Source organism: Vipera ursinii (assembly GCF_947247035.1).
Source record: "Vipera ursinii genome assembly, chromosome: 3".
NCBI lineage: Eukaryota > Metazoa > Chordata > Lepidosauria > Squamata > Viperidae > Vipera > Vipera ursinii.
In genome coordinates this window covers 50,413,912-50,539,091 of record NC_139516.1, presented here as the reverse complement: position 1 = coordinate 50,539,091, position 125,180 = coordinate 50,413,912, and the positions used below count along the sequence as shown (strand labels likewise).

Below are 125,180 nucleotides of genomic sequence, written 5' to 3'. Positions count from 1 at the left end.
TATTTAATGAACAAGGTCACTGTAAGAATGATTAAATGAGGATTACTAATGCTTTATATATGGAAAGCTTTGAATAGTACTATTCCATAAACAGTATTTTTTTATATAAATCTGATGGTGGCATTACCCTTATTTAACTGGATGATGATGATCTGAGCAATATTTTAAATTAGACTATACAGGTGGCATTTTTCTTTCCTGTGCTGTTTGACATTTCTTATCAGGCAGCTACCATCTGTCCTTAATTTATCCCTTTAATCTAATGGCCAATACTGAGTTTTGTTCAGTCCTTGCCTTTTGAAAATAGCCTATTGTCATTACATAACACAAAGGTACTTCCCATCTGTTGGGATAACTTCAGACTAATGACAGACTATGACTAGATACAACGCAGTTTCATATGGCTAGTCTGAATGTTCTCATAATTTTACTGTTCTCAGTAGCATTTGATATGTTTTACAATCTACTTCAGAGATTATGTATTTGCTTTTTGCCAGACCCTATTCTTGTTTGGTTGAGAGAAGAGGAATATATCAATTTTGTGTTCGATCAGCTGGCAAATTGCTGACTGATTTGGTTGTACAACTGAATAATGTACTATTTAGATAGCAGAGGATAGACAGTAATGATGTTTTTTTTAATTCAGCAAAGGTACAGAGTTATTTACTCAAATTCAGAAAAGTGATTTGATAGCAGATCTTTTTCAGATTCATTCATTCTAAAGCCATCAAAAGCTTATATTGTTTATTATTAAATTTAGCTGATCAGTTTGTATTCCAGACAGCTTGCAAGCAAGTATAATAGTACAGTTTAAAATGCAATTTAAAATAATATAGAATATTGTAACTATGTTAATTTTAAAAATATGGAATCTTAAATTGAGAATCAGAAGTTAAAATATATACATTATTTAATAAATAGATATGACTCTGGCTCTGCAAAGGGATAAATATTGGATTTACACAGTTACTAAGCTAATGTGGGTTCATGGTTAACTAGGTTTGCATAATATGCCGAGCTGAAAACCAATCACATGTTATCTTAGCATTATATGTGAATCCAAGAAAGATGGCATCAAAACAGCTGCTCTGGGAAGGTTATACCATAACTGGAATACCACCGCTTAGAGATTATTTCCTTTTTTTAGTCAACCATCTCTTATTTGCTGAGGGCACTCTAGGAAGAATTTCCAAAAATCTCAAAACTGTGTGGCAGGAGGAAGCCTTTTTTGATAACTTGGATCTTAAAACTCCACTGCACTCCACCCAGAACCGGACATACAACCTAGATGGAGTGTCCTTTCTAAAAATCCAGCTGTGCTTGTGGCAACTCCAGTGCAGACTTTGCTGGGTCGAGGAGCCAACAGTATTAGAACAGGACCTCAGATCTACTAAAACAGGACACATGCGGCTGAGAGCTCACTTCCTTCTTGTGATCGTTTCCTATTTTTAGCACAATACAGCTGTTTTGAATTTTGAGAACTATTTCCTTGAGCAAAGTTACTAAGTACCTCCCATTTTGTAATTCCTCAGGCCTTCTCAGTAACAAACTCTAGCAAGTGGTTCACTGATTTAATATTCTTGATGTATAATTGTGTCTTTCTCTGTATCTTGCATCTATTTTGAGGGAGAGCATATGCCCTTCTCCCCTTTTATTGGTTTCCTGTGTCGTTTTATATCTAGTTCCATTGGGAGATAATGCTAACATCTTGAACAACATGATTTTCCATTTCATCTTCCCCCCTCCCCCATTTCAATGTATTTTTTGAGATTTTTCAAGCAGGGTTCTTAACAAAAAAACAGAGTCCAAATAAAAGTTTAAAGCAACCCTGGCTTTAATTCTCAAAGATGAAGTTGCAAAATTATGTATGATGTAAGAAAACAGTTTAGTTGCTCATCTCCCCTGCCTCTCAAAAAAAAAATTGACCAGCCCAGTCATTTAAACTATTTGAAACACTTGAGTATCCATGTCAGGGCAGACCTAGAAAGGTTTATATTTTTGAAGCTTGATATGCAAGCAAAAGCTGGGATAGAAGTTTGAAATTTGTTTATTTTGCAAGAGTTCATTTCCAAGTTTTGTATCTGAAAATTTCAGTTAGGTTTTCCATGTCAGCTGTTTTCATCTAAAAATTCAGTGGCTCCTGGCATACTTTCATTATATTGTAGCCTTTTTTTAAAAAAAATAGATATTAATTCTAAAAGCTGCTACCATTGCCACTCATTGTTAGAAAAAAGTTGTTGCAAACTAATGGAGTGCATTGCAAAGAGTAAAACCCATCTTCACAGACTTGGAAGATAAACCCATCTTTACAGATTTACAATTTTAAATCAGGTCAGCTCTGATTCTGTGAGTCAGGATTTTGGCTTTATGTACTCACCTTATGTACTCACCTGCAAAATCATGCTGAGTCCTTTAAAATTAAATGTTTCACAATTTTGAGTATTTGCCATGCCTTTACGGTAGCTTTGAAGCTTCAGCAATTTAATGTTATCCTGGATGTCTTTAAACTTTAGATTTTCATTGTCATGAGATTACTACCCAAATGCACCATTGGTACACATTCATACACACAGCTAATCTGAGGCAAAAATAATTTCACAGAAGCCAGCTGGAGTCAAGCAATTCAAAATATACATAACTTCAATGACAATAACCAAAGCAACAAAAAGTACATATCCACATAAAATAAAGGAAATTGGGCCAGTGAGTTTTGGAGTAAGGCTGAATGGCCACAGAACACTGTCAATTAGAGCAGGAGTGGAGAAATCAAGAAACCTTGTCTAAAAGGTTTGCCATCACTGCTCTAGTATAGTCTATTAGAAGCTGAACTATCATTAATTGGCTAAACTGCATGAAGGTGATGGAAACTGAAGGTTCACATTTTTAGGGAACAGTAGTTGAGTGTTTGAAATTATCTGTATTGTTCATTGAAAATAGTAAAACTATTCAATTTAATTTAATGCCAAGAATTATTTGTTTTCTCGTACATACCAGATTATTCCACTAGACAAAAAAAGGAGATAAATGCAATGTGAAGAAGGCAAAGTGAAGATGTCCAAATATTATTTCTCTCAGCTGTGCAAATCTTAAAAATTATTGGTGCATTCCTTACTGTTATTTCTTATTCCTTAAAAAATTCTTATTCTTTATATAGAGGAAATTTATCTTGACTTTTCTGACAATAGTTATTACAGTATTTTTAAATGATCAAACTATATATGCTAGGCTCAATTTGAGGTACAGAATACAAGATGTGGACAAGAGTATAAAATGCTGTGTAAAACTAGGAATCACAAATTCTGATAATTTGTCATGATCAGGTGTGAGAATTTGTTTTCCTACATGGTCAAAGTAAAACAACTTCATGTCAGATTCTGACCCGAACAACTAATAGATGAAAACTGGGCTTCCTGCCCAAAATAGAAGATTTAGGAACAGTCTAGTCGATAGGTGACACAAGACAAAGTGGTAGAAAATGCGAACATCGAGTCTACTCTTTGGGATTTGCTTTTGATAATCAAAATCATTTTTCATAATGACTTATTAGATCTCCTGAAATAGAAGATATTAAACAGACATTCTGGTTTCTTGGGTGCCTGGTAATTGTTTTTAGCCTGTTAGGAGAACTTTGAGATCTGGTAATCTTATTGGATAGTGTGGGGCATTTTCAGGATTGTAGCCATTTGCTAAGCATGGAAACTTGGAAAAGTGTGTTATAGGAACAGCTGAAAGATTTGGTAGGGCATGTTCTTCCAGCTGGAATGTCAGGGAAATATCACCATATGGCTGACTGTTTTTTGCAAGGCATACATCCTAGACCACAGGTGTGAAACTCGCCACATCACGTGACATGTCACGACATATCGTGACTTTTTTTGCATTGCCGGAGCTGGGGTGGGCACAGCCTCCGTATGATGCAACCGGCCACGGGGCCAGCTGTTTGACATTGCTGTCCTAGACCATTTCTTGGAGTAGCAGCAGTGGGAAGCAAATTGCTCAAATAGGCTACAGAGTCTCTTAATGCAGGGGTCCTCAAACCTGGTCTGTGGCACGGTACTGGGCCATGGCCTGTTGGGAACTGGGCTGCACAAGCAGTGGGAAAGCTCATAAGCATGCAGAGCTCCATTTGTGCAAGCAGCAGGCACATGCATGAAACCATCCCCTCTCCCCCATCTCCACCACTAGTCCACAGAGCCAGAAAGGTTGGGGACCGCTGCCTTAATGGGTCTCTTTTCAGCTTGTAAAGAAAAGAGGGAGCAGTTGTTTAGCTTCGCAAGGAAAAGTGGATCTTTCATTTGATCCTCATCCCCACTTTTTTCATTCTTCTTTTTGGGCATTCTCCTAGTCACAGGGTGGACTTCCTATTCCTTCTTGTAAAAGACTCACTATGACCACCCACTGTGGTCATAGTATGAATATGAAACTCCGGGGCAAGGAACTCTTTGTCAGGCCAACATCACAAAGTTCTAGAGCAGTTCTAGAATATGGAAAGACAATTTCCCAGATCTTAGGTAACAAAAACTAGCTAGATAACATCATTAATACAGTAATAGTATATTAAAATAAGACAGCACATAGGAGTGAAATTTAGCAAGATTTAAGCATAATAAGAAAGGAATTGTGTAGGAAAAAAAATTCTGGTGAAGATTAAAAGAGATGATTTTCAACTATGACATTTGTGGTCTAACCATTGCCAGCTAGTAGCTTCGATCTAGCTTTATTTTAATATTATTATTGCTACTATCCTTCCAAATAAGGAATTGGTTTTATTGTGTTAAAATGAGTCCCAGTTTTACATGGGTTACATTCTATGATTTGTTTTCCATTCCAGATTACATGTTTTGGGAGTTGTATGCCATCCAGAGTTAAATGATTGGAGCAGCCTACCAGCATACTAACTAACAAAATAAATCGTACCTCTTTTGTTATTCAATCATTTGAAATGCATTTGCTTTTATGGCTCTCAGGTTGAATTGCTGTTATATATTTTTTTTATCTGATCTGATTTTTCTAATCATCATTTGATTATTTTTGTTTCTGAATCCTTTAGAATTTTTCATGCTGTGAAATTGATGGACTTTTTTTTAATCACAGGATGCCTTCGGATGATGTAAAATATCTTGGGCATTGTAGAAAAATAAAATGGTGACTGCCAAAGGCAGCTGCTTTCACTAGAGAAGTATAAGCCCCGTTCTGCCCCAGAATCAGTGATGAATAGGTATGAATGAGACAACAAAAACCCCAAATAATAGCATTTGTTTCTTAACAAATGAAGACTGAAGCAAATGATTTTCATTCGGTTCAGGTTTGCATTCATTACAAAAAAAATTTGCATCCCTATCAGCAATTGCTTCTTGTTTTATTATGCAAAAATAATGGATAACAAAATAAAATGCCATTCTGCAGCAAAAACAAATAACTCCAAAACATTTTTGCTCAGGTTTTCTAATTGCCAGTATCTTCCCTAATCTTAAAAATTTCACAGAAGTTGTGAAATCAATTTAAATCAAATTATAAAAAGATTCTAGTCTATTTAGTTTTGCTTCTAAAGGAAATTTTATACTGTTTTTCTTTATAACGCTCTACAGAAAAGGGAATGCATCATTTGAAGTAATGAAACATATAATACAATATTCACATTAGAGGAAGAAATCTTTAAAATATTTCCAGATTATCTTCAAATACTTCAGGTTAGCTACAAAGCAGTTTGTCATGGCAGAGCCCAAGTTGCTTTGAATCATTTCCATTACTTACTTCAAAGGCCAAGCCATTCTTTTAAAAATATATCCCAGAATAGATCATAAAGAAGTGGATGTATTTAGTGTGCATTCTTTCTGCGTCCGCAAGATTGATGTGGACAGTATACAGTACTTATTTCTTTCTCTTAACAATAGCAGCCTTACTCTACTCTTCTTACCAGCTGATGTTTACTAAGTCATGGTCCATCTCTAAATCTAGCCAAAAGCCCAGTCCTAGATTAAAAATGAGCATGTTGCAAGCCAAGAAAAGACTGATGGCTTTGTTGCTGGCATCAGAGTTTATTTCAAGCCACAGCACGAATCATGTAGTGTATGAGTTGTATTTTCATGACAATGAAATCTTCCTTAAGGAATCATAACAGAACTCTACCCCGATGTTTGCCCTCATGGGGACAAGGAAGGGGTGGGAGTAAGGAAGCTTACCATTTCCTTTTCAAATAAAGACATGAATACTGTATTCATTTACAAGTTGCTTTTTATCCGGTATACTCAATATGGTTTAGAAATTAAAATGATCCTAGTACAGAAATATCCCTGGTGTTACCCTATTTTTGAACAGGGGTTCTTTTAGCCCAGAATTGGTACGTTTGCCTCTAGAGGGCTCTGCTTGGTTCCAAAGGCTGCTGAGCTGTAACAGCGGCCATTAGTCACCAAGGGACATCACTCAGTCCAGTTAATTTGGCCAGGGAAACGTGCTCGTAAAGCTCTGCTACATTTCTTTCAAGCTGGAGAAATCAATTCTGAGCAGTTTGGATAGGATACAAGAAGCCCAGGTGTAAAGGTCAGGGGTTGGGAAGGACAGAAAGCGAGGAATTGCCAGGTTTTGTTAGAGGATTATTAAGGATCCTATTTTCCTTGATGGGAGAAGATGGGACTGTCTGGTAGGAAGAAATATGTCGCTATAATGTTAGGTAAAATGGCTTCTGTTCTTACCCCAATGGGTGAGAATTGTATGTGTTACTAGAAAGATTTTGCCTGCAACCGTGATGCCCAAGAATATTTCAAAATAAATCTCTCTCCATATAGAAAGCTTGGAAATTCACAATTAAGGAAAGAGAAACAGTGGAGTGGTTAATGCTACTTTCTTGGCTACTTTTGGTTCTTTCATTTCTTCTACCTCTTAAATTCTAAATTGCAGGAGCAGCATCTCGAGAGCCACTTAGGTTGCACCAGATGTAAGGCAAAGCTCCCCCTCATCCCCTTGCTTTCCCTTGATTAAAACATTAGAATTCTTTAATCTCTCTGAATTGAGTTTCTTCCTTAAAAGCTGCCTGTTCTCTTTGATACACCAAAGCAGTTCTTGTCACGCTGCCAAAGGAGGCCGGGAGGAGTGTCACACAGCTCAAACTTTTACAAGCTGAGTGAGCCGGAAAACAAGCAAAGGCACACAGACATAGACAGAGAGAAAAAGAGAGAGAGGGAGACACAGAGAGAGAAAGAGAGAGAGAGAGAGAGAGAAAACTCTTATTTTTAATTTTTGTTTTTGTGACATTTGGCCATAAATGTATTTTTTTTTCTTTTTAATTTTTTTGTCTAACTTGACAAACCTTTGTGAAACTTGGAAGAGAGAGGAGAAAATGACGTCACTGCAATCTGGGGGTGCCTTTTGCGCTGCCTGTCAGATCCAAAAGAAAAGAACAGAGCAATAAAACAACGGCTGTCTCTGTCTCCTTCGTTAAACATGGCACTAATTGGATGTTAATTTCTCTTTGCTCTTCTCGCTGTTTGATTGTGAGAACTCAGTGCTCCCCTACCCACCCCACCCCCCCAGCAAGACTCTTGCCAATAGCAGGGAGTCCATACTGTATGTTCCCTCCCAACCGTGGGCTCAAAACAATTCAGAAGCCGGGCAGTATTAAAAATGCAGAAAGGGGAGGGGAGGGAGGGATTGGATTTGGGAGTTTCACGAAGCTCAACATTTTCCATTCATTGTGCTGTACAGAGTTCGGAGTATTCCCCCCCCCTTGTGTTCTGTCCAGTCTCCTTGGCAGCATGGAAAAAAAAGAATTAACCCAACCACTACCCAACCCATGTGTGAAACAGCATGTAGAAGAACTAGTGCAGATATGAAGCTGTTGCTGTCTTTACCACCTGGGTCACCCTTAAGGGGTGTTTGTACTTCTTAGCTTGAATTCTAGAAGGTCCTGAGTGCATCTGATTGATTCCTAATGTACATGCATGCACACCCATGCACACAGTGTTGCAGGGGGGAAAGGTAAGTTAAGTACAGGCTTGAGGAAGAGCTGGGTGAAATTTACCAAGGGAGATGGTGGGTGGGTGGAGAAGAAGAAGAAGAAGGGGAGGGGAAGAAGCGGGAGGGGGTGGAGGGTAGAAATGTGGGAGTAAAGTCCTACCTGGGATCGGTGCCAACTTCCTGCACAGGGCTGCAGACCCGCAGCTTTGAGCAACCCACCAGAGGCGACTTTTCTCTCTTGTCACGATTCCAAGAGGCAAGGAAGGCAACAGGAACAGGTACAACAGATGCAAAGCAGCCTTGTTTGCCAGGGTGTTGGTGGGTAAACCCTCTTCTCCCCTCCCCTTCGTTCCCTCTCCAATCCTTATTGCAGACAGCTGTATTTTTAAATGATCCTTCCAAATGGGGTCGACGAAGAAGGCTTTTTCCTTTATTTTTTTAAAAATGATTTTATTGTACGGCTTTGGAGGGACGAAGGGGCTTTTTATTCTCTTGCAAACATCTCCTGTCCATTAGGATTAACATGCAGGAGATGTGACTGTCACTTTGCTTATTGACAGTTGCCTGTACAGGGATGGGAAATGGCTTTGTTCCGTGCTGCCTGGGAAGCAGTGCCAACTCTGACTTGGCAGCTAAGCCAGAGTGGGCAGGGAGAATGCGGGGAGAGGGAGAGCGAGAGAGAAAGAGAGAGAGAACGACTGCTGAGGCTTCCAAAGTGGAAATGGCTGTAGGCCCATTTCTGACGAGCAGCTATTCACTGCCCTTTCGCTCGCTCGCTCGCTTTCTTTCTTTCCTTTTTTCCCCCTTTTCTCTCTATCTCTCTCTCTAAGGCTGGCACAGAAAAAAAAATGGAAAATGGGAGCTGGAGGGAGGGTGTCCTCTTCTGGTATATCCCGGTAGTTTGTTTGTTTGCTTTGATTTGTTTTTAAACCATCCTCATCTCCTCCATTTATGCCTCTTAACTTCATTTTTGCGCCAACAAAAGAAACATTTCGCAAAATGAAACTGCTTCTTGTATAACATGAGGGGGTTGTTTTGTGTTTGTTTGGTTTTTTTGTTTCATTTTGTCTTTCATCTTCTTTAGCTGTGTTTTAAAGGAGCTTGCTGCCTTCAACACCTCAAGTTAGGAAAGTAGAAGTCAACATTTATTTTATGTACATACCTTGGGCTGCTAACCCAGAGAGAATGAGCTGCTTGTTTTAACTGGCATGGGTTGAAAGAATAGGTATTGGTTGGAAACTGCCCTTTGGAAATGGTTCTCAACAGAGACTGAGAAACTTTAGAGATATTTGCTTGGGTGGGAGGGTTCCATGGATTTTGTTTTTTGTTGTTTTTTTTCAGTTTGCTAATAAAGGGAGACTATTTGAAGGGTATATTGAAGTGGAGTTCCAAGTGGAGGAATTTGTGCCAGCTTCTCTTTATGCCAGCCTCTTGTCGGCCTTGGCGTCTCATTCGGATGAAGCCTGGCATGCAGGCACCGCCCATTTCTTGGCGCTGAACTGCTCTGAGAAGGAAAAGGGAACGCATGGGGGGGGAGCTGTTTCACTGAAACTGGCCTTTCTTGAAAAAAGAAACCATTCCTGATGATTGTCCAGATCATCGAAGTTAAAGCCAGCGGCTACTGAGCAGCAAAATCTTTCTCCTTCCCGGCACATCTCTTTCTGGTACGAAATCAAATGTAGCTCTTTTGAAAATATTTAAAAATGCCATTTTATTTGTCCAAGTGCTTTGGCACTTGCTACTCCTACATCCTTTCTTCCCTCCTCTATTCTTCTCGCTTTTTATGCTAATACATTCCATTTATTTAAACCAACCCAACTTGTTGGTGGTCTTTATTATTTCTCCTAACTGTTAATCAGGATTTTCTTTTGATTTTTCAAAATATTTTGATTCTGGGTAATTGGATAAGTTTTTTTGATTTTGGATATTTGCCACCCTACGCAGGAGAAAGAAAATTGTTGAATCATATCAGACTTGCAATTCAACATGGCAGACCCTGCTAAGATTGTCTAGTTTTGCAAGGCTGAAAGACATTGCAGGAAATGCCCCTTTCTGGGGACATACAATTTGATAAAGCTAACAAAGGGATACAGAAATAATTAGCATTTTGGAGAATGATTGGGGGAATTTTACATGCTGTCTTCAAGAAGAGGGAGAATTCAGCCATGTTATTCTCATCTCAGTATTTTGTAAGTGTTAACTATTTGTAATCTGTTCTGTACCTATAATTTAAATGATGATTTGTTACTTGTTCAAATTTTATTTTTGTCTCACTGGCACAATTTTGGGTTTCAGCAAGATAATTTGTGGTATTAGGTTGTTTTCTGATATTTTTCAAGATCTGTTAGGTGAAATCATGACTTGTTTTTTTACTGGGGGAAATCTATAGATATTTTTCGGGAACAAGGAAGGTGAGTGAATTTTTCAAAATACCCACTTTGCTTAATTTTCCCTTTCATAATCAAGAACCTTTCTCCTGTTGCCGCTGATATAAATTTTGATGGACCACTACAGCAAACTATATTCCATTTGCCATGCAAAGTTGGAATGGAATTTAGTGGCTTTGATTTGTGTTGATAAATCTGGCTTCTTTATGTCAAGCTTAATTTAGGCCTCTGTTGTCCAAAACAACAAAATTTGTTTTTCTGAAAAAAAAATCCCATCAATAAGCAATTGAATTTTTGTAAACAATGTGCTGTTAACAAAACTTTTTTTCTGCTAATAACAATTTTCCAGAAAGATATCTTAGCTCTGCTTGCTAAAAACACGTGTTGAATGTAGAGCTTCAACAACTGCTTTTGCGAACTATGAAGCATGGAATATTTCATTAATTCTTTCTAGATTCCCTGTTTCTCATTGCCATAGAAACAATAGTAATATTGAGGACAGACTTTGGTTCTAGTTTCCTTCACTCTTAGGATGGCTTGCTTTAGTTGGAAAAAAATCCCCTCTTTGCAAATGTAGAACCTATCTTTTTTGTTCACAATTTTGCCATTAATCTATTCACTAGAAAACCCATTGTCTCCTAGATGAACTCTTTATAACCCTAAATGTAGAGTATTTCTCAGTTCTTGATATTTTGTGAGGTTGTCTTTCATTTGAGTAATTACTCTTTTCATTTCATATTCCTGTGCATTTGCTATAATCCACCATTTTGTATCACGCTTTCCTTGTCCTTCTCACTACTTCAGTGGTAGCAGGAACTAGTTCTTATTTTTTAAATTATTTTTTAACGTTCTTTGTGGTAACTTATGCTAGAGGATACCCACTCTTTCTTATGCCATGCTTGAGCATTTATAAAAGTCTGCCTATCCTAATATAAATTTCAACATTTTGTTACCAACAAGTAGGCGTGAGGTAAAATGTGATATTTCAAATAATGTCTTGATGCCACTGTTGACTTCCCTCATTACATACATACCTACCCCTGTGCTGTATTACTCAGACTTTCTGTAAGGCCCAAATCAGATTTAAATCAAAGTGTTAAAATTCTGCTGAGAATTAGGAAATTTGTGTGGATACACAGAAAATTGCATGATGGATTTTACAGAAAAATTAATATATCTAGCAAGAAGCAAGGGCGACAGTTCAAATGTGCAGAATCTTTTTTAAATTTTTTAGTTTAAACTTCTGTACACCATGAATCCATGCTTTTTCTATTACTGTCCACTGAATATATTCAGTAGTACTGTATACTTCCCTGCAATAATCCCTTCATCTTTGGGGGAATATGTAATGAATACTGAAGAAAATTCAGAGATGGTACTTTACTATTAATATTTAAGAAAACAGCCAAAAATCTATTTATCAAGTTGCCTGAGAAATGTGAGGAAGACTGTCAGAAAGAACAAGGTGGTGGCAGGGATGGGCTACCAACCCCATTTTGAATTAGGCCAAGCTCAGCAGGTATTCAACAGAGGTTCAGAATAAAGGGAGATACTTTTAACAAGAAACACTGTCATTTTGAGTGCTTTTCTGCACATTTTTGCACTATCCCTAATAGTCAGCTATAGACATGTGGTTTATTTGCTAGCTTTAACAGCATAATTGCTGTCAATTTGACATAACTTGCAATTTAAAATTTAAAAATGTGGTCTTCATTGATGAAACAGAAATCTGGTTTCCCACTCTTTCCAAATATATTAGTGTAATTTAGAATATGGTGGTTTTCCTCCTATATGTCTTTCTCATATAAAGTTCTTCCTTGTCATTTTCTTCATTTGTGAATGCACCCAATCATTTAAAAATTTTCATCAGTATAATTTTTTGGTTTATTTTCTTTCTTTTTTGTACTTTTAGCTAAATATGTTATTTAGCCTTTGATCCTCTGTCACTTTTAACCTTTTTTATTTTGAAGTACTTATTATTCCTTTTGTAAATAGGGTTTCATGGAAGAAAGAATTTTATGGAAGGAGGAAATAATATTTGAATTTATACTTCCAGAAGCACATCATTGGAACAATTTCAATAGCGCAATTCTGCTATTGAAGATCTGCCATTGTAAAAATAGTTACAAGAACCAGAATATTAGAGACATGTAATTTCTAGACTAGGAAATTATTTCTAAATTAAACACTATATGGATGAGAGGGGAATGATGGAAATCATAACATTACACAATACTCCCATTTCTTCTCACTGGTGTATGCAAGTAACCATCTGCTTAAGCAACCCTCAACATAATTTGTCTAGCTACCAAAACTAGATTATTTGATATTACTGGCTTAACATCAATTGAGCTAACTTAGTTGAAGAATACAGTACTAGTATAGTGTTTCATAAAATGATGCGGTAGCAATTTAATAATGATGAAATTTATATTCTTTTTGTCCCATTGAGTTAGCATTAAAAAATTTTCAAGTGGTAGGATTCTTCATACAGATTTATTCAGAATTTATTCAGACTTTCAGCATGAATTTCTAGAACTTTCCTCAACTGGCTCCTCGGTATAAATTGGAACACATTTTTTTTACTCCCTATCAAAGGTTGGATATAAAATTTACTACCATTGTGTAAAGTACAGGTTTGTGAGTATATTTCTGTTGACTAGATTACGGTATGTATCCATTATTGTCTATGAGAAATTCAACATTCCTTATTTTTTCCCCTCCATTTCTTTCCAAATCTCATTTGAATTTGAACGTCTGTCAAATTCAGTGAATTTTGGTTGCTTTTTTAAATTAAACTTTATAGTTTTTTTTAAAGAATCCAACCTAATTTTGGCTTTTCTGTTTTTTTGGAAATAGCTTAGGTATCCTCTTGCTATATTATTGAAATGTCATGATTTTTGTTCAGATCCTATAAAATATTAACAAAATGTCATGAGATTCAACATTCTTATTAAATTTGATGACTTTTGAGAAGTATCATGTAGAAATGCTAATATATTATTTTGTAACTTTCACTTTATGGGGATTAGGGACACTTCTAGAGACTGTGAATTCAGTGATGTTTTGTGTGTATTGATAGGGTAAAATGATAAGCCGTGTAATTACTTTATCTCTTTAAAAAAGCAGAGTAGGCAAACAATGGTTTTGTTGCCTGACAACCAGATTTTGGTTACTAGTTTTAAGTAGACATCTCCTTTTTCATCTTCTCTTTTAATCATTCATTCACTCTATGAATAGCACCAAAATGTGTAACCTGGTCATAAGTGCAGCCCTACCCCAAAAGTAGGGCTTACTTTTACTTAAAGGGAAACTCAAACATGATCGTTTTTGATTTGCTTAATCATTGATGTGAGAAAAATAGTTACATTGTGCTTTCTTTGGATCAACAAATTACAAGTATGAGAATCACAAAGTGAGCCATGAATATTTTTATTCTGACATATTAAGTTCAAAGTGCATACACCACAGAGTGAACAATTCAAACATTTACTTTAAAATGTTTAACATAACAAATAAAAAATGGTTTTCTCACAAACCCTTCCAGTATTCATGATACACATTTTAAAAAGAGGGGGGGGGGAATAATGCCTTAATTGCACATTCATGGCCACATTTGACTTTTTGATTTTCCATCAACAGATTCCCCTTCATTCTTACTTATTTTACCTTACTTTTTCAGACATTTTTAATTATCCCTGTGCTTCCCAGTGAATGAAAGTACAGTGAAATCTTGATATTTACCTTTCTTTACATTTAAAGCACCAAATGTCCATGGTGATTTAGATCCATTATGTAATATCATTTGCAACAATTTAGACAATTTGCATTGAACAATTGATAAAAACTGTTGCAAGTGACAGATTTGTATCATTTCTGCAATGATGTCATCATGGAAATGATATTTATTCAGTTTATATACACTTTCATATTTAATAGACATATGTTTGGTAAATAAACAATTGCAAGATTTATGCACTTCTCTATGAATTCATTAAAATGAAGTTTAAATATATGAATTTTTTTCACTTTATAGAACTATAAAGAAACTTTTTGTAATAGGGAATCATAGGTATATGATTCATAAGTATCCTTGCCAATACCTAACCACTCTTCTTTTGTTAATGAACTTTATCTATGAACCATACTGCAAATTCTCAGGAGACATACTGAAACTCTCCAGATATTGATAAATTATCATTTCCAGCATCCTTTGCCATTGGCCAAGTTGATTATACAGCTAGAGTGTGTAGTTCTCTGGATGGTCACAGGTTCTTTGCCACTATTAAAGTTCTTCCTTCAGTTATTTGAACCAGAGTAAAAGGAGATTATCCATTAAACTCTTCTATGCAGTAGCAGGGACAATTGTTAGTACACAAGAACCATAGTTGTGTTGGGGAGAAAACATATCCTGACAGGATTAAGGCATTATTTATGCACAATTAATATATTCAATATAATTGAGGGTGTAACCAGACCTTTGCTTTTTATTTGTATTGATGATTGCCAGTACCTGTTTCCTAGAAAGATATATAATTCAAGGGATCCATATTAGATGCAGCGCTGTCAGTGGACTAGCATCAACAATTGTTCTAAATGCATGTTTCTCATAACATGGGGACCTAGTGGGGGAGTATCACATTGGAGGTGACTACTATATTATATATCACTCCCCCCCACCCCTGCATTCCCTGCTTGCCCTCTGCCCATCTTTTAATCTCATATTACTGTATTTTCCTTGTTTATTTCCTTGTTTATTTTATTATTCATTATTTTGGTGGTGTTATGTTTACACTTTTCATTTCTCTGTTTTTTCTGTTGCAAGTTGCCTAGAGTAGCAAATAAAGAGTAGCGAGAGAGGTAGCAAATAAATTTAACAAATAAATAAACAAATTTTAATGCATAGAATTTGAAATGCTTTCTTAATAAGCTGTTTATATTAAAGTATATTTTAATTCTTGTATTCTGAACAGATTGCAGTTAGTTGCTCACCTCCACATTAATACATTACATTGATTTGATTTCTATTACTGGATGTCAGTATTTATACTAGATTCTGGTTGCTAAGGCTAAGAATACTTCATATAAAATTTTGTTTAATTGATTTTTTTTAAAAAAATGTTTAGGAAACCTTTGATAATACAACAGGATTCTCTTCCTCACTCCTTCCTACTGTATCTGCTGTTTGTGCTCAAAATCTGTTCTGACAGATTGGAAAACTCTTCAGTCTGTGGAAACATCTACAGTAGCTTAATTGTGCAATCAAACTATACGTGCTTCATTTGTTTATTTATTTGTCAAATTTAATATTTTCATTTTACTTATTTGCTATGCCATGTCATTATTTTCTCTTTTCCCCTCTGTGGCACGATCTGATAATGCACTGACTATGAATGCTGAATTGCTAAATGCTATAGGACACCATACACTGTCTGTAAAGTTATAGTAATTAGGATTGGGCATGCTTCAAAAAATATTCAGAAGAGGAGCTTCAGACCTCACACAAGTGTGAGTCCAGTACTTCTGCTATTCATTAAAGGAGCCTGTGCCACTGTTTTAAGGGGTTGCTTAATTTAAATAACTGTATTCTTAAAGCAATGATCTATTTTGCCTTCAGGCTCACATAAAAACCAAAAACAGCATCAGTTCCATTAGTGAATAACAGCATGATGATACATTCAAGCAAGTCCTAAACACTTCTAAGTCATTCTGGAAGCACACATACCCTTAATAAGAAATAATTATAAAATCCTGCAGTATAAACTTCACTCATTATGGGAGAAAGTAGTTTGTGGTTTCTCCTTTTTATACATGAACTTCCTCTTTCATGTTTTTGTGTACACTGATGTCTGGACTTACAAATTTATCCAAGGAAGTCATTTCTTTAAACCAGTTTTTCTTTTTTCACAAAGTATAGGTTCCTCTATAGGAGAAGTTGGACTTTCAGCTACATTTCGCACTATATCTATTCATTATGCAGTCTTGGTAACTTTTAAAGCAACAGGACTTAACACTAAAAATCCTGACATTCCAAGCTAGCCAATAATGTTGGCTTAGCATTCAGGCCGTCCTAACACATCTAGAGTTCATCCAATTGAGAAAGGATCTGTGAAAGATGTTATGGAGTCTACAGTGCAACCTAATTGGATTCATGATTAATGTCTCTAATGTATCTAGTGTTGCCACTGGAATAAGATATGATATTCATTTCAGATTTTTTAAAGGTATATAGCACTTCTAAAACTTGCAAAGATAGCATAGACATATACTCTCTATTTGTGAAAGCTCATGTTCTACTACAACAGTCAAGACCAGTTCCATACATGCCTTGGGTACCAAAGCAAAGCCTAAATCTCAGAACATAAAATGTATTGTTTAGGTGACTTGTCTCCTAGTTTGGGGCTGAGAGCATGCCACTTTCCCCTTGTCAAGAATTCATGGCAGTCCACATCTTCCAGCCCTACATTCTCTCCTACCTCCTACACCAGGGTAGGCAACCTTGGCTCTTTTATGACTCATGAACTTCAACTCCCAGAATTCCTGAGCCAGCTTGGCTGGCTCCGGAATTCTCGGAATTGAAGTCCACGAGTCATAAAAGAACCAAGGCTGCCTACCCCTGTCCTACACTGACATATGGGGGGCTCCCAGCCAGGCTGGATGTTTCTTGGTCTTTGTTCTTTCTCTCTCTCAAATGCAAGTATAAGGAACAACATTGCCAAAATTGCAGTCTCTCCCATATATATATGGGAGAGACTGCATATTTCTTTCTGTACAATCAGAAAGAGTGCTCTTAATAGGATGTTTCAAATAACCTTTTACACTGGAAAGAATAGGAAGGAGTTAATTTTACAGTAATCTAAGGAATCTTCTTTACCTTCCTTTTGAAGAGAATGGTATTAGGAATATTGTGATCTCAGAACCAGAGCAAGCTATTCTGCTTATAATTCACAAGCTTCACAAATAGCTTTCTACAGTTAATCCCATTGAACATTTCATTCTCTGCACACAGCTCATTGGCTTGGCTTATGGAACATAAAAAGGGCTCGTCTGCATGTTCTGCTAATCCGTGGTGCAAAGATCCTTCATTGTTTTTCAGGACATGTCCACATCACTTACCCTCCATCTCAGTAGCAGCCTGAAAATTGGTATAAGATATACTAGCATGAAAGTAGTATTTTACCTCTAATCATGGCAGAAGGCGTCTCATGTGGACATTCTAGGATGAATGGAAAATGATCCTTGTATTGTTGATAGCTAGATTACAGTTGGCATAAAAGATCTGAATGAAACTTGTCTGGCTTCTGGGCTCTGTGCCTCTAACGCTATTTGTTCTGTGGTTGAGAGATTGTTAGATTACCATACAGTTGGCATGTTCTGAAATGAGGCATTTTAGCTGAGTTCACAATATTGCAAATTACTACTACAGTAAGTCTCATATAAAAGATTAGTTGAATTCAACTTTGAAAGTGTGCTTTAAATTTCTTTATTTCTTTTTTGTGCTGTGAAGAAAATCTAGTTGCCTTCAATTATTTGGATGCTAAATTTTTATAATATGATCTGCTAATTATGCCTATTGATCAGAAGCAGATTTTAGTAACCCCCTTTGATAATTGAAAGAAGCTATTTGAATAGCAGAAATGCTTGTAACATTAGGTCATTGACCTATATCTCACTAAGCAAGATATGGGGCACTTCTAGACAAAGGTACAATCCCAGTTTTGGAGTGAAATTATCTTCATAGCAATCCAATTGTATTTTGACTGGAGGCTAGCTATTACAAGAAATGTCAATATATCTTGTGGTTTTTTTTGAATAGGAAATAGTTATAAAGGCAGCATAAATGGGGACACCTGAAATATTCATAAAATAGCTTGCAGAATAGAGGAGAGGATATCTAAAGGTACTGGTCATGAATGTAGAGGAGGCATTTAGTGAAGATCCAACTATTTGTCTTGCTTTCCCCCTTTTTGTTATCTTGTCTTTTATTCTCTTCTCAATGGCGAAGGGAAAACAAGGTAAAAGGGTAGCCCATCCCTCTGGAAGGGATCTACAATGGGAGAGTTCTTCTCCCATTCTAGATCAGAAAGCCAAAACACCACTGATCAACTCCAAATGGATGCTGAAGGGCTGAGGATGGGGTCAGCTAGAAGTAAGCTCCTGCAGCAGCCATTTTCTTTGTCTCTGGCATGCTGTCAAAATGTCAAATGTTCCCACTGGTTCAAAAAGGTAGCACTTAAGATCTGGCACACACATTAGAATTACTGAGTAATTACACTCAGCTATTAATCACTGTTCCAGTATAGAAAGCAGACATGTATGAAAGACTCCTCTGATCTTACCTTTAACACAAAAAACAGCTTGCTTTCTCTTTGTAAGTTGTAGATTATAGAAGAAGCATTCTAGAACTTATAGTCTCCATAATTGCTGTAAAATATTGAAATATTACTACAGCTTCCTACTAAGGCAAGGTCAATAATGTTTGACATGACCAGGTGGTTTCTATTACTCCTGCCTTTTCCCATTGGGAAATTTTCCAGTTTATGTTTATGAGCTGACTCATGCTTCTACTTTCTGCCAGCAAAAAGTTCTAGGAAAGATGCATTTCTCCTTTACATCGGCCAAATAAAAGCATGAAACCTCAGAATTTGATCTTTCTCAAGCTTAACTCTTTGATCCTGATTGCATGGAGGCAAGAGGTTTTCTAGAACATTGATTATTCTTTTCTAACCAACATTTTCCAAGGTTCCCCCAACTCTCTTGCTTATTTCCTGCTTCCCTTTTTCAAGGCAAATGAGATGGCTGCTGCCTGGTTAGAACATGGAAACAAAGAAGCTGGGATGTAACTATCCAGCCATATTTGATCCTAACCCTTTTGACTCTGTATGCACCATCCCCAATGAAACAGCGAAAGTCAGGCCAGAATAAAACCTGAGCTGGAGCCAAACACCTGGGGGCCATGTTGACATCATTGGGCATTGCAAATAGACTGGGATGCCAAACTGAGTAATTACTGTATGTTATCATTGGAGCATTTCTTGATGCAGTACAGCCAGGATTGTGGGACTGGGCCTCAAATCAGTTGAAAAAATTGTTCATAGCATCAAAGGAAATAAGTCTTAATGTCCATTTCCTGGATGTCTGACATCAGTTATTATTTGATTAAATGCCAGTACTGTAAATAATTGTATATCATTGGCCAATGTGATTATGATAAGACATGCTGTAGGGCAGAGCTTAAACCAGTGTTTTAAAAACTTGGCAACTTTAAGATGTGTAGACTTTAACTAACTAGGGAATTCTGTGGGTTATTTCTTTTATTTTTTTAACATCTATCTTTGCATGCTTTTTTTTCTTCAAAGGTGTTCACCTCATGATAAATTACATGTTTAAGAGAAGCACTGTTGTGACTGATTGGATAATACTGTTACAAAGTTGCCTGTAATGAGCATAGAGTTAGCATTGCAAGATAATTGCCCTTATATCCCTGTCATTTAATAGCTATAGGAGACACCACATGGATAAACTATATCATTCAGCAGAAAAGATTTGGATATGCAGTTGTATCAGTTACTCCAAGAAATATATCTCTGTTCAATAGCATAAGAAGGGGAAGAAAACAATCTTGACTCTTTCTGAGCACATGTTGGAAAGACAGTAAACCACCAGTAGCAATGGTAAAGGTGTCTGTACCTGTACCTATAAATGCACCTGTACCTGTACCTATAAATACTGTACCTATAAATGCACTTTGTTTTCTCTGAATCACTAAAAATATGGCATTTTTCATGCCATGTTTTATAAATAATAGGAATATAAAATATACCTATTTTTTCCAACCAAAATTTTATATCTAGAGAAATAATTGTACATAGTAGATAGGAATTGGAATTTGGAAAAATGTAATAGAAACAAGAAGTGATTTTCCAGAATAAAAGAATTATGTGCTGCAGATAAGAGTGTATTTAACAGGAAATACTGTTGCTCCAAGCTATTCATTTTCAGATGATTAAATTCTGTAGAAAGTATAGTCCTTAAGAGTTATTGTTTCAGTCATTTTCTTTCTTACTGTACTGATCTCTTTTGGATAGTTTAAACAGCAAAATGTTTCATCATGTATATAGCGTAAGACTTTAGTGTACTGAAGCTTTATAGGTATCATGAGTGGCTTTTCTGTAAGATATTTTAGTCGGTAAAATAAATACTTTGCTGGCATAGAAGACACTAATTTGCAATTACAATTTGTGTTATGATTACATTTAGAAATAGTTTATACATGATTATTGGATAATTAGTACATCAAAAAGATGATACAGGAACATGAAAGTTATATGTGTGTATTTGTAATTATAATGGAAGTTGCTGAAGGTTTCAATATAGTCAAGCTATACTTATCTCATCCTTACGTATTATTCAGAGAACAAGCCTCAGTGAACTAAACTGAGTAGCTGTATACAGTTTTACACGATCAGTCAGTAAATTTAAACAACTCATTTATCACTTACTAGAACTGTTGCTCACAGTTTTAAAATGTAGTATCAGAGATATCAAATCTCTGAATATTCACTTGGGCTGGTTAAAAAGGTAGGTCTTTTCCCCAAAACCGTGTAACAACGGTTTCTATAGGCCAGCTAAAGGCCTTTCTACATCCACTACACGTCCAGTACAGTAGTCACTTGTTGCAGACTTCCAGACAGTCTTATCTCCAAGAAAGGGTTACTTTGCAAAGACCCTGCATTTTCCCAGCCTGCCAAATTTTGTTGCTGAGAAAATGCAATTAATTCCCACAAGGATGCATTCATTTCTCTTACAATTGCCATGTGGAATGTGACCGCAGAAATCGCCATAAACTGCATGAGATTATTTGTAATTTTCACACTAGTTCCATTTAGGTTCTCATTCATCTCTGAGATTCAACAGTTTTAAAATAATGAGGGAGAGATTCTGGCAAGATGGGTGAAGAGTCATATTCAGTCAAGGAAGTTAAATACACCTACCGGTATTTGAAAATACAGAGGAATTATTTATTTTATTTTCAACCATTTAACAACAGTGAAAAAGTCATAACTAGAATATGCTCTGATACTAAATTTCACCAGATATGCCCCCAGAAGATATAAAAAAGTCATAATCATGTGCCTAAAGCTCCACCCCCTTTTTACATCCAAATATGTAAAAAGAGGGAGTCTCCTAATTGTGACCACAACCTTGCCCTTTTTGACCTTCCCTTTTGTAGATGCCTCCATCTTTATCTCAGGTCCACATGCTAAGTCAAGGGGAGAAAAATGAAAATTACCTTTCCTCTTTGAAATGCACCCACAATGGCATTGCCTCTCTGTCTGTTTTTCATCAGGTAGCTGGGAGCTGCCTTTCTGCCTGTTCCAGAGATATGATGACTGGATATTTTTATATGTGTGCATTTATGAATCACAGTGTGATTTTAACAGAATGATTGTTAGCTGCTTAGAAAGAGAGTAGGAAGTGGATATAAACGATAAAGTTAGGGAGTCCAAGTAGTATTTCTATAATTTCACTTCTCACTCTTGAGAGCAACCTCTAAAAATAATAATTCCATTCCTTCAAAAGAACACACACAAAATAAAGCATTTGATTATTGTTATTGCTGCGGGTTTAAAAAATAGTTTTGAAGCAGTATAATCGAACAAATATTCAGCATGCAGCAAGTCTATGCTGTTTCTGAAAGTCTGAGACTTTTCAAAACACCTTTGCTGCTGCTCTTGCTGCTTTCTTTGGAAAAGACTATCTGAACTGAAAATCCAATTGCTGCACCGTTTCTATCGAAAATCTAGATGACAAAATGGCTGACAGTCAGCCATTTTGTAAGAATGCAGGCAGCGAAATTAATCCTGGGCTTTTGTTTCAGGTTAATTGTTTCCACGTTTGGCTATCACACTGAAGGACTGACAAGATTTTAAGAGAGATTGGCACAACTTTTCTATCTGGGAACTGCCTCCAATAATTTTGGCAGTCCTGCTCTTGACTGTGCTTGTACAAAAGCTGAAAGCACCATCTACTTATAAAGCAGCTATTTTGTTCCTTGTTTTTATAATCTGCGAGACTCTTTTGATAAGACAGAGCAGCACCTGAAGCTATAAATGCTTCTGTAAAAATATTTGGGTTTTGAGGCAAGCTTAGCATTTGCAATTGCTTGTGTTTGTTTGCATACAAAATGCTGTATTGGCCACATTTGGAATGTGTTGGCTTTGCCAGTGCTAGAATTTTAAGACAGCCAGCGATGTCATGGATAGTGGCACTTTGATATGCTATAAAGCCACAGGAAAACACACCTATGACATCTCTTTTCCTAGAAATGTGCATGAAATAAGGATTCAGAGCACTTGATTCTTGCCACAAGGGAGAATTTTTATTATTATTATTATTATTACCTACTTATGATGACTTGGGAACCTTCCAGTCATTAAAAACTGTAAGTGTTCCCTCTCCACAATATATCGTAGCATTTGCACTATTTAGTTTGCCAAATAAACTAAGTCTCAGTTCCATATTTTTCATCATCACTCGTTCTGAAGTTGTGAATAGATCTTTCATCTAAAATTTATGTAAAAACATTGCTGCTTCCTTTTGTGAAGTTTCAGGCTATGTGAGAACATAACTATCTTTGTAGGGGGTTAAAGCTTGCCAAGTAAATGTATTATTTGAAGATGGGGGTGAGGGTTAAAGATCTACTTTCGTGTTACATATATGTCATTTTCCTAATAATATCTTATTAGACACTTATATTTGTTTGTGGAAGCCCTTCCCCTTGCAATCAGTACCTCCCCCTCATCAGCAACTAAACAATCAAAAAGAATAATTTAAAAAGAACACTAAGGTACCTACTTTTGTTTCTTGAGGGCAATAAAACAAAACAAATAGCTTTTTCTGTAGCCTCTAAGCTAGACACATTTTTCTGCTCAGTTACACCCACTGAGAACATTTTATGTTCCAATATTCCATAACTGTAGATAATCATTAAATTAAATCTGTAAAGCAAGCTCTTCTAGCCATAAATGAAATGTTGGGTAGTTTCAAAATGAGTGAACAGGCTTTTGATTTCTACTACTGTAACCAAGGAATGTGAATGCAGAGGAACAGAACTATTTTATTTAACCTTTGCAAACCTTCCTATTGCCCTATTTCATGTTGAGTTATTTATACTGCATACTGTATATCTGTCTTGTGAAGTAATGGAAGCTCCATTATTATGAAAGAACTAGTTGTGAAATTTAGCCTATAGCCAGTGGTGGGATTCAGCCAGTTTGCACCACTTCGGCAGAATCGGTAGCTAATTTTTTGCTGCCCAGGCCCAGAATGGACTTCTGGAAGCAGCATCCACAAAGAGAACCGGTTGTTCACATATTTGAATCCCACTACTAACTATACAACTGAAAAATGGAATTTGATAACTGCTCCTCTCTGACTTTCGTGTTCTCCTAGGTGTTCTGCTCTCAACAGCAGCTATTTTCTATTGTGCTTACACATTCTCTATTAAAGCAGGGGCCTGATGACATATTGACCCTTATTGTTATAATAAAAATAGAAACAGGGTTTCCTGGTTCAAATTAGGAGTACTGTAAGTTACTGTAGTACTTTAACTCCACATCTGCTACTTATTATATCCAGCACTGCCCATGTGAACTGCTGAGGTTTGTGTGTGTGTGTGTGTGTGTGTGTGTGTGTATTTAGTAATCTCTCACCTGAAAATAATGGAATTAGAATGGGTAACTTGTTGCTAACCTAGGTAAATATTGCTAATATCTAAAATCAAGGTGGAGTATGACCTTTAAAAATGAAAATGTGTGCATCAAATGGCAGATGAGAAAGAGCACTTATGCTGCCATTACTGAAAGCAGATTTACATTGAAACTGGATTATGAAACTCTTGTTGACTCTAATATGGTACACATTTTTCCATCAACACAATACTTTGAACTTCTTTATTTGTGCTTCCCCGCACTATCAGAATATATAGGAGTACGGCACTTACCCTTGTTTCATTTTCTTTGGAATGACATCATTGAGAACTTCAAATATTTAGAAATCTGAATTTTTGTACTGATATAAGTGTCCAGCATGAAGACAAATAATAGAAATATTCTTCCAAAACAGTTTTGCTTCCCCACATCAGATCTCCAAATAGGCACTACTTAAATCCTGTTAGCTTATACTGCTCCAAAATTTTGACTTGGCTGTTTGGTTCAGGTAGACAATGACTCAGAGTGGTTCACAATGAAAAGAGTTTATTCAATACACATAAGTCAACTGACAACTGTCAAATGTTTCAAGCTTTTATACTAGAACTGTTTAAACTGTAACCAATCAACAAACGCTATTTTCCCGCTTCTTTGCAACTTCAACCAATAGTTGCACCAGAATCTCCCGCTTCAAGAACCTTCTTTTGCAACCTGCTATTTACATGTTTTCAACTATTTACAGACACAACACCCCTTACCACCCAGTTGTTGTTATTTATGGACATAGTCTCTTAAGTATTTGGGTGGCCTATGGACCCTTGATGGATATCTATTGCTTTGGATACCTAAGTCACCTCTATCAGAATGTCTGCTTGGTTGGCTTACACTGGTGGATCTGGACTCTTGACTAATTGGCTCAGATGCTTCTCTGCTAACAAGTTGTGGTTGTTGTTGTGTTTGATGTTGATGTTCAGCTAATGCTGGGATGCTCGAAGGGGGCAGCTCCCAGTCAATTTGACTGTGTTGTTGGTTATCTGTGGACGGACTGGTTTGAGTTTCTGCTTCCCCACTAACTGGCAGGTTGTTATCGCTAAGCCCTGATGCACTGTTCCCCCCGTGTATACTTTGATCCCCTTCAACTGGCATGCAACCAATAGTTCTCTTCCTTAACTGATCTATATGTCTTTTGCTAACCCTATTCCCTTCCCCCTCAATAGTGTAAGACAAGGGTCCCCTTATCTCAGTGACCACCCCTGGGACCCATTTGTCCCCTTGTGTATAATTCCTGGCCCAGACTAGGTCCCCAATTTTGAATGATCTATTTGGAATGTCCGGTTCCGCACTTGATGGTAGTCTGTCAGGATGTAACCTGTCCAGTTTGGTGGTTAATCTTTTTCCCCACCTCATTTCTGCTGGGCTTTTTCCGGTAGCCGTGCAAGGGGTCGTATGTTGGGTCAGCAAGAATTCTGCCAGTCTTTGGTGCCAATCGCCACGGATGATTCTCTTTAATGCATCTTTAGTAGTCCTCACGTTTCGTTCAGCCAAGCCGTTGGTGGACGGGTGGAAGGGTGCTGATGTCGTGTGTTTAATCAAGTTGGCCCTGAGGAAATCCTGGAATTCAACAGAGGTGAATTGGGGCCCATTATCTGACACAATTACATCAGGTAACCCATGAGTGGCAAAGAGGCCCCTTAAGACTTGTATTGTTTTACCAGAAGTCATTGAACTGACGGGTACTACCTCTAGCCATCTAGAGAAACTGTCCACTACTACAAGAAAGGTTAACCCTTGGAAAGGTCCAGCAAAATCAATATGAATCCTGGACCAAGGATTCCTGGCTAACTCCCACTTATGAGTACGTGTGTGTTGCAGCTCAGGTCTAGAACGCTGACACAAATAACAATTAGAAACACATTCTTCAATGTCCTTGTCAAGTCCAGGCCACCATAAGTGACTCCTAGCCAATGCCTTCATACGTACCATACCAGGGTGACCCTCATGTAGTTCTAGTAAAATTGTAGGTCTGTGGATTTCAGGAATGACAACACGGTTTCCCCACAGAACACATCCCAAATGGGATGATAGTTCATCCTTTCTTCTGAAATAGGGAATGTACTTGGCATCCGGGTTAGTACTTGGCCACCCACTAAGGACCCAGGCCATAATTCTTTTTAGGATATGGTCATTATTTGTTGCCACAGCTATATCTTTAGCGGTTAAGGGGCAATCAGGAATGTCCTGTAAAGACATTATTTGTCCCACAGGAGCGGGGTCTTCCTCAGTGTTATTTAATGGCAGTCTGCTAAGGGCGTCTGCATGTCCCATTTCCTTGCCCGGTCTGTGTTGAAGGGAGAAAGAATATGCTGAGAGGAAAATTGACCACCTCAGCATTCTGGGCGACATTATTTGGGGTGTCTGTTTATCAGTTGTAAACAGTCCCAATAAAGGTTTATGGTCAGTGAGTATGGTAAAGTTCCTACCATAAAGGTAATCATGGAACTTTTTTACTCCTGCCACGATTGCTAATGCTTCCCTATCAATCTGTGCATAATTCCGCTCTGCTTTGGTAAGCGTCCTGGAATAATATGCGATTGGCTTTTGAACGCCCTGACTGTCCAAGTGGCTGATAACAGCCCCCACACCATAAGGTGAAGCATCGCAAGCTAAATAAATTGGTTTATTTTCAATAAAATGGGTTACTGTTGATTGGCTAGAAAGAATATTTTTTAATGTTTGGAAACTAACTCTATGTTTGTTAAGCCACTGCCACGGGGTTTTTTTATCTAAAAGTCTATGAAGAGGTTCTGCTATGGCAGCTTTATGTGGCACAAATGTGTGGTAAAAATTAACTAATCCAAGGAAGGCTTGTAATTCAGCCTTGTTTCTTGGTTCTGGTGCCAATTTAATTGCCTTGATTTTATCAGGGGTAGGATGAATTCCATTTTTGTCTATCCTAAATCCTAGAAATTCAGTGGACTTAACCCCAATGCAACATTTTTCCTTTTTTAGTTTCAGTCCAGCCCTCCTAAACCTTTCCAATACCTGTTCCAGCCGCTCTGCTAATATTTCTTCATTTCTTCCAGCTATCAGGACATCATCAAAATAAGGGCATACACCAGGTATGCCCTTTAAGGTCCTCTCCATCACTTCTTGAAAGATGCCTGGAGCTGCTGCAATACCAAATTGCAGTCTGTGGACTCGGAACGCCCCCTTGTGGGTAACTATCGTCTGAGCTTCAGCAGCCTCTTCAGAAACAGTTAATTGCAAGTACGCCTGCGCCAAGTCTAACTTGGCAAATATGGCGCCGTCCTGTATCGTGGCGAGGACCTGCTTCACCGTCGGGACCGGGTAAGCGTGTTTTTTCATTCCAAGGTTCAGGGTGGCTTTGTAGTCAGCGCAGATCCTCACATCCCCGTTAGGTTTAATGGGTGTGACGATCGGCGTTTCCCACAAACCACCCTCGACTGGTTCTAGGACGCCTTGGCCTACAAGCTTATCGAGCTTGGCCTCGATTTTTTGCTTCAGGGCGAAAGGCACCCTTCGGGCCTTAAGCCTGATGGGTTTAACCGACGGGTCTAAATTAAATTTAATTGGGGGTCCTTTGTATTTACCTAAAGACCCATCGAATACGTCTGCGAATTCATCGCAGACTGATTCGAGGGTCTTATTTTTAATAACTGTGTTTATTCCCCCTATCCAAATGCCCAGGGCAGGAAACCAGTTAAGGCCTATTAGACTAGTCCTCTGGCCTTCAGTAACTATTAAATCTAAAGCTCCCTTAAACCCCTTAAATTTAACACTAAGAGTAATTTTCCCTTTAATTTTTACTGGGGTTTTTTTGGAAGTCGGTCAATTGGATTTTGGTTGAACTAAGTGGAATTTTTCTGCCACTTATTTGTTCAATCCTTTTCAAGGTTTCACTAGATATTATGGACACTGAGGCCCCTGAATCTATTTCCATTTTGCAAGGAACCCCTTGCAAATGGACTATGATTTTTAATTTTCCTTCCGGAAAATTATTAATCTTTCCCTTCCTACTATGATTAACTCGCGCCACCTCCCCACAGTTCAGAAATTTAGCCCACGGTCTAGGGGTCTCTTTGCCACTATAGTAAGGGGTTACCTTACCTTCGGGCCAAACGTCGACTTCATGTAGACGATTGTCGCGTGCACGACCCCTGCATATGGCTTGGATGTGGCCGGTCTTCCCACACGATCTACATCTGGCGGTACAAAATCTGCAAGTTGCGCGGGGATGGTTGCCCCCGCAGCTGCCACATCGGTTGTCGTTGTCGCGCGGTCTCGTTGCGGTGTCTTTCCATTGTCGTTGGGTCGCTGTTACTTGTCGTTGTGGCGTTGCGGTTTGGAATCGGCGGTTCGGTTCAGGCCCGTCGCTTCGGGATGGTTTTGGCGCCATTTTTCCAAACCGTCTGGTGACTTCGGCGATGTCATCTTCCCATTGCTGGTCTACCTCCCCGCAGTCCACAAGGCCTTCTTGATTGATTTCGGCAGACGCAGCCATGCTACTGCGGGGGGGGTCGCGATACCCGGTGGATTCATACGTTAATAGTTCATCCAGTACTTCTTGCAAATCGCCGGTGGGCTTGGCGATTATTCTATTTTGTAGATGCTCATCTCGCAAGCCCAGTACCACTCGGTCCCGAATTCTGATTTCCAAGTTGTCATACTTGCATCGTACTGCGGCTTCTCTGACTGCAGCACCGAATTTTTGAATCGATTCGCCCGGCCTCTGGTTTCTTTTTTCGAAAATACGACGCCAAAAGAGTTCGGATCTCCTTGGCGTGAAATGTACTTTTAGTTTAGCTAACAGATCGGCATACGGAACGCTTGAGACCGGCTGTGGTTGACAAAGTCCTACAGCGATCCGATATACTGGTGTGCCGCAAATTGTCAGTAACGCTGCCACCTTTTTTCGGTCGTCCGTTATCCCGTTAACAAGCAGGAATCCTTCGACTTGTCCTACATATTCTTCCCAGTCCTCTGGGAAGCTTGGGTCGAATTCTTTTAAGGACCCGATTTGCGCCATTCGGAGGATTGTTGATTCCGCCGCGGCCGCTTGTGGTTGACTGTGACTTCTTTTCAAATTTGCCGCCTTTGCGCAGCTGTTCCGCCGAACCTTCTCTGGTCTGCCGTCTATCCCACCTTCGTCGCCAGTTGTTTGGTTCAGGTAGACAATGACTCAGAGTGGTTCACAATGAAAAGAGTTTATTCAATACACATAAGTCAACTGACAACTGTCAAATGTTTCAAGCTTTTATACTAGAACTGTTTAAACTGTAACCAATCAACAAACGCTATTTTCCCGCTTCTTTGCAACTTCAACCAATAGTTGCACCAGAATCTCCCGCTTCAAGAACCTTCTTTTGCAACCTGCTATTTACATGTTTTCAACTATTTACAGACACAACATTGGCCTTATCGTAGAATTAATGCAGAGGTCTGTTGTACTATATTCTTTTAAATCTAAAAAAAAAATCTGTTGGTGTGGGGTGTGTGTGCGCATAGGCAGATTATATGATAGGAAATTATATACATACAGTATGTGTGTGGGTAGGTAGATAGATAGATAGACAGATAGATAGACAGACAGATAGGTAGGTAGGTAGGTAGGTAGGCAGAGGCAGAGGTAGAGGTAGAGGTAGAGACAGCGACACAGACACAGAGACAGAGACAGAGATATATACATACACAAGTATATATTTTTGTTGGGAAGCACTCTTTAACAATTTTTATTGAGAAACATTAAATAGTTCACACTCTTAACATTCATTTGACAAATTCTGTCCGCCTTTTGTCTTCCAACAAGTAGATGTTCTTCAGATGTTTTAGACCTCTTATGAGCTTCAAGTAGAATAGTAGCATTAAAATTTTAGCTCAAGGATAAGCTAAGAGCCCAATTCTACAATTTTTTAAAAATGGATGGAGTAAGTTAGTTTTTCTGATCAGGTTTGATACAAATTCTGACATCAGGTTAAGTGTTTTCTATTGATTGACATGGGTTACCCACAGATACTTACAACATTTATTCTATGTTCCATACATAGATTTATATCCTGCATTTCTTCCAAAGGCTCATGATAACTGGGGAATCTTGCTGCATTTTTCTGTGAAGTAGGTTAATTGAGGAAAAAGTCACATGGTGAGTTTTTATGGCTGAGGGTGGATTTGAACTTGGTTCTTCCAAGCTCCAATATTAAGCTACACAAATATATTTTTAATGGAATGGGATAATCTTTGCAAGGATAATAAATGATTCCAACTTCAGAGAAATAAGTTCAAAGATTTTGGAGCTAGGCTTGTTAAATCACAGAGAAGAACAGAAAGGAAAAAGAAAGTGTTTATAATGTTATGGTTTGGCCAGATCTAAATTGTACTCTAACGTACTTGCCCAGTTTGTGAGGATTTTGTGAAAAAGGATTGTGTACAAATTAGTGGTAGTAAAAATGAGTATGTAGATCATCTAGGTAAAACATTTTTAAGGAAATTCAGTCTGGTAAGAACCCTTCAGAATTGCTTCAGATTATGAAAAGGGACTTAGAGCTCAACTTTTTAAAATATACACAGTGAATTGTATATATAATTAAATATATATATACATATATCCCCTTCATGGATTACTGCCTTGTCGTGGCGAAGGGGCTTGCGTAATTCAATGAAGCTATGAGCTATGCTGTGCAGGGCCACCCAAGACGGAAAGAAGACTCCTGCGAGTCCCTTGGACTGTAAGGTGATCAAACCGGTCAGTCCTAGAGGAGATCAACCCTGACTGCTCTTTAGAAGGCCAGATCCTGAAGCTAAAACTCAAATACTTTGGCCACCTAATGAGAAGGAAGGACTCACTGGAGAAGAGCCTAATGCTGGGAAAGATTGAGGGCAATAGAAGAAGGGGACAACAGAGAATGAGGTGGCTGGATGGAGTCACTGAAGCAGTAGGAGTGAGCTTAAATGGACTCCAGAAGATAGTAGAGGACAGGAAGGCCTGGAGGAACGTTGTCCAAAGGGTCATGATGAGTCGGACACAACTTCGCAGCTAACAACATACATATATACCTGCAAACATAAAGTTATAGGCTTGGTTCATGCCTGTAATGGGTTGTTTATAGGTTCATGCCTGTAATGGGTTGTTTATAGAATCATATGACATTTGCAGGCACAGGATAGTATTAATATTTCTCTCCTAGATACTCTTGATGAAATCTGAATATGTAACAAAATACAGTCAAATTAGACTGAAATACCACTATCTGATTCTGACATGATTGCTTGAAAGATTTATGTTGTTTTAAAAATTTGTGCTACAGCTTTTGATTGCTAGAAAAATTGTATCTGATTAGATAAAGTTGTCTACAAAAATAGAAAAAGTTACGTATAATTTTTAAAAACCTATATGGAGGTTAATTGTGTTACATCTTTTAAAAAAACTTGGTATACAGATGGTATACAGCTTCAAATTTTTAGGATGCTTTTATTATTTTAATTAAATAAAATAAGAGCCCCAATTGAAAGCCCTGACTGTGAAGTTTGGTTTTCTTTAGGGTTTGAAGGGTGTTTTTTTTTTCAGCTTCCTACTGAAAACTGGCAGGAAGTTGCTACTTTTCAACGGTTTATCACTGAACCTAGGTACACAAGTTTGATTACGCTGTAATAACAATACTTTTAAAAAGAAATCTGGAGGCAAGTTGATATTATAGAATATACCATAATTGTTGTGTATTTACTCATTGTTATATATTTACACAATATGTTATAATAGAAGTAATAGGGCTGAGGTAAAAAACCGCGGCAGCTTTTGACAGCTGTCAAAAGCTGCCAGGCCGAACTGCGCAAGCGCCAACCGACTGACAGCTCAACACGCGCTACCGATGACAGCTCCGAGCTGTCAAACCCTGACGGCCCCGATTGGCGGAAACCAACGGCGCGGGAACGGACTCACCCCTGATTGGTCAAACTGCCGACAGCTGCCAGTATAAATAGATGTCATGTTCTTATGTTTGTTGCCTGGTTCAGAATAAAGAGTTAAACTGTTAACTCGCTGTCTCGCCTGCTTACTTGATAAAGCACTGGCGACGAGGGTGGGATGCCTGCTTGCCTAAGCTGAAGTCACTGCCTAAGGGGAGAAGAGATTTTTTCCCTTAGCTGAGCTGGTCACTGCCGAAGTCACTCGGAAGCCGAACTTTCCTTCAAAGCAAGCAGCGGCACCCACAGTTAGAGGCAGCATGACGAACCATGGCCACATTCGAGAATTCAATACCCGCCACCCAGAAGGCTGGGAGTCTCATCTGGGCCAGGTAGAAGGATACCTGGTGGTTAAGAAGATTACGGACGACCGGGCCAAGGCAGCCGCCCTCCTCTGGCTCAGCGGGCCCGCCGTATATGATGCCGCTGTAGGAATCTTCACCCCTGAGCCGATCGCCACTATCTCCTACGCCGACCTGACCGAGGGGCTGAGCAAATACTTCATGCCCCTCAAGTCAGAACTCTTCTGGAAAGTAAATTTCGCCCGGAAACTACAGCTTCCTGACGAGCCAGCAAACGACTTCATAACCCGGGTCAGACACGCCGCACGACGGTGTCGGTTCCCGGACTTAGAAGACAGAATCCGGGACCAGATCGTCATAGGGCTCAAAGACGAACGGCTGAGGAAGAAGCTGATCGCCAAGCCAGAAATGTCAATGACCGATGTGGCGAGGGAAGTCATTGCATACGAGGACAGCCACGGTGACAACCGACGTCTACCTGACAGCGGGCCCAGTGGGTCCGTGCACCAGGAGGATGGCGGGTTCAGCGGTCCCGAAGATGACGATGTCTCCATGGACATCGATGCGGTACAGCGGCGGTTCGAAAAGCTCAAGCTGCAACGCAACTACAGGGGGGGGCCTACCAACAATCAGCGGGGCGCTAACTTCCAACCAAACAGGGCTAAGTGTGCCAGCTGCGGCGGAAGCCACCCGAGAGCAACGTGCCGGTTCCGCAGTGCCAAATGCCACGGGTGCGGAAAGACAGGTCACCTCAAAGCCGTGTGCCGCAGCCGGAGCCGAGAAAATCTGCACGAACTGGAGGTTACAACCGCAGGTATGACCCTACACACACCCAGAGCCAGGCACAGTCTCAGAAACCTAGTGCTTAACGTAAGGGGAAGGGCGGAAAAATATACAGTCCACAGCACTCTTAAGCCCAAAGTTAAGGTGGACGTTCTGATTCAGGGAATTCCCTGTGAGATGGAAGTGGACTCTGGGTCCTCCGTCTCACTCATTTCGTGGCAAACTTACAGGGACATTTGTAACCGAAGTAGAAAACGGCCCGCCCTTCAACCCACCAAACTCCGCCTAGCTGACTTCCAGAAAACGCCCATTAAACTCCGGGGAAAAGCTTCCGTCCCCGTGGAGTTCAAACAATTTAAAGGATCCCTCCCTATTCTTGTGACCCAAGAAAACAGAATCAGCCTGCTAGGTCTAGACTGGTTTGAGGCACTAGGGATAGCGTTGACAGGTGTCAACGCCATTCAGCTGTCAAATTTAGAATCCGTCTGCCTTCAATTCGCGGACGTTTTTGACAGCTCGCTAGGGAAGTACACTGGACCGCCCGTATCGCTTAAACTAAACCCTAATGTAATGCCTGTCAGAATCAAGGCAAGAAGAGTTCCCTTCGCCTTGAGGGAGAAAATAGAAGCTGAGCTAGACCGATTAACTACCTTAGGAGTCCTAGAACCGGTAGAAGGGGCTGAGTGGGAGACACCCATAGTGACCCCAGTTAAGCCAAATGGCCAAATAAGATTATGTGCCGATTATAAAGCGACCCTCAACCTCGCACTAAATGCACATGCCTACCCGGTCCCGGCTGTCAAAGACATCCTCGCGGCCATTAAGTCAGGCGCCATATTTGCCAAGTTGGACTTGGCGCAGGCATATTTACAGCTGCCTGTCACCCCTGACACCGCTTTAGCTCAGACAATCGTCACCCACAAGGGAGCTTTTAAAATCAACCGCCTTCAATTCGGCATCTCTGCAGCCCCGGGGATCTTCCAGGAAATCATGGAAAAAACACTTAAAGGAATCCCCGGGGTCTGTCCATATTTCGACGACGTCCTAATTGCAGGGGAATCAGAAAAAGACCTAGCTGACAAATTAACAAAGGTGCTCCTTAGGTTCAGGGAGGCTGGCCTCAAACTAAAACGAGACAAATGTTCCATCGGGGTACCCTCAACAGAGTTCTTAGGTTTTAAAATAGACGCTAAAGGAATTCACCCCACTGAAACAAAAATCAAAGCTATTAAAACAGCACCAACTCCAAAAAATAAACAAGAACTTCAAGCCTTCCTAGGGTTAGTTAACTTTTATCATACCTTCCTGCCTCATAAGGCCTCCATTGCTGAACCTTTACATAGGCTATTAGACAAAGGCAAACCCTGGACTTGGTCATCTGAGCATGATAAAAGTTTTAATCTATTAAAAAACTTACTCTCCAGCAATACAACAGTAGCCCTATATAACGAACAGCTGCCCTTATGTCTGGCTTGCGATGCCTCCCCCTATGGCATCGGAGCAGTCCTAAGCCACTTAACAAAAGATGGAAAACAGACACCTATAGCGTTCTATTCCAGAACGCTGTCAAAACCTGAGCGAAATTACGCTCAGATTGACAAGGAGGCTTTAGCTATAGTAGCTAGCGTAAAAAAATTTCATGATTACCTATACGGCCGACCCTTTACCATTTTTACAGACCATAAACCCCTGTTAGGACTTTTTACAGTAAACAAACTAACACCACAAATATTATCTCCCCGAATCCTGAGATGGTCTACCTTCCTGTCAGCCTATTCATATAACTTAGAATACAAGCCAGGGAAATCCATGGGCCATGCTGATGGCCTTAGAAGGCTTCCCCAACCAATAGTCGACCCAGACCCAGCACCAGCTGGAAGAATACTGGCTATCTCAGACCTGCCAGAATGCCCATTATCTGTTAAAGACATCTCTGCAGCCACTGCTGCAGACAGAATTTTAGGCAGAGTCTTAGGCTATGTCACGTCTGGCTGGCAATACACACCCCCAGACCCAGAATTCCAACCTTATATTTTAAAGCAAAAGGAATTATCCACCCATCAGGGATGTCTCTTATGGGGCAGCAGGGTAATCATACCCGACAAACACAGACTCAAGGTGTTAGAGAGCCTCCACGAAGGGCACCCTGGGACCGTCAAAATGAAGGCTCTGGCCAGGAGCTATGTCTGGTGGCCAGGATTAGATAAGCAGATTGAAACACATGTAGCCGGCTGCTATTCCTGCCAACTTGTTAGAGCCGCCCAGCCTCATGCTCCCATACACAGATGGGAAACTACAAAGACACCCTGGTCTCGTATCCATATAGATTATGCAGGTCCATTCCAGGGACAATCATTCTTAATAGTTGTGGATAGCTATTCGAAATGGCTAGAGGTGGCACCAGTAACTAGCACAACTTCAACTGCCACAATACAAGTTTTAAGAGGGTTATTCGCAACACATGGGCTTCCAGATGTTATAGTTTCCGATAACGGCCCCCAATTTACCTCCTACGAATTCCAGAGTTTCACAACGGCGAACTCTATTAGACACACCACCACGGCTCCTTTTCACCCATCGTCGAACGGCTTGGCAGAGGTGATGGTGAAATCAACCAAAGAGGCACTGCGGAAAATTATCTCCGGAAATTGGCACCGAAGACTGGCTCAATTCCTTTTATCACAACACACCACACCATGCACAACTACTGGAAAGTCCCCAGCGGAGCTCCGCTGGGGCAAAAGATTAACTACCAGACTAGACCGTCTACATCCTGACAGATCCCCTCCAGACCCAGAACCACCCCTCCAACATAGAACTCTTAACACAGGGCAAGCTGTCTGGGCGAGGAATTACGGGGGGGGGCAACAAATGGTCACAAGGGGTGGTCATTGAACAAACGGGCCCCCTATCATACATCATAGACATTGGACATAATATCCATATCCGAAGACACATCAACCAACTTTGGCGTCGCAGTCCTCAAAACATGGGGGAAAGGGATAACGACGAAATGCTGACAGAAGCTCAATCCTGAATGGCTCAAGGTTGATTCAGCCTTCTATCTTTCTGAGGTTGGTAAATGAGGACCCAGATTGTTAGGGGCAATATGTTGACTCTATAAACCATTTAGAGAGAGCTGTAAGCATTATGGGGTGGTATGTATTAGCAACAAGTGCTATTGCTATTTAAATGTGTTTGTCAGAAATCATTCTCCATCTCCCACTCTCTCGTTAAGATTGTTTTACTATTTTGATTTTACATTTTGTGCTGCAATAAGAATCCACTTGAATGAAAGTATTTTCATTAAAAAAAAATAAGCAAAGATGAGAGTGAGAGTGGACAAATACAATTTTTAATTCCTCTGTTTCTTATGTCCCAATTTTAAATTTGTTCCATCCTGGTTGTCACAATGTAGGAACTTTTAACAAATAATATAAATATTTGTTCTCATAAGTGTTCATTATTTTAGAAAGGGGAAAAATTATCTCCAGTTCTCCAACAAACTTCCTAAACAAATCATTTTTGCATATAATAATATTACATTTTTAACTAATTTATGTATTTCTGTTAACTGTTTGCCCACTATACAGAAAGAAAGAGAGAATGGCTTCTACTAGATGGAGAAATGGTGGCAGAAGGTAAGCCAAGAAAGTTGCTTTCCCTTTAGTTCTACTCCTCCCCCCCTTCAAAGGTTGTTCTTAAAGACCCCCCATGCACTAAAAAGACCTCTTCTGAGGTAAGACGGCAATGAAGTCTCTTTTCTCCCATCCTTACCACAGCTAATGTTTGGATCTAGACCTGAGAATGCTCTCTATTCTATACACTATATTTCATTTACTATTAATTTTATTTATGTGTCCCATGTAATGGCAATTAAGTTATAGGTACTATTGCAGATTGGATAATGGACTTTGTAATCATTTAAAATCTCTATATTATTCAAACTAAGTTTATAATTCAGCTTTTAAAAATGGATAGATCTAAACTATTAAACATAATATATTGAGAGATTATTCATTTTTTTTCTCCCTTAACAGATATTCTTAACTAAGGCAGATGAAGGGGAAGGGGACGAATAAGGAATTGTAGACAGAAGATTATGCTCTCTAGAGACTTTTTGCAATGTAGCCTTTAGCTACTTGTCTTCCATGTGTGAACTGATTGGAATGGAAGCCAGCTTAAGAAATTCTTATCTAAGTCTCAGCTCCTTCCTCCATATTAGCAACAATGACAGTCAGATGTCCAACCTGGTCAGAATTACCAAAGTTCACAATTGGTGGATTCCCCTACTTTTTTACTCCTACCACCCACACTGGAAAAGCAAGCATAAATTGCTTTCCTTTTTATGGCCCTTGCTTTTGAGTTCTTGTGGGGGGAAAAATAAGTTTTATAGTTTTTCCTGCACTTAGAGTAGAAATGGAAAATTGCTGGAAGGAAGGAAGGAAAGCAAGACAAGTCAGCATTTCACTACTCCACAGAAGAAAAAACTACATTTCATTGTTCTACTACTTAATCTGAAAAACAAAAACAAAATAAAGTCTAATATCATGGAGTCCAACAATAGAGTATAAAATGACTGTTGGAGAACAAAGATTGAGGGGGTACACTGAATACTCCCCATTTGTGTAAAATGGAATGAAGTGCAGAAGGTGGACAAGGCTACTTGCTTCCACCAGAAGAGGGCAGGATTTTATGCAAATCAATAAAAGATCATCTTCCCAGCAGCTTAGGTGCAAGATGAGGAGGAAATGATCCATTCCTGCCCTCTCAGAATCTGAATTCTGGTCTCCACTCTGTATATACTTTCATGTAAAAAAGAGGGAAATTACACAATGAAAATTGTGGAACTGGAAAAAAAATCATAGTGGGTCTCTCTTATCAAGTGCTTAACTGATTTCTCGTGGATGTCTGAAGAAACAACAACGAAAACATGCTTCAATATAACTTCAAAAGCCCAACGCTTTATATTTGTTGATATTTCTTCATTTTCTATTTTTGTAGATTGCATTTGATCAACCACCTTTATATGAACCTCAAGACCATAAATGTTCTTCTTAGCCATCATTGAAGTTTGCCACTCCTAACCATCAAAACAATGCTGTCCTTGAGGCTGAGGTAGTAGATTGAATAGTTGTGGAGCCATCTTCTCCCTTTGAGCTAACTATACAATCTACTGTCTTTCCTAAGGAGACAGTCAATTCAACTGCTCCCATGGGATTACCCATTCCTACATGCAAGTTATTGTCATGAACAAGGACCATTTTGGGGCCCTTGGGTGTCAGGCATGCAGTTCTACAAATGCAGATGTCTTTGTGTTGCTTTGTGGAGGTGAGGTAGTAGGTTGTATAGTTTGTGGGAGGGATTATATCCCATTTCAGGTGATAACTATACAGTCTATTGCCTTCCTTAAGGAGCAGCAAATCTGCTTTAAGAGGTAAATGGTACAGCAATTATATACCACACTGAGCAACACAACAAAACCCTGGTTCCTTATTGATTCTGAGTTGGAGGAAAAGCTTCTACCTGTACTCTGGATTAAATACAACAATCATGCACTCCTTTTTCTTTGCTAGATTTCTTCATATGGTATGTTCCTTCCTTTTTTTCCACCTTAGATTTCTCTTTCTCTTCCTTCCAGCACACCCACATTGAAACTCTGCCCCTTCTCCCACATCGGTGGAAAATCTAGTTATCAAAGATTCATGTTGAACACTTGATAGTTTAATGAAAAGCCTTCCTATACTTGACCTTTTATCTCATAGCAAAGACGATCTTTTATATACCTAGCTAGCCAATGCAATGACCCTCATTCAAAAAGATTTGTTGTTGTTAGCTGCGAAGTCGTGTCTGACCCATCACGACCCCATAGACAACATTCCTCCAGGCCTTCCTGTCCTCTACCATCTTCTGGAGTCCATTTAAGCTCACGCCTACTGCTTCAGTGACTCCATCCAGCTACCTCATTCTCTGTTGTCCCCTTCTTCTATTGCCCTCATTCTTTCCCAGCATTAGGCTCTTCTCCAGTGAGTCCTTCCTTCTCATTAGGTGGCCAAAGTATTTGAGTTTCAACTTCAGGATCTGGCCTTCTAAAGAGCAGTCAGGGTTGATCTCCTCTAGGACTGACCGGTTTGATCGCCTTGCAGTCCAAGGGACTCGCAGGAGTCTTCTCCAGCACCATAGTTCAAAGGCCTCAATTCTTTGGCGCTCAGCCTTTCTTATGGTCCAACTTTCACTGCCATACATTGCAACTGGGAAAACCATGGCCTTGACTATACGTACTTTTTTTGGCAGGGTGATATCTCTGCTTTTTAGTACGCTGTCTAGATTTGCCATAGCTTTCCTCCCGAGGAGAAAGCATCTTTTAATTTCTTGGCTGCAGTCCCCATCTGCGGTGATCTTGGAGCCCAGGAAAATAAAATCTGTCACTACCTCCATTTCTTCCCCATCTATTTGCCAGGAATTGAGAGGGCCGGATGCCATGATCTTGGTTTTCTTAATGTTAAGTTTCAACCCAACTTTTACACTCTCCTTCTCCCACAACAAGAGGCTCTTTAGTTCTTCTTCACTTTCTGATACCATTAGAGTGGTATCATCTGCATATCTTAGGTTGTTGATATTTCTCTTGGCAATCTTATTTCCAACTTTTGATTCATCTAGCCCTGCCTTTCTCATGATGTGCTCTGCATATAAGTTAAATAGGCAAGGCAACAGTATACAGCCTTGCCGGACTCCTTTCCCAATTTTGAACCAATCAGTGGTTCCATGTCCAGTTCTCACTGTTGCTTCTTGGCCCGCATATAGGTTTCTCAAGAGACAAATAAGATGGTCTGGTACTCCCATCTCTTTAAGAACTTGCCACAGTTTGTTCTGATCCACACAATCAAAGGCTTTAGCATATTCAATGAAGCAGAAGTAGATGTTTTTCTGGAACTCCCTAGCTTTCTCCATGATCCAGCGTATGTTGGCAATTTGATCTCTAGTTCCTCTGCCTCTTCAAAATTCTGCTTGTACTTCTGGTAGTTCTCAATCCACATACTACTGGAGTCTAGCTTGTAGGATTTTAAGCATAACTTTACTAGCATGTGAAATGAGTGCAATGATGCGATAGTTTGAACATTCTTTGGCACTGCCTTTCTTTGGAATTGGAATGTAAACTGATCTTTTCCAATCCTGTGGCCACTGTTGAGTTTTCCAAATTTGCTGGCAAATTGAGTGTAGCACTTTTACTGCATCGTCTTTTAAGATTTTGAATAGCACAGCTGGAATACTGTCACCTCCACTATCTTTGTTGTTGCTCAGCTTTTCTAAGGCCCACTTCACTTCACATTGTAGGATTTCTGGCTCGGGGTCAGTGACCACCTCATTGTGGTTATCAGGGATGTTAAGCTCGTTCTTGTATAGTTCTTCTGTGTAATTTTGCCACCTCTTCTTAATCTCTTCTGCCTCTGTTAGGTCCCTGCCATTTTGGTCCTTTATCATGCCCATTTTTGCATGAAACGTTCCCTTCATCTCTCCAATTTTTTTGAAGAGATCTCTGGTCATCCCTATTCTATTGTTTTCTTCTATTTCTTTGCACTGTTCATTTAAGAAGGCATTCTTGTCTCTTCTAGCTATTCTCTGGAATTCTGCATTCAATTGGGCATATCTTTCTTTTTCTCCCTTGCCTTTCGCTTCCCTCCTTTTCTCAGCTATTTGCAGACAGCCATTTTGCTTTCTTGCATTTCTTTTTCTTTGGGATGGTTTTAGTTGCTACCTCTTGTACAATGTTGTGAACCTCCGTCCATAGTTCTTCAGGCACTCTGTCTATCAGATCTAATTCCTTAAATCTATTTGTCACCTCTACTGTATATTCATCAGGGATATGATTTAATTCATGCCTGAGTGGCCTAGTGCTTTTCCCTACTTTCTTCAGTTTAAGCCTAAACTTTGCAACGAGAAGCTCATGGTCTGAGCCACAGTCAGCTCCTGGTCTTGTTTTTACTGACTGTATAGAGCTCCTCCATCTTTGGCTGCAGAGCACATAGTCAATCTGATTTCTGTGTTGACCGTCTGGTGATGTCCATGTGTAGAGCCGTCTCTTGGGTTGTTGGAAAAGAGTGTTTGCTATGAACATCATATTCTCTTGACAAAATTCTATCAGCCTGTGCCCTGCTTCATTTTGTACTCCAAGCCCAAACTTGCCTGTTATTCCGGTTATCTTTTGGCTTCCTACTTTAGCATTCCAATCCCCCATGATGATAAGGACATCATTTTTTGGTGTTAGTTCTATAAGGTGCTGTAGGGCTTCATAGAACCGGTCAATTTCATCCTCTTCAGCACCGGTGGTTGGGGCATAGACTTGGACTCCTGTGATATTGAATGGTTTGCCTTGGATTCGAACTGAGATCATTCTGTCATTTTGGGGATTGTATCCCAGTATTGCTTTTCCTACTCTTTTATTGACTATGAAGGCTACTCCATTTCTTCTGAGGGATTCTTGCCCACAGTAGTATACCTGATGGTCATCTGAATTAAATTCACCCATTCCTGTCCATTTTAGTTCGCTGATTCCTAAGATGTCGATGTTCAGTCTTGTCATCTCTTCTTTGACCACGTCCAGCTTTCCTTGATTCATGGATCTTACATTCCATGTTCCTATGGAGAAAAAATCTTTACAGCATCGGACTTTCCTTTCACCACCAGACACATCCACAGCTGAGCGTCCTTTCGGCTTCGGCCCAGTCGCTTCATTCTTTTTGGCACGACTAGTACTAGCCCTCTGCTCTTCCCCAGTAGCATATCGGACACCTTCCGACCTGAGGGGCTCATCTTCCAGCGTCATATCATTTTGCCTTTTGGTACTGTCCATACAGTTTTCATGGCAAAGATACTGGAGTGGGTTGCCATTTCCTTCTCCAGTGGATCACGTTTTGTCAGAACTCTCTGCTATGACCTGTCCGTCTTGGGTGGCCCTGCCCAGCATAGCTCATAGCTTCATTGAATTACACAAGCCCCTTCACCACGACAAGGCAGTAATCCATGAAGGGGTTCAAAAAGATGTTGGCATGCTAAAATATATACTTGCTAATAGGAATTTAGATACAATTTATTCTAGGCTGGGAACTAGCATATATCAGCTTTCCAAACACCACTCATGTGTCCAGGTGGCTGTGTGATCCTACAGTCTTTTCTCTCTCTGAAAGATGTTAAAAGAGGTTGTTGTAATCTGCCCCTTATGCAAATGTAGCATAATGCAAATATTTGCATACGTCTGCTTCCAAGTGTGAAATTGGGATAATGCTACTAGGAAGTGTCAGCACACAAGAAATGATTGCTTAGTTTATTTGGCTTGTTATCGTTATTGCAAAAGCTTTTGTTGCTCATGTCATTATAGATTTGCTGAAATCATATTCATTCTCCCTCCCCCCTTCCTGCAATGGCAGGAGCAGCACAGCTGGTTTCTCTCATTATTGAGACATGTCTCCATGGAAGTCTGCCCCATTTGTTTCCTAGATTGGCATCCCCTGGGCAGGACAGCCCATTTTCTTCTGGTCTGGCTGCCCAGACCTCTGATCTTTGCAGCTTTCTCATTGGTGGAAACTCTCACCAATGTCTGATCCTGGTTCTCCCCTTCCCTAGCACCAATAGGCCAGCTACTTCTCCATGACACTTCAGTGCTCTCACACAGGGCTACAGGGAAGTTTAGCAAGCAGTTTTCTTATATTCCCCACTATTGTGAATAAGTGGTGCAGCAGAACAAGGAGAGGGAGGGAGGCAACTTGGCTGGCAGCCATTTTTTGTGCTCATCAGAGGAAGGGGCTGCTGGTAACTCAGGCTGAGTTTTCAGGATAATTGTCTAAGAATGAGTGTAGGAGAAGACTGGATGGTACTTTTTGCTGTTGCTTTTTTAAAAAGGATTGGTGGTGTGAAAAGATCCTTATCTGCCAGAATGCCCTAAATGTTACATTATTTCAGGATATTTGTTGTGCATGTATCTATTTAGCATATCATACATGGACTAGAAAAATATAATAACATTTCACTTAGACTAGTCAAACACAGTAAGATATAAATGTTCAAATACTAATGTCTAGGGGCCATCTAACCATTGAAACGCAGCAACATTTAAATGTATTTTTAAAAAATCAGATACTGGACCAGTGTATGTCCTCAGCTTAAAGCCAGTCATGTTTGACATGAGACTCCGCAGGATACTATTCCCCATTTATACAGAGATGCCATGTGAAGTGCAAATCCTATTCAGGATTGTTTATTGCTGAGGTGAGTCTTCTGGCTGATAAATGAGGAAGATCAGCATGTACCGGTAGGAGTGAGTTGTTCATAATTTTTCTATATTCTCTCACTAGTGCATCTTGCCTTCATCAAGTTGGCGGTGCTATATGGCTCAGATCAGGAAGGCAGCAAGTCAGAGTGGCTTTAGTACATCCACTTATATTCCTCATGGTCTCGCTGAGTCTGGCATTTAACTTACTAGCGTGGCCACTTTTAAGCCATACAAGGGCAGAGTATTTTTGCTGCAGAGGAGAATCCCTAGTGCTGATGACCTGAGGGTGGCAGCTGAAGCTCCCCACTTAGTTTCACATAATTCTGGAGTGTATTGTTCCTAGTATTGATTTTGGCCATTGGATTCTCTAGGTGTATCTTATAAGAGGGTGTCCAGTCTAATGTTACTCCAAGGTACTTTGGATGGGGATTATAAAGTTGTTTAAGTAGACATTGCAGCTGAAATTTTCAAAAAAAAATGATCATGTACTCAAGAAGAAATGTAATGCTTGAAATATTAAGGGAAAATAAAATAGCAATCCCCCAAATCAGCATTAACATAGCATTACCAACCTAAATGGATTATTTTACCCCTCTTTCAAACCAATGAAAGAATCCATCTATGTTAGAATTGAAAACCCCTCCCTAAACAAAGGGGGAGGAATAAGACATCACCTATCTCCAGTTTACAACACAACCCTTGCAGCAGTTCAAAGAAGATTCCACAGCCAATTGCACCCTGATTCAGATGACCCTGAAGGCACAGATAAACCTCCAGGTGGCCTCAACAGCTCTGAGAGAGAGTTCTAACAACCAGATGACTGCAAAGAAATATAATCCTGCTATTCCCCCCCCATCCTATTAGAATCTCTCCTTCTATCTCCCTACCATCCAATCTCAACTGCCGGTACCTATCCTTCCATTTCCCTCCCCCCACCATCACCATCAAAATTGATGAAGCTTTTTAAATGAGAAGTGAAACATTTTCTTCTTCTTCCTCAAGGAAAAGACTGTCCAGTTGCCTTTGGAAGAAAAAAAGCACCTTTGCGACAACTATGATCTGGATGACTAAGAATCTCCACAGATATGTTTCCCAGTTTATTTTTTCAGCTCAGTGGGGTTAATACAGTTACATGTCTATATCTGTTCAAGTTTAACTCTTTGGAAGATATCAGCCAATTCAGTGGGCAGTGTTACATATTGCTTCTGCTGCCTAATCCTTAAAATAGTCTGAAGCTGTCCTGTAATGATCTCCAGAATGCAGAAAGCAAAATTATAGCAGCTGAATCACTATCAGAGCAGAAGACAGAAAGTGAAAGGTAAATTTCCCCCAAACAAAGTAAGAACCATCAAGTGCTGCTAATCTATGCTGCTTTGGGGCAAGAAAATCAGTTTTATTATTATTTCAAATGCACCACAGTTGAACTATCAATCAATGGATGTAGTTCCTGGATCTAGCTGATGATAAAAGATTAGATTGGTACTAGAGTTCTGAGCTACTGCAAAAATGTAGTATGGAAGCTTATTTTTGCTTTTTCTAACTTTATCTATAACTGAGTTTGTCTTGGCCTTGCTTGTGGCTTCATCCCATTTGTCAGTTATGAATTAAGAAATTCAGCATTTCTGAGTGTTGAAGCTTAGGGATGAAAGATGATTGTGCCTGTAACATACAAAGCAAACACCAGGGAACTATGCTTGTATTTGCCTTGATTCCAGGCAAATTTGAAATTCTGAAGACTGCATAGGGAAAGAAAGAAAGAAAGAAAGAAAGAAAGAAAGAAAGAAAGAAAGAAAGAAGAAAGAAAGAAAGAAGAAAGAAAGAAAGAAAGAAAGAAAGAAAGAAAGAAAGAAAGAAAGAAAGAAAGAAAGAGAAAGAAAGAAAGAGAAAGAAATCTCTTCAATGGAAAACAGAAAACAATTCTCAATGGAGTGTTTCCTTAAGGCTGTAGAAGTGTGATAGAGAATTGTGATGAAATAACAATATCATTGCAAATTTTAAAATATAGTTGGCTTTTCCTCATTTGCTGACAGAGGCAGTTTTATATGAGGAGGCTTCTGTGCTGTAGAAACTGCCAGTAGGAGGGGTGTTATGCTGGTTGAGTAGAACGTTTTAAATGCTTGAATATTATCTTCCATTTTATGCTTCATCACTTCATCCAGCTCTTTTCTTTCCAGACAAAGTCCGTTAAGGAGGAAAACACCACACAATGCCTTTTAATTGATTGCACTAGCCATTTGTTTGGTTGGGGGGGGGGAAAATCCCAAGAATCTTGGCTTACATATCCTCCTGTAAAAACAGGATGCTTCAAGCTTGATGCTTGCCAAGGAAAATTTTAAAATGTGCTTACAAGGAGCACACATAGTTCAGCAAGTGACATGACTTGGCATGAATTCTAGGCGGACATCACTGTTAACATGCTTGGTCTCCTTTTAAAGCTTTTATACTGTGTCTGCACTATCATGATTTTATCATACTTAGTATGATTTATTTCTTTATAAAGATAAACTAGATTCTTCTGTCACTTTAACTTTGAGTATTTCAATAAGTATTACTAGTGGGCAATTTATTTGAAGGGCTTAGGGATTTCCACATAAGTTTTTTTTTTTGTACCATTACTCTGCACCATTCAAGAATTTTTGCAGGAGTACCCATTAATAGCAATCTTATGTTTTTCTTACCAGAGTAGAGGTATATTGACCAAAAAATTAGAATGTCTGCAGTTTGCCTTTTGAATTATAGCAATTACTATCTTCCATCAGTACCCAATAAGTAACATCTCTTTTCCTTTTTACTCCTGTGCTGTTTTATCTTCAGACCTGTAAGATATAAATATTGCAATAGAACTACATGCAATAAGAATTCTAGGTACTAGGTGATTTGGTATAAGACAAGTCAAAAATTGTATTCAAAAAAATTGCATTTAGTTCCTTGCCAGGAGTAATTCAAGAACATAACTCAGCATCTCAGAGTTTGTATAAATTTTTATTTAAGCAAAAGCAGATGTGGAACACTACTTTCATGTCCAATAGTCCTGCACATTTTTTTGCCATACTTAATGGTGAGCACAAAAGTGGAGGCAAAAACGAACTTTTACAATAATGTTGGCGTCACTTCTATGGAAGAAAGTTTTGGATTTTCACAACCGCATCACTGAATCCAATTTGCCAGTGATGGGGTTTTTTCTCCCGCCTTTGTTCTGAAAGAAGAACAAAGCAAAGCAGCTCTCTTTTTCTCAGTGGAAGTACAGAAGCCAATGTTAGAAGAGAGGAATCAAACACCACAATTGCTTATCTTGATTTTTCTCTATTTTTGAAGGTGGATATTGTTTGCTTCAATTTTGTAGATGGATATTGTTCAGTCTCCCAATGCCATGGAACTATAGCAATTGTCCATAGTGTCAAAGATTGCCAGTTGCTACTTGCACCTCTTCCCATCTTCAAAATGAATATCGCCATCCACACAAATGGATTAAAAAATAGTTTTCCATTAGGTCATCTTGCTTTCCACGTATACAAAATGTTCTTCCTGCCCTGAACTTAAACAATAAAAGGACAGAGATAAGGCATTTTATTAATCCCCAAAAGTTGAAAGTGTTGTATTTTGAAATTCCAAAAATTCCAGTAAATTATAAATATCTTTTAAAACATTCCATATGTAATTTTATGAAACACCTATTTGCTTGCTTACATTAGCTGATTTCATCTATTGACTGCTTCTCAATTAAAATTGAAATTAAAAGGATGATTTAAAGAGACCATAATAAAGCAACAATGAAATCAATTAAACTACACTTGAAAACTGAAGAAAATAAACTCCCCAGAAATGCAGTTTGATTTCTAGTGACCTCACAGTACATCTTTGCAGTATTGTTGGCCACAGTATGCAAGCAGCTTGCCATTGCCATCTTCCAAGATAGACTTCAAGTTTCCCACTCCAGTGTACAGTACTGTACAGCTAAATGAAGAATTGAAGATAATCAGAAATGTGAGCTTGAGAGAATAAAAAGCTTTCCACCTGATGCCTATAATTAATATAACTGCTAGATACAGTAAGCTTCCACAGAATGGCACTGATTTCTCAAACGGGAACATTTTCCTAAAAGCCTACAGCATAGGAAAATTGGCTAACTGAACCCTGTATTTTAAAAAGATCTAATGTAGATATTAAAAATTACAGACCAGTTAATGTTTGCTACTGCAAACAAACAAATTTGTCATATTCTAAGTATTCTTAAGTATTTTTGAGATATATACAATCTGGATTCATGTATTACAGTAAAGAATCCATCTACATTAACAAGCACCAGACATTAGACCGGTGCTTGTTAACTTGCTAGTAACTTGTCTGCCATTAGGAAAAGTGAGTAGTTTGATGAATTTTCTCATATCCTAAAATCATTTTAGTAATTAAAAGGGGAATATGAAAAGCTCCCAAAAAATCAGTCCAGACTGGAGGAATGGATGTTAGACTGGTAAATGGGGCTTAATAGAAGTAAATATAAATCGAATTTAAAAATTATAATCTCACACACACGCTAATAGAGTCTTGGCTGCCAGTAAGTGACTAGCAAAAGAATCTTGGGTTTACATGGTTTACGCACAAATATACAGTATAACTCATTCAACTGAATGAGTGCTAGGAAAAACTATGTAGAACTATTTTGTGCAAGCATCAAAAATTTAGAGAAAACATAAAATTAGCTATCACTTAACATAAATCTTAGGTGGAAATTCCAGACTACAATCAAAAGCCATCACAGTGAAATGAACACACTTTTCAGGTTTCAGACAAATGAAAGAAACTCCCCACCGCCCACTAAATTTTCGAGGGATTCTCTGTTACCACAATGTAATCAGATATTTATTAGAAACTAAAGTAAGACTTAAGCTGCCAGAATGAAAGGAAACTACTATCTGAATTAGAATGTTGAATCTGTTAAATAATAAAGACAAATTCAATTCAATGAAACAAATACTAGGCAAATACCAATATTTTAAACTGATGCCTAAAAGAAAGTAAATATATATTTAACAAAAGAATATATGATTATTGTAATTTCTGTCCTCAGCATTTCTGTCTCAAATTCAGTTTGTCCTATGCGCGTATCTATTTTTTCTAATATATGTAATTCTATATGCAAATTTGCCAAATGCATGCATTTGTACAGTTTAATATAGGCAATACATGATTTGTGAATTCTCCTTAGGTTTTGTAAAACTGCAGTTTTTAAGCATAGCAAGTTCAGAGAAGATTAACTTCAAACAACAATTTGTATGGTTTCACATAGTGGTTCAAAAGTGAAATAAAGTAATTTTGCCTTTAAATATGAATTTCCCACTTATCCCAACTTGATAGATAATGCAGAGGAGGGCATTTGAAAGTCTGCAAATAAATCCATTTCCAGTCATTAACAATCTCATTTCTGAAGAGGCAGAATCCTGAAGCCTTAGAAGAAACCAGCACAACTGCATGAAAACAAATGAGAGCAAATTGAGACTGACATGCGAATTTTGTCTGAACAAAAAGTTATAGCCAGTGAAAAAGCTTCAACTGTATGCTTACATTCCTAAATGACATTTCCCAATTTGGCTGTCATGTTCTGCTGTATTTGAAATTGCAAAATGCGTTCTTTCATGACAGCCTCATATTTCATCTATTGCAGTAATCCTGATTAAATTTTGTTCCCCAAATTGGATAACAAAATGGATACTGATGAGATCAAGTAGCTATTGCTGCCTTCTGCTCATCTAAAGTTACCAGTTTGACTAAGATCACAGCTAGGATTATCATGGCGCATGTTGTCACCATGTGATGCAATGCATATTCCACAAGTAAATGGACATACAATGCACTCTTACAGTTTGGAATGCGAGTGGGAGAGTAGGTGGTGAAATCAGACATTTGCAACTGCACATTGATTTTTTACGATTGTAGCATTATGCTGCCACTGGAGGGCCTCTAGCACAATCATTCAGTGTGCATCTATTCCATCTCATCCTTCTTTCTTTTCTTAATGGAACTTCTCCAGAGAAAAATGTAGTAAAATTGGAGGGGGCATCTTCTGAATCCTGATCTCTGCGTAACAGAGGGCAATTATGCCATCATAGTCTCCTTTCGAAGCGCTAAACGTAGACAATCAATCTGAAGTTTAGATCAGCAGACTGGTTCTTCTCACAATTTCAAGGAGCCATAGAAACTGCCCTGTGAGTCAAGGAATCCATGGCACAGCTCTGAAGTCCAGCAGCAAGAACCTTGGAAGGGAGTTGCCTTTTGTGCCCATTGCATCCAAATAGCTTTGTCGATGCCAGGGTGCATAGGACTGCCTCACCATTGGTGGTCGTCATAGTGAGGGCTGAAACCTCAGCCTGGCACAATTGGGCCTTCCAGAGCTTCGCTCTTCTTTCCTGCAGGCAGAATGTGTAATTCAGAGGCTTGTGAAACCTCTGACGAAGGGGAGGGGTAACTTGGAGCCAGTCCATGAATTTTAACAAAAAAGCTTGTGTTCAGCAGCTTTAGCTGCTATAGCAACATGGCTGCAGATAAAGAGTGTTGGCTTTTCCACCTTGCAACTCTCTTAGAGGGCAGGCAAAGAGAAGTAATTAATGCCTATGGCCAGCATGGCAAGGGAGGATACTCCACCAGGCTGCCTCTCATCAGCTTGCTTTGGCAGCAAGAGAGATTTATGGCTGCCATGGATCTTAGGCTTGCTCTTTAAACCTGACAGCAGTTTTTAAAAAATCTTGGTTAATGCCAAGCAGGGACTATACTTTCACAGGTCTATTATAATATGTAGGGGGAGGGGAAGTCATCTGAAGCAAACTGATGTACAGTTTTAACATTCCCATCTATGATAAATATTATTCATGTCCTTTTACCCATTTTGGGTTGTATTTTTGTAGCTTCTAATGTTTTTAATAAAGATAATAATTGTTATTTGTGTATTATTGCCTTTCAACTTTCTTGTATGCTGCCAAAAGTCATTTGTTTTGCAAGACAGGTGGCCATATAAATTTGAAAAATAAATTTAAAATATACATTTTCATCAGAAAATTCAGCCAATAGTCCCCCTTTGATATCCTCTGTACTTGACAGCTAATTGGTTTTTTTAGGAGCCAATGCACAACAAAAACTGATGCAACCCCTAGTGTCATGGTGTCTGTGGGATGTGGTCAAAAAAACAAGCTGGTAGCCACCATGTTATGACCAAAACACCACTTTTGTTTATGCATTTTTGCCACTAAAAGAATAGAATAGAGCTGGAAGGGACCTTGGAGATCTTCTAGTCCAGCCCCCTGCTCAAGCAGGAGGACCTATACCATCTCAGACAAGTTTTCAAAGATTGCCTGAACGTAGGCACTGTAGGAGCCATGTGGATCTCCAGGATAGATGCTGTAACAACTTTCTGGATTCTATTAATCAGCATTGTTTAATTGATGAAACCCAGAGCAGGCCAACCTGTCAGAGCAAATAGGATGGGCAGACAGGCAGTGTCTCAAATAACAGAGCCATGCAGGGTTTTATAGGTGACAACCAGCACTTTGACTTCACCAGAAGCCAGCTGACAACTAATGCATCTCATGTTTAAGGAATGGATATAGTGAGGCTTGCCCATCGCTGGTTCTGTGGCCTTTTACACCAGGCATAACTTCCTAATGGTCTTTAAGGGTGACCAAAGTATGGATGATTGTGAGAATGGCCTCTCAGTCCAGAATGTATACATCAGATGCACAAGATGAGTCAGTGCAAAGGCCCGCTTTTCTATAGTTGCTTCCTACTTCTCAAACAAGAGCTGTGACTCCAGGAAGATCCCCCAATTGCACACAAATCCAAAACAGGGCAGTGCAACCTCATATTACGATGAAAGTAGAAAATCAAATACTTCAGCAATATCACTGAGTCAGCCAGAAGTCCAGATGTACTGTACTGATGATACTTGATATCAAGCCAATAAATAATGTCCTCCAAAAACTTCATCTAAATATTCAAGGGGGGGGAATTGAGACCTGAGATGTCTCACATTCTCAGGCTTGATCTCTCTCACCTCCTATCAACACAGAATACTTTAGGCCTGTGGCCAATGTCCATCTTCCATAGGAGCCATACCTACTTCCAGAGGAGTTTGAATATGATTGCCATCATTCTCAGTCAGTATTATCACTAAAAATCTGCAATTTTTAACATTAAATTTAACATTTAAACATTCAGTTTATAATTCCACCTGATCAGAAGATTTTGTGTGTTCGTTCGTTTATACTCATGTCTCAAGGTTAAATTGCTTGCTTTTGATGTGATTGTAGTCCATAAAACAATAAATCTGTCACTGTTTAAAGTGCTACAAAAAGCTGTTGTTTTGAATGGATACTGTTGTGTGATCATTTCACCATATTCCAAATTCATGGCACAGTGAGCGAGAGATGATGTCTGCCTACATTATTTAATGATTACTTCAAGAAAAAAGACATAAAAAGATCTCATATTCTTACATCCCAAGTTTAGAATTTTAGTCTTTCCTCAGAAAGACTAAACGTTTGTCAGAATTTAAACTCTTCAGTTTTGAAACTTTCACATAAGAGAGTTTTTGAATTAAGTAGTTGAACAGTGTTTTCAGGCATCTTTTTAAGTCCTCCAAACATGTTTCCATCTACTTATAGTTTTATGGTACAAAAGCCTTCTTATATCCAAACTGACTTATATGCCACATATAAGGCAGACATTTTTTCCTTTAAAGTCCTCAATATGACCAGCACTATGATAACATTAAACTTTGACAGAAAGAGATTTCATGACATTCCTTCTACTCCCTGTTCCCAGGGCTACTGTACATTGTGATTTTCGGGTGGCCTTTGACCCTTTCACATTTATAGATTCTCCCTCCATAAAAGTGTTATTGCAATTATATTACTATAATTATCAATATTTTATTCATATTCTTCAGAAAAATATTGCAGATACACAATCATTGTAATCATTGCCAATTAATTATGATGTCTATCACATATCATAGTTGCTAAATTTTAGTAATCGCCCTATGTCTAGAGGTTACAAATAATTCTATTGGTTTGATCTTTAAATTGTATGCATTTCTTCTTGTTTCAATGAAATGTGTTGTTTTTGTATTGTCTTTAATCATTATATAGTAATTTTGTTGGCCCTAGGCCTTGTGGCTACTAATGGATGTCAATCCAACCAATTCCCTCCACTCATCTTCCCAGCATTTCTGGGCAAAAAAGCTTTTTCCAGATTTAACATGGTACCACAATAGCTGCATATTTCAACACAGACCTGCAGGTTACTAACATGCATTAATTCACATTTTTTTGACAGTTGATTTTTCCTCAGCATAATTTTTCAGCCTCTCAGGATTAGGAGATTTTTGTTTTGTTTTATTTTTGCTATCTAGAGAGCCACCAAACAGTGCATGCAAGGAGGAGGCAGAGGTGGGAGCAAGAAGCAGAGAATTACAGGGGTGCAGTGTATGTGTGGAATATTTATTAGACCCACCCAAAGAAAGGAGGACTTATGGGTGGGCACAAAGGATAATCAGCCATTGGCCAACTTGGGGATAGCTCAAGTGAATTCTGATTAGTAGGCAGTGCAACAGGCTCTCTTCATACATGAAAATGCGGTAGTATTGAAGACAGTGCTTGATCACATCAGTACTAGTCATCAAAAACATTTTTTCAGACTTTTTTTCATGAAGCTTTGGGGGCTACTGAAGGGCCACTGCCTTAATGATTGCATCAGCTTTAATGCACAGACCCCCTGAAATGAATTGCAGAAAGGTGCTGTGTTTGCCCTTAGACTCAAGTACTTCTTCTAAATCATTTCCAAAGTGTACCCTACATAGTGACCAATGTTCTTGATGCAAGGTGTAGATTCACATAAATCAGATCTACTCATAGATATAGTAATAGAAATGTTGGCATGTAGTTTTGAAAAAAGATAGAGATTACCAAGAAGTATAGGCAGTCCCTGGGTTAAGAAGGAGATTCATTCCTAAGTGTGTCTTTAATCTGAATTTGCACATAAATCAGAACTTGTACTTATAAATGGGCTGCCTGTTACTAAAAATGGTGGATGATATGCTCCTTCCTTGAGCCACCAAACCACTTAAGCTATACAATGTTTTCATGAACCACTGAAAACCACTGAAAACAGGCTGTGTATTAAAAACATGTGATTTCAGTGGTTCATGAAAACATTGCATGTCCGCCATTTTAATAATAGGCAGCCTGTTTGTAAGTACATGTTCCCCATAAGTCAGACGATCTTAACCCAGGAAATTCTAATTTAAACATGCTTTGTAAACAATTGGGGAATAGAAATAGGGCTAGCTTAAAAGGCTGAGTCTCTGTCCCAGGAGCATAGTTGCTTTCTATTCAGCATTGTCTTCCTCTGTATTATTCAGTGCCTAGAACAGCTACTGAGAATATTTAACCTTAAACACCTTTTATCTTGCAATTAGACAAGTGCTCCATTATCCATTCAGATATTAGCAAATGAAGCACTCTTTTAATGCAAAAGACATCACATCTGTAAGATATTCTTGCCGAAAACTCAGCTCTCCAAAAGGCTTTAAAAGTTATATTACTTTTAAAACAATAAGAACAAGTTGGTGGTGTTATAAGCAAGAATGTACTATATTAATTAATGTAAACATGACTTAAACACTATGGTTGCTCAGACCTATATATAGTACCAAATTCAAATTGATTTACCTCTAAACAATAGAGCAGTGCAGAACTTTGAAGAGTCTGTGACAGAATGGAAAATCTAAAAGATGTTATGTAACTGACCAAACAAACAAACAACTTTTGGCTAATAATCTGAAGGTGGGAAAATGCTGAGAGAGGAAAAGATATGGGATATCACACCAAATGTAAAAATTGTAAAAATTGAAATGGCTAAGAACTATCAAGAAGGATTTGAATGAAAATTGGAGAAAGGGAGAAGAGAAGAAGAATGGCAGGCAAGCAAAGATGGAATTGGGCTTTCTTGGGCTGCTAAAGAAAAGCAAATTCCAGCAGGATTCAAGACGATCAAATTGGATTTGGTGCAACAATCCCTTGTAAAAAAAAATGACACAATATGGAATAATTTCTGTACTAAACACAGATATCCAGAGAGAAAAAAGGAACTGGAGACCCCAGAAAAAAGAACCCATCAGAAGCTGCCAACTAAGGTTAACTGAACCCTTGATTAATTCTTTGTGAAATTCATTAGCAGCAACTTATTAGTAGCTGTGCTATTGCCAGCAGAGTGATAGTTAATTTTTGAATTGTAGAATAGTTAAGTCATAGGGAATTTGTTACATTCCAACTTCCAACTTCCAACAGAGGAGGGAGGGGAGAACTGTTTGTACATACTAGCTGAATTCTGTTTGTTCAGCTGACCTCCTTTATTTCTGTTATACAGAAAAAATCTGAGAATACAGAAAAAAATCTGAATGGTTCTGAAAGATCTTGTATATGATATTGTGTTTGGTCAATACAAGTCATGGCAGAATCACTTTGCTTAAAAGTGCCTCTTAAAAACGGCCTTGCTTGGCAACGCAGCCTGCCCTGGCTTTTAAAGAATGAAATAAAGATGCCACGTGCTCTGTGCTGAAGCCTCTTCCAGCTATTGGCATGAGAAAGAAGCTTCCAGAAGCAACATATGAAGGCACATTGTGTTCCTTGCAGCACAAAGCATTTGACTGAAGCAAAGCACAGCTGTCTCAAATAAGCCCATTACGTGACTGGACAGAGGGCCATCAGAGTTTCTCCTAGTGTTCAGGATAGGATCAAGTCCTCACCTACTAGTAAGAATGTATATTTTTTTTAACTAAGGCATCATCAAGTTCATACATTGACGTGTATAATTCCCTTTACCTGAATATGACTTGCATAATTCTCTTCCCCCTAATGATGACCTCACAAGGTCATAACCCTAACTGTATATGGTATGTTGAATCTAATCCCATCAAGAAAAGGATGACAGTTAATTCAGGGGTACATGATTAGCTTAACTCTAAACCTAATTCTATGGATATTCAAACAAAAATAAAGTGAATAATTAACAGAACCCTAGTCAGCATTGTGTTTGGGAGACAAACCCTATTTTGTGCATTGTAAAATAAATAATAACCTAATATGCTTTTAATTTTTGTGGAGTTTTTTTTAAAAAATAATGCTTTGAATACAGGAAAATCAGTCCCCAAAATGCAGCCACACCCTGCATTTGTCCCCTTTTCCTAAAAGTTCCATTCTCAAGAGATTTTAAAATCATTCCCTCATATGCACAAAGTACTTTTTAAGCCACAACAATCCAGATTAACTTAACCTTGATCCCAACTCCAAATCAATATGGGTCCGAATAAGCCTCAAAAGAAATGAAATCTACAGATAGCTTTACTTGTTGTGAAAGCTAAACAAAAATTGCTTGAAATTTTTAATCTGAAAATACACATGTGTATGCACACCCCAAAAAATGGGTACATATATTTGCAAACAGGTACATATACATGAGAATGCAGGTAATACACAGGCTACAGGTAAAGGGGGGATTCCAGAAAAAAATATTTAAAACTCCACAAAAATTAAAAGCCTCATTAGGCCATTATTTATTTCACAATCACAGTGGGATAGGTCACTTGTTGATTGGCCAATGGCCTTAATAAAATTTCTTGTTGTTGTATGGGCTGTTTGATATGAACCAAGAAAAGCTTCTCAGACATTCCACTTCAACTCTTCCTTTAACGAATTGTCCTAAAGATCAGCTAGCCAATAAATAATGCATTTTATAGGCAAAAGATTTTTGAAATAACATTTATTTTCAGAAGTATTAAAAATCATGCCTTGCAATGCTACTTTATTGTACCATTTAAAATGTTGCACCTGTTGTGTAGTGAGTTCTTTGGAGGCAGTAAGCAAGGCAAACAGGAACATTGCTTTATTGAGGCAAACAGGAACAGAACTGAATCAGAGGCTTCTGCGCGACTACTTATACGGTTGGCCACTAGGCGGTGGCCAATAGGTTTAAAGGAACCCATTCCCGCCCCAAATCATCCAATGATCTTGGAGACAGAAAATCTGGCAAGTCAGTGACCGTTACACAGACACACCACTTGAGCAACCTTAAGCAGCATTCAACAGACACGTGAAACAGTTCAAGTAAAATCCCAATACATTACAGTACCCTTTTAAGAAGATGCTGTACCTTTCCCAAGGTTCTGTTAACAAAAATACAGTATTTGCAGAATTTTGCTTCAAGTAGCACCTTCAACTGGATCTTAGCTACCCCAGCTGAGGTTTGTCAAGAGGTGAACTCTTTACTCTGGAAACTGTAAAATATATGGATCAGATCAGCATTTGTCTGGCTGTTATGTGTAAAAGATCCAGCTGCAACACTTTGGCCTCCATTCTTCATAATTTAAAGCTACATCTATCTGGTTATGCCTTTGAAAACATTTCTCATCTTTTCATTAATCACACATTCCTGCAGTCTAATTGGGGTCAATAAGGAGCAGACATTACTCCTGATTTATTTTAGATACAATTGAATGCATTTACACTGCAATACATCACACATCTCTACATTGGGAGTGAGTTTCATTCTGATAGAACAGGCTAGCTATAGCGAAACATAAACAATGCAGACATGATTTTTTTTCAAGATGGATCACTGTCTATGGAATCATGGGACACCTGTTAACTCTGATATGCTGCAACAGAGAATATCTGTTTGTCACAACAGCTAAGTTCCACATACTGTTAGCTTTGAAAACAACTTTTCTATACAGTATGCTGTTCAGCTGGGCTAGAGCAAGGTTTCATATATCACACTGGATAATAATTCCTTGGGGTACTTCAAATTGAAAGATGCTACACCACAAAACTGACTTGCTATTCATATCTTTAGAGGATATATAGTGTCACAATTGTAAACCCAGTCACTTGAAACTATAGTAAGTACCATTGAAACTAACAAAACAAAGATCTATGTAAATGACTGAAACATTTCAAGATAGTCAAGTAGCTTCAGGTTGAACTTAAATGCAGCCTGTTCACAGAGATACTTATGTGATTACCAATAATCAAGTATCAGGTAGTCCTCGACTTATGATCACAATTGAACTTGAAATTTCTGTTGCTAAGCAGGACAGTTGTTAATGTGTTTTGCCCCATTTTATGACCTTTCTTGCCATAGATATTAAGTAAATTACTGCAGTTGTTAAGTTATAACATGGCTGTTAAGTGAATCTGACTTCCCATTGACTTTGCTTGTCAGAATGTCACAAAAGGTGATCACACTGCAACTATCATAAATATACGCCAGTTGCCAAACATCTGAATTTTAATCACACGAGCATGGGAATGCTGCAATGGTCATATAAGCTTGAAAAATGTTCATAAGTACTTTTTTTTAACTGTCACTAAACGAATAGTTGTAAATCAAGGATTACCTGTATCCAATGACTAGAATGTTTTTTTAAATCAACAACACTGCATGATAGCTAAGAAAGAACCATTCCAATCAAGTATCATTTAATAATAGCAACTGCTAAAAATGGCTGTATGAATCAGGCTCATTTACACACGCAGAGACAAAAGCAGCTTTTCCAACTTTATTATTGTTCATTAATAATATTGCCTGATCAAAATATTTTAGCAGTGAAGAGTCCTGGAAGTAATATATATATATATATATATATATATATATATATATATATATATATATATATATATATATATATATATATATATATATATATATATATATACACATGTAATAATATATATATACATGTAACATTTGGATGAGGACACTCCATTCACTTCACACTCAATATTTTAGCCCCATGGGCATTGCTTATTTAGTCTAAGATTAAATTGTTATGTACTAGGTTTCTCTGGAAACTCCTTAGCCAAGTTTTCCTAGTCAATCATTTACTATATCCAATTCTACAAATAGGACATGCAGTACAGTATCAGTGTGCCTTACATTTCCAGAGGATATAATAAACCTTCATGTTTGTTTGGGTTTTGTTTGGGTTTTGTTTTTCTAGGTCACAAAGCTTCAAGAAAGCACAAATGAATTCCTATTTTAAAATAAGCTAAAGAAGTCAGTAAAGGTATATGCCTTTGCTTCGCTTGTGTAGTTTATTCTATTTTCAAGTTCCAGATTTCTTTTAACAGTCTGGCATTTTTGGCAGAAAACAGATCAATAAAGAAGATCTTACTGGGGACATTCTAACCCTAACTCAAAAGCAAGACAGGAGGTATGAGAATGGCATGCAGGCACAATCCTATAAATAAACATGCCACAAGTAAGGTGATGCGGAAAACTGAGTCAGGGCTTCAGATCAGACACACAAGCCGAGGGTCTGTTATTACTGGACTGTGACTCAGGGCAAAATCACAGCTGGAGTGAGGAAAATGTAGAAGTAGTAGAAACAGAGAACAATTCCCAACAAACTCCTAGCATTGCTGAAAATTCTGTTCTTTGGACCAATTCGAGCCCCATTCAATGGAATGGGAAAAGCTATAGGAATAGAGAAAAAGGTGCAAGTATGCACATGGACACCCAAATACATGCATGCACAAAGGAAAAAAAGGGAGGAATTTACATATTAAAGTAGTCTTCGACTTACAACCTCAGTTGAGCCCTAAATTTCTGTTGCTAAACGAAACACTTGTTAAGTGAATTTTTCCCCATTTTACGACCGTTCTTGCCATAGTTGTTAAGTGAATCACGCAAGTTGTTAAGTTAGTAACACAGTTGTTTAGTGAATCTGGTTTTCCCATTGACTTTGCTTGTCAGAAATTTGCAAAAGGGGATCACATGACCCCGGGACCCTGCGACCATCATAATTATGAGTCAGTTGGCAAGCATCCAAATTTTGATCATGTGACCCTGGGGATGCTCTAACAGTCATAAATGTGAAAAATGGTCATAAGTCACTTTTTTCCAATGCTGTTGTAACTTTGAATGGTTACTGTTCAACTGTTGTAAGTCGAGGACTATCTGTAAATATGTCAGATTATGTATTACTATGAAGTGTGGAGCCAGTAAGGCCTGGTGTTTCTAAGAGCATTGCTTCGAGTGTGCCCACACCAGCTGCACTTGCTGTGTCTTTGCCATCGGGGAAGAGAGCCAAAGCAAGGTGCATAGGGATATCTGAAGGTCAGCTGCTCAAGGGCAGTCTTTATGTCCTCAGGTTGGCTGATCTGTTTACACCCAAGGCATGGCAGGCAGACAGACATTGAGGCTGCTTTACCTGCAGAAGACTGAAAAGAATTGCTGCTGCTCTGTATGGCTTTGGAATAGGCCATCAAACGATGGCGTGCTGGTTTTTTAGAGATGGGAGGTTTTATAAGGATGGGGGGTGGCTTAGGAAAAAACTGAGGCTTATCAATACGAGGGGGCTTGGGCACAGAGGGGGGCTTGGGCACAGGGGGGGGCTTGGGCACAGAGGGAGGCTTGGGCACAGGGGGGGTCTTGGGCACAAGGGGGGTCTTGGGCACAGGGGGGGTCTTGGGCACAGGGGGGGTCTTGGGCACAGGGGGGGTCTGGGGCACAGAGGGGGTCTTGGGCACAGGGAGGGTCTTGGGCACAGGGGGGGTCTTGGGCACAGAGGGGGGCACAGAGGGGGTCTTTGGCACAGATGGCTCTTTGGGAGTGGAGAGGGTCTTTGTGGTAGTTGTGAGAATCGTTACAGGTCGCTCAGTTTTGACTAAGGATGTTTGGGTTGTGATTAAGACACCAGCAGAAGACGGATGCTCTGTGCCAGTAGTTTTTTTAGTTCCTGTTTCAGGAGAAATAGAAGAAAGAGATGGGGTTATATCTGCAAAAGATGTAGCACTGGTTGTGGTCATCAAGGATTCATCAATCCCGTCTGTGCCTGAGTGTAAGTCAGTTACATTAAGATCCACATCTGGCTCTTCTGTCACATTGGGTTCAGATTGTGCTTCTGTGCCACTTTGGGAGCCTTCAGGTGTGTGTGCTACTGAAACTATTGTGGTGGACTGCAGATCTGAGCTTGCAGTTGAAATGGTGTCTTGATCTTCTGTAACGGGAGGTTCTGATCCTGTTTCGGTGCCAGTTTGGGGACTTTCTGGTATATGGGTTGCTGAAACTGTTATGAAGGACTGCAAATCTGGGCTTGTAGCTGATTTCAACTCAGGGGTTGTGGGTGATGCAGTGGTTTCTTCTACATCAGCAGTGGAATCTGGTTGAAAATGCATAGATTGACAGCAAGTCAGCAATAATTTACGGGGCAGGAAAATTGCACTTTGACACACATTTTTATACTGCTGGAAAGGTTTACTGTGTTATGAGTCTGTGGTGGCTACCCCAGCTTGAAGTTTTTGGATGCCTTTAAAATGCTGTACATAGACATTTGCTTTTAAATTAAATATAGATGTCATCTGGATTTTAATAGATGCCAGTGCTGTTTAGTTGGGCCCTGGAAAGCTCCATTGCAATCCATTATAAGGAATTCCGAGTCCAAACATTTATTTCATAAAAGATGAAATAAGCATTTGTGCCTCCCAGAGGCACTGCAACCATTTAGAGCATCATTTAAATGGGACTCGATTAGGATACAACAAAAGATAATTATTTAGTTTGGCCTTCACCAACCTAGGTACCAGATTAGGAAAAGATTATTTAATTCTTATATTTTTAAACAATAGCAAGAAGAGGATACCACTGGGATTTTCTATCTCAGGCAACAGATTTATTCCCATATTTAGCACATATTGACATAAATTACTGTGAAGGGATTAAGCATGTGTACACATATCCATTAGCATTGGTTACCTCATAGCTCATACATAATTTATTTGGCTGCTTATCTCATAAAATGATCCTAGGCAGCTCACAACAACCCATAAAAACAACATAACAATAGAGCATATCCTTTCCTACCCTCTGCATACCCACCAGAGCCTTGGTGGCATAGTACTTACAATGCTTATTGCAGGCTAATTCTACCCACAGACTGAAGTTCGATCCTGATGGGGCTCAAGGTTGACTCAACCTTCCATCTTTCTAAAGTGCTCAAAATGGGGACCCAGATTGTTGGGGGCAATATGTTGTTGTTTGTAAACCAAACAGAGAGTCCTGTGAATCACTATAGAGCATTATATAAGTCTAAGTGCTATTGCTATTCCCAGAACATTTATCTTCTGATCCAACCTCAACCTAGCCCAGTTTTGGGGGGAAGAGACAATATTTCACAACCTTCTGAAAGGCTAAAGGGAAGGAGGGCAAATCTTAGAAGGAAAGCTATTCTAAAGGACAGGGTGCTATAGTGAGGTCCCATAAGATGACAATGTTTAAGGAAAAGGGCTTGAACCACACCTATGATATCTGACTGGGGATGTTATATTTGCAAACCACCATGAACTAGACATCTATCATAGTAATCAGGTGTCATCAAGAAGCCAACTCATGATTTTAATTAATTAATTAAATGCATATGGCTGTCTACTCAATTCCAGGTGACTAACAGGGTTGAAAAAACATTGCAACAAAAAGCAATCATAAAGACATAAAATACATAGCAAATCTAGAAGTAAGCACAACAAATGTATTTACATTTCCAGCAGAAATATTTGATTTGTGGTTACATGAGACAGCTTAGTCTGAAATGTTTGATCTCTTCTCTTATGTGCCCACCCAGCCTAGTGCCTAAGGGAAAATCTAGATTTTCCAAACTTTCTTAACGGCAGGGTTGGTGTTAGCCATCTCTTTTGAGAAATGCTGTTCCACAAGGCAGGCGTTGTGACCAAAAAGGAGTGCCTGTTTACTTGATAGAATCCAGAGCATGCCAATCCAATTGGATCTTGTAAAACTGGCAGTGATAATTAGAGACAGACTTTCCTTCAGATCTTCTGCCATATCCAAATCCTATATAGATAAACACCAATACCTTGTATTGTGCTAGTAATCCTACAGTGTAATCAGTGCAGCTCATGCAGTAGAAGTTTACATGGGAATATTATGGTGTACCCATAACCTTGCTACTACCAGCTGTAGCTCCTGAGTTGTCTTCAAGGACCACACCATGGAGAGTGCATTGCAATAGTCCAAGTGAAAAAACTCTAAGGCATAAATGATTGTGAGTGTAGTCCCCCAGTCTAAAAATGAATGCAAATAGCACACAAAATGAACTGGGCAAAGTTTCACCTAGCCACAGCTGCCAATTGCTTTTTGAACAGGAGCCAAGAGTCTAGAAGTTGGTTTGTAGGCAAGGATTCTGATAATCGGAACATTCTGGAACTGAGTGGCTCTGATATTTACAAGCACCACTCTGTGTTGCCAGGGTTGAGCGTAAGTCATCTCCATCAGCCTCAGGCATGGCGACAAAACCTTAATAGCATCTCTTGGTCAGATAGGGATTCAGAAAAATAACTAGGTATCATCAGATACTGGGCCTAACCCAATGCCTTTGGATGACCTCCCTTAGCATCTTTATGTAGATACTAAACAGACCTGGAGATAATTTTGTACTATAAAGAACTTCATCATGAAAGAAAAATAGTCATTTAAATTGTTCTTTCCCAGTATAAACCTCAGTTGGAACTCTTAAGTAATTTGTCAGCAATAAATGTCCATATTTTAATCCCCTCATTATTCAGAATAGCATAGCTATGAGAGAAGATGAAGTAATCCCCTCATTACTTTGTTCGTGATGGATTTCAATTCAATATGTCACTGTCTCCATAGAAATATGTTTGATTTGTGGTCACATGAGGCAGAAAGCTTAGTCTGAAATGTTTGATCTATTTTATACATGCACTTTATCACAGTAATCGCAGTTACTGAATTATAAAAAAGTAAATCAGCTTTCCTCTTGGGACAGTAGAAGTCAAACACATCTACTGGTCATCAGTTTTTAAAGTGGTATATTTGCAGAGTAGCTACAAGCAGCAGAATTAAATTTAAATTCAGTAGATAATCTTGGAGGAAAGAATTAATCTAGGACATAAACAAGGTGCCTTTTTTCAGACCTGCAGTCACATGGAAATATGACTTACCGCAGAGATTGTCCTTGCAGGAGTAGCCCTCTGGGCACATGGAACATGAAGCTCCCATGATATATGGCTGACGTCCCCTTATATTTCCCCTAGGAATTAAAAAGTGAACATGTCATGTAAAAGAGCAAAGCAGAGAAGCTTATTCCTCTCCTACAGAAGTTAGCAATCACTAGAAGATGGTCAACTTTGGTACCCATAAGTGATTATTTAATATCAGGAATTCCATAAGGAGAAAGAGCTAAGAAAAAGATGCTATGTCATTCTGGAAAAATTTACATTAAAAGCTCATTTGCCCACATGTTTATGTAGTCTGGGCATTTACATGTTTGTAATAAAAATTTTAAGTATTTGTGTTTTTATTTGGAACTTTGGATGTTTTGATTCAGAGATATCTGTAAGGGAGAGAAGTTAAATAAAGTCAAGATGGCAACCACATCTGTTTAATAAAAATCCCACCCCATTTTTACATGTACCATATTGACAACACACTTCAAAGGGGTCATGATGTCTTTTGTGTGGTCACAGTCAACATCTTTACTTTCTAACATTATCCCCTAGTATATTCCTGCTTTGAATGGTGAAAAAGAGGAATATAATTGTATTAATGTTAGTATTTACATTCCAAAAACTAATTAAATATCATCCAGTGAATCCTTTATTCCAGAATTTAGGCTGACACTGATTTAAGAACAATTATTCCTTAATTTTAAGATTGATAACAAGAATAATTGTAATTTAGGTAAGATGGACTCCTGAAGTAGGTTTACATGAAATCTCTAGGGCTCTTAACACATTCTGGAACTAGAAACATAAACACAATTAAATCCAGACAATTATTAATAGCAGATGCTGTACTGTGATCAAATGTCAGTTACACTTTAATTAAAAATGGACTGGTGCTTCTTTTGTACAAAGTAACATTATCTGATTAACAGTTGCAGTAATTATGTATATTTAATTCTATAAAATGTATTTATATTTTCTGCGGCTGATTTGACTTGAAAGAGGGAAATATTGCTAGGGCTACTCTATTTAATGGAATGTGCGCAGTCATTTTAACTATTCACTTTCAAAATAGGTTAACACTTAGTAAGATAATTCATTTGTATATTCATTATTTATATTAGTTCATATTCAGTGGTATTATTGGAATAGGTGATCATGATTATATGATTGAAGTTCTGCCCACTTTTTTATGTGTGATAGGGTTTGCTATATCCTGCATACACCCCTCTTCATATTTCACAGGTTTCTCGCACAAGGAAGAGAAATGCCAGGAAACAACCAAACCATCCAATCTTGCAAAGTGCTGACACAACAGTTATACAACTATGTCGTGTACCCTCACATAGTAAATGAGGCGGTTTTGTGGTACACTCACAATGTTTGTGTCTACATTTCATGGGGAGCAATACTGACTTTTTCTGTGTCTCCTTCTTTCTTGTTAGCAGATCCCTTTGATTATGGAATGGCTTACCCCACTGCAAAACTGTTTGAAGCAGCTGCCAGTGCAACAGCTGAGGAATTTCAGTCAGCACAACAAAACAATATATTCTCATGGATTGGTGGAGTCTTTTAACTCTTGCGTTGCATTCAGTAGAATCATGTTTGTGCTATTGATTTAGAAGAATATGGTTCATGCACCTGGTTGTTGCAGTTACTATCAACCTAATGTTTTTCATATGTCATTGAATCTGGTTCATTAGTTTTTCATTATTTATTGGGCAGTGGGCAGTTCAGAAATGGTCTTCACTTGTGGGGGAGAGTGGAGGGGAAGTGGGAGGAGAATTCCTGAATCCATAAGAGGGACCAACATGTGTTTACTATGCAAAAGACCCAAAATTGAAGCCTGGGCTTAAGGATGCAGTACTGAATTAAATTCACCATTAGGGTAAATCCATACTTTCTGTGGCCACTCCATCTACACTGGTCACCCAGCATTTCTTGAGTGTTCTTTTCCAGTTTAAGTCATTTTAAGCAGATGATTTGCTTTACTTCCTTCCAATCTACCGACAGCAACATATCTAATCAGTTACAATAAGGTATAGTCCATTACCTCCACCTTTCCAGTGGGCTGGTTGTTGCTCTATGCTGCCATCTTATTCTTGGTTTCCAGGTTCCCCTGAGTCAGTATCTGCTTTTTTTTTTACAGTCTTTGATTGATTCAATGATTGTTCTTTCTAGAAATTCATCACTTCATTCAAACCTCACATTTCCTAGTGGGCACATTTTCTGCCTACCCCTTATCTACAAAACTTCCCTGTTCTTTTTATTTGTTTCTTTAAGCAGAAGTATTGATTCTTCCCTGCTACAAAGTTTGCATGGACCTGTAGTGGAACACAAGAATGAAAGAACAAGCTGTTCTTTTTTCTTTAATCTCTAAACCAGGGGTGTCAAACTCGTGACGTCACGTGACATCGTGCGACGTATCGAAGCTTTTTCCCCATTGCCAGCAATGGGGTGGGCGCAGTTTTGTTGTGACTCATCCAGCCCGTGGGCCGGCAGTTTGACACCCCTGCTCTAAACCATCAGAACAATGATGACACAATAAGCTGGGGGAGAAAGAAACTTACGGGGGTTGATAATTGCAGACAAACAAATGCATGTCAGTATCATTTATCAGTTCCAGGGTTTCACAGAATGTTGTCCCACAGCCAACACGCTCACTGGTGGCCCAAACTACCTATAGAAGAAAGCAATAGCCCATTTATTCATTATATCAGGCAAAAAAGATATCTATGGGTGATGTCTGCCTAACCTTTATTTAGCTAATGAAACCATCCATCCACATGTTTATTTCAGAATCTTTCAGGTAGGTTTACAAATTGTGCATTCATTTCATACACATTGCCCAATATTTTTACTTAGATTTTCTAAAGGCTCATTCTTGACCTTCTATTACAATTACACTGTGTTTTTTTCTAGTGTGAAGTAGTATGTTAATATCAGTTTCACCTTCTTTAGAAGCATAGACCTGACCTTGTTAGAGAAGGTATTTAATCAAATATCTCTCCATGAGTGGATTGGCATGCAAGAATTCCTCTCTCTCCATCCTCAGTTCATTATTTTCATCACAAGATGTGCATGTGCCTTGAACTTAAATCCAATTTGTTTTATTACAAGGGTAGGGATACTCATTGCTCATTCACATTAGGCCAGGTTACAGATATTAAGAGTCCTAGAGAATTAGAGGATCAGACATTTTCACGTCCTAGTTTATTATTATTTTCCTTTAAAAATATAAATTGACATTATACAGTGTCCTGTGTACATAAATTGTTTTTGAAAGAAGGTGTGGAAGCAACTGCATCCCTTCCATTGAGCAACAATCTCATGGTTAGATTAGGGGAGTTCTGGGTTCAACTACTCAGTCAGCCTTGAAGTATGATGGGTTTGAGTCACCCTTCTCAGCTGCCTACTGATACGACATTGTGAAGATAGACTATAGAGGAGAATGACATGAGTCTTGTGCAAGCCTTACATTCTTATGAAATATTAGCATTTTAATGAATACTTCCCAACAAATGTAAGAGCAATATAAAATGAAAATAATCTGTCATAACTGGGGATTCTAATCTGCTGGCAGGCAGGCTGACGATTTCATGGCTATCCCACAAAGGGACATGAAAATGAGCTTTCCCCAACAGCAACAACTGGTTGGAGTTATTCAGCTGAATTCAGACCATGTCATCAATTTCAGCACCACTGAAAATCAACCGGACCCTTATTCATGAATGTGTATACCATTGGTTTCAATCTTAGCTGGGAATTAACATGGAAGTCAGAATCTAAGACGATCGAAGTTAAGAAATCCCCTCAATTACAATCACTGTCTATTCTGCACTCTACAGAATAACTTTTATCTTTCTATCACTTATGAGCTCTCTATCACTGTGGGGCCTTTTCATTTCAGTAGGTGGCACAATGATACACCATTTCCTAGGCATTGACTCTAAGCCTCCACCAAGATACAATTAGATACCTGGGTGTAATGACCACACATCTCTCCCTCTTTACATGCCATTGTGCTGTAATTATAATACTGGTACTCGATATACCAGTCTTCCATCGCTCTCTCCAGATCCAGGTATCCAGTCATGGCAAAAAGGTTCTCGCCTCGGTAGTCACGTTCCTTATTATGTTCCCAAGTGCATTTTGTTGAGTAATTTTGGGCAAAGGCTTCCAGTTCTGAATCCCAGCTCTGAAATCACAATAATCCAAAACATCATCAGCATCATCGTCTCCCAGAAGGGCAAAGTACAGCAATGAGTACCCAGAAAAATGGCCAGACACCCAATAACAATAGACAGGCTTAATGCCAGCATGAGGGACTAGAAAAATGGGGTCAAGAATCTAAATAGTTGTGCCCAATTTCAGCTGGAAATTATTTGCACTTTATATGCAGAATATCAGCCATCCAGATTAGTTCATATACTCCACATTCCAGATTGCTCAGAGACTTTTGGAAAGCTGAAGCTTCTTGAGGTTACAATCTTAATAATTTCTGGCTATTGAACCCAATGAGTGCTGTTCCCGAATTCCTCTAGCAACATTTACAAATTCCAACCAAAGGTAAGTATGTCATCAGAATGCAAGACTATTAAATTATCACTTAATTGCTCCTTTCTCCATTTTATTGCTGAAATAAGGAAGCTGAGAGGATGTAACGAAAAGATGAGTTTTCAGACATAATATAGAAATATGTGCAATGAGAGCTACAGTACAGATATTCCACAGGTTTTTATCTTCCTTACTTGATAAGCATATTTGTTTCTACGTCATGTCATGTAACACAGTCAGTGTCGACATCTAAATAGGTCTATATTTAATACATGACTATAACAGTCGTACAACATTTTAAAAATATTTCAGTATCTTTCCTTACGTTCTATGGTACATAATGCAAACTTACATGCATCGTATGGTACATAATGCCTTCAAGTGGGTTTACTGAAAACTTGCTGAATGAGGTAGTAATATTTTGGACTATAGCTAGAAAATATTTTTAAAGTCTCCATGGCACCTTCTTCATATGAAGTAAAGTAGCACATATCCTCCCTCCTGCCCCTCCCCCCACTCAAAAAAAGGAAAGGAAAGGAAAAGTTGAAGGAAAGGGAAAAGGGATGAAGCTAACTCTTGTGCTGAACTAGGCCACTAAACCAAGCTAGGGTTTTATGCAATAGGGTTGAGGTGCATCTAAAAGTGTTCTCTCAGTGCAATAATCTTGCCCACCCATCAGAAAGGGCTTCAGTCCAAAAACTCACAGGCGGCCACCTCATTTGACATAATATAGAGAAAGATTCTCTGGCCAGTAGCTGGTATGAATCCTTTTTTTCCCATGAAGAGGAAAGGATAGTAAACATGCAAACACTCCCTGCCGCAACATGCCTTGTTGAACAGCTGTGCTAGACTAGAGCCAATGTAAACATCTGGCATACTTGTTACTTAAAACAGCTGTCAACTGATCCCTCCAGTGTAGTGATAGACAGGCCCTTCTTATCCAGCTGTGCTCCTTGGGCTACTTTAGAAGCAGTTGTCAAGCAGGAAGAACTTTTATGTATGGAGAATGTGACTGGGGAATACTATGGTACACAAGTCAAGTTAGTACTCAGTTTTGGACCATATTCTGTTATACAGTTCCAAGTGTCTCTAACTTCTGATGCAAATTAGTCGAGCAAAGGCATAGATCCAGTTGCAGAAGGGCTCAGAAGACTTCCTGAGAGGACTCATTTGCAATGCAGAATGCGCAGCACTTTAGTCAAGAAGGGAATGAAATTTGTTTTCATTTCCAAGTATGTAATGTAGCACTGGGGTAAGATTTGATATTGAACATAGGATTTGCATCCCTGTGATAAATGTGGCTTCTCGTACAGACCATATCATTCTGTAGAACTTGGTCACAGTTATATATATTAGGCAAGATTCAAATTGTCAAACAGATAGACATATGTTAAGTGGTGGAATCTTACCAGTTTATACTAGATTTCTATGAACTATGGATTTTTTTCTTGAAGGGATTGTGTCGCAGTCTTAATGAATACGGTAAGTTCAGAATGTCCAATGCTTAACCAATTTTGTAAAGGAAAGAAATCCAAAGAGAAATAACGAAAAGAAATGGAACTTATACTTCAGGGAGTCTTCTATCTCTGCAGAAGCCTACTGTTGACTTGTCATTTTCACAATTTCCCTCTGGCCTAAACACAGGACTAGCATATTTGTGCTATATAAATCCAAGTTGCCAGTAAATGGCAACAAGCAACTGAAAAATCCAACTCTTTTAATAATATTTAATAGAAGAATGAAAAGGAAAGGAAGGTAAGGGTATAGTACAATAATAAGGAAATGCACCTATTTCTATGCAATACAGGACAATAAGCTACACCTTTATATAAAATACAACTCCCTTTTTAAATTACTCCAACATAGAGCACCTATGATGTATGGCCTGCTTTCCTTTCCATCAATGTAGAGCCAATTCAAAGTATGAATGTGAGCCAATTCTAGAATTAGAGAGAGCTGAATACTGCAGTTCTATCCAACCCCACCACGAAAAGACTGTCCCTGCTGCCCTAGAACAGTCTTTTTCAGTATGGATCCCTCCACTGCTCCCATGAATCCTGCCAGTGAGCAAGAACAAGAGATACTATAAGAAAACCTGCAGGGACCCAAACTGGGCAAAACAGATGTACAGTAGAAAGCTTTTCTTATTTCAAATTATCCTGTTTTTATATGGCAAATGAACACAGACAATGTGTTTACTCATCAAGTCTTAGGCAGGGCTGAGAGAGAGAAAAGACATGATACCAGAGTCAAAAAGTTGGTTTTGGGGTGGATGTTTAAGGGAGAGAAAAGCTTCTCTAGTACAGTATAAAACCAGTAGTCCTCAAGCTTATTCTGGCTTTAATAAGAAAGGAAAGTAACTCGTTAAAATAAGCATTTATCAAAGCGCTTTGGATCACATTTAGTACCACATTTAGAATTTCAAACATTTCAGATTGGAATCAGTAGCAAGTGAGACCATTTCTTCAAGACTTTGTCTTTAAAGTAAACCACATTTTTACCCCCATTTTATTCATCTTATTGAAGTTGCAAATTCCTGGAGAAAAAGGAATGTTCACAATTCTGCATTGTTAAAACCTCTATAGAAAGAAACCCAGTACTATAATATACATCAGAACAAGATGACAGAATCTTGACCACTTCAGACAGCTCTCAAGTAATGTCATTTTTAAATATTTAACTATTTCTGCTTGCACAGACTATACACAAATACACACACATATACAGTGCTTTTTGTATGTATGTATGTATATATATATATATATATATATATATATATATATATATATATATGTGTGTGTGTGTGTGTGTGTGTGTGTGTGTGTGTGTGTGTGTGCAAATTATTCAAATTGCTAATAAAGAATTTGGGAGGCTAAGATGATCATTTCGAACTCATTTATGTTCTCATCAGTTAGTCATACCCTTTATCTGAGATTCGAACACGGGCTGATTGTATATCAGGCAGTGTTTTAACCTCCTGAGCCACGGGGTTCTTTCTCTCTTATATTAGCTGGAAGGCAAGGCAAATGTATGTTTAAGTATTTGTCAAGGCTTTTTGAATGGACCTTGCTAATTAACTCTTTCATTCCTGTTTTGGCCCGGCTCAGGGCTTATCCACAGGAACTAGTCAACTTATGACAGCTCATTATTCAAATTGCTAATAAAGAATTTGGGAGGCTCTCAGATAAAGGGTATGACTAACTGATGAGAACATAAATGAGTTCGAAATGATCATCTTAGCCTCCCAAATTCTTTATTAGCAATTTGAATAATTTGCACAAATAATGAGCTGTCATAAGTTGACTAGTTCCTGTGGATAAGCCCTGAGCCGGGCCAAAACAGGAATGAAAGAGTTAATTAGCAAGGTCCATTCAAAAAGCCTTGACAAATACTTAAACATACATTTGCCTTGCCTTCCAGCTAATATAAGAGAGAAAGAACCCCGTGGCTCAGGAGGTTAAAACACTGCCTGATATACAATCAGCCCGTGTTCGAATCTCAGATAAAGGGTATGACTAACTGATGAGAACATAAATGAGTTCGAAATGATCATCTTAGCCTCCCAAATTCTTTATTAGCAATTTGAATAATTTGCACAAATAATGAGCTGTCATAAGTTGACTAGTTCCTGTGGATAAGCCCTGAGCCGGGCCAAAACAGGAATGAAAGAGTTAATTAGCAAGGTCCATTCAAAAAGCCTTGACAAATACTTAAACATATATATATATATATATATATATATATATATATATATATATATATATATATATATATATATATATATATATATATATATATATATATATATATATACACACAAAGCCCTGTACATCAGACATGTCAAACACAAGGCCCGGGGGCCAGATCCGGCCCGCGAAGTGGTTTCATGCGGCCCGCGAAGCCATCCTGGAAACAGTGAGGGAACGGCCCCCACTGCCTTGGCCCTGGCCCAGAGACCCTCCTCCTGCCAGAGACCCTCAGATCTGTCCCACTCCTGCCCAGGACCCCATAGGCACCCTTGATGCGAACGATGTAGAGCTGGCCATGCCCACCCAGTAGGCCACACCCACTCTAGCCACACTTGCCCAGTAGGCCACGCCCACCCAGGCCACACCCACCCGACCTCTGGAGGGCAACCGCAATGCTGATGCGGCCCTCAATGAAATTGAGTTTGACACCCCTGCTGTACATACACATGTATCCATGGTCATGCATCTTTTTCTGCCACAAATAAAGAATTGACTCACAGCAGATGAACACTTCAAGCTTAGTCTGCTCCTACACATAAGCTAGGGTACGTATGAGGATGGTATCAAAAAAGCCCAAAATGGCAACCATAATCATACAATTAAAGCCCTGGCCCTTTCTTACATGCACCACACATGCAACACATAGAGAAAGTGCCAGTAATTGCTATTTTTAATTTTTTTTACCTCATTCCCTATAGAAACCATTATTGTAGGCCTTGAGATGAGATAATGGAATGACAGAACAGCAGAGCTGGAAGGGACCTTGGGGGTCTTCTAGCCCAACCCCCTGCTCAAACAGGAGACCCTGTACCAGTTGTCCAATCTCTTCTTAAAAACTTCCAGTGACGGAGAATCCACAACTTCTGAAGGCAAGCCATTCCACTTATTAATTGATCTAAGAAATTGTTCTAAGATACGATATTATCATCTTAGATGTTTAGTTCACAGCTATCTGAGGAAGCAACAACAGTAGGAAACAGAGGCACATTAACACTTATTCTGAGTAGCCACATATCCATAGCCAGTCCATCTTTTTTTCTTATTTTTGTAATGCTTACTTGGGCATATACAGTGTGCAGCAAAGTATGTGATCACACAGCATGCTAGCCTATTTAAAAATATAAAAAAAGGAAAAGATTAACCTTTTTGGTAAGACCTGGTAAACTGGACTCAAGACCTATCAGCCTGACCTCAAGACCTGGGAAGATTCTGGAAAAGATAATTAAACAACAAATCAGCGAACACCTAGATGCAAACAAAGTCATTACTAAAAACCAACATTTGTTTGTCAAAAAGAGATCATGCCAGACAAATCTTATTGCATTCTTTGACCAAATGACAAAATTAGTGGACCAGAGGAATGCTGTGGATATAATTTACTTGGACTTCAGTAAGGCATTTGATAAAGTATATCACAACCTACTACTTGATAAAATAGAAAAATGTGGGTTAGACAGCATCACCACCAGATGGATTCGTAGCTGGCTGACCGGCTGTACTCAGCGTGTGGCCCTCAATGGAACTGCATCTACATGGAGGGAAGTCTGTGGTGGGGTGCCCCAGGGCTCTGTTCTAGGCCCAGTGCTCTTCAACATCTTCATCAGCTATTTGGACAAGGGGATAAATGGGGAACTCATCAAATTTGCAGATGACACCAAGCTGACAGGAATAGCCAACACTCCAGAAGATAGGCTTAAGAAACAGGAGGATCTGAACAAAGTGGAACACTGGGCGCTATTTAACAAAATGAAATTCAATGGTGAAAAAAGTAAAGTTCTACATTTAGGCAAGAAAAACCAAATGTACAAGTATAGTATAGGTGGTACCTTGCTCAATAGTAGTAACTGTGAGAGGGACAATCACTTAGATATGAGCCAGCAGTGTGCTGCAGCTGCCAAAAAAGCCAACACAGTGTTAGGCTGCATTAACAGAGGAATAGAATCGAGATCATGTGAAGTACTAATACCACTTTACAATGCCTTGATAAGGCCACACTTGGAATACTGCATCCAGTTTTGGTCAGCACGATGTAAAAAAGATGTTGAGACTCTACAAAGAGTGCAGAAAAGAGCAACAAATACGATTAGAGGTCTGGAGGCTAAAACGTATGAGAAACAGATGCTGGAATTGGGTATGTCTAGTTTAATGAAGAGAAGGATGAGGGGGGACATGATAGCAGTGTTCCAATATCTCAGGGGCTGCCACAAAGAAGAGGGAGTCAAGCTGTTCTCCAAAGCTCCTGAAGGCAGGACAAGAAGCAATGGATGGAAGCTAACCAAAGAGAGAAGCAACCTAGAACTAAGGAGAAATTTCCTGACAGAATAATTAATCAGTGGAACAACCTGCCTCCAGAACCTGTAAATGCTCCAACACTGGAAGTTTTTAAAAAGAGACTGGACAGCCATTTTTCTGAAATGGTATAGGGTTTCCTGCCTGAGGAGGGGGTTGGACTAGATGACCTCCAAGGTCTCTTCTAACTTCATTATTGTTGTTGTTGTTGTTATGAAAACAAATGAATCGGTCATAAACTAGGAAATGCATTGATGGTGATGTATGCTGGTAAAGCTATAAATCAGGTTTAGTTTTTCATCCGAGTCACGAAAGATCAGACTGTGCTTGAGTCAGTCCGAGATGCAAAATATCCAGTCCAAGTGTCATGGTCAAATACCACAGTTAGTTCCCAAGAGGGAGTCAATCAGAGTTGTTCAAACTAATTCAAGAGTGAGGAATACACATAACTCATAGTTAGAGGTTATCACTATATCTCCTTTCTGGGGAGCCCTTAAATGCCTAAAGCTCTTATTCCCCACCCATGCTCGGTTGAAGGTAAACAACCCTAATTTATGAGATCAGACTTGCAAAGCAGCTGCCTTCATTGCTTTCCCTGAAATTGGCCAAAATCCTTCTGATACTTTCCACACTATCTCTGCCATTCCCGTGGGTTGAAAGCTTAATTTTCAGTTGCAGATCAAAATCCTCTACTGTGGTTGAGAGCTGGAGGAGCAGCACCTGTGTTTTCTCTGATGGTCCTGGCCTTGGTCTTTTGGTTTCTGAGTTAAAAGGTTGATCAACCTGTTCATCTTGAGAGGAAGAGGAGCACCCTGCCTACTGTAGACTTGATATTTGGGAGATTAGAGAGAAGAGCAAACAGTATACTGAGGAACGGACAGCAAACCCAGAAGATTGAGGAAGGAGCAGGTTGGCTAGTGCAGACCAAGCAAGACTTTTACTGGACCTAGGATGGGGGGGGCAGGAATTGGAAGATTCCCCTCCAAGGAGTGTGCAAACATTTGGGAGAGCAAAGGAAAGAATGGGAATTAATAAGGAGGGAACAATACTGAAAATGAAAAGATAGGCATTGATAAATCATCCACAGAGGTTCCAGCATGTAAGACTTGCTTTCCCAGCATGGATGAGACTGGCAAGCAGCAGGGGAACCCACCAGTCAAGGACAGCAGGAGCTGTAATGCAAACTGAGCATCAGTCTAGCCCAGTTGCCAACTTACCAATCTAGAGCAATCCAGACTGAAGTTTTTAATGCTGATTTCAGATATAGCTGAGACAAGCAGCTTAAGTCTTTGCGTGGAGTTGTCAAAAGTTCCTTCATCTTGCTTAGAGACCTAGGTGAATCCCTTTTCTTTTTTAAGACATTCATGGTCGTTGCAAAGTGGTCTGCACCACAACACTCAGAAAAGGTATCTTCATATTTCCTACCTATCAAACACATTAAACAAGTGTATGATTGTTCCATGACAATAGAAAGGCATTCCCCTGAATGTCATCTCCCTAAATAAGCAGAAATAATATGCCCAATGGACCTCTTAAACAAAGTTCTGATCCAGGAATTGTTTTCTGCTTTAGTGGCACCAAAGAACAGCTGCAATGGAATCTTAGTGGGGAGGAAAGGTTCAAGATCCAACTGGTAGATTTAATTACGAGAATGAAGGATCGTAACTGGGACTTCTCAGGAAAAAAATCCACCCTTATATTAACATTTGCAGTCTTGGGTCCCAACTAAAGACATGCAGGTAGTCATGCATGTAATGCAGTAATTGTGTTATGACCACAATTTTACAAACTTTTTGCCATAGTTGTTAAGTGCAGTTAAGTGAAATATGTGATTGTTAAGTGAATCTGGCTTCTCCCTGCTGACTTTGCTTGTCAACTGGGAATGTCGCAAAGGGCGATCACATGATTCCAGGATGCTGCAATCAACATAAATATATGCAGGTTGCCAACTGCCCAAATTTGGTCACATAATTGTGTGGATGCTGCGACAGTCATAAATGCAAAGAGCAATTGTCATTCTTTTTTTTTTGAGTGCCATTGTAACTTTGGTCCCTAAACAAATGGTTGTAAGTCGAGAACTATCTGTAATCAGCTAAATCATCCTTTGATAGAAATGAGAATCCAAGCAAAATGTATTATCATTTAAACAGAATTATCATGGAAGAAACCAGAAAATAAGTGAACTACCTCAAAGATTTCCAAATTCAATAAAGCCATCCTCACATCTTTAAACATATCTAATTTTAATCTTTTAAATATACATTCAAATATAAATGAATGAAAACATAGCAGAAGAATTGAGGATGAAGAACAATAGTGTGACGCTGTTCTTAAATGTTCTGACTGGTTTGTTGTTTTTTATTTTAAAAATAATATTTTACAGTATCATTCCACTAGAGTTCATCCACAGAGTCACTGCCAATTCCCAAAGATGGTTGTTGAAGGTCTTTATCCAAGACCCTTTTGGCTTTCCATCAATGTCTTGTTTTGTTTCTTCTCTACCCTGCAGCACACGCAGGGCTGGGGTGTGGTCAAAAAAGTCCAAAGAAGCAGCTGCAACCGAAGCCACCCATTTTTATGAGCCTTGTGCATGCAAGATGTTAAAAAAAGGTGAGGAGTTTATTTGAGTGATCATGACTACGATCTTGATTTTTTTGGCTTCCTTCCCCTCACTGAAGTCTCTGTTTCCTGACTGGGGCAACAGAATTATTATGGGCTATATGTATTCTGTTATACTCTACTGTCTATTCCAATCAACTGGATAAATAATGAGATTTTCATATCAAACAGATTAAACAATTACTGGATAATCTTACTCCAATTCTAGCACAAAATGTGCAATGCAAGTAGTAATCAACTTACAGCCAATTCATTTAACAACCATTCCAAGTTATGGCACACTCAGAAAAGTTACTTATGACCTGTCTTCAAAGTTACAACTGCCACATCACTCTGGCAGTCATGTAATCACATTTCAAAGCACTTGGCAACTGGCTTGCATGTCGGACCAGTTGCAGCACTCCACGGTCAAATGATCGCATTTCCAGCAAAAAATGGCAAAAAGTGTCCATTAAATAAGCTGGATTCAACTTATGTCTACACAATTCATCGAATAACTGCGTGATTTGCTTAACAACCATAGTAAAAACAACATCAGATGGTGACTCAACTTACGACCACAGTGACTTACAAACAAAATTCCAGCTCAGCTGGGGTTGTAAGTCAAGGACTAGCAGTATTTCAGACTGGCATATTGATGACTGCAAATGAAACTGTTTTAAACTCATATGAACATAGATGTAATCACTGAGATGCTGATGTAGATTCAGGCTGGGTGCGCTATCCCCATTTTGTAATTCACAGCCAAATGGCGGGCTCTAACAGCTGCATTTCTCATTCCATTAAATATGGCTTGGCAAGCATAGCTCAATGTATGTAAATATTTCCATGACAACCAGCCCTTACTGACCCAAGCAAAATAAAAAGCGTGACTTTGGACAGGAATTCATAACAGGAAAAGGCATTAACCATGGGACCCAAAGGCCAGCCCTAAAAAATAAATAACTCTGATCCAGATTGTCAAGATAATCGTCTCACAAGCACATTTAGAATTGAGGGAAGCAGCATTAGCAAAAAGCGCCGTCCCAAAACTTTGCATTGAATGCAATACAATACAGCAGTATACCTCCCATCCACAAAACCCTTGAGCAAAAAGCAGCACCCTTATAGGTCTTTCTCATGCTTTAGTGCAGAAAAGGAACAAAAGGGAGCTGGCGGCTCCTGGGGTCAACAAACTCAAGATGATGGCAGGACCACACCATCAAAGCCCCACCCCTTTTTAGGTGTGAGCAAATGTCCTTGTCTTATCACATTTAGTTCTAATAAGAGAAAAGGATTGATCCAGAGTGATGGTTTTTCTCATGTTCACAAAATATGAAGATCAGATTGACACCTGGACTAATCTGGGAAAATACTGTCCTACTAATATGCCATTTGTGCCTTCACACCCTTTTTTTATGACCCATGCAAATCTGACTACACTGCTGACTTTCAACAGTGAAGTGTAAGACCTAAAATACGTTTCGGACAATTAAGAACAGTCTCAACACATTTTTCGTTTCGCAGAACTTTGTTTTGGTTGGAGGGAAGGTGTCTTACCGTGTAATAATTTGGATTTTATATTGCATTAATTGCCTTTACTATGATGGGCCCTCGTTTTTATTTCGTCTATTGCACTGTTCTCTGTCCTTGCCTTCATATGGTGTTTACATTATGCTGAAAAAGTTTATTTCTCTTATAATAACTCACAGATATATTATTTTAGAAAAAGCAAAGTTCCAATTTTCTCCCCAAAACAAGAGGGGGGGAAATGGAAAAAAAATTCAGCACCACCTACGTTGTGATGTGATTTATCCCCCTACTGCATCTTTCCTTTCCATCACAAAGATAGTAAAATGCAGCCTTCTATCACCAAAAATCCATGGATGAACCCTTACAGAAAATTCATATATTTTTGTCCTTTGAGGGCTAGTAAAAGGAATAAGAAGACAATAGCCTGCCCCCCCAAAAAATCTGCCACTGCCCTTTAATCTTCAGCTACATTTCTACTTGTATTTGTCATCAAAAAGAGTCAGTTCTCAAGATTCCACTACAAGTTCACTTGGACTCCTGGGAACAACCTGCCTAAAACCACACAGACTGCAAGGCAGAGATGTGGTCTGAGCCACAGCCATTAGCAAACAGCAATCATTGCCCTTTCAATTTACTCCAACCTAATTTATTACTCAAATTCCTTATACAAATCATTTCTACTTGAATTAATTTTCTGGCAAAGGGCCGATTTCTCCTCTAGCAAGCCTCCCCCTCCATATTTTTCTTACCTCACTCATACCTGCTCAAAGCTCTCTGTGGATGCAGCTCTCCACCAGCTGCTTTGGTCCTGTGCTCATGCCACCTTAATTCTAGAAAGGCTTGAGAAAATTGGGCCCAGACTGAGACATTTTCCAAAAAGCAGAGTACCACATTCCCCTATCAGATAGTTTCCCTGCTGTTGTGGAGCACAGTGCTAGGCTGCATTAACAAAGGGGCAGAATCGAGATCACGTGCAGTATTAATACCACTTTACAATGCCTTGATAAGGTCACACTTGGAATACTGCATCCAATTTTGGTCACCACGATGTAAAAAAGATGTTGAGATTCTAGAAAGAGTGCAGAGAAGAGCAACAAAGTTGATTAGGGGACTGGAGGCTAAAACATATAGGGAACAGTTACTGGAATTGGGTATGTCTAGTTTAATGAAGAGAAGGGTGAGGGGTGACATGATAGCAGTGTTCCAATATCTCAGGGGCTGCCACAAAGAAGAGGGAGTCAAGCTATTCTCCAAAGCGTCTGACCGCAGGACAAGAAGCAATGAATGGAAACTAGTCAAGGAGAGAAGCAACCTAGAACTAAGGAGAAACTTCCTGACAGTTAGAACAATTAACCAGTGGAACAACCTGCCTCCAGAAGCGGTGAATACTCCAACATTGGAAGTTTTTAAGAAGAGACTGGACAGCCATTTGTCTGAAATGGTATAGGGTTTCTTGCCTGAGCAGGGGGTTGGTCTAGATGACCTCTAAGGTATCTACCAACTTTATTATTATTCCAGGGAAGCAATGACCAGTCACCTTCTTTTCTGTCTTCCTAGACATATACACTTTTTACAGGTGTGCAATTTTTTTAAAAAAAATGTACACACACATATACACTCACAAAGTGAAGACTGGAAAGCACGTGCAAACAGGCATAACCTATTTTAAATATCATGTCCTACTGCCCTATTGCTTTTTTGTCTCCTTCAGAGCTTCCTTTATTATAAATGCTGTAATAGCACAATGACTATAATTCTTGCAAATAAAAGGCTGATTATTTGAAACAGCGCAGATTTTCATTTTTCTGAACTTGCTACTTTTCCCTGTGCTTTTTTTTAAGTCATAGAGAAATGTCTAGTGATGTATCATTTCATCATTTTTTTGGTTACTCAAAGTAGCTTTCACTTCAGCATCCATGTAATTTAAATAACTATGGACTTTTGGGGATCTAGAAGTGCATTCTTTTATCTCAGGTATAGTTTTTTTTTCTTAAATTCTGCTGCATTTCAAACCAGCAACCTTTTTAAAATAAGAAAATATTATACAGGTAATCCCTGACTTAGAACAGTTCTTTTAGTGATCATTCAAAGTTACAAGGGCACTGAAAAAAGTGACTTATTTATTTTATTTATTTATTTTAATCCCATTTAATCCCATTTATATCCCGCCCTTCTCGGAAGACTCAGGGCGGCTTACAATCTAAGCACAAACCAATGTGCTTAGCAGTAGCCTTCATTCTATGTATATGCCTGCTTATTAGGGCTTTCACACACACACCCCAAGCGGCATTATTACAAAGTCAGCTTAATTGCCCCCAACAATCTGGGTCCTCATTTTACCTACCTCGGAAGGATGGAAGGCTGAGTCAACCTTGAGCCTGGTGGGATGCGAACCTGCACTAATTGCAGGCAGCTGGTGTTACTTAAGGAGGCATTAGCCCACTGCTCCACCAAGGCTCCTTATGACTGTTTTTCACAGTTGTGACCTTCGCAGCATCTCCATGATCGTGGGATCAAAATTCAGATGCTTGGCCACTGGTTCACATTTATGACCACTGCTGTGCCCCAGGGTCATGTGATCACTTTTTGTGACCTTCTGACAAGCAAAGTCAATGGGGAAGCCAGATTCACGTAACAACCGAGTTACTAACTTATCAACTTCAGTGATTCACTTAACAACTCTGGCAAGGAAGGTCATAAAATGGGGCAAAATTCACTTAACAGATGTCTCAGCAACGGAAATTTTGAACTCGATCATAAGTCAAGGACTACCTGTAGTCATTGTGCTATCCTCGAATTCAAAGTAAAATGCAGCTCTAAAAGTTTTGAAATAGCACAATAGGCACTGGGTCAGGGGAAGGAGCGTTTCTGTTTTATCACAGGAGCCAATTCATGCTGGAGTTAACTTGAATGAACTGAAGCATACTAACCCAAGTGGGCAGGAGCTCAAGGTGACATAACACAGAAAAGTGTATTTTGGAAGTGAATCAGGAAAATGTCTCCTGAAGTTGCTTTAGAGGTGAGTGAGGGATTAATAGAGGGTGACATCATCCCTTACTGCCCTCCAGAAACAATTGTCATCCCATTCTGGTGACAGGGAAACCTGGCCATAGTCTCAAAATACGCTGCTGGTTTTCAATCAGTGGCTACTGGAAATCTCAGCAGAACAGTTTGCCTTCGTTTACAAATATCTTTGGGACTTGTCCAGCCTTTGATTTCTACCAAGCAAATCAAATCCTGAGATTATTTTTTGTTAACACTATTTTTTTTAAAAAAATCTGAATCTGCATCTTGTTCCCTCCCCAACCCCGGAAAAACAGAAGGAGGGGGAGAAATGAGTCTGAACAGCAAAAGCAGTGGTGGGATTCAAATATGTCAACAACCCGTTCTCTGTGCAGATGCCGCTTCCGGAAGTCCATTCTGGGCCTGGGCAACAAAAAATTAGCTACCGGTTCTGCCGAAGTGGTGCAAACCGGCTAAATCCCACCACTGAGCAAAAGGGTAACATTTATAAGAATGCAAAAAAAAAATGTACAGGTGTAGTGGGAAGTGGGTCAATATATTTACATTGGCATCGGTAACAATGCTATTATCCTACTTGTTACAGACAGAACCTTAATGACGTTGGAGCTGGTTGACAGGCAGACATGGAGAAGGGGAAATAATATAATCAGTGATATCAAATTCCTGTTTGATTATTGTGTTTCCTAGAACAGTAGCAGAGCTGGGATATTAAAAAAAATCTGTTTTGTATCCCATGCAACTAATGAGTTTCACGTGCTGAAACCATATTTTCTAAAAGGAAAAAAACACACATACGTAGACGACCATCACTACCACCTGTAAAAGCCCAAAAGATGTTTTCTGAATAGAACTGTAATCCAATAGCTATGGGCTCTTTATACAGAAATTGAAAACCTTTTTAGGCTTTTATAGCCCTGGTATTATAACTTGGTATATAACTCCTGTAACAATGGCCCACACTGGCTTCCTTACCTTAGATTCATTTAGAATACTTTATGACAGCTCTAATTCATAGCAGGAAATTGATAAGAATCAGAGGATTGTTCCATTCAAAAGTTCCAGAAGTTTTCAGTGGATTACAGGTGAGCAGATTGACTTATGAACAGAAAAACAGCAGACCTTTCTCCTCCCCACACACAAACACATTCCCCCTTGCACAAAAATAGGTCACAGTTGTTTTAAAAAGTAGTTAACTTGTAAAATACACCAGGAAACACAAGGCATGTCCAGAAAGGTCATTTAACTGGTCGCTGAATTCAAATTTCTCACCTTTCTTTTCTTCATCAACTGAACACAGGGACACCAAAGGGTTGGTTTTTTTTAAGTTCATTTTTATAACACTCAAGCAAAGTTGCCATATATTCATGATAAGAGATAGAAATCTCTGAATTCCCCAACTGCACCAAAGCCCATCACCACAAACTTACCATTTTCAGCATATTTGCAGCTGAAGGGGAAACCATGGAACGATACAGGTTGTGCTGGTCCACTATCTGCTGCTTTTCCTCATCTGTAAAGGACCAGCTCAGCTCCATCGCTGAGAGCAGCAGAAGGAGGAGGGGAAGGAGGGGAATCCGCAGGCCTGAGCTCAGCATTGTGGCACTGTCTTGTTGTAACAGCCCACGGGTCTGGCAGACAGCTTTAAATCCTTTCCCAGAGTAAGGAACACCCAAAGCCCAAGAATTGCAAGGAGGATATTTATCTTTTTACTAGAAATGCCTTTCAGAGCCATAGAGGGAACACACCCATCTCGTGTAGGATCGCTGATGGAAGATGAATGGCCCTTCAGGGACAGTCAGAGAAATCATGGCTGTTTGATCAAATTGGTAAAGGGGCAGGTTGTTTGGCAGACCAGGCTGCTCTAGCCTTGCTTGACACATTATTAGCTCTAAAATTTAGCCCACTGGAGCGAGCATGCATATTCCACACACTCCGCACATTCTTCTCCAAACAATTTAACACTAAACTGCCCACCAGCATTTCTTGACTCATTGGAGAAATCTCTTTGGACACAAGGATTTCATGTAGTGATGCAATCAGCAATACTGACTTCTTAAAGGAAAATAAAATGGGATCAAAGCCATTGTTAAACTGACTCAGCCCTGTGGTCCTTTCAGACCATTGATGATCCTTCTGATCTCAGGCTCAGGAAATGTGGCAAGGCTAACAGATAAGCCAGAGCAATCCTTTTCAAGTATGGGGATCCTAGGGAATCCAAATTACATATAGGTAGCAGTTTGCCATACATGTGGAAAAATATTAGTGAGTTTTGCATTCATAACACCTATCCTGGTTGAACTGAAAAAGGTGGCTAGTAGTGTATATTATTCTGACATTTTCTGGAAACAGAGAACAAAAAAGATAAATTTGCTGCAATAATTCAGTAAGACACCATCCTTTAGCCCATCCTACATTGGGTAAACATGGTTAATATATTAGATTTCCAGATGATTTTTTAAAAATCTAAAATAGATAAATTGCAACTAGAACTAGATATTTTGCAACTCACATGAATCCAGACAGAGTTCATAGTTTGTTCACTCATGGCTTGTTTGTTTGATTCAGTTCTAAAGACTTCCTAATTTCCATCCTTGGACAAAGAAATTTATACTGATCCCATTTCAGGCTTTTCAATGCTGCATAAATAACAAATCCTGCTACCTAGCATTACTTGGAAGAACCACAGTATGTGTATATTTAAGTAAAGGTTGATTGATTGACTGTTCTTTCTTGCTTAAGTTAAGGACAGATAAATAAAATAATTACAGAGGAAGGAGCCCTAATTTTGAAATTAGGCTGCCATAACCAGTGCTGTCTAATTATCATTTCTAATTGCATTCTGCATATCCACCAAACAATTGTGTATAGCCAGACTCAGCTACAAATTTTTGAATCATTGAGTTGTAAATCCATAAAGTTCAGACTATTTTAAGTTTGTCAGCTTCTCATAATATGTAGTGACAATGACTTGAGTGTTATTCATAAACTGCTTGTACAATATCAGTTTGTTTTATAGACCCCTTACACATATAAAAATAAATAAACTAGCAGATGCATGATTTTAAAAAAGCAATTTGTGCTAGGAGTGATGAATAAGCTCCAAGTTTTTATTCAAGAATAAGGTCATTAACTAATTGTATTCAAGATAATTCCATTAGAAAATCATTTCGATTTGATCACAAACTAAAAAATAAAGCAGCATTATTTTAATAGGTTTAATTTTTAGAACACATTCGTTTCAGGAGAAAGTCAAATCCTCATAGTATATTTGTCTTTGTCTAAAAATAGGCTTTTCTTGGTCTCCTTTGCCATCATCTATAATATAAACTCACTTGATCTATCAATATTGCAGGCAACACTTGATATAAGACTGAAGAAATTAGAATCTAGGCTAGAACCAGCTAGTTGGATAAATCAGGAACTGGGAAGTTTGTTGTAATATCTAAAATTTGGTTCATCAATAAGACTGAAATCATATATATTGAACATACTAGTCAATATAGTGGCCACATTTTGGCCATAGGATCAAAAAGGCAGATGCAAAGGTGGATGAATTCACAGAGCTAATCTGAGGCCCAACTATGCCATTTCCTACAGCGGAAATAAAACTTAACAGGGAGTTCTTTACCATGCCAAAAAAAAAAAGTCCATGCAATATTTACTCTTACAGCTCATACTTTGTTGACATATCTTGAATTACACAAAGATTTATACATTAAAGAATTCTAATCATTCCTCAAATTAACTGCCATGAATGTGAGAATAGCTCATAGAAAGTCCCAGATTTCTTGAAGATTATACAACAGTAAGTTTTATGTAGCGGTTAAAGCGCCTGGCCAGAAACCAGGAGACTGTGAGTTCTAGTCCCACTTTCAGGCATGAAAGCTGGTTGGATGACTTTGGGCCAATCATTCTCTCTCAGCCCAATCAACCTCACAGGGTCGTTGCTATGGGGAAAATAAGAAGGAAGTGGTATTAGGTATTTTTGCAATCTTAAGTTACTTTAATAAAAATAATAAGGGCAGCATAAAAATACATAAATATAAGTAAATAAATTTATTTTGGGTTCAGCTCTAACTCCATGAGCATATTGTAGATATGAATGGAGTAACCCCCTTTATAATTCACTCTCCTCCCTCAAAACACATTTCAAACAGCCAGATGGTTAAGATGTTAATGTGTGTACTGTTAGAAATTTCTGTATTTTTCCTGCATTTGCCAATATAGTGTTTTTGCTATAATTTTGAATTGGTTTATGACTTTGATGAAGTCTGAAACACGAAGCTGCATTTTGTAATGAGAGACAGGATTGTTGTTCTTTTTCTCTTTCTGGCCTTGCTTATGTTTGTATTAAGTTCTAGTGAGCATAAAAGTCAGAACGCAGATAAGTGGCTGAGGAGACACAGAGTCTGCAGAACTGCCAATAAGAATACAGCCAGGGTCATAAAACACATTGGGAGGGGACTGAGCTGGGGACTGTGATGTGACCTCTATCTCAGTTCTCTAACCTCAACTATGCGATCCAGCAAACCAGATCAGACCCAGGGCAATACTAAGGTATTTGATGGCCACCCTGGATTATCTATCCAAACAAAAGACAGATCTGCTCTTTTGGCTTGTCCCATGCCCAGAATGGGCCACCCACCCCTTGTCGACTGCTAGAATGGAGGCCACACTCCACTGACTCCAGGCTGACCGCAAGTGGATTCTCCCCTGCTCCACTTCAAAATTGCTGTTTTTCATCTTAAACCATTTTAAACCTTGTAAGTTGATGGTTTATAGCTGCTACAATGCCCAGCACATCCCTTCCTCTTATGGACTGGTCACTGTCCTCTGCAACCATTTTATCCTGGATTGATGATCGGTTATGTTCTCCACTAATCAGCAGCTGCTTTTTTTAAATTTTTTTTTAATTAAATCTTGCAGTTGGTCCAGCAATGGCCTGTTAAATAAATAAACTTTCTTTGCCACAAGTTTTCCTGTCTGCTCTAGGAGCTCCTTGCTCCGTTAAACCCTTACATCTCCCAGTGGGCACCATTTCTGCCCAGATATGGTGAAGCATATTCCTCTTACATTCCCACCCCCACCCACCCACCCCCCGTCAACAGTACTGCAAAGATTCCCCTTGCCAAATTTTGTTATCTAAATGTTTTAAGTTACGGTGAAGGACGGTACTTTGGGATGAAGCTATACAATTCCAATGAATGCTATTTTTGCATTTGTGAAACTCAACTTGACACAAAATTTCTATAGCGGAAAGAGATACAAAGGAACAATCTGTTCCTTGTTTGATCCTTGTGGCATCAGAGCAACAATGAGACAATAAAAGGGGGGGGGAGAAATGGTCTATATTAACATCAGAGAATGTGGGAAAGCAGTGTGAAGGCAACCGTGTGTGCAAACATCTGGGAATGCAAAATAATAAAAATAAAAATGAAGGGGAGCTAGTGAAGAAGGTACAATCCCAAAAGGAAAAGGCAGTCACACAGGGATCAGTCAAGGAGGCTTGTCTTACCCATATGAAGAACAAGAAGTAGAGGGGAATGGCCAGAAAGATCCTGCTGCAGCAACTCCCAGTCTGGAGGACTGAGCACAGAGTCACGCAAACTCTGAAACCCCTGTAATCTGTCAACCTGGCCTGGGGTGGTGATAAGTGTATGGGTTCTAGCAGTGATGAACTCTTCTCTGAATGAGGGGTTTGTTTCTTTACCATAAAAGCCCTTGGTTTGCTCCCAGTGGATCCCAGTATACTGGACATTTTTTATCCATTATCTAACCGACCCTTTCTGGGGAAGGTGGTTACACAGAAGCTTCAGAGGATCTTGGATGAAGTGGATTTTCCAGATCCCTTTCAGTCAGGATGGGACGGAAGCAGTATTGGTCATGCTTTTAAATAATCTCTGATGAGGGTGGAATGCCATTTTTGCATCCACCTTTGCCCTACTTGACTTCTCTGTTGCTTTCAATACCATCGACCATAGTATCCTTCTGGGTTGGTTCAAGGGACTGGGAAAGGGTGGCACTGTGTTGTCCTGGTTCACCTCCTTTCTCCAGGGTCAGTTCCAGTCAGTGGTGATTGGGGAGAAGAAATCCCACCCTGGGGTGTCACAGGGTTCAAAATCTACTTGAGGCTGCTGGAATGAGCTATCATCACGCTATTTATAATACTCAATTATACATCTCTGCCACTGTTGAATTAAGCAATGCCATGAACATCCTGGTGCCTGAAGGCTGTGAGAGACTGGATGGGGAGTAGCTTTGGGTTTGGGGGCCTGTGAGTTCTAGGATTATGCCATCTTGGGTTGTTCAGCTCCAGACAGCCCCAGAGTGCAATCTGAGGGTCCTTCTGGATCCAAAGATCAAGTGGCTGTCATGGCTAAGGGAACGTTTGCATACCTTCATGTTGTGTGCCAGTTATCCCATTCCTTAACTGGGAAATCTGTTCACAATTACTCATGCCTCAGTCATCTCCCAATTGAATTATTTTAAGGTGCTCTACTCTTGAGTTTGCTACCGGATCTACTTCAATGTGCTGCCTTTGTCCTTTAAAGCCTTTTGTGGCATGGGGCCAGGTTATTTGAGAGACCCCTTTTACCAATTACATTTGTCAGTACTGAAGTGATTTGAACTGCCTGCACTGGTACAATCTAACCTCACAAATTCTTACCAGTTTTGAGACTTCATCAGGATGGGTTTAAACTCTCCACCATCCTTATACCAAGTCCTTCTTTCATCCCTTACCTCAAACCTTGAAAAGCTTGTCCCAATGTCAAACTGTGATTTAATGCACTATATGTAACTTGCATGTTAAGCTGCTTTCTCTACATATGCTCCAAACTACAGATTTATATAAGTTTGATATTTTTATAGGAAAATCTGCTTTATTAAGCACAATTCAAATTCCTAATCTTTGGTAGATAGGCTTGTTCATTCATCTAGATCAGAGGTCCCCAACCTATGGGCCTGGTGGCTGTGGCCTCTTGGCCACCAGGCCGCCTGAGTAGCTGGGCAGTGCACGCATGTTGTCGTTGTCGCGAGTGTTGTGCGGGCAGTGGCAGCACCATTAGTATCCTGCAGGCAGTGGCATTGCCATGAACCTTGTGCGGGGGGGGGCAGTGTGATCCTCGCACAAGGGTGACATCACTGCGGGCCATGGTGCGAGCCTCATGCTGGTGGTAGCATCACTGTAAGCCTCACACAGGCACCGCCATCACTGAGAGCCTTGCGTGCATGCTCGCAGTCCCATTTGAGTGGTGTGCATGCTCGCAGCCTGTTTGTATGCACGCACACATGTGGCCACATTCATGTTTGTGCATATGCATGTAAGGTGCCTGCCCCTCCATCTCCCACTGGGCCACCAATCCAAAAAGGTTGGAGACCCCTGATCTAGATTTATATGCTGCTCTAATCTCCAAACAATAGGACAGGAACAAAGGCAAGATTTCAACCGCATCTTTTGCCTGGCCCAGGGTGACTCTGAACAATGGGCTTTCATCAGGATATTGAGGATACCTCCACCAATGCCATCACAGAGGCAGAATAAAAGGAAGGACCAATACAGTATATCACGATGGAGCACCCAACAAACAACTTGATATTTCTTCCCTCTCCAAAAGACTGAAACTGGCTACATGTCAAACCTGACTCAACTCCATAGCTGCATCTGCTTTGCTCACAGTTCGCCAAAGAGCAAGGGAGGGGGGTGGGCAAATTCCTAAGTAAGGAGGGAGGGACCTTTTGGGAAAGCAAGAGTGCCTTCTGTTGCCAGCGAGATGTTAGCCACCAAGGTCAAGTTGTGAAGTGTTTGGGCGGCACAGACACTCTTTTCCCAAAACAAAAGAACTGAACCCAACTGGTGAACTATGAACTGTAGGTGGCCCAGAGGGGCAAAAGGGGTTTTACCTATGTGGGTTTTCACAGGTAAATCCCAGAACTGACTTAGCTTCTGCTGTGCCTAGATGGACCTTTCAATAAAGCTACAATCTTGGTCAATCTGAAGAGCTGAGAGTTTCTTTTATTGAATGTGCCAAATGGGGCAGTTAACACCACGCATGAAGAAGACTCATTGCAATACTAACTAGACCAGAACTCCAAAGAGAACTCTATAGCCCAGAACAATACCATGATGGATGGTCTTGAAGGCACCCAAATCTCCGCTTAACACCAGAGGAATGGCTTCCCTTCTTTCTTGGGCCCACCACATTATCCACAAAAGAACCAATGTGGCTTCCATCCCAATATCAGACCTGAATCTGAGCTGAAATGAGTTTAGATAATCCTTACTGGCTCTGTAGTTGTCAAATTCTCTTCAAGTAGGGTGCCGTCATGCCTCCTACTTGTTCTGACTTTCCAACAATGTCTTAGGACCTGAAATTATTTGGAAAATAAACATGTTTTCACAGTACCTTTTGTTGACTCTTGCTTATTTTCTGATGTATCATTAAAGTTCTGTTTTCAGAACTTTCAACTATTTAACATTTATCATTGTGAGCAAAATAAAGGCGAAATATAAATAATAAGAATATACATACATTAGATAACTACTGACACTTCAAGGAAAATAGTCCTAGCAGCAATAATCACTTATAGCAGGGAGGGGAATCCACCTTACTCTGTATTCCCAAAGAATTTCTGGATCAGCCACATCTTAGCAGCTTTTTACGTGCACAGACCATGTCCATCAAGGCATCTAAACAAACATACGGGAAGCCCTTTATGTTCCCCTTCCTGCCAAAATCCTGAATTTTTCTTTCCTTCACTAATGTTTGTTTTGCAATTCTCCAGACTCCTATGAAAGTTTTAACATGGGGACAGTGTTAACAATCCAATCCCCTTCCAATTTCACCCTGATTTATTAAAATAGATTTTGTTTTTAAAAAATCTCATATATTTAAATGTAGTGAAGGTATGCCATTGTACTGTGAATTAAGATTCCCTTTTGCTTTCAGCAGAGTGCAGGACATTTTCATTTGTTCTTCAACCACTGCCTTGATTCAGCTATGATTTATTGAACACAGCATACCTTGGTTACATGTACCTCATATACTAACCCATAAACCCTGATTTACAAAACTGTCAATGGCTGGGTTTACCTAACTTACTAAGTCAAACCAAAAGATACTAATTCAGGCACCAAGTTTGGTGTCCTGTCCATCCAACTGTATCAGTATACAGTGCACTGTATCAATGCATCAACAGTGCACCAGGGAAACCAATAAGATACCTTCTAATAATCTGGACCACAATCCTCCAGGTTACTGATCATAGGAATACTTATATCATATACCTGTAACAAATTCCCCAGAAGCACCTTCGTTTCACCAAGCTTCCTACTGAGCCTCCAGGATCCTGAATTAGCTTGATTTTACTGTTCTGTGTTTAGCGTATTTATGTGGACTTGGATAAAGTTAACATTGTGCATGTATTATACTGTACCAATAGGCCAGTAACAAAAAGTAGTTGGGGAAGTAGTTATTTCATTCTGAGATACCATTCACAGAATCGTTTGTAGTTACCAATTACAGAATGACAATTTTCTATCTGCAGGCCGGAAAATTTATCCTTTATAGGGCCTGAAAACAAATCTTAAAATGAATGCATAAAGAATTTGTCTCTCATTATTAAATGCTTTAACCCTGAACATACCATCTGACAGACTAGAATACACTTGTTACATCTGCAGAAAGTATATCTATGTAACAGCCACATGTGCTTTAAGTTTTGACAAAATGCAGTCTAAGATCCAAGATGGCAGACTTTCAATGAAGCTCTTATTCCTATACATTAAAAAATATTAGGAACATATGAATGTTCTGCTGGCTCAGAGTAGTAATGCAATTGTTTCAGAATATCCTAGAAAATGACAACTCAAGCCAGATATTTTAAAAGAGTGCCAAGAACTACAACAGGCAGCTGTGGCCTCATCATGCGCATGGCAACTTTACCCAACATTATCACTTGACCCGTCTGTATAGTTTTAGATTAACATGGTCAAGTGATAAAATTATTCACTTGTCTAAAGATGAATATTCTTTGAACTCTGTTGTAAATATTATTCCATATAAAAATTGCCTGCATATATAAAAACAGATCTTACTGAAGTATCAAAATTGCAGTGTTTCTACACATGATGTAGAAGCATGAAATATAATACAGGCGTAGTTCTACACACCCTATTCATTAGAAAAATCTGAAAGTTAACCTTCCCCTCTCTCTTTCAATGAGGGAATATCCCAAATATCGTCATTAGATTGCTTCCAAATAAATGAGATAGAATTTGATGCACACATGGCTCATAGTATTCTGGTTACCAAAACAGAATGTCTCCAGAAAAGTCTGGAAAGGGTAAACAATACTAGCTTTATCTCTCCATGAAATTTTCTCATACCCCAAGTCGTACACATATTTTATCTGAAACTTGGAAAGCAGGACATTTCATATTGAACTATACTTCCAATGAAGATCAACATTTTAGTATTGTACATACTGACAGATGTTTCTTCAGATTTGGAAGCAGGGCAGAATTTAATCCTCATTGATTAGGAAGTGAATGCACACCGATGTTTCCACGTATTTAGACTTACCCATTTTAGTGATGCTTACAAAATATGTTAGTCCATCTTCATAACATGAATTTAATCGTGTGTACTGAAAATTCAGGTTACGATGAAGTTCACTTGTTCCATGTGGGAGTAGGTTGTACAGTATTCATGTATGCTCAATTCATATCTCGTGATGATAATAATGCATAACTTTTATGTTTAGATTAGCATAATCACTATCACTTTGATGATTAGAAATCTTACTTGGAACTAAATGTAATAATGTACTCTCTTGCCTTGTGGCACATCAACAAAAGGATACACTATTGTTTCAAAGTTTGCATTGAATCCTCATAGTTTCTCAGGTAAAAGTTCAATGTGACTTTAAATTTATAAAGACTTATAAAATTACGGCCTCATTTTTCAGTAGTATCTGAAAACATTATATTTTATATTTTAAAATTTGCTGGGAGTCCAATCCTATTAATACTGCTAAGCTTGTAAGCCGCCCTGAGTCTTCGGAGAAGGGCGGGATATAAATGTAATAAAAATAAAAAATAAATAAAATAATACCTTGTACTGTATATTTCAAGAGGTGAGCAAAATAAATAGCTTAGTTCAGACATGTCAAACACAAGGCCCGGGGGCCGGATTCGGCCCGCAAAGTGGTTTCATGTGGCCCGTGAAGCCATCCTGGAAACAGTGAGGGAACAGCCCCCACTGCCTTGGCCCTGGCCCAGAGACCCTCCTTCTGCCAGAGGCCCTCAGATCTGTCCCACTCCTGCCCAGGTCCCCATAGGCACCCTTGATGCGAACAATGTAGAGCTGGCCACGCCCACCCAGTAGGCCATATGCACTCTGGCCACGCCCACCCAGTAGGCCACACCCACCCTGGCCACACCCACCCGGCCCCTTGAGGGCAACCGCAATGCTGATGCAACCCGCAATGAAATTGAGTTTGACACCCCTGGCTTAGTTGATATACATTTATTTCTTCTCATTATCTCTAAGTCTTGCATAAAAATGTCAGTGATGCCAAGATGAATGGTATCTGGCTTCTATTTCCAAAACATCTTCCCCAAAGACACCCATGTTTTGGAAACCACATTTTTCCAGGAAATATTGTTCACATCCAGGGGTCCATAATAGGTGCTCTTCATTCTTTTTCTAACCTCTTCTTTATTCAAAAATCCCAGTCACACATGTTGTAGTCAAAATTAGGCAACCAAATAACCTATACATAAGTTGTGCCTGTCTGGGAGTATACTGTAAGCATATTTCTTTGGCAATTAAGTTGTTTTTTCCCCTTCTTGGCAGATGGCATATTGCTAAAACATACTTCCCCATGCCAGTTTAAATACTTCATGATACAGCGTACATACACAGAGGCTTTTGATAGAACATTATTTATTTAACAAAGGAAAAAAGCCATATGGGGCAAAGTGCATCAACAATTATATTTAATTGCAAAAGGTAAAAATTGACCTCTACTTTCAACATATAAATCTGATTTATTTACATTCTTTACAACTATTTCCCAATATTTACAAAAAGTTGCAATATATTACTATAACTGTTCATAAAACTCTGCATGTATTGCATATTTACATTCATTTATATGAAAAGTTCCATAATTTGCACTATATAGTTATTCAATATACACACACAATTAACTACTTCCCAGGCACCCCTTAGCCTTTATAATATACTGTATAGCAATGAGACACATTATCACTATTCTGTGCATGGACAAGTAATATTAAAATACACTTTAAAATAAGAAACTTGAGTATTTCCCTTAGTCAGTAAAAGAGCAGATAATTTTGTTTCTTTAAAAAGTCATCCCTTCCAGGCTTTGTCAAGCTATACATTTCCCTAATAAATGAAACAAAGAAAAACAGAGAAATACTCTGAGATATAAATGCCTTCCATTCAAAGGTAGCTGAATTTTTAGTGAAGATTTTCCTTGTAGGCAAACAGTGGCTCCAGAAAGGCCCACTATGCACTCCTAGCTTATACCATAAGCTTTGCCCAAGTTATAGATTTAAAAATTGCCATTATTTTCAAACACCCAACTCTCCTATAAATATGAATAATTACAGATAGTCCTCAACTTAAAGAGTATAATTAAGCCTGGAATTATGGATGTAAGTCATTGAGGTCGTAAATCAAAGCATGAACATGACTGGACCAAATTTTTTGACATTTTTTGTGGCACTCATTAAGCAAACGCAGCAGTCGTTAAGTGAATCAATTTTCCCCAACGGGTGGCTTTTGCCAGAAACTGGAAATAAAAGCCAAAGACCAGCAAAAAAACCCCAGCCCCATAGCAAATTGTGGTCACATGACCATGGGATGCTGCAAATGGCTGTAAAGGTAACCCAGCTGCCAAGTACTCAACAGGCAATCATGTGACCACAGTGTGTCTATGTATGCAGCCATTGTGACTTCAAAAATGGGTCGTACATAGCTTTGGGGTAGGGAGGAATCTGTCATAATTTCATGCTAAGAGACTAGTCAAGAGTTAGGGACCATCTGAAATTTCTTACGATTTTCCTGAAATTATTTACAAAATTTTACAAAGGTTGTTTGCATTCATTATACTTCAATCCTGGAGTTTAGAAACTGAAATCTAGAAGGAAAACCGCAGTGATCTGAACACCAAGTATCCACAGATGTGAGTGGGTTTAGACAACAGGGCAAGCTTCAATGAACGCTGCTCACTATATCACTTCAGTTCCTCAATTCAATTCAGTTTGCCCAAAGACAAATATTTCACTCGTTGCTATTTATCTAGCAAACAAAATCTGCATCTTGGCCACTGAACCTGAGAAACAAACTACCAATGCTAGCTTAGGACTGTACCTACAGGATGTAATGTAAGCTTTATAAGCATTGCAGCACCACAGAGCAGCTAAGCTGTTTCTCCAAAACAAGCAAGGAACAGATTGACCAACATATACAGTGAATATCGGACAGGAAATCTAAAGCATTTTCTGCCAAAAAAACCCACAAACCCTATCAATGTCATGCAACAGGGTGGCAAAAGTGCTGAAAACATAGCAACAATGAATATATATATTCATTCATTGCCATATGCTCCGAAACAGTCTTCGCCTGCCTGGTGCCTTCCAAATAGTAGTATGCATTCCAAATGAAACAACTGAGGGTCTTATCGAAGTAAATGCTCTTAATCAGCTAAAAAGCAGAGAACTTGGATCTTGGATTCCTCTTGAGCAATTACTTCTGCTTTTAATTCCTTGCAGCTTGTAGAAAAGGAGGAGAAAATGTACTGGAAGTTTGAAAACAAATGATGTAAACTCCAGAGGGAATAAGACTTGGACATACGCACAGCACCTCCTAAACCCAGACCTCGAAGCCAACTCAAAGACAAAAGTGCACATGGAAAACCAGAGTCCAAAAGTAGGATAGATACATTATTCCCTGTCCAACATGCTAACAATATCCCAGTTTGTATTTGAGAAAGAAAAAACCAAACAAACCACCTTATGGAAATATTTGTACTTTTAAAAGGTTGTTATCCAGAGACCCTTAGACTGACATTAATTCCCTGCCCTCCAGCACATTGTTAAACAGTGAGTATCACTGACATAAATCTCTTAAATACACATATTTCACTACCAAAGCAAAAACAACTTTCCATAACTTTGTAGATTTAAGTGGTCTTTGTCATCTGAAATGCTTTGGATTTTTTTTTCTTTTAAATTATTTTTATAAAAATTAAAAATATGACCAACATGCAGTTCAAAGTGAACAGTATTCTCTGGAGAGATGGATCTATGTTTAACCTTGGTAAAAGAATGAATGAAAAAGAATTTAGAAGCCTTCTAGCTTTTTCATTAAAAAATACCCACCCAGAGTACAGAGATATCAAACAAGAAATTCCACTTAGGATATTTATATACAGTGAGATTTTTCATCTATTAACCTATAGGTGCCTTCTGAGAAGCAAGTGCCACTAAACTTAATGGGGCTTCTTCTCATATAAAATGATATAGAAAATATTAATGAAAAACCAAACAACACGTTTTCCACTTCTCTAGCTATCATCGCGTACACGCACGCACGTGCAGACACACATATACAACTTTACTAAAATACCTAGCCCAGATTACAAAGGTTTCTTTTTTCTATACAAACCTAAAGTGACATTATGTGTGAAATTTGTTTTTAAAAAAAGGTGAAAACACTTAGCATGCAGTTAAGCTTCAGTGATGAAGATTTAGTTCCCACCTTCTAAATTTCATAGTCCTATCATTTATTTATTCACAAATCCTTTAAACATCTATAAAACTAATTTCATTGTCATAATTTAGTCCCTCAATACCTCAATTAGATATGCATGTTTCCAGTGAGAAACAGAAGGAAATAAACAAAATTCCTCTATTTGCACTATGCCATGAGAGAACAGGATTGTGGTTCTGACAGGCTCCTTTAACTGTTACTCTGCTGAACAATTAATAATTAACCAAAATATTGTAAAAACAAAGATATTATTCCAGTCCATTCTTTAAAACTGTTTTCTTTACAAATTAATGCCATTCTGCTTCTCCTTTTATTACATTTTAATAAAAGAATCCCCCAAAGCATATAAACTTGTACAAATATGTGCACTAGCCTCATTGCTGGCCTGGCTTCAGCCTGACACATCTGCAAATTATCTTAGCACAATAGGAACCTAAAGATTCACTCAAGGGAAACACCTCTACAATTTCAGTGCTGGAAAATAATCCCTTCTAAAGATATTAGGATAGATGAGTTCACAAGAACCATGAGGAATCCCACACTGACAATGCTAATGAAAGAGAAAATACAATTAAAGCTTGTAGAGAATGGCAAGCATATTCACGGCACGCATTAAACATTGCACACTGCAATTCTGCCCACAAATATCCACCTCGATTTAAAAAGATCTGGAGACATTCAAACCAAAGTTTTAGAAAATGTTTTCAAGATATACTTTCCCAAGATCAATTCAACCATGGTAACAAATTAAAATGATGAATAATTTGGAATGTCCAACTCAGACCCTCTCCAAAGGCTTAATTTTCAGAAGAGGATGCTCACCATTCTCACCAAGCCATTGCTCTAACAAATTTGGTTCTTGGGGGGGGGGGAATGGATTTGGCATTCTACTGACTTAGTCCAGGGGAAAGTATTCATGAAAAGAGAAGGAAAAATATATTTGCAGGATGCTTTTCTCTGTCGAGTATACAAACCCCATCCTCAGCCACACAGTTTTGGTGATGACTACATAAAGTCACGCTGTGTTCTTAGGTGGAAAGACAACATGATTTTTTTTTTACTGGAAAGAATATTCTGAAGATGCGTCATCACAATACAGTGAAAGAAAAAAAAAATGCAGCTGTGGACCAAATTCCTGCATTCAAACTATAACATAGGATAAGAACCTGAGCAAATGCTTTTCTCAAGAGACATTTTTAATTTCTCAGCCTACCCAATATTTCAGTAGTTTGCTCTTTTAAAGCAATGATCCAGAGACAGATTCATCAGCAGCTCTGACGTTACCTCTTCCAGCATGTCTGGAAAGAAGTATTTTGAGACGACTCCTTCCTTCTGCAGTGTCAAAAAGAACAATACTCACAAAGAGTATTTCACAGACCTTTCCCCCCACAAAATCCATCAGTTGGCTTTCAAGAATAATTCTACAAAAAGCTAGAGAAAAGAGGTCTTCCAGTTTCTACCAAAACATCTGAAAGGCAAGCCAGTGACCTTGAATAAAATGTTCTTTTAAAAGTGCACAGCTTTCTTCATTGCAGATCAGAAGGGAAAACTTATCTCTGGAAACTGTAGCGGTATCATTCCCATATCTTTTGTAATATTGAGGTCTTACACACTGAGTTTTCAACTGGCAGATCCATCACAAACAACAACGGGTTCAGATCCTCTGGAGTTAAAACTTGTTGTCCAATAATCTACATTTGTAAAACCTTTGGAAGAAAAACAATAACACTAGTTTATTATGATTTATTATTGTAGGCTATTGGAGGTGATGATGCCCTGAAACATCCCTTCACTCTATTTCCATGGCATGCAAGTACTTCAACAAGCTTTCTTGCCAGTATCCAGAATGGGACAACTCATCATGGCCAGTTCAGCGTGGGGACAACTCGCTGCAGGCACCTGAAGGGAGAGCTGGGCAGGTAAGCAAGTGACTGTGCAGAGTGGAGATCGCTGGCAACAGCAGGGAGCTTCCCACTAGAGGGAGAGCCAGGCGGCTGGGCAAGCGAGCGGGTGGGCAGACCACAGAGCAGTGATGGCTGGGGGCTTCCCATTTACACCCACACCCTGTTGCCGCTGAGTCATGATCCAGACCATTCAGAGTTTGGGGTGTTTGGCAGCAGCAGCGGTGTTCAGGCCATTTGGTGGGAGGGTAGCCGGAAGGAGATGGAGGCCAGGCACATCCCGTTTTCACACACCCCACTGCCACAGGTCCTTTGGTAGCAGTGGCAGTGGGGGATGTGAAAATGGGACATTACCCGGCCTCCAACGCATCTCCACCACTCACCCTGCCCACCACCACTAACGACCCAAACACCGCTGCCACTGCCAAAACACCCAAACTCTAAAAGGCCCGTAACTTGTGGCAGCAGCAGAGGGTGTGAAAATGGGAAGCCTCCAGCCATTGCCACTGCCATTCTGCGCTCTGCCCACCTGCTCACTTACCCTCCCAGCTCTCCCTCTGGTGAGAAGCCCCTGGCCGCTGCTCCTCTGATCTCCGCCCACCCACTCAGCTCTCCCTTCAGCTGCCTTCCAGTTCTCCCCATGGCGAATTAGCTGTGCTGAGTTGTCCTGCAATGAGTTGGTACCAATGAGTTGGGGGAGGCGACTTGGTGGTGGTGAGCTGGCCGTGCGTAGTGGTCCTAAGCCCACCAATATTTTAAATAACAGTAAATTATCCATATATATGTTCTGGTCTTAACAATAGGACACAGCTTAGAGATAATCACTTTGTTAAGGCTTCAGCAAGATTTCTTTGTAAGTATAAAAAATTTACTTCAGCATATGTTTTTGCAGGAACAATTTAATTAAGTGGCTTCCGTAAAACAAATCTAATAATCTCAAGAGTGCACTTCAAAATTCTAGTACATCCATGACATCTCTAGAGAGCATGAATTTACCCCAACTCAGCCCAAAATGGCCCAAAACCTGAGACCCCAACATTCTTGTATGAGATTTCGAGGATAAAAGTTCATGTAATTTTTAAAAAAGAATGGTCGTTGCCTGAAAAGATTGCCCATCCTTTGCCTACCTGACTTTTGCTATATTTCAATATAATGTTTATACATAAGCACTTCTACATTCTCTTCTTTGAACTGCAGTGATCAATCAAGTTTGGTCTGGGCCAGCCTTGTACAGCAATGAAGCAACATTATTTACTATACTGAAGCCTTCCCATAAACAACACTTTGACTTTTGGCTGCTGCAACAGACTCAACACAAACTTCCTATAATGCCAAATGCAGTTTTCTAGGGTAGAAAGCCAATTTAGAAGACCACATAGTGTATACAGAGTTCATTGTTTTTCCCAACAGATAGGGTGTGGAATATATTTCCTCTGTTACTGCATTATAAAGCTTAAAGCATTTAGCAGGGCAAAATATCATGAGCTACAAGCCATGGCTTGCTTTTTTCCAGCAGTAACAGTTACAACAGTTACAGCTAATTTGCCATTTGTAGGATAAGCTCCTATTGCTGTATCAATTCTCACCAATATCTCCAGCTTCTAGCTCTACCATCAATGTCTTGCAGTGTTCTCTGCACAAGAGAGATGGAATAACATATAAGTTGAGCCGACCACTTCCTACCACAAAAGTGTTCTGCAGTCTGTATGTCTGAAAAATAAAAAATAAGGACTGTTCATTTTATTATCTCCCAGAACCTTTCATAGTTTTACTGGAAAGAAAGAAAACATAAAATTGAATTCAGAGAAATTGAAGGCATAGATAATGGCTTCTACTGTAGAGCTCCTCTGCAACATCAACCAGAGCCAAAAACAAGTAGATCCCCATAAACCATCTCTCAAGGATCTTGTCAACCAAGCAGATCTAAAGCTTGATGCTATCCAGTGACGTTGGCACAGCAAAATCTGCAAGATGGAAGGCACAATGTTGCAATCAGAGCACCATCTCTTTTCTATATGCATGTGGCAATACACACCAAATTTGTCATGCCATTACGTATAGGTCTGAATAGCGGCAACAAATGGTCGGCAACATTCCACCTGTCTCAAAGAGCTGGCTATTTATTGGGTTTCACTTATGTTTGTTTGTTTTAACCATTTGCCTTATAAGAAAAAAGAGCAGCCCAGCATTGGAATCTCCTTCTTCCTATTGCTATAACCAACTGGACTAAGGACTTTTTCTCTCTCCTCACAGAAGACAAGATAAATAACAGTTCTGTGAGAAAGAAGAACAGAACTATCTGCCCTGAAGATGACAATGTCTTCTGCCCCTCTCTGGGAAGCCATTTCCTTCCCCATCAACCTTTTAGAATAATATTAGCACTGAGAACGTGTCTCCCTTTTCTCTCCTCATCCTTCTACCTCATATCTTTTTTTGATCATTAATCTGAGGGCATGAGACCTTCTAGTTCTGCTACTGTGTAAAGCATCATCAGAGCCTTTTAAACATAAATACAGAATACAAATGCTTTTAAAAAATCATTCTTTTTCAGCCTAAGGCTCCTTATATGAAAGTAAGCATAAAAAGAAGTGCAGAAATATTTTAACGCTAAACACACCAACCTTATCTTGAAGCCGTGGATGGTGGATTAGGAAACAGCTTTTTAGAGAAATGTCCTTTGGAAACAGCAGCGAAGAAAAGATGGGAAAAATTTCTTGCAGAATCTGAGATTTATTCTGAGGGTTTTGCCTATGGGACATTTCAGAGAATAAGAAAGAAAGCAGGTACCTCACAATGGCATTGCTACTGAGCCCTAAAGCACTTCAAAACAGTCATTGTTTGCCATCCTAAATGGCTATATCTGACTTAATGTAACTTATATGACACAAAAAACACACATAAGTCACACACACATCAGATATCAATGTGTGGGTAGGAGCATTTGGATTAGAAAGTGGACCTTCTTTAGCTAACTTTAGATAATATATATTCTCCAAGAAAATAATATAGGCAGGGAATCAGGAGATTGGTATTATCTAAGATCAGATATAATCTTAAAGTTTCTGTCTGAGGGGGGAAAAACCCTGAGGCTTATTATAAAATGAAATGCTGAACAAGTAAAACAAAGAAAGGCGTCACCTACTCCAGCATTAACCAAAGCCACATGGGAAAGGCTTTGGGAATCCTAACTTACTCATCATTCTAGGAAAATGGAGGGCAGGGAAACATGAGAAATCCCAGTGTGGAGACTTGTCATGATTCATACTGAGATACTATGCACCCAAACTGTCCATCATAAGTTCATTAAAAATACAGCACTGGATGATAGGGAACACCGTATTTCATAAATAGGGAATGCCCAAATATGACTCAAAGCATCAGCCACAGCGGTCCTGCAATATTTATTCAAAACATCACGTTCTTCCAACCCATTGCCAGAGAACGCGTCAACTGGAAGACTCCAAAATATGAAGTGAAAAACCTGGTGTGCAAGGTAACAAGGAATTTAACATTGAACTGAACTTCCAAACAAACAACAGATTTGCAAAAGGCTCCTCAACTGTGTTCAGTGGAACTTAGGATCCTGCAAGAACTTGATGGGACTCCAGGAGAAATTAAAGAGGGGAAAAAGGTCATTTGAATGCAATCTTTTATCAGTAGAGCTTTGATTTTTGATTGGGGTTCTACAACTTTTTTTTTTAAAAAAAAAAATAAGTTTCCACAACCAGGAAAGAAAATGAAAATCCCAGCTTTGGGTCAACAAACTAGATAAAGGGACACTTGATAGAATGGAAACAATAAAATAAATTCACTCAAGGGAAGATTAAAGATATAAAAACCTAGGGTGGGGGGGAAATAGAAATTCAGAGAAGGAAAAATCCTTTTCCATTTTCAAGGTGTTTTTTGTTGTTTTCAAAAAAATTGGGGGTGAGTGACCACGTAGGCTTACTATAGCCTCTAAAATATGACATTTTCCAGAATAAGAGGAAACAATCATTTTGTTGAGTTTCACAGCCTACTACCGTGTTTCCCGAAAATAAGATCTACCCCCAAAATAAGACCTAGCTTGATTTGGGGGGTTGGGCCTAATATAAGCCCTATCCCCAAAATAAGCCCTACTTAAGACCCCACCCACTCCGTCCCACCATAGGTTTTTTGGCAGGTCGGATCTCATGCCTCCCCCCCCACTTTGCCTCCTCCTGTTGCTGCCACTGTGAGGTGGCCTGGAAGTTAAGAGAGCTGGGGCCTGAGGAAGCAGAAACTGCCCCTTTTCTATCCCTGCCCTGGACTGGGAAATTCAGTGGGCAGGTGGGGGTAGGGACTGGCTGGGGCCTCAGCTATCAGCTTCTCTCTTTCACCCTCACCCCGAAGCAGCCTCTGGAGGCAGTCTTGCACTTCCCCGCAGGCTTTGCCGGCTTTAGCTTCCTCTACGGAAAGGAGGGAAAGAAAGCTGGGCGTCCCGAGATGTCCCATTCTGGGAGGCAACTCAGGTTTCCCTCGGTGGTGGAGGAAGGCTTTGGAAACTGCCTTTTCATTTGTATTCATCATCAGTATTGTAGTCCGTCTCTTTATTTTTCAAAAAAATGATCTGTATTTACCACAAGTAGCCTCCTTGAATACCAATGGGAAGGCGCGGTGTGAATTCTGCACATGAGCCGTGGAAATACAGATACTCGTCCCCTCAAAGCTCACGCTTCCTCACTCAGGGCGCACCACTGCTTTGCAACGTGCGTTCAACTTCACAGCTCAGCTAAACTCTTCAGCTGCAGAGGGGGGCGCCAGCTGGCCTGGGCCTTATGATAAAAAAATTAAAACATTCCCTGAAAATAAGCCCTTAATGGGTCTTTTGGACCAAAAATAAATATAAGACCTGAGCTTATTTTGGGGGAAGCACGGTACTGGTACCCGTGTTTCCCCCAAAATAAGACTGGGTCTTATTTTATTTTATTTTTGCCTCCAAAACAGTCACCAGGTCTTATTTTTGGGGGATGTCTTTTATACTCACCTTCAGCATTAACAGCCCTGCCGGGCCGAAGAAGCAGCTTCATTCTGCAGCTGCATTCTGGCCTGCATTTTCCAGTCAGGCCTTTCCAGAAGGCATATGCAGCCGAGTACTGAGCTATGGATTCAATGGATTGAATCCATAGCTTGGTTCTTGGCTGCAGGGGCCTTCTAGAAAGCCCTGTGACTGCAAAATGCAGCCCTGGCTGCAGAAGACGCAGCAGAAGAAGTGGGCTGGCGAGGAGAGGCCTGGCTACAAGGTAAGTGGGTGTGGGGCACGTGGAGTAGCTCCACACCCCCACCCCAGCTTGATTTTTTAAGTGTGTGCCTCGCCCCAAAACTAGGGCTTATTTTCGTGGTAGGCCTTACTTTCGGGAAAACAGGGTATGTGATTCAATTCCCATTTTTTTAAAAATCAGCATATTATTATTATTATTATTATTATTATTATTATTATTATTATTATTATTATTAATAATTTTATTTGTATACCACCCTTCTCCCGAAGGACTCATATTGACAGGACCACTTCTCCATTTCAATCAAGAAAGATAATTCAAAGAATAAAAAAGAAAATTATGGGGATAGCAACTGTACCTCTTTTCTAGTGCTGAACCTCATCCCTACTCCTTGATCTTCAGGACTCCTGAAAGTTATATTCACTGATTGTCAGCTGGGGCTACTGTTGAGATCATTCTAGAGAGATAATTGAGATGGTTCTAACAGCTCAAACTCACCAGAAAACAGAAAACGGAGGTTGCTGCTTAGAAGGGCTGCTCCATAACTCAGCTGCCTCCTCTTGTATCACAAAATTTGCCAATTCGGGGTAGAGAGACTGAAAATGTTTCATTTCAGCATAAGAACGATGCTGTCCTGTCTGATGAGAAAAGGATGACATTGCTTTTATTAAAAGTCTTTTCATATATCAGGAGATTTGCCAACATCTGCCAGGTCCCCCCATACTATTAAGTTACCTTGATCAAGAGAGGCTGCCCTTCCAGGATTTTTTCTGATAGCTGCCTGAGGTCAACTGGAGCAACAAGAGTTTTCATGGAGCAGCAGCAAGAGCACTTAGCAGTTAGAGACATATTCTGTCTGCAGTCCAAGCCCCACCACTCTGGACATTCTTTGGAAAGAAAGAGCAGAAGAGATGTGTGAACGTCATTCAAAATTTCAATTTTAAGCAAAGAGCAACCAATTCCAAACCCTAAACCTGAAAATTCTATACCTGCTGCAGAATATCAAGTGATTAGTGAAAACATCCAAGGCTAATCCATGAAGGAAGAAATTTTAAACTCAATATGGGCCACATCAGAAATAGCACAAGTGCCATATTTCATAGTCTACTTTCCAGCAACTCTTGGAATTTGGTAACATCTGATAATGTTGGAGCCATGACTAAGAGAGATAAATACTTACATTTTTGATAACCAAATGTAAAACTGAAGGTGTAGTTTAACTACATGCAAAATACATTTAGGCATTATGGTGATTCCTAATCAATTTAATTAGAGCAATAATAATTACACCAGTACAATGAAATTACACCACTTACAATTCTTTGGGGAAATCCTTTTGTTTGACTAAAGCAGCTTAGCTCAAGGGGCCTTGTTGTGGTACTGCACAACAACCCAAGATAAACAAGGTTTTATCTTTTAATGGTCCAATGTGTTAATAACAGAGTACTTAAGTAACTCATTCAGTTCAGAGCTCTTTGCATATTAGGAAAATTATTTTCTATATGGATCTGTTATCCTTTTGCAACAATATACTAATATCCAGAACGATATTTAAGAAGAGAGAAGAAAGACATTTTATTCTTTGGGGAAAAATTTCCTCTCGCATATCATAACATCACAATAGCTAATTCTTTCCAGTTTATTAATCTGAATTCTTGATGTACTATTACTGGATATATGCTAAAACAATCATAATACAATTTGCTTCGAAAAGATACATTAAAACTATTTCAAAAGAATAGCTGATCATAACCTTGCATTTCTTTGAAAGATAATGTTTTTAAAAGAGCTTCATTATGCCTTTCTGTAAAAGATGTGTCTTTCCTATTCATCATACATAGCTTTAATAAAAGAGAGATTAGGAAAACTATTTAGCAAAGCTATGGATAGCAAGTGTCTAAAGACTTATCTTCTATGACAAATTTCAGTCTCTGCTGCAATTTCTATTATAGTCTAAGTGCATGCTAGGACCAAACAATGGAAATTCATGTTAAAAGAGACCATTAAATTGTTTCTGATCTGTTAATCTCTCAAAAGTGTTTCAAAACTTTTATTCAGTTTGTTTGGCTATAATTTAAATTACATATTTCAGTTGGATAAATTCAGAGTTATTGTTATTGGGATAATAGCCAAGTACAATTTTAAACAGGCATTTTTTTTTTTAAAATGTCTGAATTTTATTGTTCAGAGGTGGCAAACTTCACAAAAAGTGTAGTGGAAAGGGAAGGCCTTGTTAGAATTTGGACAGAGGAGGAAGGGGTAACAGAAAAATAATGGTCGGGGCAAATAAAATGTAACTACAGAAATACACAAGGGAAATAAATTGGACCTTTATAAAACTATTCTTCTATTTTTCCAATTACACTCCTGCATTCCTTTTAGATTATCACTCTGCCCAGGCACATTCAAGGGTTATTTCAGTTTTCAGTGTAGCATGCTTTATGTATGATTACCTTGTAGCTATTTAGAAAAGTACCAACACTGCTTCATGCTATACTTAAAATATAGCATTAAAATGTATAGTTGAAAAAATAATTATTCTTGGCTAGTGTCATGGGATGATAAAGGACCACCAATGAAGAATTTTTCCCTCATTCTATTAATCATGGCTTTGTGTAAAGATCAATCATTCTCAATTGTTGTATTAACTATGGATTTTCATTATTCTGAAATGTTGGTTCTATAACATATACCTGCACAAATATCAGCACATATATATATTTTCCATCCAGCAATTAGAGCTGAAGATCATGGCAGGGCTTTTAGAACTGTGGCTTTTCTCTCCACCATTCTAGATTAAGTGTATGAGTCTCAAACTTTGCCTGGGTGGGGTATCTTTAGCTTCCAGATGTCTAATTTCCAATAGACTCAGTCAACTTGGCCAATAGAAGGGAAGCTAAAAGTTGCAGTTCAGCAACATCTGGAGGGTCACAGGTTCCCCACCCTTGTCTAGACTTTGAGGGACAAAAAGTGAGAGAAGAAGCACATTCTGCATAGATAAAGACAGCCTTCCCTCCCCCTTTTCCAGTCTAGACATTACTGACTTTAACATCACTCTAGTGTTTTGAGTATTTAGCATCCCTCTTTGTGATTAAGGTACAATTTTGATTTGTCATCATAGCATTTTTCATCTGGTACAACACCTGTAATTACCAAAGCATCTTCCTTCCTTATCCTCTCTGTTATAGCTGATCTTGTTTATGTACACTACAAAGGATGGATAACAAACCTGCTTGATCCTTCAGAGAACCACCTAGATTAAAAATACAAATCTGATAAAATAACAATAACAATAGTGCTTAGACTTATATACCACTTTGTAGAGTTTTACAGCCCTAAGTGGTTTACAGAGTCAGCACATTGCCCCCCAAAATCTGGGTCTTCATTTTACCAACCTCAGAAGGATGGAAGGCAGAGTCAACCTTGAGCCGGTCAGAATCGAACTCCTGGCAGCCAGCAGAATTAGTTTGCAATACTGCATTCTAACCACTGCGCCAGCATGGCTGTTTAAGTACCCTCTAGAGCAGACATGTCAAACACAAGGCCCGGGGGCCAGATCCGGCCCGCGAAGTGGTTTCATGCGGCCCGCGAAGCCAACCTGGAAACAGTGAGGGAACGGCCCCCACTGCCTTGGCCCTGGCCCAGAGACCCTCCTCCTGCCAGAGACCCTCAGCTCTGTCCCACTTCTGCCCAGGCCCCCATAGGCACCCTTGATGCGAACGATGTAGAGCTGGTCACACCCACCCAGTAGGCCACGCCCACCCAGGCCACACACACCCATCCCCTTGAGGGCAACCACAATGCTGATGCGGCCCTCAATGAAATTGAGTTTGACACCCCTGCTCTAGAGCAAAGTTCCCCAACCTTCCCGGACCAGTGGGGAGGGAGAGGGGATGGTTCCGCACAAATGGTGGGCACATGCACCCACTGCTTGCACAAATGGAGATGCACGCATGAGCCCGTCACTTCTGTGGCCCAGTTCCCAACTGCTCAAGGCCTGGTAGTGGGCCGCAGCCCAGGGGTTGGGGACCTCTGTTCTAGAATATTTAAAAATTAAATACTCTATTAATCCTCTAATCCTCTATTCTATATTACCTTGACTGTATTTCTACAAAGCATATACAGTTCGTTTTTATATACTCCTGAAGTTTACCAAAGTAAAATTTATACCTAACTACTTACCGTCATACCCAAACTTCACCCTCAATTTCCAGAACATTATTGGTTTTCTCCATGATATTTCAATGCTAGTAAATCTTGTTTTATTTCAATTTTCCATTTGACACAAATAATTAAAAATTTTCTACTCCCCTGTATTACTTTCTAGCTAGTCCTGTTGATTGGAGACTGGAGTAGCGGTAGGGACTGTGCTAACAGGGATTTAAGTTTTTTAATTAATTTTGCTTGAAACATGTTTATGTGTGACCACAGGACTCTCACTGAACAAGGCAGAAAGGTAGGATATACATATAGTGATTAATTAAATAACATTTCATATAATTATATCTGAAGCAAAATGGGAAAAATGAAAAGTTTGTGAGAGCAGTTCACTAAGGATAAAAGAGCAGAAAAATGTGTTCCAAGAGACCGTGTGCTGCAGCATGAAGTGTAATAAGCTCATATGCCTATGGCTGATTAGGTGACAGCTTCCTGCTGAAGAATCTGAGAGTATAAGAGGTATGTAAGGCACTTAGATTCCAGGATGTGAAGGAACAGAGAGAGTTAATAGGAATCTAAAAATACATATGAATTTTTGAGATTTTTTTAAATAACTGCTGAATGGCAATGTTTCAAATTTATTTTTTTCCCCAAGCGTCCAGTGTCAACTTGGTACATTAACAACATGCAAATATTCTAAATTCTTAACATGAAATTAACAATATACTTAGAAAAGATTTGAGGTTTTCCAAAGTCACAATTAATTTTTTATGACAATGGAAATGTATGAACAAGATAGAAATAGAAAATGGAAAACTTGCAATGTGCATTGCATAATGAACTGGAATACCATTTTAAAGATTGGATGATTAATTTTAAATATTAAATTTGTATCCTGTCATCTTATGGCGCAATTACCTAAACATATTTAAGAAAAATTGGCTTTCAATTCTGAATGTTCAAAGTGTAATATTATGAAGGACATATTGACTCCTATATTGGGACTTTGATTTACCATACATAAAATTGCCAACATGGTGCCAGGAGAATTCAGAGGTAAAAATGTAAATATGTTGTTAAATTATATAAATGCAATATATCAAAGAATGAAGAACTGGATTTTGTATGGTCTGGGACTGAAAAAACGAAAAGTTTTTTTCCTGATCCTGCTATACCAGATTTGAACTGGGACTGAAGATATATGTTCATGTGTTTCTATATACTGTATGAACTGGTTTTTTAATCAACAATATGCAAAGTTTGATCAAGACTACTCCGCACGTTAAATGGTTTAATCTGCTGAACTGAACTTTTTGTTTCATATTCATCGATTTCATTTTTTACCTTGTCATTTTACCATTTAATTTTTCTTCTACCCTTTTTAATTTCTATTTTGTTTTATTTTATATATGTAGTTAATGCTTCTCTTCTTTTTGTTCACATAGAAAATATCCAGTGTGTCAGACAGAAAAGAATGGATTTAAGCTACAGGATGCAACTTTCAACTGAATACTAAAATTACTGAATATTAACAGCTTAACAATGGAACTAATTATTGTATCAAAGAGCTGATAAACTTCTAGCATGTGTTCAAGTGGGTAGTAATCAGCCATTTGTTAGGGATATTTTAATTTGGATTCCTGTACTAAGCAGGAAGTTGGACGTTGTTTTAAATAGCCCTGTCCTATTCTACAATTTTATGACTTTATTATATATTGAACATATTCGCCTTCAATGGATTTTGTTCTGACATTTCTCACATTTTACTGTATCACAATAAAAATTGTTTTCGAAACTGAGGGAAATTCAAAAATAATGTGAGACACTTGCACTTTAACAGGAACTACTGAAAGATCCCACTACTCAGTCCACTGACTGAGGTGTGTCTAAATGTGTCCGGTTTTGCCCTAGACCAGGGGGCTCCAAACTTGGCAACTTTAAGACATGTGGACTTCATAGTCCAGAATTTCCCAGCGAGCATGTCCAGAAGCCCACAAGTCTTAAAGTTGCCAAGTTTGAAGACCCCTGCCTTAGACCAGATAAAAAATATTGCTCAGAATCATATATACTGGACAAACAAGCCAGAATGGTAATCCTCTACAACTCCTAGGCAAATGCTCTCATCACAGCAATAAAATTCATTCTAAACCAATATAATTCCATATGGCTTACATCTTGCTACACATTTGCTCAAGTAACCTCAACTTTAAAATTTTTCTGTACATTAGGAATTGAGTAAGCCCAATAATTCCATGATTACACATGTTTTCCAAAGATTGGCTCATAGTTCAATAACTCAAGCAGCAGAAACTGTAATATGTATTCCACCCTGCATAGCTCCAGTAACAGTCCACACTTTTTCTTGGCATGACTAGGTGCAAATGTTATGCTGCAGAGGGCCTTTCCATGCCAAATTGTTTTCTTACTTCCAAAGAAGAAACATTTGCTGCTAGAAAATGGAACCAATATTCCCCATGCATGTTGTTGAACAAATACAGCACAAGGATACACTAAGACAGTATAAAAAGGAGAGACTCTCTCTAGCTAAGCTCAACTCCTGGGCAGTGAGGTCCTACCTACCAAGCTTAGCTTTCTGAGAGCAGCCAAGGTCTACTGGATGCTACAAGGATTATAAGCACAGAACCTACAGAGATTAACAAAAAAAATTATATAGACTGCAACAATCTGAACTGCTCAAAAAGTGCCAAAGAAATTTTGCAAACAAGCTCTATTAGCCACGCTGTGCTTTTAATTGCTGTCTTCAATTCAGTCATTGCTCTGCAAAGTAGATATACTTTGGTCATAAAATTTAAACATTATTATAATATGTGGAGTAATTATTCTGCCAAAAGAAATGGTGTGAAGAGTGTTGAAAAATTATCTTTCAATTAGAAAAATTAAATGATTCAGATTCATTGCAAAGTAGAACACAGTTCTTGCCTTCATTAAACATAACTAATGCAAATTTTGAGTTGCATTAGTCAACTCTTAGTGACCACAATAAATTTTCTTAATGACAATCTATCCCTAACCCAGTTATTCAGGTTTTCCAACAACATATTCATTGCCACTGTTAAGGGCAGAATGTAAACAAAAATATTAGCACAAAGAGTTGAATCTGATGCTCCTGACATTGCCCTCTCAGATGAACAGGGTGTTAAAGTCATTTAGTAGCTATAGCAGAGACTAACCTTTGTGTTATTTAATAACACAATTAAAATACATTATTAGGTTTAGTAATTTCTACAAACTCTCTTAGGCTCCATTCTTGCTCTAAACACTTAAAATTTTAGACAAAGGCTAGAAATTCAATACATAAAGCCAGACATGAGGAGTTAATTAAAACCACAACATTCTTAAACCTCAGTTTCGAAAGTCACACAAGTTTAGTACTGTTAGCCTCAAATCACCTCAGTTGGTAAGAACAGCAGTCATGGTTCACTGCAAACTAGATTCAAAATGGCATATTTTTTTGTCACACAGATGTCTATAATATGCTTTTGATGCTTACAATTCTGAAGCAATGAAACGAAGGAAAACTTCCTCTTAGGCTAGCAAGCCTGCCAAAATTAGCAACCACACTCCATGAATTCATAACTAAAAAAATTCTTTCTTTTATAGTCAGAATAGTTATTTTAATCCCTAATCTGGAACAGGTAGGTCAGCAAAGGGCAACAAAGAAAAGAATACATAGGGACTGTAATCACTTTAAAGAGAGAAGATTTGCCTATATTTTTGGGAAAGTATATCTTAGGCTATTTTCCACAGTGATCTAGAAATGTAGCAAATATCTTTTCAAATCTCAACTACAAAATAAAACTTGTATAGTTTGTTTTTCAGTAAGTTCTTTAGTATGTAGTGAAGTGGTTCTTCACAGCTTAATAATAAACTATTACAAAACGTTCAAATGGTGATTGCAAAACTGCAACAAATTTTAGAGTAAGTCTCATCTCAACTAAACACTGCACAGCAATCCTTATTTTAGAATAAGGCGGACAATATTCCAAAGAATCACTCATGTAGAGCTATCTATAAACCTGATACAAACAGTAAATGATCCTAAATGCAAAAGAAGAACTTTCAGCTTTCCAGATTCCCACAATAATGTGTCTGCTGTCAAAAAATTACAAGCAAACAATTCTCCTGCTGACCAACTGCCAAAATATGTTAAAAAGAACTTGCACGCCCATCTTTAAAAGGGCAGGCTGTCCATGAAAAAACTATGTCCCAACACATGTGTCTGTTATTAGGTTCCAGATTATAATAATAAGGGCTGTTCGCAATAACATTCAGCAAGCTTGGCAGCATTTTAAACCCTGATGATAGCTCTGAGGCATCAGGCTATAGTTCACACTATAGTGGTGGAAGGATGCTGCAGCTGGGTTATGCAAGAAGACAACATCCTCTTGGGGCAATTTCTTGGTGGGTCTTAAAAAGAACATATTCATTTGCAATGGGAATCTGTACATGCTCTAGAGCAGACCTAATTGAGATCATCCAAATGGATTTAAGAAAAGGCCCTGGAAACTGGCTAAGAGTCAAACACCTAAGGCTAAAGGCAGCTGCCAAAGAAAGGGATTGTTGCTGCAAACGTTTCCAGCTAAATGGATACTGACCCCACCCTTGCTCATAAATTAGGATTTTTAAGTATTGTTTAAAGGTTTTGAAATGCAAAACAAAAAAAAACAAAAAAGCAAAAACAAACAAAAACAAAAATCACTCTTAACTCCTCTCAAACCACAATCCTTTAGATTTCAGTTACAGCTCACTGGCCAGAAGGAACTCTGCTCCTGAGCCAGCCTAAATACTTCATTGGCACTTTCCCATGTCCTCTTAAATCGTCCTCTTAAATCAGATACCTCTAAAAATATCTGAACCTCTTTTGTTAGGAGCCAAAGTTATTTTTCACCTGACAATTCCTGTTCCCCATTTTCCAAACAATTTCATTGAGGTAAGTGCCTACATGTCAAAATACATAATTAATTCTCAGTTGTATTTGCTGTATCAGAGCAATTCAAAGACATTGCTGACATATGTTCTTAAGGGACACGTTCCAACTCCAGTGTCAGTCTTCATATTTTAAAGTTTAAATTAAATCTACTTCTCTTTGGGATTTATAAAATTATAAAATTTTATAAAATTATAAAATTAATATATACATTACTTAAATATAACTGAAATATATTTAAATGTGATGGAAGGATGGGCATTTCCCCCATAAACAAAGAGAGAACTGAAGTGCAAGTTGTAGTCCTGATTCTGACACCTTGAATGAATTAGACCAACCATACTTTTTGTAAGCAGTTTTGGATGACGACATACATTTTTTGATTCCAGACCACTAAGCTTTCAACACTTTTGACGGTTGTTCAAAGATAATGAAAATATAGCAAATTAAAATTAGGGCAAAGGGAGCTCCCATTTCAGGCATTATACAATCTTGCCTTTTTTCTAGCTTAATCACAACCCAAGTACTAATGGCAAGAAAATATCAATTTGTGGTAGATGTGAAATGACTTCACACATGCTGTTTCTTTCAAAGATGGTTCCAATATCTCCACATAATGCTAATTTATAAAGCTTCTTCTGAGCTCACAGAATGAAAATGGCAAACAATAATTTAACCTCCAGTTCACAGCATAGATAACTGAAGGCAGTAAAAGACCTAGTGATACATCAAGCCTGCCCCTTGAGGGTTTTTTTTTTGCTTTATTGTTTTTAATTATTTCTATTTTAATTTTTTAAAATTTTTGACAGATGATTGACATGTGTTTATCCTAAGCATATTTTAACTCAGTTACTGATGACTGACCCACTATCTCTGCTGGAAGTTGGTTCCAAGCTTCTACGACTCTTTCTGTGAAATAATGCTTTCTTATTTTTGAATTTCCCTCCTGTCAGTTTAAGATTATGCATCCATAATGGAGTGCACAATGGAGGTGATTGGTTGAGTTATAACAGACCCCACCTCACACACACCCATTCCGTTCCCCCATTTGTCTTTGGTTTTAATGTTTGATTTTAATTTTTTTTCACTTAGATGTAACTGTAAGCCGCACAGAATTACCCTATGGTAAGATGGGTGACCAATAAATTTTATAAATAAAATGATTTGTAGCAGATAAAACATGAGAAAACATATATGAAAAGCTGAGGGAACAGGTTTTTCTCTATTACCCTCTTCATTTATTTGTATCACTATGTATTCTATCACACTCTAGGAGATTATTCAGATAACATGTAAGAAAAACAGCTGCTTACACCTATGGTAAGAATGCTGTTCAATAAGGAGTGAGTTAACCCTTGAGACAAACTGAAAAATGTCTTTAATACGCAGAATTACGCATCATCCCTGATCTCACCTCACATAACAATATGAGGGGGAGAAATCATTTCTAATTCTAATTTGAAAGAATAGTCAATTTGGGCTGCAATTCTTCATATGCTACTAATGTTAATGTCCCAATGAACAAAAAAGGACTTCCTTCCAAGACATGATAAATATAATTAGATTTTAAATGGCATATGTTACATATAATATGGGTAACAGAACCTGAGTGTTATAAGCTGCTTGAATGAAAAGCAAAAGGCAGGTCCCGTCCCCTGAGGCAGAAAAGTAACTTACAATTTTTCCAACTATCCTTTTTCCCTTCAAAATTGCTCTTTTACTTCAGTTCAATTCTTTATTACAATCACTGACCACAATACAACAAATCAACATGAGACAAAAAAGAATAAAACATGATATGGCACAGTTGTCCTTTTAGCTGCTTCCTTCTGTGAAATTTCAGATACAACCTACCTTTCTAAGTAGACAGCTGGAACTGTACCGTACAGCCTGAATTCTTCTTTTGTTTTCATGTACCAAATAATCTCCCCTTTAAAGACAGGAGATTTGGACACATTCATATTCAATATCTTTAGAGAGTAGCTCCAGAAATAGAAACTATGAAACCATTTAAGATATGTTTTCTGAAGCAAAAGATATAAATCAGAATCTGGTGTTTATTTTTTATTGCTACGAACATCCACCAGTCCATAGAAAATAATCCTATTAAATGAATTACAGAATCTTCTGTTTATTTTTTTATTAGCTGTTTATTTTTTATCATTTTATCATTACTTAAGTAGCCAATATTCCTAGGAATATTTTTTCCCTGATTATGTTTGAATGCAATATTCTAAAATGATAATGTTTCTATTTATCCTAATTGAGAAGGCACTTCAGTGGTAATGACTTTTCAACTATGTTCAATTCAGACAGCTTTACTCGTGTGTATTACACCTTGGTTACTTGTTATATCAGTGTTATGACTTTCTGGTAAGAAAGGAAAACTGTTGACTAATTTATTCCCATTTTTTAAAAAACTGTGTTCTTTTTACATTTCAATTAATGAAAAGCAAACCACCTATTCCCCTGGGAAAATAATTGCTTTTTGGACACATTCTCTTTCTGGATCCTTTGAGTTGTCACAGTCCAAGTACAAACAAAATTTTGCCAAGTGGCAAATATCATATCAGCTCTCTCAGATTAGCCTTCTTGTACGTGTTGATAAACAGTAGTACAATGAAGTTACAACAGTGATCATATAATTTACCCATATGCATAAACAAGAATGGTGAAAAACCAAGTTTTCCAGAACATGAAAGCTTCATAAAATTGCTGGAAAAATTAATGTATTTTTCTTCTGATCCTGAAAGCTGTGAGCAGACATGCAAAAGTAATTTTTTTAAATGTAATGAGTAACACAATTCAGGAAAAGCTGCTATTGCTAGCCTGTCAATCATAGTGACACCCATCAGGAAAAAAAATAGGAATTGTACTTTGAAGTAGGGTAGAAAGAAGTAGAAGACTACAGGAAAAATGGGAAATAAAGTAACTACCAAATTAAGTCTTTCAAGTCTATGAATAAATAAAGGCTGAGTACAAAATGTTAGAAATTTAATCTTTTTAAAATTATTTCTTTTCTAAAACATATTGTACAAACCGGACTAGAAATGGCATAAGTAATTCTGCATACATTTTGAGAGATACAAATTTATTATACAAGATTTCAGTGATAATAGGTTAAGTTTCACTCTTCAAAAATGCAGAACTGAAGTAATCTAGTTACTGATCAATGACTCAATGCACTTAAATGTATAAATCTTCAAAATGAGGCTTTTAAGATCAATCAGGAAATAGTTTTAGCTTAAGGAAAAATACCTGATTAGATTGCCACACTATTTAGTGCATAAAGCATCAGAACACAATCATTATAGCTAATTTGCTAAGTTTTGTTACAAAAATAAGAGTGTAGTGGAATTAGGAGATGTTTACTGCAAGCAGATTTGACTTTTAACAGTTATTCTTTTTCTTTTCACAAAAAGCAGAATGCAGTGTTATTTTAAAAATAAAGAACTAAATAGTGATTTTTATTTATGTCATCTGCATTTATCACATGTAAAGCATCCAGCTGTTTTAGTTTAATGATGAAATAAATGCTTAGATAATTTCCTTACTCTCCATCATGTATTTCTTGGTAATGGGTAATGGCAGCAACCGGATATGATGAAAGAGGGAACCCCATGGATGGGCTTTGGTGAGTGTGTTTTCAGATGGTGAAAGTGTATATGGCTGGATCATGAAGTATGCTGTTAGTAAAACTACTCCCAGGGTAACCAATCCCTGCAAGAGAAGATAAGAATAAGATCATTAGTATTACTAATTCCGTCTAACATTTCTCCAATACAATAAACATGATAGCATAAATGATTGTTATTGTAAATTTTTATCTGAGAGAGTCTCAAAGTGTGGGTCAGAGATCACTAGGGGGACATTATGGGGGGGGTGTCAGTTTGGTTTGTTCCCTTGTATATTTTCAAATCTGATCAGGGGCTTTGCAAGCAAAAAGGGGCCGCTGCCAAAAGCTCACCTTGGCTTACCACCCAGATTTGTCCTGGCAAGCTTCAATGGCAGGAGCACTATCAAAAGACAACTTTGCTTCATTTTACCTGTGAAATCCATAGTAGTTTTGCAACTTTTGAGATACTGTGTGATACTATATATTGTTGTTGTTGTTAGTTGTGAAGCCGTGTCCGACCCATCGCGACCCTATGGACAATGTTCCTCCAGGCCTTCCTGTCCTCTACCATCTTCTGGAGTCCATTTAAGCTCACGCCTACTGCTTCAGTGACTCCATCCAGCCACCTCATTCTCTGTCGTCCCCTTCTTCTCTTGCCCTCAACCTTTCCCAGCATTAGGCTCTTCTCCAGTGAGTCCTTCCTTCTCATTAGGTGGCCAAAGTATCTGAGTTTTAGTTTCAGGATCTGGCCTTCTAAAGAGCAGTCAGGATTGATCTCCTCTAGGACTGACCAGTTTGATCGCCTTGCAGTCCAAGGGATATATAATACTATATATTAATATATAATACTATATATTAACAAGTCACTAATAAAAATAAGTAATAAATATTTATTTCCTATCCAATCCTAACAAGAATGAAATCATTAGTTTTTTATCACAGGAAAAAGAGAGGTTGCACAAATTAACATCAATATACCCTAAAATCTGAGAACCATGGATCTAATCATATTCACAGGTATTTCATTCTATGTAGATTTCTAATTCCAGTACAGGTAATCCTCAACTTACAACAGTTCATTTAGTGACCACTCGTTACCGAAAAAATTGACTTATGACCATTTTTTACATTTATGACTGTTGTAGCATCTCCATGGTCATATGATTTACATTTGGATGCTTGGCAACTAGCTCATATTTATGACGGTTGCAGTGTCCGGGGTCATGTGACCATCTTTTGCAACCTTCTGACAAGCAAAGCCAATGGGGAAGCTAGATTCACTTAACAACACTGTTATTAATTTAACAACTGCAGTGATTCACTTAACAAATATGGCAAAAGTCATAAAATGGAACAAAATTCACTTAGCAAATTTCTCACTTAGCAACATAAACTTTGGGCTCAATTGTGGTCGTAAGTCGAGGACTATCTGTACACTTTCTACAAGAACATAGAGAATCCAAAATTGTGTTACCTTATAGAGAAGCATTAATAGAGGAAAGCGTGGGGGTCCCCTTTGTGGTTCATTTTTTTCTAAGAGCTGTTTGATGAATTTCTCAATGGCCTTTTCAGACATGCCACACTGGTAACCAGTCTGTCTCACCAAGTCAATAGTCTCTGAAAGTTTATCATAAATGCTGAGTTCACTGGCCGAAAGCTCCATGTCCTCTGATGAAAAATCCTATTAGGGAAAATTCACCACAGTTAAGAAAGAATCTATTCCAGTGCCTCAAGGAAGGTGACAAAATTAGACAGTACGTTCTTTCTAGTAAGCCTGGCAATCTGGCAGTGCAAGTAGCAAGTCTACTTCATTCAAATATGTAATTAATGGAATCAAGGCATCAGCATTTAGATTCTTGAAATAAAGCCATTTTATTAATCTCAGTAAACCACAAACATACTATCGAGCAACAATTGTGTGTTCTCTTTTCTTTATACTAAACACAAATGGCAGATCAAGAATTACTGTAACTCTCTAAAGTTTCTGGAGATATACTGCAGCTATTTCTTGCCTATGAATAATAGTTGACAAAGAACAAAAATGGTATGTTATACTACTTTATCAAACACAAAGCATCTATATCTATATCTATATCTATATCTATATCAGGACCCAGATTGTTGGGGGCAATAAGCTGACTTTGTAATAATGCCGCTTGGGGTGTGTGTGAAAACCCTAATAAGCAGGCATATACATAGAATGAAGGCTATTGCTAAGCACATTTGATTTGTGCTTAGATTGTAAGCCGCCCTGAGTCTTCGGAGAAGGGCGGGATATAAATGGGATTAAAAAAAATAAAAATAAAAAAATCTATATCTATATCTATATATCTATATCTATCTATCTATCTATCTATCTATCTATCTATCTATCTATCTATCTATCTGTAAAGGTAAAGGTTCCCCCACACATGCGTGCTAGTCATTTCCAACTCTAGGGGCCGGTGCTCATCTCTGTTTCAAAGCCGAAGAGCCAGCGCTTCTCTGAGGACGTCTCCGTGGTCATGTGGCCGGCATGACTAGACACCAAAGGCGCACGGAACGCTGTTACCTTCCCACCGTAGTGGTCCCTATTTTTCTACTTGCATTTTTACGTGCTTTCGAACTGCTAGGTTGGCAGAAGCTGGGACGAGTAACAGGCGCTCACTCTGTTACGCGGCACTCGGGATTCGACCCGCCAAACTGCCGACCTATCTATCTATCTATCTATCTATCTAATTTTATTTTAATTTTTATATTGTATTGTTTTAATTTTGCCCTGTAAACCGCCCTGAGTCCTTCAGGAAAAGGGCGGTATATAAATTGAATTAATTAAATTAAATTAAATTAATAAAGAAATAGTGAAACGTAGGAGTCAGAACTTCAGAATGCAAAGTAATTTCACTATGGCAAATGCAAAGGTTTATATGCATGTCATAACAGACACAGATATGATCCACACTATCTCTAGTCAATGAATACTCAAACCATGCAAATGAAGAGTATTCCTTAATATTATACATAAAATATTTCAAAAAAGTGCTATTTACTAAAACTCAGTCATTTCTTTTACCACAAGATACTGCTCTATTTATGGCACTTAGCAATATAATACCAAGAGCGGCCCATACTTGCACAACAGAAAATCTGATAACATGTTTTCCGAGAAGAGAAAATATTTAGAACATTGAATCCTTCTTAAAGGAATCTTCAAGGTCCTGGTGTCTGATAACACCATGCAGTCATGTAATGGAGTAAAATAACACTATTTCTATGAATGGAAAAAGACCAAAATAGTCTGGATATCAACAAGATGGAACGATATGCTAATATATGCAGTGTTATTTGAAAATAATGTTTTCCTCATTGTTTTAATCTTCTAACTTTCCATTCCTCATATGATGCTGAGAAGATAAGAGACAGGCATCTACCCCCACAAAACACTAAGCATTTATACAAATCAGCACCAGCATTAATTCCCAAAGAAAGGGAAATGCACAGAGGAGTAAAATTCCACATGCTTTTGTTAAGTTATATTTACTTTTACAAAATGCATTAATACAATATTTTCTTCATTTAAGAAATATGCTATTTATGGGTATCAAATAACATGGTCATGACTCATGTGACTTCTGCAAGTAGGATTGTTCTCTGATGGAAAAACATTACGTCGGGAGCAACGTAATGAGGATATGTGGATATCCACATATGTGGATATATATTGAACCATCACTTATGCTTATCTTGAACTCTGAAAGGGATTTCAGATATGGCAGGGGAATGAAAAATAAGTGTACGTATACACCGCTTCACATGATATTGGTCCACAAGACTATATACTTCCTCTAACCTTCTTTCCTATGCAAATGTCTAATGAAACAAAATGGTTTTCTAAATAGTTAATAACAATCATTTCTGCAAAATGCACAATGAGTGGTTGTTGTGGGGAAAATAGGGGAGGCTACTATGTATATCTTAAGCTTTTGAAGAAAAGATAGGAGATAAATTTAATAAAATAAATAAGTAGACTTTTGTTGCAATGTTCCTTACTTTAAACATTGAAAAATGATGAAAGAAAAAAAAGAGCTTCAGTTTATTCAGCTTCTGTAACAGCTCTGAGCACCACAGCAAGTGCTAGAATAGAAAAATGAAAAGACTTATGAAGCAGGAGGGGACAATTTCTTTTGGACTGGGGATACAACTCAGTGTGCTGAGCTATCACAGGTCCCACAGAGGGCATGGGAATGCTTTGCCTCACTGAGGCTTGTGTTCCTATTCTCACACTTAAAACCCAAAGATGAATGAAAGCTACATGGCTGTAAAATCAGCCACTGTGCAACTGAATTTCAGTGTCACGATAGTCAGATATCCTACAGCTGAAAACAGAGTGCTGGAGATGGCAGGCACATCTCAGGTTGTTTGTGGGTTATTCAGCCCTGCTATAATGCATGCAGTTTCAGATTCTATCCACTATTTGTTGAATTGACATCTTGTAATTCCAGGCCACTCACCTGTGTTCTAAAACCAGCCCAAACCAAACAAAAACACCCACACACATGTCTACTGTTCCTAAAATTCAGCAGTGAGAACTGAAATGTTTTAGATGCCAACTCCCTCTGACAGATATAGATCTTAGAAGACATACTTAGAGTGTTTAATATTACACTATCTGTTTACTTCACAATAAATCTCAGGCACTTGACTGCTTCTTGTGGAAAATAGTACAGAATAGGTACCCAGTGTTTCCCCGAAAATAAGACCGGGTCTTATTTTTTTTGCCTGCAAAAGAAGCACCAGGTCTTATTTTCAAGGGATGTCTTACGTTAGGACTGCTGCAGCCAGGCTTCCCACACCAACCCCTGTCCAAGTTCTTTTGCAGCCGCATGCCACGTGATGCATTGTGCCACTGCTGCTCCCGCTTGCAGCGTAAGGTTCATCCTGCTGTTCGCACCACAATTGGTGAGACAAGCTGCACAGTCTCCTGCATGAGCAGCGGCAGCATCGCGATCAATGCAATGAGCCTTGCGGTGCAACAAGCCTCGTGGCGTGATCAGCGCAATGAGCCTTGTGGTGTGAACGGCGGCAGCAGCACAATCAGCAGCAACGGCATCACTGATGTGATGAGCCTTGTGTTGCAAGTGGCAGCAGCAGTGCGATATGCCACATGACATGTGGCCAAAGAAGAACTCAGGTAACAGCACGACACATATTGGGCCATGGGAGGCCTAGCTGCAGCAGTCCAAATATAAATGGGTGAGCACATGGCGCAGCTCCACCCCCTCCACCCCTGCCCTAGCTTGATTTTTAGGAGTGCGCCTAGAACTTATTTTTGGAATAGGGCTTATATTAGGCCCACGGCCAAAAATCAAGCTAGGGCTTATTTTCAGGGTAAGTCTTATTTTGGGGGGAACACACACACACACACAGATATTTTTGGGCTACATTGACCCCTTACCAAAGTTAGGAATGATGGTAACTAAAAGCCAGTGTCATTGGAAAGCAAAGGATTCTCACTACCAGAATTTTTTCTGATGCCAGCTGCTATTGATGCTCATAAGAGTTTTTGATTATGTTAAATATATTCAAAATGTCAACAAGTTATTCAATGCTATTTCATACATTACAAGACACTGTCAAAAGGACCAACTGGAATACAAAACTTTATAGGACAGAATGACACTGAGGTATAATCCATATAAATCCATGTTACGTTCTTTGCTGGAGTCCTGGAACATACCGTACTATGGTACTGTACTGTCTGAATGCACTAACTGAATATCAGGATCAAGAATTTAAATTATGGTAGATAGTAAAGGCAGTACTTTATTTTTAAAAAAACTCTCTGTGCATATCCGTCCAGCCAGCCAGCCAGCCTAGCGCTAAGTAACATCACTTAAGCGGAAAGCCTTGCAAAATCCAACTGCACGATTTCCACTAGAACTTTAGAACTTTCTGAATGAACCTTTATTGTCGAGGTACAACCATGTATACACTGAGATTGGCTTTAGAACTTTCCCCAATTACATGATACAGAATTTAGATTTAGAACTTTCCTCAATTACATGATATAGAATTTAGATTTAGGACTTTCCTCAATTACATGACACTGTTCAGATCTCAATACAAAAAAACATCCTCATCTCTCAAAAGCCCGTTTCAGGTCTCTAGCAAAGAATACACCATGTCAGAAGCCTCCGACCTGAATTTAGAGCCTTCGTTTCTGAGAATTACCGTCACTCTACCGGCAGTCAATGGTAAAGGGGCTCGTGTTTTTCCATTCCACCTGGTTCCCTTTTGCTTAACAGACCAATCTTGAAACATGTCTCCTCGGAAGTCCATCCCTATAACCTACAGGTCTGCGACCCGCGGCTCCGGAACCACATGCGGCTCTTTCAGCCGTCTCCTGCGGCTCCCGGTCCTCTGCCATGTGCAGTCCCCCCCAAAAAAAGTGGGACTAAAAAAGTTCAACCAATCAATTCAAATATGCAGGGTAGGTGCATATCTTGCCTTGGCTCCACTCTTCAGTCAAACCCTGTTCTGCGCATGTGCGCATGTACGTGCACGCGCACACATTTTTTGCGGCTCCCAGTTTTTCCTTTTGTGAGGGAACCGGTTCCGAGTGGCTCTTTCACTGTTTCAGGTTGCTGACCCCTGCTATAACCTCAAAGAAGGGCTCATTCCCAGGAAGTGTGCATACGGCCTTGCAGGCTGCCCTATATATAATTCACTTGGCCACAAAGCAAGGAGCCAGGAGTCCTCGAAAAGCCATTCGAGCTGCCCTCTCAAACACGCCTACCCTCCTGCACTCTTGATTCTCGCTCCCGACCCCCCCACTTCGGCGCGGATCTCCCGCCCGTCCCCTCCCTGGATCCCCCAAGAGATACAGTCTGCCAATATCCTTCCCCACACCAGCCACAGCCTCGGTCCAAGCTTGGCGGTGACTCTCCCGCTTGTCGAGTGCGCGAACGCCGTCTCACCCCATGAACCGCCCGGGCGGGGTCGAGTCGCGTGGATCCAACATGGACCCGAGAGTCCAGCAGCGGCACTCCGGGCTTCCTGCTTCCGGAGTCTAGGCGAAGCCTGGCCTCAAATTCGTAGCAGCACATTCGCCGCAGCGGCTCCTCTTCGGGATTAAGAATCTGCCGTTCGGCCCTTTTTCTCAAAGCGCCACTGGGACTTTTCATTTGCCGGTTTCGCAGACCGCGCTCTGGGGATATCCATTCCTTACCGCAGGGGTCTTCAAACTTGGCCCTTTTATGACTTGTGGACTTCAACTCCCAGAATTCCTCAGCCAGCTTTGCTGGCTAAGGAATTCTGGGAGTTGAAGTCCACAAGTCATAAAAGGGCCAAGTTTGAAGACCCCTGCCTTACAGTAATGAGCCTCTAAACTGGCAGTCTCTTTCTGCCACCACCCACTGAACCCCAACCGACATTTTAGCTTCCTGTCTCCCGAAAATGGGGTTAGGTAAACTCTTTAAGTCGGTGCGTTCCGTGCACACAATTTGTATTGGTGTCCACCCGCTTAACTAAGCGTAAGTTGCTACCGTAGTACCCAGCGAGGGTGATAGGATGGAAGGCGTGTGGAAGTATCAAAGGCAAAGTAGCTTCGAGAGGCAAATGCTTTTTCAGATTGGGTGGCAGAACTCAAAATATCCAGAATTCCAGAACTTCACTGCTTCCCAATGCACAGAGGAAAGCTAAGAAAGCCAAATTCATTTACGATCATGAGTGCAAACACCAATGAATATTTTTTTTAAAATGACATAGAGTTGAAGCCTTGGGAGTATGTACAATAGTTCCCACATCTCCTGACTTTTTTTAATGTAGTGCCAAGGTAATGCATCTTTGTTCATCCAATATCAGAAAAGGCTGAATTAAGTGGCTTTTGCTCTCTCAGTATTTTGAAAGAAATCCAAATAATGAGTGTTAGCTGCTAGCTGCTTTTGAGAGGGTGGGGAATATAAGTGGTGACTGTGTGAAAGATTCTAACATCTGCTGGACAAGGTGGTTAAGGTTGAAGGGATCCCAAATCCTTCCCTCTTGTACTGTATAGGGTTAAATAAAATATAAAAATGCACCATTTTTCTTTCCATTCTTTGGAACATTTTACAAATAATTTTAACATTCCCCAGCATATTTTTTTAAAAAAATAAATAAATTGAAATATACTAATAGACAATATGACAATGCCACCAACTGCTTTATCCTAAAATTTATTCTAATTCTGTACACTGCTTCATGGATAATATATTTACATTTAGCCACTTTCCAGTTTTGTCCCTCCCCTTCTTTTAAAGCCTTAATCTTTCATTTGTTTTCATTCTAGTTTGGTGGTCTTGAATTTCTTCATTGTAAACTTTCCATTGAAAGCCTTAACAGCCTAGAATAGCAAGTCAATATGGCATGCAGGTTAAAGTGGTTGGTTGGATAAGAATTAAACGTTCAACAAAATTAGGCCTAAGTTCATCCTTACCTACAGAAACCCACTATATTTATTTATTTATTTAATTAGTTTTATATACCGCCCTATTCCCGAAGGACTCAGGGCGGTTTACCGGGAAAAAACCCACTATATTTATTTATTTATTTAATTAGTTTTATATACCGCCCTATTCCCGAAGGACTCAGGGCGGTTTACCGGGAAAAATTTAAAAGACAATATAAAAGCTGAAATAGAAATAGAATTAAAATGAATTAAATTAATTAATAGCCCAACAAATTAAAACAAAGTTTAAAAACTTAAAACCCCTCAGTCCAGGCCAGATAGATCAAAGAACCAGATTTTCAGGTCCCGGCGAAACGAATGAAGGTCGGGGGCGGTCCGGAGTTCCACAGGCAGATCATTCCATAGGGCAGGCACACCCACAGAGAATGCCCTCCCTCTGGGGATCACCCACCGGCACTCCCTGACCGGCGGCACCCTAAGGAGGCCCTCCCTATGGGAGCGCACAGGACGATGGGAAGTTGATGCTGGCAGCAGGTGCTCCCTAAGATAATCCGGGCCCATGCCATTTAGGGCTTTATAGGTCATCACCAGCACCTTGAATCTCACCCGGAGGGCAAGTGGAAGCCAATGCAGCTCACGGAGAAGAGGCGTTACACGGGAGTATCGGGAGACTCCCATCACAACTCACGCGGCTGCATTCTGCACCAGGTGAGGCCTCCGAGTGGTCTTCAAGGGCAGCCCCATGTAGAGAGCGTTGCAGTAGTCTAACCAGGAGGTCACGAGTGCATGAGTGACTGTGCGTAGGGCATCTCAGTCCAGATAGGGCCACAACTGGCGCACCAGGTGAACCTGGGCAAAAGCCCCCCTGGTTACGGCTCCTATATGATCTTCCAAACTGAGCCGTGAATCCAGGAGGATACCCAAGTT

The 125,180-nt window shown here is 39.0% G+C and overlaps 2 protein-coding genes across 3 annotated transcripts; both read right to left on the bottom strand.

Moving 5' to 3' along the window:
• Nucleotides 1-56,171: 56,171 nt before the first annotated feature.
• On the bottom strand, nucleotides 56,172-82,753 carry PI16 (peptidase inhibitor 16; the record flags this gene model as incomplete). The annotated part of the gene is made up of 6 exons (XM_083360212.1): nucleotides 56,172-56,702; nucleotides 58,364-60,590; nucleotides 63,406-63,494; nucleotides 65,979-66,088; nucleotides 67,388-67,606; nucleotides 82,586-82,753. The coding sequence occupies 5 exons, from the start codon at nucleotides 82,751-82,753 to the stop codon at nucleotides 59,413-59,415; spliced, it is 1,764 nt and encodes a 587-aa protein (XP_083216338.1). The 3' UTR covers nucleotides 56,172-56,702; nucleotides 58,364-59,412.
• Nucleotides 82,754-93,141: 10,388 nt separating this feature from the next.
• Nucleotides 93,142-122,836, bottom strand: LOC310639061 (bombesin receptor-activated protein C6orf89 homolog). 2 transcript variants are annotated; one of them, XM_083360452.1, is made up of 8 exons: nucleotides 122,785-122,836; nucleotides 117,303-117,509; nucleotides 115,767-115,932; nucleotides 103,842-103,993; nucleotides 103,605-103,744; nucleotides 100,488-100,614; nucleotides 99,453-99,576; nucleotides 93,142-97,671 (listed from the first exon to the last, which is right to left on the bottom strand). In XM_083360452.1, exons 2-8 carry the CDS (start codon nucleotides 117,489-117,491, stop codon nucleotides 97,586-97,588), a joined length of 984 nt encoding a protein of 327 aa, XP_083216578.1. In that variant the 5' UTR covers nucleotides 117,492-117,509; nucleotides 122,785-122,836; the 3' UTR covers nucleotides 93,142-97,585. The 2 variants fall into 2 exon arrangements, with proteins under 2 accessions (XP_083216578.1, XP_083216579.1); XM_083360453.1 differs by lacking the exon at nucleotides 122,785-122,836 and adding an exon at nucleotides 122,715-122,775.
• Between the last annotated feature and the right edge of the window lie 2,344 nt (nucleotides 122,837-125,180).

What these genes read in the sequence shown, in the direction of transcription:
- LOC310639061 (XM_083360452.1), bottom strand. Translation starts at nt 117,491, where the DNA reads ATGGAGCTTTCGGCCAGTGAACTCAGCATTTATGATAAACTTTCAGAG. An exon ending in GGCAGCCTCTCTTGATCAAG is followed by an intron (nt 103,745 to 103,841) that starts GTAACTTAATAG and finishes TTTTCTCATCAG; the next exon opens with ACAGGACAGCATCGTTCTTA. An exon ending in ATCCACGGCTTCAAGATAAG is followed by an intron (nt 99,577 to 100,487) that starts GTTGGTGTGTTT and finishes TTTATTTTTCAG; the next exon opens with ACATACAGACTGCAGAACAC.